General features: G+C 47.1%; 6 protein-coding genes across 9 annotated transcripts; 4 read left to right on the top strand and 2 right to left on the bottom strand.

Moving 5' to 3' along the window:
* Window positions 1-14,725: 14,725 nt before the first annotated feature.
* Window positions 14,726-24,779, bottom strand: LOC144733343 (PAT complex subunit CCDC47-like). Its single transcript, XM_078615197.1, is given in 15 exon segments — window positions 14,726-15,082; window positions 15,813-16,010; window positions 17,011-17,120; window positions 17,502-17,560; window positions 18,176-18,261; window positions 18,829-18,939; window positions 19,850-19,951; window positions 20,109-20,174; window positions 20,912-21,033; window positions 22,230-22,404; window positions 22,706-22,804; window positions 23,127-23,541; window positions 23,543-23,587; window positions 23,589-23,627; window positions 24,748-24,779. Coding segments are annotated over 15 exon segments (1,740 nt in total). The 3' UTR covers window positions 14,726-15,001.
* Window positions 24,780-26,831: 2,052 nt separating this feature from the next.
* BCS1L (BCS1 ubiquinol-cytochrome c reductase complex chaperone) lies at window positions 26,832-33,663 on the top strand. Its single transcript, XM_078606477.1, has 8 exons — window positions 26,832-27,056; window positions 28,270-28,691; window positions 28,838-28,977; window positions 29,850-30,044; window positions 30,613-30,676; window positions 31,640-31,809; window positions 32,210-32,327; window positions 32,958-33,663. The coding sequence occupies exons 2-8, from the start codon at window positions 28,372-28,374 to the stop codon at window positions 33,235-33,237; spliced, it is 1,287 nt and encodes a 428-aa protein (XP_078462603.1). The 5' UTR covers window positions 26,832-27,056; window positions 28,270-28,371; the 3' UTR covers window positions 33,238-33,663.
* A 1,112-nt stretch (window positions 33,664-34,775) lies between these two features.
* Window positions 34,776-43,817, top strand: CNOT9 (CCR4-NOT transcription complex subunit 9). 2 transcript variants are annotated; one of them, XM_078606502.1, is made up of 8 exons: window positions 34,776-34,919; window positions 37,675-37,830; window positions 38,258-38,373; window positions 38,811-38,920; window positions 39,029-39,138; window positions 39,398-39,496; window positions 39,622-39,713; window positions 42,437-43,817. In XM_078606502.1, the coding sequence occupies exons 1-8, from the start codon at window positions 34,896-34,898 to the stop codon at window positions 42,597-42,599; spliced, it is 870 nt and encodes a 289-aa protein (XP_078462628.1). In that variant the 5' UTR covers window positions 34,776-34,895; the 3' UTR covers window positions 42,600-43,817. The 2 variants fall into 2 exon arrangements, with proteins under 2 accessions (XP_078462628.1, XP_078462617.1); XM_078606491.1 differs by having other exon boundaries at window positions 34,798-34,919; window positions 39,622-39,712; window positions 42,424-43,817.
* A 1,681-nt stretch (window positions 43,818-45,498) lies between these two features.
* Window positions 45,499-60,800, top strand: CYP27A1 (cytochrome P450 family 27 subfamily A member 1). The gene is made up of 9 exons (XM_078606465.1): window positions 45,499-46,005; window positions 50,490-50,680; window positions 51,535-51,728; window positions 53,034-53,231; window positions 54,128-54,291; window positions 54,866-55,032; window positions 56,039-56,120; window positions 57,823-58,026; window positions 59,400-60,800. The coding sequence occupies exons 1-9, from the start codon at window positions 45,700-45,702 to the stop codon at window positions 59,514-59,516; spliced, it is 1,623 nt and encodes a 540-aa protein (XP_078462591.1). The 5' UTR covers window positions 45,499-45,699; the 3' UTR covers window positions 59,517-60,800.
* Window positions 60,801-62,157: 1,357 nt separating this feature from the next.
* Window positions 62,158-66,485, top strand: TACO1 (translational activator of cytochrome c oxidase I). Of its 2 annotated transcripts, none has more exons than XM_078606548.1 (6): window positions 62,158-62,444; window positions 63,042-63,347; window positions 63,666-63,772; window positions 64,353-64,486; window positions 64,706-64,880; window positions 66,040-66,485. In XM_078606548.1, the coding sequence occupies exons 2-6, from the start codon at window positions 63,080-63,082 to the stop codon at window positions 66,250-66,252; spliced, it is 897 nt and encodes a 298-aa protein (XP_078462674.1). In that variant the 5' UTR covers window positions 62,158-62,444; window positions 63,042-63,079; the 3' UTR covers window positions 66,253-66,485. The 2 variants fall into 2 exon arrangements, with proteins under 2 accessions (XP_078462674.1, XP_078462666.1); XM_078606540.1 differs by having other exon boundaries at window positions 62,218-62,331.
* On the bottom strand, window positions 66,484-82,576 carry ACAA1 (acetyl-CoA acyltransferase 1). 2 transcript variants are annotated; one of them, XM_078606527.1, is made up of 13 exons: window positions 82,530-82,576; window positions 79,371-79,552; window positions 77,886-77,979; window positions 75,069-75,126; window positions 73,748-73,827; window positions 73,191-73,233; window positions 71,863-71,970; window positions 70,652-70,732; window positions 69,669-69,856; window positions 69,208-69,387; window positions 68,326-68,381; window positions 67,688-67,833; window positions 66,484-66,806 (listed from the first exon to the last, which is right to left on the bottom strand). In XM_078606527.1, the coding sequence occupies exons 2-13, from the start codon at window positions 79,548-79,550 to the stop codon at window positions 66,731-66,733; spliced, it is 1,290 nt and encodes a 429-aa protein (XP_078462653.1). In that variant the 5' UTR covers window positions 79,551-79,552; window positions 82,530-82,576; the 3' UTR covers window positions 66,484-66,730. The 2 variants fall into 2 exon arrangements, with proteins under 2 accessions (XP_078462653.1, XP_078462642.1); XM_078606516.1 differs by having other exon boundaries at window positions 82,276-82,567.
* Window positions 82,577-144,179: the final 61,603 nt, after the last annotated feature.

Below are 144,179 nucleotides of genomic sequence, written 5' to 3' on the forward strand. Positions count from 1 at the left end.
TGAAAACAAACAAGAGCGCAAAGCTGCTGTTGTGATGGATTGTGGGTAAAACATTTTTGTAATAATAATGAACTTACAAGTCTGTTTCACCACGTAATAATCGTAAAATATTTTTTTGTCCATTCCATTTCAGATCTTCTGGACCAATGTTTTTCACCAGCTTTTATTTTGACTTTCCAACTCCGTGTTGACATGTGGATTCTCGCGACCATGGTGACACATCTGTTGTAGTCAGTGAAGACACTGCGCACACATATCACACGCCATTACATCACCTTCCGTACACTCCCCTCCAGAAGCAGAACAGATACCGGACACCTGGCCACAGGGAAAGCACTCGCAGCCGTTATTTAACACTGCATACAACCAGCACTTTTACAAGTGATGCACCGTCTGGTTTCGTGTAATTACACACGAATATCTAACCTATATAATTAATTTTTTGTCTGTCTATCTGTCTGTCTATCTATCTGTCTGTCCGTCCGTCTGCGTACGCTCCCTTGCGGGGGATGTAGCTCTCGGACCGTGGGGTTCGCCGAGATTAAATTTTGCAGGTGGGCACGCCCCCGGCCCCGCGGTAAACTTAGGCATTTCCGATTTTTCGTCTCTAAACTTTAAATCGGCCCGATTATCGATTTAGTGCGATTTCTCTTTATATATTTATTTAAAGCTTTATTTATTTATTTAATATCGTCGACCGGCGCGGACCACGGCGGTTGCCCCTGGCAACGGGTAGCAACAACTTCGCTGCGGGGTGGACGCCATTTTTAATTCCCGGTAAAAATATGCGCACGCATTAACACGCGACTCTGAGGTAAATTCATCAAAGTTTCACGTCCTCTTCACTCCCCCCCACCCCAATGTGTGCAATTACTATTATAGGGTCGGTAGATAATAAAATTATAGAGATTAGACAGTATTATTGTAGCGGGGGGGGGGGGGGGTTAACGGTCCCAGTACCCAGCCTCAGCCGGGTGGGCAATCTAGGCGAGGCCGGAGGCTCTGCACGGTACTAGGCCTCGACACGCAAGTCTGTCAGGCGTCGACTTTGTGGTATAAACTCGATATACCCAGCGTTGCCCGGGGGAAAAATACATTTAAAATCTTCTGAAAACTTTAAAACATAACATCCCAATGAAAATACAACTGTGTAATTAAAACTCTAAACCCGACCGCGCCAAGAATCGATTCTCTGAATCGCGAAAAGGAATCGAAGGTGGTAGATTAATTTAGAATCGCCTTATTTCCGTTTAATATTAGTTGGTTATAGAGTTGATATAAACTGCTACGAATGGGAAATATCCGGCGTTGACCGGGGCTAAAATATAATTAAAAACTCCTGAAAACTTTAAAACATAACATAACAATGAAAATAAAACTCTGTAATTAAAAATGGAAACCTCCTATGCGCCAGGAATCGATTCTTTGAATCGCGCAAAGGAATCATCGAAGGTTGTAGATTCCTCTAGGATCGCCCTTAACATGTGGCGAGGGGGAGAGTGGCGAGGGGGAGAGTGGCGAGGGGGAGAGTGGCGAGGGGGAGAGTGGCGAGTGGTGAGGGTGAGGTTGAGTGAGTGGTGAGGGTGAGGTTGAGTGAGTGGTGAGGGTGAGGTTGAGTGAGTGGTGAGGGTGAGGTTGAGTGAGTGGTGAGGGTGAGGTTGAGTGAGTGGTGAGGGTGAGGTTGAGTGAGTGGTGAGGGTGAGGTTGAGTGAGTGGTGAGGGTGAGGTTGAGTGAGTGGTGAGGGTGAGGTTGAGTGAGTGGTGAGGGTGAGGTTGAGTGAGTGGTGAGGGTGAGGTTGAGTGAGTGGTGAGGGTGAGGTTGAGTGAGTGGTGAGGGTGAGGTTGAGTGAGTGGTGAGGGTGAGGTTGAGTGAGTGGTGAGGGTGAGGTTGAGTGAGTGGTGAGGGTGAGGTTGAGTGAGTGGTGAGGGTGAGGTTGAGTGAGTGGTGAGGGTGAGGTTGAGTGAGTGGTGAGGGTGAGGTTGAGTGAGTGGTGAGGGTGAGGTTGAGTGAGTGGTGAGGGTGAGGTTGAGTGAGTGGTGAGGGTGAGGTTGAGTGAGTGGTGAGGGTGAGGTTGAGTGAGTGGTGAGGGTGAGGTTGAGTGAGTGGTGAGGGTGAGGTTGAGTGAGTGGTGAGGGTGAGGTTGAGTGAGTGGTGAGGGTGAGGTTGAGTGAGTGGTGAGGGTGAGGTTGAGTGAGTGGTGAGGGTGAGGTTGAGTGAGTGGTGAGGGTGAGGTTGAGTGAGTGGTGAGGGTGAGGTTGAGTGAGTGGTGAGGGTGAGGTTGAGTGAGTGGTGAGGGTGAGGTTGAGTGAGTGGTGAGGGTGAGGTTGAGTGAGTGGTGAGGGTGAGGTTGAGTGAGTGGTGAGGGTGAGGTTGAGTGAGTGGTGAGGGTGAGGTTGAGTGAGTGGTGAGGGTGAGGTTGAGTGAGTGGTGAGGGTGAGGTTGAGTGAGTGGTGAGGGTGAGGTTGAGTGAGTGGTGAGGGTGAGGTTGAGTGAGTGGTGAGGGTGAGGTTGAGTGAGTGGTGAGGGTGAGGTTGAGTGAGTGGTGAGGGTGAGGTTGAGTGAGTGGTGAGGGTGAGGTTGAGTGAGTGGTGAGGGTGAGGTTGAGTGAGTGGTGAGGGTGAGGTTGAGTGAGTGGTGAGGGTGAGGTTGAGTGAGTGGTGAGGGTGAGGTTGAGTGAGTGGTGAGGGTGAGGTTGAGTGAGTGGTGAGGGTGAGGTTGAGTGAGTGGTGAGGGTGAGGTTGAGTGAGTGGTGAGGGTGAGGTTGAGTGAGTGGTGAGGGTGAGGTTGAGTGAGTGGTGAGGGTGAGGTTGAGTGAGTGGTGAGGGTGAGGTTGAGTGAGTGGTGAGGGTGAGGTTGAGTGAGTGGTGAGGGTGAGGTTGAGTGAGTGGTGAGGGTGAGGTTGAGTGAGTGGTGAGGGTGAGGTTGAGTGAGTGGTGAGGGTGAGGTTGAGTGAGTGGTGAGGGTGAGGTTGAGTGAGTGGTGAGGGTGAGGTTGAGTGAGTGGTGAGGGTGAGGTTGAGTGAGTGGTGAGGGTGAGGTTGAGTGAGTGGTGAGGGTGAGGTTGAGTGAGTGGTGAGGGTGAGGTTGAGTGAGTGGTGAGGGTGAGGTTGAGTGAGTGGTGAGGGTGAGGTTGAGTGAGTGGTGAGGGTGAGGTTGAGTGAGTGGTGAGGGTGAGGTTGAGTGAGTGGTGAGGGTGAGGTTGAGTGAGTGGTGAGGGTGAGGTTGAGTGAGTGGTGAGGGTGAGGTTGAGTGAGTGGTGAGGGTGAGGTTGAGTGAGTGGTGAGGGTGAGGTTGAGTGAGTGGTGAGGGTGAGGTTGAGTGAGTGGTGAGGGTGAGGTTGAGTGAGTGGTGAGGGTGAGGTTGAGTGAGTGGTGAGGGTGAGGTTGAGTGAGTGGTGAGGGTGAGGTTGAGTGAGTGGTGAGGGTGAGGTTGAGTGAGTGGTGAGGGTGAGGTTGAGTGAGTGGTGAGGGTGAGGTTGAGTGAGTGGTGAGGGTGAGGTTGAGTGAGTGGTGAGGGTGAGGTTGAGTGAGTGGTGAGGGTGAGGTTGAGTGAGTGGTGAGGGTGAGGTTGAGTGAGTGGTGAGGGTGAGGTTGAGTGAGTGGTGAGGGTGAGGTTGAGTGAGTGGTGAGGGTGAGGTTGAGTGAGTGGTGAGGGTGAGGTTGAGTGAGTGGTGAGGGTGAGGTTGAGTGAGTGGTGAGGGTGAGGTTGAGTGAGTGGTGAGGGTGAGGTTGAGTGAGTGGTGAGGGTGAGGTTGAGTGAGTGGTGAGGGTGAGGTTGAGTGAGTGGTGAGGGTGAGGTTGAGTGAGTGGTGAGGGTGAGGTTGAGTGAGTGGTGAGGGTGAGGTTGAGTGAGTGGTGAGGGTGAGGTTGAGTGAGTGGTGAGGGTGAGGTTGAGTGAGTGGTGAGGGTGAGGTTGAGTGAGTGGTGAGGGTGAGGTTGAGTGAGTGGTGAGGGTGAGGTTGAGTGAGTGGTGAGGGTGAGGTTGAGTGAGTGGTGAGGGTGAGGTTGAGTGAGTGGTGAGGGTGAGGTTGAGTGAGTGGTGAGGGTGAGGTTGAGTGAGTGGTGAGGGTGAGGTTGAGTGAGTGGTGAGGGTGAGGTTGAGTGAGTGGTGAGGGTGAGGTTGAGTGAGTGGTGAGGGTGAGGTTGAGTGAGTGGTGAGGGTGAGGTTGAGTGAGTGGTGAGGGTGAGGTTGAGTGAGTGGTGAGGGTGAGGTTGAGTGAGTGGTGAGGGTGAGGTTGAGTGAGTGGTGAGGGTGAGGTTGAGTGAGTGGTGAGGGTGAGGTTGAGTGAGTGGTGAGGGTGAGGTTGAGTGAGTGGTGAGGGTGAGGTTGAGTGAGTGGTGAGGGTGAGGTTGAGTGAGTGGTGAGGGTGAGGTTGAGTGAGTGGTGAGGGTGAGGTTGAGTGAGTGGTGAGGGTGAGGTTGAGTGAGTGGTGAGGGTGAGGTTGAGTGAGTGGTGAGGGTGAGGTTGAGTGAGTGGTGAGGGTGAGGTTGAGTGAGTGGTGAGGGTGAGGTTGAGTGAGTGGTGAGGGTGAGGTTGAGTGAGTGGTGAGGGTGAGGTTGAGTGAGTGGTGAGGGTGAGGTTGAGTGAGTGGTGAGGGTGAGGTTGAGTGAGTGGTGAGGGTGAGGTTGAGTGAGTGGTGAGGGTGAGGTTGAGTGAGTGGTGAGGGTGAGGTTGAGTGAGTGGTGAGGGTGAGGTTGAGTGAGTGGTGAGGGTGAGGTTGAGTGAGTGGTGAGGGTGAGGTTGAGTGAGTGGTGAGGGTGAGGTTGAGTGAGTGGTGAGGGTGAGGTTGAGTGAGTGGTGAGGGTGAGGTTGAGTGAGTGGTGAGGGTGAGGTTGAGTGAGTGGTGAGGGTGAGGTTGAGTGAGTGGTGAGGGTGAGGTTGAGTGAGTGGTGAGGGTGAGGTTGAGTGAGTGGTGAGGGTGAGGTTGAGTGAGTGGTGAGGGTGAGGTTGAGTGAGTGGTGAGGGTGAGGTTGAGTGAGTGGTGAGGGTGAGGTTGAGTGAGTGGTGAGGGTGAGGTTGAGTGAGTGGTGAGGGTGAGGTTGAGTGAGTGGTGAGGGTGAGGTTGAGTGAGTGGTGAGGGTGAGGTTGAGTGAGTGGTGAGGGTGAGGTTGAGTGAGTGGTGAGGGTGAGGTTGAGTGAGTGGTGAGGGTGAGGTTGAGTGAGTGGTGAGGGTGAGGTTGAGTGAGTGGTGAGGGTGAGGTTGAGTGAGTGGTGAGGGTGAGGTTGAGTGAGTGGTGAGGGTGAGGTTGAGTGAGTGGTGAGGGTGAGGTTGAGTGAGTGGTGAGGGTGAGGTTGAGTGAGTGGTGAGGGTGAGGTTGAGTGAGTGGTGAGGGTGAGGTTGAGTGAGTGGTGAGGGTGAGGTTGAGTGAGTGGTGAGGGTGAGGTTGAGTGAGTGGTGAGGGTGAGGTTGAGTGAGTGGTGAGGGTGAGGTTGAGTGAGTGGTGAGGGTGAGGTTGAGTGAGTGGTGAGGGTGAGGTTGAGTGAGTGGTGAGGGTGAGGTTGAGTGAGTGGTGAGGGTGAGGTTGAGTGAGTGGTGAGGGTGAGGTTGAGTGGTGAGGGTGAGGTTGAGTGGTGAGGGTGAGGTTGAGTGGTGAGGGTGAGGTTGAGTGGTGAGGGTGAGTGGTGAGTGGTGATTGGTGAGGGTGTGATTGGTGAGGATGAGTGGTGAGTGGTGAGGGTGAGTGGTGAGGGTGAGTGGTGAGGGTGAGTGGCGGTTGTGAGTGGTGATTAGTGAGGGGTGAGTGGTGAGGGTGAGCGTGAGTGGTTAGGGTGAGTGGTGAGGGTGAGCGGTGAGGGTGAGTGGTGATTGGTGAGGGTGTGATTGGTGAGGATGAGTGGTGAGTGGTCAGGGTGAGTGGTGAGGGTGAGTGGTGAGCGGTGAGGGTGAGTGTTGAGGGTGAGTGGTGAGTGGTTAAGGTGAGTAGTGAGGGTGAGTGGTGAGCGTGAGTGGTGAGTGGTGAGCGTGACTGGTGAGGGAGAGTGGTGAGGGAGAGTGGTGAGGGAGAGTGGTGAGGGTGAGTGGTGATTGGTGAGGGTGAGTGGTGAGGGTGAGTGGGGAGGGTGAGTGGCGGTTGTTAGTGGTGATTAGTGAGGGGTGAGTGGTGAGGGTGAGCGTGAGTGGTGAGGTTGAGTGGTGAGCAGTGAGGGTGAGTGGTGATTGGTGAGGGTGTGATTGGTGAGGATGAGTGGTGAGGGTGAGTAGTGAGGGTGAGTGGTTGTTGTGAGGGTGAGTGGTTGTTGTGAGGGTGCGTGGTGAGGGTGAGTGGTAAGAGTGAGTGGTGAGGGTGAGTGACGGTTGTGAGAGGTGATTAGTGAGTGGTGAGGGTGAGTGGTGAGGGTTAGTGGTGAGGGTGAGTGGCGGTTGTGAGTGGTGATTAGTGAGGGGTGAGTGGTGAGGGTGAGCATGAGTGGTGAGGGTGAGTGGTGAGGGTGAGCGGTGAGGGTGAGCAGTGAGGGTGAGTGGTGATTGGTGAGGATGTGATTGGTGAGGATGAGTGGTAATTGGTCAGGGTGAGTGGTGAGCGGTGAGGGTGAGTGTTGAGGGTGAGTGGTGAGCGGTGAGGGTGAATGTTGAGGGTGAGTGGTGAGTAGTGAGGGTGAGTGGTGAGCGTGACTGGTGAGTGGTGAGGGTGAGTGGTGAGGGAGAGTGGTGAGGGAAAGTGGTGAGGGTGAATGGTGAGGGTGAGTGGTGAGGGTGAATGGTGAGGGTGAGTGGTGAGGGTGAGTGGTGATTGGTGAGGGTGAGTGGTGAGGGTGAGTGGGGAGGGTGAGTGGCAGTTGTGAGTGGTGATTAGTGAGAGGTGAGTGGTGAGGGTGAGGTTGAGTGGTGAGCGGTGAGGGTGAGCAGTGAGGGTGAGTGGTGATTGGTGAGGGTGCGATTGGTGAGGATGAGTAGTGAGGGTGAGTGGTTGTTGTGAGGGTGAGTGGTGAGGGTGAGTGATGAGGGTGAGTGGTAAGAGTGAGTGGTGAGGGTGAGTGACGGTTGTGAGAGGTGATTAGTGAGTGGTGAGGGTGAGTGGTGAGGGTTAGTGGTGAGCATGAGTGGTGAGGGTGAGTGTTGAGCGTGAGTGGTGAGGGTGAGTGGTGATTGTTGAGGGTGTGATTGGTGAGGATGAGTGGTGAGTGGTCAGGGTGAGTGGTGAGGGTGAGTGGTGAGGGTGAGTGGTGAGAGGTGAGGGTGAGTGTTGAGGGTGAGTGGTGAGTAGTGAGGGTGAGTGGTGAGCGTGACTGGTGAGTGGTGAGGGAGAGTGGTGAGGGAGAGTGGTGAGGGTGAATGGTGAGGGTGAGTGGTGAGTGGTGAGGGTGAGTGGCAAGTGGTGAGGGTGAGTGGTGATTGGTGAGGGTGTGATTGGTGAGGATTAGTGGTGAGTGGTGAGGGTGAGTAGTGAGGGTGAGTGCTGAGCAGTGAGGGTGAGTGGTTGTTGTGAGGGTGAGTGGTGAGTGGTGAGAGTGAGTGGTGAGGGTGAGTTGTGAGGGTGAGTGGTGATTGTTGAGGGTGTGATTGGTGAGGATGAGTGGTGAGTAGTGAGGGTGAGTGGTGACGGTGAGTGGTGAGGGTGAGTGTTGAGGGTGAGTGGTGAGTGGTGAGGGTGAGTGGCGGTTATGAGTGGTGATTAGTGAGGGGTGAGTGGTGAGGGTGAGCGTGAGTGGTGAGGGTGAGCAGTGCAGATGAGTGGTGATTGGTGAGGGTGTGATTGGTGAGGATGAGTGGTGAGTGGTCAGGGTGAGTGGTGAGGGTGAGTGGTTGTTGTGAGGGTGAGTGGTGAGGATGAGTGGTGAGGGTGAATGGTGAGGGTGAGTGGTGAGGGTGAGTGGTGAGAGTGAGTGGTGAGTGGTGAGGGAGAGTGGTGAGTGAGAGTGGTGAGGGTTAGTGGTGAGGGTTAGTGGTGAGAGTGAGTGGTGAGGGTGAGTGGTGATTGGTGAGTGGTGAGGGTGAGTGGTGAAGGTGAGTGGTGAGGGTGAGTGGTGAGGGAGATTGGTGAGGGAGGTTGGTGAGTGGTGAGTTGTGAGGGTGAATGGTGAATAGTGAGTGGGAGTGGTGAGTGGTGAGGATGAGTGGTAAGGGTGAGTTGTGAGTGGTGAATGGTGAGGGTGAATGAGGAGTACAGTCAATATGCACTGCTGTTATCATACCAGGTACCACCACCACAATATGTACTCCTCTCATCATAGCAGATACCACCACAGCAGTATGCACTGCTGTAATCATAGCAGGTTCCGCCACAATATGCACTGCTGTCATCATAACAGGTACCAACACAGCAGTATGCACTGCTGTAGTGATAGCAGGTACGACCTCAGTCGGTATACACTGCTGTAGCGATAGTAGATACTGCTATCGAGTTGGTAGATACCGCTATAGTAAATACTAAAACAGTCAGTATATACCGCTACAGTCAGTCAATACTGCTACAGTCAGTATATACTACTATACAGTCAGTACATACTACCACGGTGAGTAGCTACTAGAGTCAGTAGATACTATTATAGAGTGAGTAGATACTGCTATAGATTTTGTAGTTACTACTATAGTCAGTGGATACAACTATAGAGTCAGCAGATACTATACAGTTAGTCGTTACGAGTATTTAGTCGGTAGATACTACTGTAGGCCCAGTAAATACTACTATGGTCAGTAGTTATTACAGTCACTAAATACTACTACACAGGCAGTAGCTACTACTGGCTCAGTAGATACTACGGTACAGTCAGTAGATACTACTACAGAGTCAATAGATACCACTTCCTCTGTTGTATGTAAGGTGTTGTTAGTATATATACCTACGAGGGGTAAAGATATTTTTTGAGGGGGGGGGGAGACCGCAATTTTCGGAAACCTTTTGACATCAACTATTTACCCCACACTTTATACAACTTTTTGGACTTGTGAAAGCCTCTTATATATTTGTTGGTGGAGAAATGTACAAACAGCCCACCGGGCTTTGACAATACCTTAGTATCTGTGTATATATATGTGTAAGGTTTTTAAGAAATATATTTTTCACCCGGGCAAAGCCGGGTACTTCCGCTAGTAAGTAATAAAACCCCCATTAGGCAGTCTCCTCGGATTGGTTTTGTGTGTTAGGTGTGCACATGTTCTATTCATTTGCCAATCAATGGATTCAAAGCAAATCATTCCTTCGTAAACAAACACAACAGCTGGTAGCTACAGGTGGTTGCTGTAGAGGGGACAGATATAGAGACATAATTGAGAAGTTGCTAATTCCTCTGCCTCTCCCCACCATTACATTGCCCCATCATCACAACTCTGTCCTTGCACTCCAACATGCACAGGCCACACACTGGACGTGTGGTCTCACCGTAGGGATATTGTCACATCCTATATATTGGATAATTGCCTTCCAAATTTCGGGATCAGCATACAAAGCAATAAAAAGACTGACAGAGATATGATATTGGCACTAGAAATGTATTGCTGCAGAAGGATACTGCATCTCAGCTGGACCCAGAGTGACCAATGTAGAAGTAAAAAAAAAGGTTGCACGTAAGAAGAAGACCTGATGCAGGCAAAATCGTGCCAGGAAACTGGCACGATTTTGACACAAATGTAGGATGGACAACAACAGGAAAATGAAAAGTTTGTTGTTCGGACCCCCCCCCCCTCCTGAACCATCACTGTGAGGCTGTGCTCAGATAAACCTCAGAGCTATGTCGTCGGGAGTTCCATACTCTTGGTAGGGTCACTCATGACGAACTGGTCTGAAGGGAGGTTTCAGACTAAGAATGGTTCACACAGAAGAAGGCAATGGCAAACCACTTCTACTATATTTGCCAAGAAATGTAAGGATCGCTGCTTTGGTGCTGGACAGTGGCATTAGAACGCCATTAGAAATAATCTTCTGGAAGAATAAGTAAAACGCTGGTGGAGAGAATACACAGAGACACTTTTAAGCTATATTAAAAGATTAACAAAAACATCGATGCAGGAAAGTACGAACATGAACCTACTGTGATTGAGTGTGAAGTACGCAAAGCTCTGAAGGAGTTTACAAATAACGCCCCAGAAGATGGCATACCCATCGAGGATATTAAGATACTAACAGTTTTCTGCCAACAGATTTGGTCTAGTGGCGAGTGGCATAGAGACTGGAAGTGTTAAGTGTATATACCTATACATAAGGCGACCCAGATAGTGCTCCAATAACCGTACTATAGCTCTCATATCCCAAACCAGCAAGGTTTTTTCGGAAGATTATTCAACATAGAATGCAGATCTATGTAGAAAGAGAACTACCGGATGTTCAAGCAGGCTTCATGAAAAGAAGAGGAACAAGGAACCAAATTGCAAACTTCAGACGGATAATGGAAAGATCAAACGAAATACGGGCAACAGCTGTACCTCTGTTTCATTGACTACAGCAAAGCTTTTGATTGGGTGGACAATGAACTGTGGATTACAATAAAGGAAATCAGAATCCCAAGTCATCTTGTGTGCCTGTTATGTATTCTATATGCCAACCAAAAATCAACGGTTAGAACACAATATGGGAAGACACAATAATTTTACATTGGAAAAGGAGTAAGACAGGGCTGTATACTGTCTCCTTACCTATTCAATTTGTACAGTGATCACATTATGTGAAGAATAAACAACTTAAGGTGTGCTGATGATACCACCCCACTAGCAATTAGCCAAGCTGAAATTATGACCCTGTTGATCAATGTTAAAGAAGCTAGTGAGAAGGCTGGACTCGGCCTCAATCTCCAAAAGACGAAGGTGATGGCTACAGAACAACGAAACTCATTTAGTCTGGAAAATTTCGATTTAAAGCTTTCGTGACTGCAGGGATTCATCTTCTTGGTTCTTTCGGTAAAGTCACGTAGAAGGGAAGTAAGAAAGAACCAAGAAGATCATTTAGTCTGGAAAATTAACCAATCGAGGTTGTGAAAAACTTTGCATTCCTGGGCTCCTTGGTTTCTGAAGACGGGGAGGTGTCGCCACGAGATCAGAAAGCGGCTAGTTCTCGGTAGAACATCCACGTCACAGCTCAAGAATATATAGAGAGACAAGGGCATTACCATAAACACCAAGAAGAGGCTTGTCAACACTCTGGTATTCCCTGTTGCCCTATATGGATGCGAGTCGTGGACGCCGAGATTGAGTGAGCTAAAGAGGATCAGCACATTTAACACGTGGTGCTGGAGAAGAATGCTAAGTATACCATGGACAGCCAAAATATCAAACATGCCCGTCCTGAGAGAGATTGGTCCCAATCCTGCATTTGAGGCCTTATTCGTAAAGCAGAAATTGACATACTTTGGACAAGTTATGAGGACCTCTGGACTGGAGGAATCGGTCTTGCTTGGGAATGGAGAAGGTAGCAGGGGCAGAGGTCGACCTCGGAGGAGGTGGATGGACGACATCAAGAACACCACTGGCCTTACACTATCCCAGTTGCGAGAGGCAGCGAGAGACAGGTGTGGATGGTGGAGCGGTCGTGGATGTCACCAGAGGTCATACTCGACCACAAGGCACGAGGTGATAAGGTTCGGAAAAATGAAAGGAACCGGAAAGAGAGGTCAATACATACCAGAGGTCATACTCGACCACAAGGCACAAGGTGATAAGGTTCGGAAAAATGGAAGGAACCGGAAAGAGAGGTCAATACATACCAGAGGTCATACTCGACCACAAGGCACAAGGTGATAAGGTTCGGAAAAATGGAAGGAACCATAAAGAGAGGAAGAACGAACAGAGAATAGCTTGACGACATAAGAGATCGGTGCCAGAAAGATGTTCACTACTTGAGCATATTGGCACAAGACAGAGGAAAGTGGAAACAAATGGCGACATGGCTATCTGCCGATGGATCGTGACGAAGATACAAAGCAAAGTTACGGTGATTTTATGACATGCACCTCCTCCTCATTTATCCCACAGCACCGCCAATAATATAATTCTTCCCAAAAGAAAAAAGTGCCTATCATTGGCTACAACAAAATAAAAACACTGTAATGCATTAATGCTGAAATCAACAGATTACTTCATCTATAAGCGCAACTGGGAGTACATAAGAGCAATAGTCTGGCTTTGTGAACTGTTATTTTACATACATTGTCAATCACAACTTTGCTATGAAGTAATTGTTTATTTTCTTTACAAGGTGTCTCTCACGTCGGTAAAACGTACGAGAACAGCTACAGTCAAACACAGCGGCTCAGGGTTAGTTCGCGATGGATTATAATAGTACATTTTACATGTATTGTAGTGGGGGGGTTTAACAATAATAAATTGCATTGACAAAACAGTGCATTTTTCAGTACGAGTACTGTAATATCCTGACCGCAGATTTACAATAGAATATGCACGTATGTCACACAAAACAACACTCACAAGTGAACTTATCTGCGTGGTGTAAACCTTGCGCATGATTTTTGGAAATATACCTCCTCTCCTGGTCAATAAAAAAAATTAACGCACTCGATGAAGTATTGCTGGTACTTACATATAACCATCGCATAGGCATGTACAGTTTTACAAGCGGTGTTCACAGTAGCGATCGCAATCTGCCCTGGATTTTGTGCTGCATCTGTGCTGCATCTGTGCTGCATCTGTGCTGCATCTGTGCTGCATCTGTGCTGCATCTGTGCTGCATCTGTGCTGCATCTGTGCTGCATCTGTGCTGCATCTGTGCTGCATCTGTGCTGCATCTGTGCTGCATCTGTGCTGCATCTGTGCTGCATCTGTGCTGCATCTGTGCTGCATCTGTGCTGCATCTGTGCTGCATCTGTGCTGCATCTGTGCTGCATCTGTGCTGCATCTGTGCTGCATCTGTGCTGCATCTGTGCTGCATCTGTGCTGCATCTGTGCTGCAATGCTGAACACTGTCAGCGCTATCCTGCACTGCTAGCCCACTGTGAGCAGAGAATGTAGCGCACTGTTTGTACATCTGGCAGCACAAATCACAGGTGCAAGATTTCAAAGTATTCTAAATATTATTTATGCTGTCCTGAACTATCCAAGTATATCTGAAAATATTATCCTAATCTAGTATAATAAATATGCATACCTCTAGTCGTCGATGTGTTGATAGTGTTAAAACGTATAATCCAGCATTACTTATTGCAGCGCACTCATTTTGCATTCTTGTGGCCATTATACATTATAACTGGGCATTGGTTTGGGTATTTAAAATAAATCCTGCTGTAGCAGTAAGCCGTAACGATGACATTAAAATACTGTATGCACACCCATGTATTTACATAGCATAACACATGCTCACTTTCCTTTGCATAAACTTAAATCAATGCAATGATCTAATTTCATTAAAGTAAATGGTACATTTATTATATCTTCATTAAATAAACACCTTAATTGTGGACATGCTATTCATTTGGCCCTGATGAAATCCTGAAGATGTAAACCGTTTAAGACTGAAGGGAAGAATATGTTAATGTTACACTGCTTTAAAACGAAGGTTTTTGCGACCAATACTTTTCATAATAAAGGTTTTTGGGTTAGATCGCGTAGGTATAAATGTGTCATAACCCTCCACCACTCTCCAATCCACCGGTGTGTTGGAGAATAAATCCACAACATTTACAATTTGAGTACTGTGACGTTTCGCTGCTAATTACATCCAGCATCATCGGGCAAATCGCCCGATGATGCTGGATGGTGGGCTGAAGTAGCAACTAATTGGCGCGTTTTGTTTACGTGACAAACCTTACTGGATATATCGGGTGGTGGAGGATTACGACACATTTATACCTACGTGATCTAACCCAAAAATCTTTATTACGAATAACACTGCTTTGTACGCACCAACAAATGCTTTTGAACAAAGGTAACAATAACATTTACGAATGCAGCTTGCGGTTAGAGTGCTAAACCCCATATATATAAAGTGCACATTTCCACATGGTCCAACACATTTAGTCTTCCGTGTGAGGATTCTTGCGGATAAGATATTAGCAAAGTATAAAACACAAACAGGCCATCCTCATGCATTTGTATCAGCATTATTAACGGCTTCTTAATAAATACAGATTGGGGGATCACATCCCAACTAAATACAAAATGATCCTGACACTTAAACCCACTCCAGCTCTTTGGGGATGAACTCAGTATTGATGTTAAACTTGGCATGCATATTCAGTCCCATACCTCGCGACCATTCAGTCACTGGGAACACCATTGGAACCTCATTTGCCAGTAAAAAATATGATAATTGTTTTTTTACCCTTTTATCTGGCAACAAAACTGACACCTTTTTTACAAGGAGTCATGTTTGCATAGACCACAACACCTGCAGCCATAATACAAACAAAAAACATAACTCTGATAATGTATGCACTGTCCTTGAAGTTGATTGGGCCACACCCGAGACAGCTTTCCTTAGAGCCTAGTCTCACATGGGTTGGACCAGATGACGCCAAAAGGCGCACAACTCAAAGACAATGCACCATCAGAGTATGAGAGCTCGGGGTAAGCATTTACACCATTGGAACCTCATTTGCCAGTAAAAATATGATAATTGTTTTTTTACCCTTTTATCTGGCAACAAAACTGACACCTTTTTTTACAAGGAGTCATGTTTGCATAGACCACAATACCTGCAGTCATAATGCAAACAAAAAACATAACTCAGATAATGTATGCACTGTCCTTGAAGTTGATTGGTCCACACCCGAGACAGCTTTCCTTAGAGCCTAGTCTCACATGCTGTTGGACCAGATTACGCCAAAAGGCGCACTAGCTGTCTCGGGTGTGGACCAATCAACTTCAAGGACAGTGCATACATTATCAGAGTTGTGTTTTTTGTTTGCATTATGACTGCAGGTATTGTTGTCTATGCAAACATGACTCCTTGTAAAAAAAGGTGTCAGTTTTGTTGCCAGATAAAAGGGTAAAAAAACAATTATCACTGGGAACACTCAAATTGACCGCGGAAATGCGTCAGAAAATCGTGATCTCTTGCTTTGCCCACCAGGAGCCAAGCATAGCAACACGTCGCTCCGCCCCTAGCAACAACTCTGCTCACATGGCCTTCACTTTGATCTGCTTCATCTTCATCTGCTTCTTCTCCTTCTTCTTTTGCTCACGGCGAATCTGCACCTCCTAGAAAGTAAACAGAAATGAGAGGCCAAACAGTTTATCAACGACAGCAACCACTATTTGTATTTGCAGAGCACTTCAGTGCAACTGCATCTCAAGACGTTGTACAGAAACCACAAGGGAAAAAAACAGATTAGAAAACGGAAAAAAGAGAGTTCCTGGGCCGCTAATGGGGGATGTGGCAGGCCCTTGCATTCAATTCACTTGAATTGGCTCAGTTGCAGATGAAAACACCCACGTTGATGTGTAGACACAAGCAACGGTAGTCGTGGGTGCAATGGCTTTACCATGTGCCACCATGGTGCCAGGCGACAGGCAGTGTCCATTACTACCGTCCAGAGTGAATTCTCAGGAGCACACACACACAATCACAGGAACACACACACACCTACCCATAGGCACACCTCCACAAGAATACAAAGACAAAATGCAAAGATCCCCCATGGAACTGTCAACAGACTGTTAGGACATGTTCTGTTAGCAAGCACCTATTGAGGCCGGCACGATACACGAGTGGCTGGTTGGCCAGCACCAAGCCTGGCCACCTTTGTCTCCCCAGGGCTGATGTTTACACACTGCACTTAGGTACTCATTTAAGGCTGCGTCAACCTAGGAGAGGCCCAGACCCGGTGTTGACTGTAAGCGGGAATGCAATTCGGGTCACTGGGTTCACAGAGCAACGCTACCGCTCCCCCATGCACACAAACACACACACTCACCCACATGCACACACCCATAGGAACACGCTCGGCACGCACGGCACCTCCAGCTTGCGCTGACGCTCGGGGTCCTCCTCGTTCATGATGCGCTCCTTCTCGGCGCGCTTCTTCTCCTCGCGCCGGCTCTGCGCCGCCTCCTGTCTCTGCGCGTGCGTCAGCTTCAGGAAGTTCTCCTCCACGCGCGTTCGGTTGCGCTCCGCCTTCTGCTTGGCCTAATAGGAGCAGGCAGAAGCACGCACACATATTAAGGGTGTCCCCATCATAAACACCAAATGGCATTACAATAGAATGAACATTTACGTAGCGTTTAAAGATGCTGTATAGAAAAAGCAAGAATTTTATTTGGCAGAGTGGGGCAGTCAGTCATAGGCAGGGAAAAATTAACCCGTAAAAACAAAGTTTTTCACTATAAATCCTTTATATGCGTGGCGGCTAGAGTCCTCTCATCCTCTGGCTTGAGATGGCTGCCACCTATGGGTCAGATGATTGCCTGCCACCATTAAGCAATTGGTAATTAAATATAATTAATTTTTTCCTAAAAAGTGTAAAATTTAGGAATTTTTTTTTCACGAAAATAAATTGTCACGCACAACGAGTCTGTGTGCAAAATGTCAACTCGATTGGATCACGGGAAGTGGGTTAAAAAACGACAGAAAGATTTGCACGGTCATAAGCGCGCAAGCAAACAAGCAAGTGAACTTAATATAAAGGATTTTTTAAAAGTAAGGTTTTGAGCCTGGACTTGAACAAGGGCAGAGTTCCTGACAATAATGGCAGCAGAGGAGATTGAGCGACCGCCCACTGAGTGAAGATGGACTGGGGGCTTCAACCAAAATCCTTGGTTTTTGGAGCAAAAAGTACCTTCGGAGGAGTAGAGTGAGGTAGGCAGGGGAAAGTTAATGCATGATCTTAAAGGCAGTGAGTGTGCTATTGAAATCAATCGTGGATTAGATTGGGAGCCAGTGGAGTTATTGGAGTATTAGGATATTGTGGCCTCTTTTGACAGATGCAGGCATGGAGTCTGACAGTGGGAATTTGGATCCATCGAGTTTTGAGATGAGGAATTTTGGAGAGAACATAACACTCAGAATTCAATACAGCAAGTGATGCTCACCCACAGCCCTACTGCCCCACAGAAGTGTTAGCCTGAACCTAGCCTCACTTATAGCTTCTGTACCATGCATCCCACCCCTCCACTACTGCACTGCTCACCTCTTTGCCGAGCCGAAACCTTTTCATCTTGTCCATGCAGTAGATGACCATCTTCATGAGACCCAGCATGCCCTCCATGTCTCGCGGGGATGTGTGGCCTGCTCCAGGCACTGACAGACACGTGCACACACTCATCATGTACACAGAATAGTCCTTACTTGAACAATAGACACATACATAATTTATGAGTGCACGTTGATACTGGCATATAAAGGGAATTGTGGCATAGACATTGTATTTGCTAATTATACATGTAATATATTTTATGTTCAATGGAAACAATTGTTTTTGTACCAAGCATTACGTTGGCAAACTTTTGTTTATGCCAATCCATACCCATAAAATTACAAGTATCGGATGTATGCATTTCCTTGCGAGTTTTGTTTCTAACTGTGGAGCATGTAGCATTTGAACATGCATTCATACTTAGATTTTTGCTCCACAAATCATACGGAGGGTTCCAGTGCCCTATAACTAAAGTTCCAACTCACCATTAAATGTAAACAACAAACACTTTTTTGCATCAGGGAGCTTTATGGGCTGGCCCTCCCTAAAGAGACACAAAGCACACACACTTTACCACACAAACCCATCGCAGCACTTTCCCTAAATACAGCATTTACAGAAAACAACATTTTCCATGAGGAATATTATTTCAATTAAGATGCATTATCTAAGAATAATATGACTTGATAATTGGTTTTTTACCCTTCTATCTGGCAAAAAAACTGACACCTTTTTTTACAAGGAGTCATGTTTACATAGACCACAATACCTGCAGTCATAATGCAAACAAAAAACATAACTCTGATAATGTCTCGGGTGTGGACCAATCAACTTCAAGGACAGTGCATACATTATCAGAGTTATGTTTTTTGTTTGCATTATGACTGCAGGTATTGTGGTCTATGTAAACATGACTCCTTGTAAAAAAGGTGTCAGTTTTGTTGCCAGATAGAAGGGTAAAAAAGCAATTATCATATTTTTTACTGGCAAATGAGGTTCCAATGAAATAATATGATTTGATACGTTAATTTGTTTATATATTACATGTAAATGTTTTCTGTAATTCTGATCATTTTAAGCTATAGAATATAATATAGGTAGCACGTGGGTAACTGAATGCATGAAGTTGTATATACTGTATGAATGAATGAAGACTTACTCCTGGGTGACCTTGGGCCCTGAGTGCTGGTCGGACATGTGGATGGACTCGATGGTGTCGGCATGCGCCTTCACAAAGCTGATCATCTGCAAACAAAAATTACCCAAACAAAAATGCGACTTGTGGTTTTGGTTTTTTTCACATCTTAGGCAGTGTTCCTGATATGCCGGGGCTCATCTTTCAAGGAAAGAAACTGTAGATTTTTTCAACACAATTTAAAAAAAAAATAACGTGCATAACGTGCAGAGATCTACATTTTAAAAAACATTCCTCTACTTTATTGACACATACAGGCTCGTATCAGAAAGAGTTGTCTTGGAAATCCGCTCCATGGCACTGGTTCACAATCGTGTGCAACTGCAAATAAAATTAGGCTTTTAATATCTACATTACAGTGTACTACTATGCCCTTCAATAGCTCAGCAGTAAGCCTGTGTGGAGCCATGCATAGTTTTTGGCACAGTTGATATATCTACGAGTCATCTCAGCCAGTTAGCCATAACACCTTGGTCTGTCCCATGACCTCATGCCAGCGAGCCTTAGACACCTCACGTGGCCTAAAAGTGCACCTAGCCTGGCACAGGCGTTGTGGTAACATCACCGTCGCTTAGTAGAGAGTGGTAGATGTTGTTGATGCTAGGGCCGTGCATCACCTTGGGGTCCAAAAGGCAGTCAGTGATCTCAGAACTTTCGCTGAGCACCACCAGTGAGTCAGGCAGCCCGTAGCGGCCCAGAGGCTTGGGTTTGTCCGTGCAGTACAAGCTCTAGCAATGGGTAAGCGCGAGCACAAAAGAAGGTGAACTAGAGGTAAGAGCTCCTGCACAGTGAATCATCATCAGCAGCCATGATGAACCCACTGCTGGATGAAGACCTCAAGCCATCTCCATTTCTCACGGTCTTGCAATGTAACAATCCATCTAGCAGCTCCACACGAGTATATTTTATCACTTAATCTCTGCAGTGGACGAACTATTGGGCGCAGTCCCTTCCTTGGTTGCAACTCCATAGTTATCTCTCAACCATCAGCCATTATCTATTTTATTCATGTGTTCTGCGCAAGGTCACTTGTTTTTATGAAGTAAAAATATTGTTTTAACCCGGTTTTTAATCCGCGTATGTTATCATGTTCCCCTTTCTATCTCTTTGTAATTCAAAGCACATCCATATCTCACACATGTCTCTTCCACCACCAAGAGGCACACACATATTGAAAAGTCAATATTTACTTGTCATAAAATAATACATTAAATTACAGCTGCAAAAACGTAGTGGCCAAACACATATACTTATTACTTTAGTCTGCCAAAAACCCAACACTGCTTTCACTCGGTAATACAAACACATTTTCCATGCAGCATGTATCCACAAGCATGAGCTGGATTTTTTTACAAATGTAGTCATAATTACTGGGGTTCAAGTAGATGCACCTGCTCACTGTGACAATGCAAACAACTATATGCAATACAGATAACGACGGCAAAGCACCACGAGTACAACGTAATATTGCTTTTGTAATCGGCATGAGGAGACGGGGTGGCAGAATTGCCAAGTTTATCGCTGTCGTTAGCATAACCACATTGCACAAACACACAATGATCCGTGCCTGCATGAGGCATCCTGTTTACAAATGCAAACGTGCACTGCAGTCATATTTACAAGCAGAAAATGACATACCAGGTCCTGCATCTCCTTGTGTAGCCGGCTGACAGCCTTCTTCGTCCCCACAGCAAACACCATGCTGTCCATGTCATCGATGGTCATTGTTACCTTGATGTTCTACAGGAAAGCACAACATTCAAGTGAATTTCCAACGGATGGGCAGTCGATACGTCAGAGAGTGGCGAATAAATGGGTGCCTGAGCAACGGGCGGCAACGTCGTGAAAACACTATTGCTGCAAGAACCCACCATCCACGACCCTGGGCAGTACGTACCACTTGATCTGATGTGGGCCTCATCGTGCGAGCCAGCACGTTCAGCAGGTCCTGACGCTTGAGGAACTGTGTCCACACCCAACGCATGGCAATACAACATGACAACGCGTCACATGTGAGATGTCTGCAGTCCTCACGTGTTATGTTTGTTTGTTTTCACTTGATTAAAAGCTTATCACCTCAATGACCAGACCGTGTTAATTGTGCTTCATTGGCTGGATCTTCTTCAGTTTTCTTAGGGTAAAACAAAATCAATCAAATGTGTCTTTGTTTAAAAAAAAACATTCTAATTGTTTTATTTTACGTCATAAATGTTGCCCTTCGATACATTCGTCAGCTGAATAAAAAAAAACTGAAATTATTTGTTGGGCTCTGCAGCGTAGTTACATTTAGCTTATGCATGGCTAGAGCTTGAAAACTTTGAAGGTGATTATAACTGAGAGGTAGACAAGATGACACTGTAGTCATATCAAACCCAAAGCAAGTCCTTCACAGTGAATGTGAGAAAATGTAAATGTATAAAATCTATCTTAATAAGTCAAGTGACACTTTTGAGACATTAAATGCGTTGTCAGATTGTCGCTTTCAGTACTGTGTACGTACAAGCAAACAGCGAGCAGCGGCCAGTGGCACGCCTATCGAGTGCGCAGACGGTGCCACTGCACCGGGGCCCATGGGCCGGAGGGGCTCAGACACCAGGTTACGAAGAGAGGGGGCAGGGGTGAAAGGTCTAACGGGGCCCATATATTATTTCTTGCACCAGGGTTCGTGCCGACCACACAAAGCCAGTAACAGCAGCTCACCTTGAGTTGCACCAGCATGCCCTCGCAGCACACGCGACCCGAGCACCACAGACTGTACACGTGCTCGTTCTCCTGGTTCAGCGCACCAGTGCTCATCACTTCCTTGGCTGTGCCATCGTCACCTGCAATAAGGGACTCGTCATATTCACGTCACTTTGTCCATCAAGTGGTGGATGAAGGCCTCCCTGCACTCTGTCGGCTGGAGGGGTTGTTTGACAATATTTGACTATACTGGTCAGTGTGGGTTGGTGATGGTGGGGAGGGATGAGGCAGGATTTGTTCCGATATCTGATGTTAGCCATGGCTGGGAATCAAACACAGAGATCCATGTTCGTAGCACAGTGCGCTATCAACTACACGACTGCTCAACCTGATGACTCATTGCTATGACTTATTCATAGGTAAAGGACAGGTACAATTGTTTGCAAGATATATTAAAACTATGCCAATTCACAATAATTGCTGTTGTGCGGAATAGTCACCATGGAACAATACATTGAATCACTTATTGTCTTTATGAATTCATAGTTTTTTGTATTCTTGTATTTTGTGTGGTTCATATCATTATTGAAACCACAAGAAATGCTAAATGTACTGCACCATTATGAAATATAGTGCATTTTTAAGTGGAATTGTGATCATATATCATGATAATTTATGAAAAATTTGGGGGAGTTATATATTATATGCATGTCCTCTATGTAATATATATGACTTTAAATCACATAAACATTACTCAAGTGTGAAATTTTACGGTCATTTTACAAAAAGTGCTTTACAATATTTTAGGGAATATACATTTCCACAATGCGTGATATATGTGAAGACTTTCGACATGTAACATGACTGTGGTCACAGTATATGGGTCATTTAAATACTATTAGACCATCAACTTGAAGACCCATTAAGTATGTAACAAATACAGTTCGCTTAGGCTAAAACGTGGATACTGTATGAAATGTGGATACTGTATTTATCAAATACAATGTTATATATGGCAACAAAATCATTACAAATTCTGATCAAGTGTAAACCAACCACTGGCTTAGGCTCAGCACTACAAATTAAATACACAATTTCCTTACACGGTGAAATTAAAAATGACCAAATACAGTTGTGAAATTCAAGTACTGCTGAGAGGGAATGAAATCCGCAGACAAGTCCATTCAGCGTTATGCGATATTTGCTTAGCTGAAGAAAAAGCTGACTCTGTATGCGATGCTTTACTAAGCGCAAGCGAGTTCAGTGTACTTTTAATATAGTGGCGCTTAATGTTACGCGCGGAAGAAACACGAGTCCGGCAAACGAGATGGCTTACCCACGAGGCAGAAGTTTGCCTCCAGCAGCTCGCGGTGCGAGTTGAACCAGGCCTGTGCAAGGCGGCTGTTCTTGTTGCGGCCGATCATGTAGTTCACGATGTAGGCGAGCAGCCCCGTGACCATGAGGATCTCCAGGTAATAGCTCTCCCATCCGTTCTGCAAATGGTCTGGCACCTGAGCACAGGACCGCCGACGCCACATGTTACAAGAGTGTCTGCCTCAGTCTAAAAACGTAATGTAAAATTCAATTGTGTTTATTCCCGCTGGCTGACGAGGTTAGATATATGCTATATCGATATGTTATTTAACATTGATTAATCTGCTGAAAGTTGTATTCATTAATCAATGCAGGTAATTGTAAATGATGACAGAATTACAAAGAAGCTGTTGTCACACGTCAACCACAAAAAACGATGAACACAGCCAAGGGTTCATTAAGTCCACAACATCGTACCTCTTAGCCAGCATTACTCACCACTACAATGCGAATCGGAGTGTCAATGCTGTGCTTCTTCCCGCCAGACTTGTCCCTGATCCCTTCAAACTCCTCCTCGTCAAACTGTTCAACATCATCCTAACAGTCGCACGCAAATAAACGTGCAGACGCACACCCGCATACACAGGCATGAAGACCCTCACTTCGTGGACAAATAAGATGTATGTATAAATGTATGTACGCTTGCAACTATTAGGAAGTGTGCATATTTTAAAAAGCAAGCTGCAACAATTGCATTTACAGTGGCACACACACACACAAGTGGACACAAATTTGTTTTATTATTGAGCAGTGCGCAAATAAAACAGTTGTTTGCATGTTAATCAATGCATTCGGAAATAGATTTGTGTTACACGGGGAGAATGGGGCCATGTTGTGCTTGTTTGCCTCTGGCTAAGACCTCGTCAGGGTTATCGGAATCTTCAAAGTCATCCGCAGCCTCTCCGTTCACTTCATCGTCCTCATCCGAGACCTCTCCGTCATCGTCCTCGTCATCATCAACGGCCCCTGTCGGACGGGCTGCCCTCTCCGCGCTTGGCCGTGCGTCTTCCCACGGCGCGTGGCTCTTGATGGGGGGTGCTGGGGTACGTTCCCCCCCAGACTCCGGGAAGAAGCCATCCTCGTCTTCACCAAAGTCTTCAAACTCTGCAAAGTCATCCTCATCTCTGTCACGGCCGCCATTGTCATCGTTGTGGTCGTACTGAAAGTGGAGGCTCCCACGTGTCGGACGGCTCCCAAGAACCAACAGGGCAGCAAGCGGCACAGCCAGCTCCAGCAGAGTGTCCATCCGCATGGCACTGGTGGAGAGGCAGGGAGCCTAGGCAAGATGGAGGTAGAGAGGCAGGGAGGGAGATGGGAAGCCAGAGAAGTTGGGATGCAGGAATACAGGGAGGCAGATAGACTGGGAAAGGAAGAGGGTAAGGGGACACATGCAATCCGATATTGGAATTGGCCACACAACAGCTGCACCACAACAAAAATTGTTAGAGGGTACTTCTAAAACCTTGGGATTTGGGTCACCATCATTCAGTTAAATGCTTCTGTGAACGACTGTCAAGTATTATTTAACGTCCACTTTAAATTAGACTATGCTGTTGTGGTTTGAGTGGTAAGCATACAAATGAGTAGGCTATCCAGCCAGTTTAACACAATTCCATTATTCAATTAAACACGTTTATAAAAAAAAAAATGGGTCGGCTGCTTTTACAATCTGCATAACTGGTTCATTTGAAAACCGATTACAATAAATTATCAACATCAAGTGTTATTGGTTAAAAAGTTCTCAACCATGTCACGCCATTAATCGCCGGAATTCACCATTCTCTTGAACTTTCCCCAGGCTGGTACATTCCTTCACATCCCCAAGTGTTCTGGAACACCTTCACCATTTTATTCTCTTTTCACGTGGCCTGCCAAAGCTAGATTTATCATACTGCAAATTATGAGGACCGGATACATCCATTAACGTATCCAACTTTTCAGCGTTCCTTTAAGTTCTTCATTCACACACTTCTATTCCCATGAGTTGTTTTAATGAGCACGTCACCATCACATTTCGGACGGCCAACGTTCTCTAAATGTTCAAACGTAACCTATTATTTCTCCAACCCATGTCTGATCACGACAATGATGATCCATTTATATATATATCCATCCTTGCGGCACAATTCGGTTTCACGAGCACTGGGGTTGCCTGCCCAGCTCCCCCACGCCTCCTCCTTCCTCCGGTCTGTGCCTCCCTCATCCCCAACCCCCCACATCATCAGCAGCAGCAGCGGCTATCATCGAAATGTGCGACAATGTTCGTGCTTGGCAGTGGCGTGCCCTGAGGCCACTACAGAAGAGCACTCCGGTGCACCCCGTGAGACATTTCCATTTTTGCCATCACCATCAGCACCGGCAGCAGACAAACTGACGACCCCCAACACGGCAACCCCATCCCACCACCACCACCACCGCTTCAGCCTCAACGCCACCACGCACTGCAAATGCCACCACGCACTGCAAATGCCACCACGCACTGCAAATGCCACACGCGCACGCCACAGTCCATCACGCGAGCATGTTACCGTGCGGTTGCAGCTAAAGAAATTGTACATTTCGCTCACCTCCACGGGTTTTTTCTTCTTCCATATAATTCGGTCCAGCCCGCGTGAGATGCGTCGTCTGGGCTATTAAATACGAGACGCTTTCGACTGCCCGACCACCGCAGCGTTGCGCTCCCAAGAGCGGATAAGCTTGGGCCAGCGGCATCCGCTAAGGGGCGCTACTACACAGCCGTGTGACAATCAGAGCCCTCGAAAATTCATGAAACAAATTGGGACGCACCAGATTTCAGCTCGAATTCCGACGTCTCCACACTCCACCGCGTTTTCGTTTTTGTCTCATCTTCATGTCACATCTCTCATCTCACGCGTGTCTTACATTTCTCAATCTTTAGCTTTTGTCAACATCTCCTATGTCAACCCAGGAGGAATACATCATCGAATGAGCACCCCCCCCCCACCCAAGAAATACCTACTTAGGGCCCCCTCCCCAATGGGACAACACCAACACGACCGGACATCTGTGAAAAAGAGCTTCACGGATTATCTGATTTCTCCAGGATGAATATTGTTGGTTCTCGCCAAACCTTGCGGGGCGAATGTGAGCCGGTGGGGAGCGGGTGAATCGACACTTGGGTAATCGCGTATTCGACTCCGGTGAGACCGATTAAAGCGTGCCGACTCCGCATTGCAGGTGAATCTGTAGATAATCGAGATTCGATTATGCGCGGATCTAATTGGAATAAGCAATATCTCTTGACTTAAAGCTTTCGTGACTGCAGGAATTTAAATTCTTTGGGTCTTTCGGTAAAGTCACGTAGATAGGTTCAAAGAAAAGAACAACAAAATAACTAAAAACTACGACGTTTCGATCACAACACAAGCGATCGTCATCAGGAGGGAAAAAGAGGATGACGATCGCTTGCTTGTGTTGTGATCGAAAGGTCGTAGTTTTTGTTATTTTTTTAATTTTATTTGAACCTATCTACGTGACTTTACTGAACGACCCAAAGAAAATACAATGTCTCCTAGCACATATCTGTCTCCCCACGAAAAACATCTCAAAGTATTTTTCTACGCATGCCATCGGCCCCCACGGCCTTCTGAATGCGCATAATTTCAACATCAGTGATTAAAGACACGCTACCTCAGGATCACGCTTGCTTGAACCAATGCTGGGGAACTGGGTCCTAGTTCAATAATTATCTAATTGCCACAAAATATCCCAAGTCAAATCGTCTTGGTTCCACCAGAGGTCACTATACACCCACTCTCCACCCTGTGCCCTAATCTGCACAATGTACTCCCCATGCATCATTACCAGCGATTCAAGTCGCTTATTTCGTCTCGTAATAATGATTGACAGCCCTTTGTTGCTATCCACTGTGAAGAACAGACCTCACAGCGTGTCAATCACTGGGCTTGATTGACTCTACCTCACCACGCTGATCAATACGGGTTGAATGGTGGGTGAGGGACGATAACCGGTGCATATATAATTTGTTCGACATGGCTTGGAATCTTACTCAGGATAAATACCAAATAAATTGTCAGGCTACATATGAGAATACTATGAAACGTATCGTGCTGTATTAGTGAGAGTAAGTCTAGTTTCACAGTCCTGTTGTAATCCCACTGTTGAAATTAAGGCGAATCCACGCCGTGTAGATGGTGGGGGTTGTATTCTTTATTCTGGTCTGTACGGGAGTGGTGCAAGGTTGGCTCAGAACCTGCTCCTGATATCGCTCGATGTGATTTCATTGTTTCGCCGAGTCCTGGAATCGAACTCAACGAGGTTCGTTTACGCAGTGCACGAAAGCGACTGCGCCAAACCCTCCCCGCCCATGCCAAGTGCTGTGTTCCTCACTGGAAAAGTCTAAGTAGCCGTGGTGTTGTTATTTTTAATTCGGTGTCAGACGAATGTCACCGTGGAAGGGCACTTTGGCCGGCGCGCATGTGGCTTTGCAGACCTCCACGTGGCGTTGGAACGCGTCACGTGACGGCCCCCTGCGTCACGTGACAACGCCCTGCGTCACGCGAGAAGCGTCACGTGGACCCGCAGTACAGTGCGTACAGTAAGGGGGAGGGTGGTGGTGGCTGCGTGAAACGCGCGTGCGTTCGGCTGTCAATGTCAGTGCTGGGGCAAAGTGCTCGGTTGTTGTTTCCCGTCCGAGTTGCGATTACAGAATAGATTAAGAGGGCCCCCTGGGAGGGGGTCAGATGTCCAGGCAGCCTTAATGTCAGGAGAGACAACAGCCCGTAACAGCCCTCACAACCTGGAACGGGTAAAACTGTGCATCTGACAGCTTGTCCAGGACATAAGCCTCCGCTTAGAATGTGCTCTCTGCCGTGCTTACATGACTGTCTGTCATACATTGCGGTCCCTTCATGCGCATGGCGCCCTTTTCTCAATGCTTGCTTTGCTGTCTCCCGCACGTTGCTAATTTAACGTCTCCCATGCTGACGTTCACATTCATTCGTGCATTGATGTCCCTCCATGCCTCTTTTTACGGTCTCCCACACATTGCAGTTCATCGTGCTGTACAGTGTTCTCCCTGTGGCCTTTGCGTTTCTGTTGTGCTTCGTCAATGCCCGCATTGCTGTTTCCCGTGCTATCATTGCTGCCCCTTTACTTACAGTGCCATCCCTGTTATGCTTGTATAAACATTCCAGGCTTACATTGCTGGCCCTAAATTATTAAATTTCTCTACCAATTGCCTACAGTGCTGTCCCTCTGCACATGCCTTCTCCAACGCGTACAATGCTGGCTGTCCGTGCATTCATATCTCCGATACGTATATTCCTGTCTCCCCCCACGATTATTACATTGCCGTCCCTCGACACATTAGTCTCCCCGAGCTTAGTGCTATCCCACTTGCTTTGTTGTCCTCGCCATAGTTTAACACATCCCTGCGGAGGGAGCTGGTAGTAACGTTGGGTTGCTCGGTCAATGGCCAGGGTCAACGGCGGCGTGGTGGATTCCGCAAATATGCCCGACTGTGAGGGCGGGCACAAGCCGGCATGAGTAGGTTAAACGTTGAGTTTTATAAGGGCACCACGGGGTGAGCAGCCCCTCCCCACCCAGCCCCTCCCTGGTGTAACCAGGAGGTTACTACCAGTATAACCCTGCTAGTGCCCCATGCTGACACTGCTACTCAGCTTTTATAACTGGTCAAAAATGCACATTGCTGCTGCCTCCATGCTTGGCCAGATTTTTTTTTATAATGTTTAGCTCTTATTCAAATCACTGCTAAATATAAGTCACCCCACGCCGTCTTAGTCATTGTGGTTGTTTTTTTTTACCACACTTTGCCATACTAGTCGGTGCGGCTTGGTGAAGCGGGGAGGCCCATGACCGGTTGAGATATCGCCACTGATGTTACTCTTGGCCGAACATCAAACGCGTGTCATTAGATTCATAGCACAGTGTGCTAACCACAGCACCACCGCTCCACCCCATTCTGCATTTATTTTTAAAAAATGTATTTCTCATTACAGCTCAGCCATCGCCACCACCACCACGGGCAAAGGAGGTGGTGAGACATCCTGCACCGTATTTTCCCACGAGGGAAGAGGGTGACTGACTGACGGCCCTGCGCGATGCCGCTGTCGGACTTCATATCCGCCCTCAAGGACAACCCGTACTTCAGCGCGGGCTTTGGGTTGGTCGGGGTGGGCACAGCGCTGGCCGTGGCGCGGAAAGGCGGGCAGGCAGCGGCCGTGGCGTTCCGGCGCCACTGTGTGACCACACTGGAGGTGTCAAGCCGGGACAAGAGCTATCACTGGCTTTTGAGCTGGGTGACGCACCATGCGGAACACACGCAGCACTTGAGCGTGGAGACCACCTTCTTGCAGCACGAGAGCGGCCGCGTGGCCACCCACTTCGACTTCGTGCCCAGCCCTGGCACCCACGTCATCTGGTGCGAGGGCGCTCATCCACCGGAGGAATTGCTCACGTATCCACCACACACACACACCTGGCGCGTTTTCGAGGGACACCGAAAGAAGCGTAAATGCCATTTTAAATAACTGCACGTGGTTCACCCCGTGTGTGTACTGTGGCCAGGTACAAGATGAACTTGATCCGGATCGAGCGGAACCGAGAGAAGCAGATGTTGGATCTCAACACGGGTATTCCCTTTGAAACTGTGACGTTCACCTCCTTCGGACGAAATCGGCAGCTCTACTTCAGCATCCTCAATGAAGGTGATCAGATGTTTCCCACCAAAGACAACTTCACTTCTTGAATTGGACGTCTGGCCAATAGTTTTAGTACACTGTGCAGTGCCCTGTAAACTATGTCCCTTAGTGATATTTTCTTTGTAGTATGTTAATATGAAATGTGAATATGAAAACATTTCAATATACATATTAACAGGGCATATATAAATAGGGCTTAAACGCTCAATCAATATGTTCTGGATTACTGATAGACTGGAGTTGGCCTGTGATTGGTATCCACAGTCTTAGCAAGATGTACACTAGATGAACTGCAGGAAATATTTTTCAGGGTGCCAACTCACAGTGAAGTCCTGCATGCTTTTCAATCTTAGCTGACATTATAATCAGTCCACTGCTGGATGAAGGCTTCTAAGCCATCGCCGTCACGGTCATGTGATGTAACAATCCACCTAGCACCTGCACATGAGCTATTCTCATTGCTCCATATCTGCAGTGGACGTCTTTTTGGGTGTAAGCTGAGAGGCACCGTTAATATGGTGGGTGAAATAAGGTGTGTGTATGTGTGTCATGGGGAGCGGTAGTGTAGCGGTTAGCGCGCTGCGCTATGAACCTGGCGACCCGGGTTCGATTCCCGCTCACGGCAAACACCAGTGACGATTATCTGAACCGGTCCTGGGCCTCCCCTAGGTCGACTCAGCCTCAAATGAGTACCTGGTGCGGTGTGTAAACATCGCCGCTAGGGAGACAAAGGCGGTCGGGCGTGGTGCTGGCCACCCACCCCCTCGTGTACCGTTCCGGCCTTAATAGGTGCTCGCTAACAGCACTTGCCCCTAGTCTGTTAAGGCTATTGGGGGATCTTTGTCTTTGTGTATGTGTGTTGATGTGCTCTAATGCAGCACGGGAGTTGGCACTGAGGCAGGAGGAGGGCAAGACGGTGATGTACACGGCCATGGGCGCCGAGTGGCGGCCGTTTGGGTTCCCGCGCCGACGCCGTCCACTCAATTCTGTGGTGCTGCACGATGGGGTCGCTGACAAGATCAAGCAAGACGTGCATGAATTCATCAGCAACCCCAAGTGGTACTTGGATCGTGGTATGCAAGCCTCCTTGTGTGCTTTACATTGGTTATTTTTTTATTTTATTGGCATTCTCACCTGCACCCGTAAACGGTACCACATCACCCTAATCACTCCACTGGCTTCAATCCAATCCCAATTAATTTTCAAGATCGCACTCATTGTTTTCAATATCCTGCATGGACTTGCCCCTGCCCTTTTAATCTCGCGCTACTCCTCAACACGCTGTCTAATCAAGTGACCGAGCCTTTATTTGGAAGCCCCCAGTCAACCTTTGATCAGTGAGAGGTTCCTCTTTCTCCACTGCTGCCTGCATTGTCTGGAACTCATTGTTGACTCTGCCCCTATTGAAGTACAGTACAACCCCAACAATTGATTTCCTCGGAACGCCTTTATCTACAAAATAAATATGCTCACAGTCTCTGTATAGTGTCTTGAGATGTGGTCTCGTTCAACCTATACATTAATACAAATTGTATTGCAAAACAATTCTACGAATTAATTGTACATTATTGCAAAACAATTCTACGAATTAATTGTACATTATTGGCAGTATGTAAAGACTGTTTTGTCTCTTGTGTACAGGCATCCCCTACCGCCGAGGCTATCTGCTTTATGGGCCACCCGGCTGTGGCAAGAGCAGCTTCATGTGAGCTCCACAACTCAACGATGCTGCCTAGACATCACATTCGAGCTGGCGTATATTGCACTGCATTAATTTTGTGAATGAATTATATTAGATACGGTCCCCTCCACTTGTGTATTTCCTACGTAAAATGCAATTTGGTGTTATGCAAGAAGTTACTGGTAACTTTCTTCATGTTAATGAGTAAGCATGTCAGTGATTAATTAAAATTGTATCTTATTGTTGGGATATATGCATAAAATAAAACCTGAAAGATGTAATGAGTTAGTGCTTATGCAAAATATATATAATTGTTACCTTGAGGCTAATGAAGCAAAGGGAACAGATTAAATGATGGCGATTAAATCCGTGTGTGAATACATCACCCCGAATGTGCTCCATCTGGAAATGTTAGACGCTAACCAGGCTTGATCCTGGATAGTGCTTGGCTGAATCACCACTATGCATATAATTAATATATGTCATAATCTGCTGTGTGGCTGTGCTACATTATCAGCAGAGGGGAGTACAGCAGATTCCAGAGGTGGGACAAAGTCATTGTTATGCAAGTCCAAGTCGAGTCGCAAGTCATCAAATTCATGACTCGAGTCTGACTCGAGTCCAAGTCACATGACTCGAGTCCACATCTCATAGGTGGGACAAAGTCATTGTTATGCAAGTCCAAGTCGAGTCGCAAGTCATCAAATTCATGACTCGAGTCTGACTCGAGTCCAAGTCACATGACTCGAGTCCACACCTCTGGCAGATTCCATGTATATACTGTACCATGCTATGCCATCTATGTTCCCACCTTCAAATAACCCTCACTTTATGCACAGCATCAGGAGGGCCTCATCCAGAAGTGGATTGAAAGGACTGAATATTATGATCACATGCAAATATTATCTGGATGCTAATGGAATGAACCATATGGAATAAACGTGTCTCTTGGTCAGTGCCCCTTTGATGTGTACTGTCGACCTGCAGCACAGCACTGGCTGGCAAGCTCGAGTACAGCATCTGCCTTCTGAGCCTGAGCGACCGTAGCCTCTCGGACGACCGACTCAACCACCTGCTGAGCGTCGCTCCACAGCAGACGCTCATTCTGCTGGAGGATGTCGACGCAGCCTTCGTCAGTCGAGAAACGTCGACTGAAAGTACGAATGTCCAGTAACTTGCAAACAAAAAAAGGCAAAGGCCACCTATATAGCCTACACAGACAGGGAAAGTGCTGCTAATGCGCACATATTAAGACTGGGATGGGGCACGAGGGAGTGGTGTGGCCAGAACCATGCCAGGCCGCCTTTGTCTCCCCAGTGCTGATGTTTAACTAGATTGTTTGGTGAGCATGGGTACGAATTTTATCTCAGATTTACAGATAGTCTTCTGTGGAAACAGTATTAAATGATTACTCAATATAAATTGTATTCCAAAACTTCACGTGGGTAGTAATTTAAGTTTTTTTCCACTGAGAACAAATGCGCAAAATTGAACTACGTTTCCTGTGTACCTCTGACGTCCAAACAGCCTGGCATCCCTCATGACTTCTTTATGCAGATCCTTCAGCTTACCAGGGACTGGGGCGTCTCACCTTCAGTGGACTTCTTAACGCGCTGGACGGAGTGGCGTCCACTGAGGCCCGCATCGTCTTTATGACCACAAACCACATCGACAGGTAGGAGATTTGACTACACGTGTCTTCTGCTAAGGTTTAAATCTGTATCCCCTGTGATTTTTAATAACGTTTATTTTCAGTGTCAATTTATAAACTAAATTGATGTATGTATATTTGTTATAGAGCAATGGTATTTATTCACAAAGAAGAAAAATCATATGTACACACATTATTTAACTCTGTCCTCATTCAAGCCAGCATGAGGTGACGTCATATGTGATATGACATATCACATATGACGAAGGAGATAACATCACACATAAGGGGAGTCATCGGCAGGAGGCAAGCACATGCTGTGTGACATCATCTTGTCTGAAAAGGATTTTATTTAATCTTTTGTGTTTTGTTATCACCACATTTTACATAACCCTTGGATCAATTTGTCCAGTTTTCCAAACGACAAGTCCCTAATAGCAATACATTCTTAATATGAACATTTAGTATATATATTGGATTTTATCCGAAAGTGAAAGTTATGTCCTCACTATGGAGAGAAACAGGCCAGAGCTAATGTATTGACACTTTCAACCCTTTTTCGTGAAACATTGATAGAACAACTGCCGATCTGCACAGAGAAGCACAAAATAGCTACTTTTTCCCTGTCACTTCATCGATTTCCCTGTATTTCAGGCTGGATCCAGCCCTGATCCGCCCTGGACGCGTGGATTTCAAGCAGTATGTGGGCTACTGCTCGTCCTGGCAGCTGGAACAGATGTTCCTTCGCTTCTACCCGGACGAACCAATCGAAGCAGCGCGTAACTTCGCGGGCGCGCTTGCTGATCTGGCTGTGAAGGTGACTGGGAATACTGAGTCGCTGCAGCTGAGTCCAGCACAAGTGCAGGGGCATTTCATGCTGTACAAAATGGACCCACAGGGTGCCATTTGTAACGTTGGCGACCTCGCAAAGTGATTACCGGGTTGACCCACGGGGCCACAAAAACTCTGCTGACACGTGACAAGCATGCAGCCTGCAGCTTCGATAACTATCACTCTACGAAGGTGCCATGAGAAGAGGATGGTGGACGGAGGCTTGTTATCTTCTTCATTTACTAGAATTGTCAAGGGAAGAGGTTGATTGTGAATGAGGAGCAGCACGCATCGACCAGCTCAGGATAATTGTTCTGCCAGTGGGCTGCATAGACCAAGATTGTTGTGCTTTTACAAACAATATTAAAATGAAGGTTTTCACGTGGAAGTCGCAATGCAGTGATTTGGAGAATTGCAGGTGAACTTAAATTGCTTGATGGACTTTATTTTGATATAATAACGTATATTTATTGTTCATTTGTCATTGCTATTCAGGAATAAAAACATGAGACTCGCCTGTGACGAATAATTGTTCTTTTTACGATGTGTTTTTTTGTACTAAATCAATTTGCTGTGTATATTTGTTCTTACAAATGTAATCACCACTAGCCTTGCCATGTCCATTTGGTTGAATTGGCACAGCATGGTTAGCTGTCATTGAAATAACACCAGTAGGTAGGGTGTCTGGAATTTAAACTTATTCACTGAAAAATGATCACACTATTTGTTTTTGTTTAGAATATAAATTATCGTATTGGTTTTAAAATGTCAGCATGCCTCCATTGCATTGTACTTTGTACAACTACTATATTACTGAATATAAACTAAGCCAGAAACTGGTTTCGCACTCGATTTACACATGCAGGATTTTTTCGTCTTTAAAATAAATTATTAACGTCAAATATACCACGAATATGACTGTCCATTTGTCATGTAAATCAGCAACTTACAGATCAGGGCAGCATTGTATTAGATGGGGCAGTTTCAAACAACAGGAAAAAAGAACTTTCCATTCCAATCCACTTTTCTATCTGACCTATTAACGACTGCTGAAAGGTCTGCCTCTGGGAATCAACTGTTTGTGGAGTCCCCATATCCACACTAAGAGGGCCCTTGAGCTTGGCTTGTGTCAACACACGTTAAATCTGCAAATTACGAAAAAAAAACATAGCAGAAACAATGTGGGCTGGAAAACCATGTTTCAAACAAAACACGTAGTTTCCAGAAGTAGTGCATTGTGGTTCTCAGAGACAGACTTTGCAGATGTGAGCATTGGTGACTGTGCTGATGAGTCCTAATTATAACCAAATTGATCCACAGTTGCCTTATCATTGCATCTCAGCCGCTGTCACGTGTTCTCACATGTAATGTATGGTGCTCTAAGACAAGACCGACCACAATTCCTCTTCTTCAGCAAGCACTGGCGGTGGGGGGTTTTTTCCCTGCCATATGCACAATTGCCGTGTGCCTTTGAGGCATTTTCACGTCTTGTTTGAAACTTCTTTGACGAGAGTTTTACCTCCACCCCTCTCTCCCACACTAAAAAAAAACCCAATGGAACGCGTCACACAGAAGCCATTCGAGTGTTTAGACAGATGTCGCCGCTGTCCGTACTCGCACAGAAGCCGCGGTCCACCGCGCGGGTGGTAGAAGTGCGCATGCGCGATCAGCGACAGCCGTTGACGGCTCCACCCGGGGCCCAACTCCGCCCGCTTCGTCTCGCTCGGCCGCTTCGTCTCGCTCGGCCGCACCATCGCAGCCATGCACAGCCTGGCGACCGGCACCGTGAGTTCCGTACCGTCGCCGCCGTCGTCGTCGCCGTCGTCGTTTTGAGTCGTAATCGCTCCGAGTATTGCCCTGTCCGCCGAGTTTGGCGTTCAGGGTTAGAAGGCCCTCGGCGGCGGTGGCGGCGACCAATGGGAGAGTTCGTTGCTAGGGCTCCGCGCCGACGCGGACCAATGAGCGTCGTGCTTACTGCCGTGGTGGCCGGTCGGTCGAGGGGGGTCCATAAATGAAACGCAATTGTGAACAACTTAGTGGATTAGAAGGCAGTTTATAAGAGCTGGCCCTCGTTTTTTTACACGTTTCGGACACTGGCTGTGTGACCTGGCGTATCAACGAGTCGACTGCATAAATGTGTGGTTAAAAAAAAAATGTTTATTCTGAGGCGCCCCGCCACGTGAACGTGGAGTTTCCACTCCTGGCTCAGCGCGTGGGGGACCGTGTGGATTTGAGGTTTTTGTCGCGCCGTCAAATCGACCGATGAGAGAGATTTCCTCGCCAAGCAGCCCCTCTTGTGTTGAGCAGTGCACGTAAACAAGCCCTCCCGTGGTGTGGCGGGCATTTCCACCACGGGAGTTGTTGAAAAGGGGCCGCGTTTGCGCGCATTTTGTTGTTGTTAGGAAAGCCACGTTAATAGACGAGATCGATAAACGTTCGCGTTCAACATCTAGGGGATCTTGTTTACCTTTCGGTCACAAACGCACGGGTGAAGGCGCCCTGCGTTCGTGTTTACGCCCGTGGTCGTCGTCATGGTTGGGCCCTCTCCATTTAACCATGCCACAGCCGAAAGTATTGTACAAAAAAAACTAACGTTACATTTGGCGCCTTCTATGATCAAGACGTTTTAAATCGCTTAAAAAAGACGATAGGTCAAAACAAGTACAATATAAACGCGAAAAGTCAATGCTTGCATTTATAGTGTGTTCGTAAGCATTGTTCTTACATGCTTTGTATGCACTGTACAGTACTATACCGGTACTGTATATTCAACTTGCAGTAGCCAACGTGGTGAAGTATGGTAAAGCAACCACAATGACGCCACCCACGCGTGGGTAAAGCGTTCAGCTGTGGATTGCCAGAGCCGTAAATCAAATCAAATTCTCATATGGACCTTCACGGGGCGACATTACGAAAAGGGACATCCAAACGCAAAGGCCACCTGAAGGTGATGGTTGTGGTGGTAAAAAAAGGCACCACAACCCGCGTTCACAGTGGGGGTTAAAGCGATATGGGTCCGTTGTACAAGTCTTTACCACGTGCGCATCCATTCTCACATCAACTTCAAAAATGTCAAGCGTGTCTTTTATAGAAATAACATTTACAAAATTATTGAGTTATGTTTGTAAATTACACAATGTTACGTCTGAGAAAATATAAAATACAAGTTTTTGTTTTAAATCACGAGTATTGACGTGGCTGTCTTTGTGGACTGTAAAATGCCTTTAGAAACGTTGCACAATAAAACGTCTAACTTCAAATATGCCCCCATCATTTGAGGTTCAACTGGTATATTTGTAAATGTGTCTATGGGTACTCGTTGAACTACGGTCCCAGTTGCGTGGCTCCATACAGCACAAGTAGCAGTTAGATTTTGAATTTGACTGAGCTTCCTCCAAGTCATCTCAGCCTTTATTAGTACCCTGTGTGGTGTAGTGAACGTGCTTACCCCATCTTTAACAGTCGGCCTTCGTACATACCTAGCAGCACCAGCAAACGACTTGTTGTAATCGATTACATATTTATTATAACGCACTTAAGATTTAATCATAATTCACCACGCTGATCAGTGCAATTTGGTATACGTAGGGAGCATAGACGTTGGAGGGAATACAGTACAATTATATTCTTAGGTTTTTTCAGTAAAGTCACGTAGGTAAAACATCAAAATTAATGAAAATAAAATAAAACAAAAATCACGACGTTTCGGAGGCAACACAAGTCTCCGTCATCAGGTGGGACCGTCACAGCCGAATTAGCTGCATCAAGTGAGGCAATGATTCAAGATGTAATCCCTTATAAGCAAGTTGAAGGGGGGAGGAGAGGGGGGGGGAGCTCATCAGAATGTGGTAGCCAATGAATGGAACGTATCGGGAGGGGGGCGGGGCTCAAAGACAGCACGGAGTGCTCGGGAGGGAGGGGGGCGGGGCTCAAAGACAGCACGGAGTGCTAAGTACAACACTCCGTGCTGTCTTTGAGCCCCGCTCCCCTCCCGATACGTTCCATTCATTGGCTACCACATTCTGATGAGCTCCCCCCCCCTCTCCTCCCCCCTTCAACTTGCTTATAAGGGATTACATCTTGAATCATTGCCTCACTTGATGCAGCTAATTCGGCTGTGACGGTCCCACCTGATGACGGAGACTTGTGTTGCCTCCGAAACGTCGTGATTTTTGTTTTATTTTATTTTCATTAATTTTGATGTTTTACCTACGTGACTTTACCGAAAAAACCTAAGAATATGAATCCTTGCAGTCACGAAAGCTTCAAATCTAGAACAGTACAATTAATTTGCCTGCACTGCCCTCTGCTGCCCACTAGGTAATGTAGTCCGGCAGCTATCGGATGACCTGATTTGCGTGGTAGCTGCCCATCCAAGCTCTTTCGAGGCGTAAACCCAATTTGCTTTCTAGATCTGCCAAAATTTGGTACGTTCCAGGTGATTAAATTATGTACAGTCGCCTCATCGCGATTTTTTTTCATTGTTCATACACTAATGTACACGTTTCATATTACACGGAATGCAACTGCACTATCACAGGTTGACCGAGAGAAGATCTACACCTGGATCAATGAGTTGTCAAGTCCCGACACGCGGGAGAATGCACTGTTGGAACTCAGCAAGAAGCGCGAGTCTGTGCCAGATCTGGCGCCCATGCTGTGGCACTCGTTCGGAACCATCGCGGCCCTCCTCCAGGTAAAGCTCCTTGGTGTTAAGAGCTACATTGGCCAACCTTTAACTATGCATTACAGCTGATTAACCCATTGACCACCGTTCGACTCACTGGGGTGTATTGCATTTGTCGGCTTTTCCCGGAGGGCCATGCAATCCACCAATGGCCATTGTTGCGTTCTTGACCTCCGCGTGCATTTGGCCACTGAGGAAGGAATAAGGAGATAGTTTGGCTGCCGTACCACTGAGGAGCAGTCCAGTTGTGGGGTAATCGGTGTGTTAAGGGGTGCCCCTTTTCACACAGATTATTTTTTCAGCACTAAGTCATCTGTGAATGAGATCTGGCTTTGTTACATACGTGTCAGAGAAATTTGTAAGCTATAAGTTTGATTGTAAAACCTAAGTACACGGCAAAGAAAAGCTCAAACGGCTAACATATATTTATTTTCAGGAAATTGTAAATATCTACCCATCAATCAACCCGGCGACGCTGACAGCACACCAATCCAACCGCGTGTGCAATGCACTGGCTTTGCTGCAGTGTGTGGCCTCGCACCCAGAGACAAGGCAAGTTTATTCTCGCTAATTATTGTGGACATCTTTATTTAAAAGTTCATGAGAATGATTTCATAAGGTATTAACTGTATATCTAGGTGAGAATTAATTCAGACAATATCTTTTGCAAGGAAGACCTGGTATTTAATCGTGTACAGAGCAGAAATCTCTGTTATGGAAATGTAAATTAAATAAAGGAACAGAGTAAAAAAGAAAAAATGGGCCCATGTATAGAGATAAAGGTGCAGCCCTGCAATTTATTACTCACACCACTGCTGGCAGAAGGGCCTCCACTATAGAGAGCTCTAGAATGCTGGCTTTGGACTTGGAAGAGGTGGTAGTACCCACACTTTACCCCACCAGACACGACCTACCAATCAACTGACAATGGGCTCGTATAGTAATACACATTGAGGTAATATATTACTTTGCCGTTACATTTTTTTCAGGTCTGCCTTCCTATCTGCCCACATTCCTCTCTTCCTGTATCCGTTTCTTCACACCGTGAGCAAGACTCGTCCATTTGAGTACCTTCGTCTTACCAGCCTAGGAGTCATTGGTGAGTTGGATTGTTATTAAAAAACTTAACACGCAAAATGTGTTTCAGTTGACTTAAAAAAATACAGGTTTGACGAATGTTCTAAACAAAATGCATTTGTGGTGATAGGTGCCTTGGTGAAGCCTGATGAACAGGAAGTCATCAATTTCCTGCTGACCACTGAGATCATCCCTCTGTGCCTGAGAATCATGGAGTCTGGGAGTGAGCTATCAAAAACGGTGCGCTTTGGTCCTTATATTATAATATGTTAATGGGATACGCAACTTTAGTGTTTAAACAATATTTTGTTGGCTAAGCTCAATCAGGTATGTGATGCTTTGGGTTCTAGACACATGTTGGCAAATGTTCCTTGTTGTCTCATCTTTGGTGATATAGTTCTGACATATCCACCAACAATAATGCAAGTTGCCTAAATGATGTGTTTTAGGTATTTAATTGTAATGTAATTGAAACATTGTTTTGTTTGCATGAATGCAGGTGGCTACATTCATATTACAGAAGATTCTTTTGGATGATACAGGCCTTGCTTACATTTGTCAAACCTATGAGAGATTCTCCCATGTTGCCATGATTCTTGTAAGTAAATTGCCTCTGCAAATACATTGCATTCAGAATTTTAAAGAGCATTGACTATATATTTGTCCACTTGAACATGACCTTGATGTGACCCAAAATGTGTTTTTTTGTGGGTGTGTTTTCAGGGCAAGATGGTGCTTGCCCTGTCCAAGGAACCGTCCGCTCGTCTCCTCAAGCACGTTGTTCGCTGCTACCTCCGTCTTTCTGACAATCCCAGGTTTATTGATTTTCTTAATACACGACTGTCTTGTATTTGATTGTGAAAGGGATGCTTTTTTCGTATTGCCAATGAAGAGCAACTATTTGAATCTTCTTGGTTCTTTCGGTAAAGTCAGACGCTGTCGCCTCGACAGACCTGGTTTTACCTGAGGACGGCTGCTTGCGTTGTGGCCGAAGCGTCGTGAGAAAGAACCAAGAAGATGAATCCCTGCAGTCACGAAAGCTTTAAATCGGAACTATTTGAATTTCGGTTGTGATTTAGCCATTTATTTGCTTTGAGAGTTAGTGATTGTAGATGCACTTGCCTTAAAAGTTTTCAGTATTTCAGGCAGGGCGAAGTTATATGATCCATGGTTTAGATTTCATAGCTACAGTCGCGCACGGGAGAGTTTAATTTCTCAATTGTGCATTAGGTGTCCACATTTGCATGGTTTGTGTGGATCTAGTTAATTGCTTCCCATTATTTCTGTGGAATAATAAAGCTGGGGCAGTCTAGTAGTGGGATCACTGATCAGATGTTTGTTCAGCACATTGCTCAAAGCCACATTGGTCGATGCTGAAATCCACTCCAGGCATAGTTTGTGTATGGTTCCAAAGCTGCTTTATGGACCAACGATGTGGACATACAATGTTGTTCAGATCATTATTGATTGACAGGTTTGGGTCATCTTCTGATTAGTGAACTTCACAAAGTGTTGCAACATTGCAGCAAATATCCAGTGCTGTAATATTTCACGGTACATAAAGCCAAGGCACTGGCATAGATTTGTAAAGTTCCTGTGATGGTTTGCATCAACATTAATTTGGGTGTCAATGAGTTGATAGTCGTGGCTTTTTTAGAAAACTGGGGCATAGAACACTGGTTGAGTATGGAAGGGTGATGGCCAATGTCTGAAGCCCCAAGGTTTCAATCCTCCAGCTCCGACTGATTATTTTTTTCAGTGTGTGGACAAGTGTCAAGCCAAGGTAGGTCAGCGAACTGGTTCTGGCTAATCCTTGCTAAAACCAGTTTAACCAGTTTTTATTTGCATATTTCACAAATTTAGCTGAACAAAGATACCTCATGTACCCTAGATAATTATAGCTTCTAATTTGGGAAACAAAATTCGACTTTGCACTGTTTATTTCTTCGTTTTATCATGTATCATCCATGTATTGTTGCAAACACAATGCCATGTAACAATACATAAAACATAAGCAATAAACCAATGCTTTAAACATTGCATGGGATCTATCAAATTACTTGGCAATATTTTGCCGTGTAAACATGCTGCTCTTCTAAGACATACGTTTCTGTATGTCCGCATCTCAATCTCTCCTTGTGTCTCTCAGAACAGACACACATGGAGATACAAAGACAGATACAGCAAGAGGAAAACAGACAAGGATAGACAATGAGGCAGACAAGTAGACGCACAAAACAAGGACATTGAGAGACTGAAATACAGACTCTTAACCATTGGTGTATGTGATGATGGCCAAAAATAATAATGGAGTAGCCGCCAAATAATGGAACAATTCCAAGTGGATCTCTGTCAAGGTGATAGAGCAATGAATTCAGCTAATGTGCAGGTGCTGGATGGGCTATTGCCACTGGTGGAGCCAGTGGGGTGGGGTGGCACGTGCCCCCCCAATGATCCGAGCAAAATCCCAAATTTCGATCGGATCATTGGGGGTTATTAGTAATAAATCCGCATTTTGCGACCCCCCACTGCCACTGTGTAGCATATTATTATGTGCCAGGGACTCTATGAGATGATAGGACAATAGTTTGAGTCCATAATTTGCAATAAGTAACGGCAAAGCAGATATAAGTGACTCAGAATTGTGCGCAGTTGCGTATTCAGTCCACGGCTTCCCTGAAGGCAAATACCTTCAGCGAGCGTGATGCCGATCACACATGGTTCGACCCTCGATCGATGGCTGCGCCATTGCCGCACACGCGTCGAATAAAGAGCAGGGGACAAGTCCTTACTTGCTAACAACTATCATTTTTCATTGCTGGAGGGGCTGCCCCCCTACCTGAAAATCCTGGCCATTGGCTATTGCATCGCAGAATCATGAGATGTAGCTGCATCGACTTAGCCTCAACAGGTGGTTGGTAACATCGCTTTCTCCAATAGTAATTTGAAGGCTATACGGGGGATCCTTGTGTTGATCTCTTTACACCGTTGATGCAAAGCATAACGTTTGTTTTGGGGTTTTTAATCTTGGAGCATAACGTGCAGTTTTTGTTGTGGAAAATTAACAGGCAAAACCGGTTTTGCGTTCTGGTTTTTGGTTGAACTCTGTGGCCATGTGTCGTCACAGCTTGTTGTTTGCTTGTCGCCATGTATACGACAATGGTACCCTTGTCCATCACTGGATACGTGAGTTCTTGGAGTGCAAAGAAGACGATGTTGTTCATCGTCAGTGTCTACGAGTTACTCGTGTTTTACTAAAGGTCGTCAATGTTGAGTTGACAAATCTATATACCCGGGACAAATGTAGGAAGGTTTGGCCCCGAAAATGACGTCTTTACAGCTTGTAATGTTGGTGTTCTGACAGATGTCTGATCATCAACGTTTGGTTGCCGTTTTGATGACATTTGTTGTTTTCCACGTGAAACAGGGTGGGACCTGAGGAGGCTGTCATCTTCCGCCTTACAGTGGATGATTGCACAGTATATTGTTGGGAACCAATTAATGTCTCGCTTGTGTTATGTTTCCGATGTGTACACAGGGCACGTGAGGCTTTGCGCCAATGCCTGCCTGACCAGCTCAAGGACAACACATTTGCCACAGTTCTGAAGGATGATACAACCACCAAGCGCTGGCTGGCCCAGCTTATGAAGAACCTGCAGGAAGTGACAGACCCGAGGGGAATCCCACTCCCCACCCAGTGATGCATCTCTTGGGATGTTCTTCTAGCAAGTCACATTGCCCAGGGCATTCTGACAGTACCAGCAGTAGTTGCAGTCTTTGTGTAAAATACAACTTATCATTTTTTATTGAAACACTTATTGTGAAACCAGTACAATCTGCCTCTTGGACTTGTTCTGCATAACATTTTCCTCTTCAAACCTCAGAGCTTGGGGTAATGTTTTTCATATAATGTAATTCATGGAAACAGGCATTTCCCAAGCTTTATCGTGGAACAACATGGTCATGAATTTATGGTTGGTTGGTGGAATGTTTGCTTTAATTTTGGAAATGTAAACGCTGTTTACCATAAAAAATTACAGTATCACCATATTTCAACAAGTTCAATTGTAACAGGAAGCACAATATACTGATCTTTACTTTAAACTGCATGCTTGGAACAGATTTCTGCAGTTTGCCCGAGTTAATATTGTTGCCGATTATATCCAAAATATTCCTATTAAGGCATACAAAGTCTGTGCTATAACTTTTACTTGATAAAATCAGTGTTTATTGATACTAGTCAAAATGGTACTGTAATAAAAAAAATATACCACGTGCAAAACGTTTGCACAGCATTACTTTTGTAAAATAGAATCGTTTAAATAGAATTATTCTTTGAAGTTGTGTGTGGCAGCTAAAGATACCTGCACATTTGGCAAAATTGTTTGAACCCTTGTAATTGGTTCACCAAGATGAAATAAAGCCATGTGCTCATATGCTAGATAGCAAACACACCTTCTCAGTTGTAGGCTACTGAAACGACCATGCGAGTTTTTAACAGCACAACTTATTGATTGACATTAAAAGGAGAAAAGTAATGTTACTTGTTCAGTTGGCAACATTGTTAAAATTGTATTATATGCTTGTGTGTGTATCACAAAGTATTTTTGTATATGCAAAGGCCATAAATCTTAGGTTTAACTCAACGTTTATAAGGTCATTGTGATTGTGTTCTGACGCGATTACATTGTACAAGAAAAGCATTTACATTGATTGCATATAATGCACTGAATACCATTTAAAAGGCTTGTGGGTCAGAATATTGAGTACTTGGCAACAAACGTGCGCTTTGTGAAGGATAGTTTTTCAAGATCAGCAAAGGGATAATGAACTTATGTCAATGTTTACTTTAAGTGCAACTTATGTTGACAATACTTTTTGTATTAAATCTTGAGCTCTGGATAAAGGTAAGCGCAGAAGTTTTTTTCTGTCTGATTTTTTTGCAGACTCGTATTATTTGAAAGATCTAATGCTGCCCTGTGATTTATCTTTATGAGATGTACCAAAACAATTACATGGTTACTTATACCTAGATACAAGTTCAGACTCGTAGGGGAAAGTCCTGGTCCAGTGAGTGAAAAAGTCTGGCCAGCCATGACTTCAATTAAAATCTGTATATAACACCAAGTACGTGTTATATACACTCATACTGTGCAGTATAATGTGTTAGACCACATAACAAAACTATGGTGTGCGTTGTACAATACGGACAGTCCCTGACTTGCGTATGGACTCAGTCTGAGGCATTTCCGTAGGTCTACTATAAATGCACATACCGTCGGTTATTAAATGTGTTACGGTTCAACAAAGGGAAGCGTTGTTAAACTCTTATAAGAAATGCAAACCTGTCGACCAGTGCCTACCTTAATACAGACAAATTCAGACTTTATTGGTCACACCGTGCCCTCATAAATCTCAACGTTCATCCGACAAAGTCCCATCACAAGAGAGCAACACAAACACTTTTTTTTTTTGCTCAATTTCGCTGTACGAGAATACGGGTAAACCGTATGGGTTGACCGGAATGGAAATTTGTACATTTGCAGACCTAAATAATCCCGCTGTTCGATTTGCAAGTGCGAGTTCACGTTCGCAAGTCCGATAAAAAAAAAAATATTCAGGAAGCTCGTTCGTAAGTGCAAATGTTAATAAGTTGGGCACTGCCTGTACTCGTAGTTGGGTTTATTGGTTCGAGGGTACACGGCCGTATTCCACAATGTAATGCACTTAAGCTACACTTTACAATACTCGTGTATTTTATTGTGCATTACATGACATGCTATAGTGTATGTTATGTGAAATATGCATTATTCGCAACTAAAATACAATTTGAGATGTCTTTTTAAATTAACCGACCTGGTCCGGCTAGGCAGGACCATACGAGATGGGAGGCCCCCACGCCCCAACGCCTTCAAACTAAATCATAAGTGTTACATCGACACGCGCCCCCAAGGCGCGGTGCGCGGGGCGATCTTCTCCCATTCGCAATACCTTCCGGACGGCTCTGCGGCTCGGTGTGAAATTCAGTGAAGGCGGGTCCGGCTAGTTGGGGTTTCACCATTTGCTAAACTCAATTGAACGTTCAAACCCCCCAGATTCCATACACAGCTCACCAAAGTACTTACATATTTTTTTTATAACGGGGGGGGGGGGGGGGTGGTTTCAACCATTCAAAGAACAAAAACTATTCAGAATTTCTCAAGAATTGGATTGCTATTGCGTGCTTGTTGATGCAGATTATAGGGCATGTTAAATCACTGCAGTTAATCCACATCCAAAGACGTTCACTGCCATGTGTAACCTAAGATGGACTAAACAGCTTGTAAATTCAACATGTGCGTGACAACCATCAATTGGAAAATAGTCTTCAGAGCGCAGCGGATAACTTTGAAGCACAACGTGTTTTCAAATAAAATACAGCAAAAGCAAAAACTACTCTTCTACACATTCTGGAAGAGAAAAAAAACGTGAATGCGAATGCATAGTACAGTATTCACAGCAGTGCTTAGAATGTTAGATAGAGGGCGGTACTAAAATATTTTTCCAGCAAAAAAACAAAAGACCTATAACCCACACGTGACGAAATACTGCGTATCGGTTGTGTGTCGACGCATGGACACGAGACGAGAAGAACCAACGTAGACGCGTTACGCGACGCGTGTCGCGGACTCCACTCGATCACGGGACAGCGCCCACCGGGTCAGCAAATGCCGCCGTAGCCAGCGTCCTTGCAGCGCGGGGTCATCGTGAGCGCGCAGTTTGAGAACAGAGAACTCTGCCTAAAGAACATAAAGAAACGCCATGGCTGCGTGGTGGACGAGGATCACCCGCTTCCGTCCCCTCTCTCTGCTACTCCGACCGGCACCGCCCGGATTCGCTCGCGTTGCCGGGGCCGGGACGCGAATTCGGACCTGGACCGAGACGCGCACCGGGACCGGCGCCGAGACGCGCTCACTGCGCTGGGCGCACGGCGAGGCGGCGGCTCCCGGGGTGGTGATTCCTCCCGTGGCGGAGAATTTGCGCTCGCCGGAAGAGCTGACGGGGCCCGGCTTCTTCTCCATCATCTACTGGGTCTTGTGTCGAAACGAGAACGCGCACCTTTTGCAGGTACAGCGCAGACGTCTCGCGCGCAGGTGGTGAACGACGTCTTGCGCAGGTAGAGAACGACGCCACGTGCAGGTAGAGAACGACGGTAAAGAAATTACGTCTTGCGCAGATAGAGAACGACGTCTAGTGCAGGTGGTGAACGACGTCTCGTGCAGGTGATGAACGACGTCTCGTGCAGGTGGTGAACGACGTCACGTGCAGATAATATATTGTGCAGATTGACCACCTGTTACATTCAGGTAGAGAAACATCTGCTAAAAGTGACTGCTGCAGACTACGAGTTAGACTACAACATCTGCAGGACGATGACATGGGTGGAAATAAATGAACTTGTTGGAGTTAGTACAGCACACCGGTGTGTTGGAGAGCAAATCCACAGCATTTACAATCTGAGTATTCACTAGTACATCACACCGGTGTGTTGGATCTCTCCAACACACCGGTGTTGCTGTACTATTCAGATTGTAAATGTTGTGGATTTACTCTCCAACACACCGGTGTGCTGTACTAGCAATCAGTTGCCTAGTTCTGTTTACTTGACAAACCTTACTCATTGGCCGTGTCGGGTGGTGGCGGGTTTAACGACACATTTTATATTTACACGATCTAACCCCAAAAAACCTTTATTTTGCAGGAGTTAGCTGGAAAACACATTCTCATTGCTTTTTGAGAATTTGCTGCGGGTACAATGATTTAATTAATTATGAAAGGCAAGCAACTGCTGCCTGGCATAGCTCAGAGATGCCTGTTGTAGATAACATGCAAACACGAGTGTTCCTGCAGTACTTCGTTTATTTTTGCACATCTAAAGCCATTGGGCAATACTGCACACGCTCATAATTTAAGATGGGGACTTGGTTACACCATAAAAACATCGTTTCGGCAACAACAAAAACCCGCTAACAAAACAATCCAAAGTCAACTGCACGGGGTCAAATTCCGAATGGCGAGGTCCTGCAACCCGCACAACCCGTCCATGGCTAAGAGAACGCATCACGTACAAAAACACTGATACTGGTAGGAACTTCCTGGTTACACCAGCCCACAGGGGATTATTGTGTCCGTCCGTCCGTCGTCCATCCAAAAATGGGAGGGGTGGGGCTGGGTAGAAAGGGGAGGGTGGGGAGGGGCTGGGTGGGGAGGGGAGGGTGGTGAGGGGCAGGGTGGGGAGGGGAGGGTGGGGAGAGGCTGGGGGGGGAGGGTGGGGCTGGGTGAGGTGGGGCTGAGTGGGGCTGGGTGGGGAGGGGCTGGTCACCCCGTGGTGCCCTTATAAAACCCAACGTTTAACCTACTCACGCCGGCTTGTGCCCGCCCTCAGTCGGGCATATTTGCGGAAAACACCACGCCGCCGTTGACCCTGGCCATTGACCGAGCAACCCAACGTGTTCCTACCAGCTCCCTCCGCAGGAATGTGTTTATTAACGTAATGTGTGCAAAGCAGAGTGATCGCTTGCATGCACACTTTAAGGGCAATCTGAAGTCCAAATGTGATTTAAAATAGGTCAAGAATGTTACTGTTGTTGAATCCTAAACATTTTCGCTTGGACACGACAGAGATCAGGGTGCTGACATGGAGGGGCGTGGGGGATTTCATCAGGGACAGGGATGAACTTCTTATGATACGGAACTTTACATGGGAGATTAAACGATCCAGAAGCTATCAGACCTATTCTAAGAACACGTTTAGGATGAAGATATCCAAATACCGTTCGATGCGTACATAAAGGGGGGGTAATACCAGTTAACATTTACATAACCCATTACAATACAAGTGAAGTTTCTCTTAGGTTATGTTACATCCGATATTACTGTTGTTCTTAGACTGCTGTCGTTAATAAATTGATGTTTTACGCAACTCTCTGCAGGTCTGCAGATACTTCTATTCTGGTTTAATCGTCTAATATTGTTCATTACTGTCAAACTGTAGCAGAAACAAAAAAAACTCACATTCGTTCATAAGTCAATATAAGACTGCCATAAAAGCAAAATAATAATATGCGAAGTTCGGGCAGCACATGGATTCTAAGGCAGTGTTATTGACGAATGTTTTTGGTTGTCCTTGTGGGCCATCATTAACACGGGGTTTACCATGAAGAGAGGTGCTGAAATCACGCCACATTCCCGCGAATTTAAAACCGTCCTATTGAACTTTGTGGTGCGTGTCGAGATAATCAATCGGCCCATTGCTCGTTTTGTACGCTGCTTCTGAACTTTTTTCATTCCACGGCTCACCCCTACCCCTCTTCCCCCTTATCTCTGGCTCCATGTGTCTTTGTCTCTGTGTGTGTCACCCAAAGACAAAGATCCACCAGTTCAATTCCCACTTTCGGTCAATACTAGTGATGATAATTATCTGAAACAGTCTTGAGCCTCCCCTAGGTCGATGCAGTAACTGGTGTATTGTGTAAACATTGTCATCGGGGAGACAAAGGTGGCCGGGCGCTGTGCTGGCTACACTTGCCCCCTCCTCCCCAGTTGCATGACCCTTTTAAGTTACAAAGACAAATGTCCACCACATAGCCTTAAATACTGCTGGGGCAAGTGCTATTGGCGAGCACTAATCAAAGCCAGCACAGCACACGAGGGTGTGGGTGGCCAGCACCACAACCGGACGCTTTTGTTTCCTGAATGGCGATGTTTGCACATCGCACCAGGTACCCATTTGAGGCTGAATCTACCTAGGGGAAGCCCATAACTGGTTCAGTTAATCGTCATTGGTGTTGGCTGTAAGTGGGAGTCGAACTCAAGTCACTACGCTACCGCTCCCCATATCTACATCACATTTATTTAATAAATCTGAGTTGCTCACTGTGATGAAAGAAATTAAAGAATAATTCATCTCTCGCTCTCAAAAGCCTCTCCTCTGAGTGATTCGTGCACAGAAACATTGAAATGTCACGCAGAAAGCAAGGGCAATGAGTCTACTTTTGATTACTAAATGAGTTTGCCTCGAAGCAGCAGTATGCTAATGTAGTCCACTTAATTATCAAAACCATAGTAAACGGAAGCATACAAATAATAACCTTGTTTAGTTATTAGTTTCCCATCTCTTTTTTCGTAGAAAGGCTGTCAGTAAAGAAACTACATTTTGGAGATGACCCACACAAAACAAACGAACCATCGCCAACAGCACTGCAACAAATAGGGCTCACTGCAACAAATAGGGTTATATACAAAGGGAAAACAACAACAAAAACCTGAGAATTCATTTCACAGTTTCAGAATCGATGTGACGGTTCCAAAATGCAGGAACCGGTAATCAATTTCGGAGGAATGTAATGCACGGATTGCCACGTAGGGACGGAAGTACAAACGGCCCAGAGTCCCAAGTCACCACCTGGTAAATTTGCCATCTTGTCTCGGTTAAAGGGCGCAGACCTGTGGTTTCCCTACTGTTGGCGAAAGGGCCTCCCCCTCGAGTGAGCTTTAGAGGGGAGGGGAAGGGGGTTTACTCACCACGCCGACCAGACGTTGGAAGAGGTGCACGTACCCACCAACTTGTTACCCCACCACACACAACCTGCCGGCGAATCGACTAACTGTGGCATACCCATTATTATTGCTCAGTGGACAGAGGCTGAGAGATTTATGAAAATTACCCCATGTTTCAACTGCCATGCCAGGAGATCCAACCTAACCGGTGACCCTCTTTTTGCAACTCCAGTGTGCCACATATCGTACATCACGGTAGCTCACTTAGTTTCCCAGAGGTAAATATATTATAATTTCCAGACATTTCTTTCAGTGTGGTAAATGTAAAAAAATCAGATTTTCATGACCCTAGTTCACATATCACTTTTTCACTGATGTTAGCCGTGGCCTGGAGTCCCATTAAGGTTGGGATTTATGGCGCATTGCTCAAATAACTGCGCCATTGTTCACATACTATTGTATGATAAAATACAGGCTAGTACTTCGGAAACATAATACATCCCTACAATGTTCCAGGATCATTCTAGAAAGTTCGGTGCATTACCTTTATCTTATGCCTATATTTGTGCGTTTTTCCTGGCCTTGAACTTTTACTGAAACAAAGTACAATGTACCCTTTGTTATTGCAAGGACAGCAGATAGCTTTAAACCAATGTATGACAAAGTAAACTCGTAAAAGTTGCTCAACTTTAATGGGTCAAGGTTGTTGGCTTTTTTCAAACATGGAATGTTTGTGCCACATTGCAGCAGTACGGGATTATGATGGTTAAAATATCTTGCCTACGACAGACGCAATTTGACACGTAGGCTTTAGTAATCTAAGAGAGGGTGATGCGGGGACATCATACCATGGAATTTGTAAGATGCACATAGAGTAGCAGTTGAAATATAGTATGATATATCGCTTATAGAATGTTCTGCAGTAATTGACTGGCTCGAAATAGACTGGAGGGCGTGGTTACAATATTGTTTTCAAACAAAAACAGATTAACAGTACCAAATGAAAAAATTTAACTCGCTGTTTTAAGTGTATTTTATTGTCGCTTTTTCAGGTGGAATGCAAAAATCGTTATGGACCTATGTGGAAGTCAAAATTTGGGCCGTACACGGTGATTAGCGTGGCAGATGCAGACCTCATTGAGCAGGTTATCCGCCAGGAGGGGAAGTACCCCATGAGGTTCGACATGAAGAACTGGACCGACTACCGTGACCTGCGCGGATACGCCTATGGGCCCTTGACCGAGTGAGTCTAACACCACAACCTCACGCTGAGCAATGACTGTTGCTGGTCATGAGGTTATTGGTATCATATTTTTGTGGGTGTAAATACCGGTCATTATTTGATTTATAAAGAAAAGTCTTTGACCTCAGTGACTGCAGAGTTTTCAAAATTCTCACCATTCTTCGGATTCAGCACAAACGCCTTCGACATAAATGCATTCTGAGTAACATTAAACCGTTTATTAAATGGAACAGTTATATGCATAAAGCATAACTCATTACTCCGTGTATAATTTTATGCATTATATATTCAAAGAACTTGCCAGAAAAAGAGCCTTCCCACAGTGCAGCAAGTGTACATATTCTTATCTTATATAGATTTATATGCGCCTTGGTTCAAGGCGCTTTCAATAATTATTTAATTGTACGTTAGATGATAGTGGTTAAATTAAAGAGTGGGGTTATTGAAAGTGGTGGTGTAGCTATGGTGACAGTAAGGAAGACAGGTGGGTGTGGTTAAGGAAGAATTGGGGTAGTGATAGGGGTTAGTATAGGCCTGGTCGTAACAATATGCAAATTGGTTGTTTACATTGGCGTTTTGCAAATTGCATTTGCTGATTTTTTATTATTATTGCATTTTCACTTGTAGTTTTCCAGACTTCTCCTTTGCAAGGGACTTGCTGTCTCAACAAACTCCTACAGCCTCTGTCTAATTATTTACCTCTCAACACATCATCCCCTACAACTCTTTATAAGAAAGTGAGGATCCAATGTGTATCCTCCACGGACCCACTCTGCCTGCGTCACAGTGCAGACCAATTCAGGCCCACTAGTCCTCATGGCTGCCCCCTCACCACGTTGCCCGTGTCTCCGCAGGAATGGATCCAAATGGAACCACCTACGTTCCGTGCTTAACCAGAAGATGCTGCGGCCGCGCGACATGATGGCGTACGTCAAGCCCATCAACGAGGTGGTGACCGACCTGGTGGCGCGGCTGCACATGCTCTCGGATAGCAATGGCGGAATGGTGAACGACCTTGCCAATGAGTTTTACAAGTTTGCCTTTGAAGGTACTGAAACGATTCTTAGTGTTTTTCATGTACAGCCTCTTTGATAATCTGCTGCTGCACGAGGGCCTACCCATGCTGTGTGGGATGTGGAGAGAGCACTAACAGGGCACATTGCGTCGAAGGAAATAGGTTTACCGATTTCAGAAAGAAATCGCTTTCGAATTACTGATACACATACACACGTCATATCCTATCACATGCAGCTAACGAGTGCATGAACATTGTTCCAGTAAGATTTTCTGCACTATTAATTATTTATTTGGGAAACTCTATTTCCAGTTCGGTTTGGAGAGCTTTTATTGTATAGCTCAGAGCTTACAACCATATCATAAAGTCAAAGTCCGACCAGGGTTTATTCAGGCCATCATCTTTCTGCGGTCAGTGAAATAACTGGGAGAGCACTGATTGATGGGATACGTTACAAATGTATTGGTTCTCATCATAGGATTTTTGAATTTCCACCACTTTCTCAGGACCTCAAATGGCAATGAGCACTATGTTTAACAACACAAAGATATGCATTGCTTGTAGAAAATCTATTTTTCTTATGCAGACCGCCATCTCCAAAGAACTGAAGAAATGTGTAGCCTAAATTTCGATTTAAAGCTTTCGTGACTGCAAGGATTCATCTTCTTGGTTCTTTCGGTAAAGTCACGTAGAATGGAAATAATAAAATAATAAAAAATAAAACATTATTAAATAATTCTCACGACGTTTCGGCCACAACGCAAGCAGCCGTCCTCAGGTGAAGACCAGGTCTGTCGGGGAGACAGCGTCTGAATGTCTCATCTGAGGACGGCTGCTTGCGTTGTGGCCGAAACGTCGTGAGAATTATTTTATGATGTTTTATTTTTTATTATTTTATTATTTCCATTCTACGTGACTTTACCGAAAGAACCAAGAAAATGTGTAGCCATTTCGTAGTTTTTAGATTGTCAACTCGAAAATTTGAGAAATTATGGCAAATTTGAATGAAAATAAACGTATCTGTTGTGATAGCTTTTATCGGCAGTCACAGATTTGAATTCTTGATCTGCCAACCTTCCCAGGTAGATGCACCTATCATGTTGGTCAGCAGACCTCTGCTAAGAACAGTTTCCCATACATTGAGACCATGTTACCTAACTCCACAAAAACATAAGAGAAAAATCTATGACCTACAAAAATGATAGGTGGTGAAAAACAAAGTGAGGAACATTCTCCTCCTTTCTAGAGTGCAATCTGGATAGTGACACCCATGCCCTCTTCCCTTTGTCCTCCCGTCCTTCCTCTGTCGACATGAACTAATCTGCTGTGCAATGCAAGGCATCTCTACTGTGCTGTTTGAGAAACGGCTCGGCTGTCTGGAGCAGTCGGTCCGGGAAGAGACGCAGGTGTTCATCAATGCCGTCAGGACTGTCTTTGTTCACTCGGAGAAGATATCGCTTATTCCCACGTGGATTCGAAATTTCCTGCCGTTATGGAAGCACTACTGCAACGCATGGGACGTGATCTTTTCATTCGGTAGAGTCCAATGCACACACCGACACGCAGACCAGTACACAATTTATGTTTAGAAACTGTGTTACTTAGAGCCTAAGAGCCACACTGCATTTTCTTCTTCTTGGTTCTTTCGGTATAGTCACGTAGAAGGGAAATAATAAAATAATAAAAATTAAACATAATAAAATACAATTCTCACGACGTTTCGGCCACAACGCAAGCAGCCGTCCTCAGGTGAAGAACAGGTCTGTCGGAAAGACAGCGTCTGAATGAAAACACCACACTGCATTGTTGCATTTAAGTTTTTTCTATGGAAAAAACACTTATTTATGCACGTGGAATAGCCACTCATCATTTAATATAACATTTAATATGGCCCCTATTACGTGCTCCATTAGAGAGCACTGATATATATTATCATGTTCACATGGTATCTGTACTTCATCTGTTGAGCTATATATGTACCCATATTTATAAGGTATTGCATTTTCTGGTTTCTTCCAAACACTCAAATATATCCTTCAGGATATTGGGCAGCTTTTTCGATCAGGGCTGTTCTGAGTCTTGGTTGGCCATTTAGTATTTACAAACACAATCACTTCCAATGACGTCATTGCACTGGGCATTTTATAATGTATGGGAGTGGCATCAGAGTACTATAACAAAAACATTCTCAAAATAATATGCCAGATCGTAATTTTAAGTTTTATTTTCTCACGAAGGAAGTTTTAATGTCATGTAACACAGCTTCGGGCATAGCTTAGATACATATTTAAATTTAAGAGCGATAAGCTTTGTTGAACTCAACTATAAGTTATTAGTTTATTACAAAAATAAGCACGATTAAAAATAAGCACTATTGGTTTGCATAATGCCATTTTGACAAGCCAGCATTGTACATATGTCACACCGAGCAGGAATGAAAGAGGTAGACAAGAAGATGATCAAGATCAGCGAGATGGTGGCACGAGGCGAGCCGGTGGAGGGCGAGTACCTCACGTACCTCCTGTCTAACGGCAAGCTGACTGAACACGAAATCCACGGCAGCATCGCCGAGTTGCTGTTGGCTGGAATTGACACCGTGCGTGACCACTGCATCATCTATTACACAGAAGGCGCAAGACACCAACCAAGAATATTTAAGCGCAGGGCATGGGTGATGCAGGCATTTGAGGGAGCGCACTGCTGAGACTCCAACTGCCACTTCATTTTTGCGTTTGTCACATCTAAGTGCTGTCTCTCACGATGAGACACAGTTCACTGGGCAGCTGCACTTCGCCTGTCTGAGTAATTTTAAAGGGCGAGGCATCTTTCCACGTTGTTCTATTTTCGCTTTGGCTCTGATGCATGAATGGTCTACGGAGGCAGACGGAAAAGTCCTGTGTGCATACAAGAATGAAATTTTGTGTGAAGATCATTTGTGTTTATCTACACGATCCACATGAAAGGCAGTAACGTTTCAATTGCATACATGATTCATAATAACACATTGGAAAATGTTATTACCAGTCCTTGTTACGGGACAGACCTTGCTGCAAACAGAGTAAAGTTCATGTGTGAATACATGTTATTTATTTTATGATGGTGAATAACTCTTTTCGCTTTGATATAATGTGAAGAGAGATTACCAGTGCAGCTTGTGTTTTTCCTGATAGACGTCCAACACCATGTCCTGGGCCCTCTATCACCTGTCAAGAGAGCCCCACCTGCAGGAGAGGCTGCACCAGGAGGTCGAGAGCGTCTGTCCAGGGGACACCGTCCCCAATGTACAAGATCTGGCCAAAATGTCATTCCTTAAGGCTGTCATCAAAGAGACTCTCAGGTGAATCGCCACACTCGTTTGTGGTCGATGGGAGAATTCGCTGGAATGATCGCAACGTGGCATACAGACGATGATGGCAAACATGAAAACCAATATGTATTGTCTGCTTTTACAAGTACTTATTTTATATCATTTACAAGTACATTAAAACCTTGGATTGCGAGTAACTTGGTCTGCGAGTGTTTTGCAAGATGAGCAAAAATTGTAAATAAATATTAATTTGATAAACGAGCGAGGTCTTGCAATACGAGTAGTACGTGTATACGCTTTGTCTGCCGAGCGTCACGTGATCACAACTGATATACGAGTGCTTTGGATTACAAACACGTTTCCGGATCGAATTATGCTCGCAATCCAAGGTTTTACTGTACTTATTTAATATCATTGTATATGTAGGACTTAACTGCCATTAACGAAAACTAGATCCCTTTGTGTCCTGAATTATATTAAAATTATCTTTCACGTCATTTTAAAGGACATCAACTTTACAGCATAAATCATACATTACAATGGCAATGTACATAACCAAGGTTACAAAACCAAGGTTGCAAAAAACATTAACAATTAAACTGCTCACTGGATGAGAGTACAAGGCATTTTACCAATGTAAAGGTTACTTGAGTGCACTGAATTAATGGAGGTCACGTCCTCAAGCCAATGCCCATCACTTCCAAAGCTCTCTCTCTGTCCATGTTTGGTGAAAATATTTCTAGAGGTTTGTTGAGTACCACAAAACTAAAACAATTGCAATATCGTACAGATCACGGAATCCAAAACCAAGATGAAGTTAAATGTAAATAGAGAACATTTAAGTGACTTACAAACGAGATATAAAATGAAAGGAAATACAAAAAAACATTCGTGTGCATTCTTCTACATATGTTTTCCAATTTGTGCTGTCCAGCATGTGGAGTGAAACTTCACACATCATGTTGATCAGCATACGGTAAAACCGGAGAGGCATCTGCGTGGGAACTGAGTGCTCATTGTGCATGTGTGTGTGCAGATTGTATCCAGTGGTGCCTTCGAACTCGCGCCTCATTGGGGAAGGAGGATCGAAAGTGGGCGGATATGTCTTCCCCAAAAACGTGAATGTGTAGATAGATTATGCTCACACGTCCACACTCATCACACTCACACAGGCATGTACTCACATCATTGTCTGTCTTGACACCCTGCAGTCTACAGACAATTGTGCATTATTGTAACATTGTAACTGCATGTTAATCCAAGCTTCATTTAATTACGATTCAATTATTAAAACGATATGATTGCATTTCCAATTAAAACCTAATCTTTAAATATCTCTACATTTAAAAATATTTTATATTAACAATTTGCTATCTTACATCAGTGCACGCTACAAAATACAATATGATACTGTGTACCGGAAAGCCACCGGGCCAGACGGAAGCCAAGTTGAAAATCATGCAAATCAAGATCCTGCCGAGGGAGATTCTGAATAGAATCCTGAACAAGATTGAGCAGTAAATTGCGGATAAGTAAGTGGGATTTTGGTCACACCGCAGCCCGTGAGATCAGATCACCAACCTCCAGATCAACATGGCAAAAACCAGAGAACACCAGCAGTCACTGGACATGTGCTTCGTGGACTTCGCACAGGTCTTCGACTAAGTACAGCATTTAAAGCTGTGGTGAATTATGCTGGAAATGGGTTATTTACCACACTTGCATCTTCTTGTGATAACGAACAAAAACCAGAGTCGTATCCGACTCAATCCAGATCCATAAAGAGGTCCAGCAGGGCTGTGTCGTCTCGCCATATCGGTTAAATATCCTGGAAGACATGGCCATGAGAAAGCCCCTTGAAGCTTTTAAATGAGGGGTACTCATAGGGGGCCAAAGGATCTCCAACTTGAGATATGCTGCGAACAACAGAGTCCTGGCAAGCTCGACAGATGAACTCGAGGAACTGATTGATCGTTTAGTCACAGCCGAGAAAGAACATAACCTTGTTATCAATATCAAGGACAGAATTGCAATACGCATCTACGTTGAAGCCAAACAATTGGAAAAGGTAATAAAGTTACGTACCTCAGCTAAGCCAATACAGAAGATGCAAGGTGTATAGAAGGCGTCTGGGAATGGCTCGCCCTGGGTACGGCAGTCATAGCTTCTTTCAAGCCGATCTGGTGTGGATGGAATATCGCACTACCAACCAAGATTCACCTGCAGAAAGGGCTTGTGTGGCCGGTAACATTGTACGGATTTAAGGGTTGGTCACTTAGGAAAGCTGAAGAGGTCAGGATCGAGGCCTTAGTGATGAAAGGACTCCATTGCATACTGAGGATCCCCTGGACAGGCCGCTGAACAAATACAATGATCCTAAATGAAACCGACTACAAAAAGGGGTTCCCATAATTGAATCTAGAAGCGAAATATGTTCCTGAGACACGTCCTGCAGAGACCCACAGGATGTGTCTCGGTGACAAGAATGAGAGTCCAAGGTGGACCGAGAAGAACTCGGATAGTTCATCCCACAGCCAACAATCTGATCGAAACAATGTATTCGCGCCACGTGCAATTCATTTACTTGATGATGTTTCAAAAATACACTGTCCACAGCTAATCTTTCCAAGATTATTCATAATAATAATCTACAACATTAAACATTTTCAACTTGCCTTAATTGCTGATTAATATACACAAATAACAATACAATACAAATATGTACAAATGTTTCCGAATTCTGAACATTCATGCCACAACTAATCTTTATCTCTGTGTTTTCTCCTACGTTGCATGCACATGTTCTGCCATTTCACTCAGACACTGTTTCAATTGTGCCACTACGCGGTGTCACACAATCCTGAAATATTCCCGGATCCGGAGGCATTCAAGCCCGAGCGCTGGCTGCGTAAAGGCACCATGTTGGCACACCCCCCTTTCGGATCCATTCCGTTCGGGTTTGGCGTGCGGGCATGCGTCGGGCGGCGCGTGGCTGAGCTGGAGATGTACCTCACCTTATCCCGCGTGAGTTCGTGAACAGAGATCCTTCACAAGATTCAAATAAAATGCGTTTTTCAGATGTGAATGATATGAAGTGTGCTTGCAGGCCATTAGATGTATTGCTTTCTGTGGTGTTTGGGTCATGACGATCTACTTCTGGGTTCTGGTTAATTCATAATGAAGATCGAGATGCCATCTTGACCACGCCAGCATGTTTTACTTTCTTCCAGATCCTGAAGCTATTGCAGAATAGACACACGGACCTCGAATATATCCCCTTAAACCAAATACCACCATCTGGCCTTCAGTTTTTCCCGTAGTTGCCAGACTTGTGGATATTTACAATTCTGCCTTGGCAAATCGCCTTTTCCCCTTCTCTACACTTTAGGCAAACACGGCTGCACTAGGGTTAATCTAATCTACAACACTGCCATGATCTCTTCGGAACTTTGCACCGCATATCCAGTATTGCCACTAAAATCCTAGCGTCTCTGTCGGATATATGCACTCAAATGCAAGCAACTTTTGTTTGAGCAAATTATTTACGATAAAGCTCTCTGACCCACACAATAATTATTACAGATCGCATTTCTACCTAAAAGCTCATTTCTACCTAAAATACCATTTCCTTTATGCTTGGACGGATTTCTCTTCTCTTACAAAGTGGTTTCCATAGCCAATCGAAATTTGGCTTGCAAAAGCATAGTGCCTTTTGATCTTCTCACAACAGTTTTTGTCATGTCTGTAAGTCGCTTAGTGTGCTTATTTGGTCATCTCCCTCATGAAAGTTTGAGGTTGATAATATTAATGCTCGGTAGTGTAGCAGTTAGCGCGCTGCGCTACAAACCCGCCCACCCGAGTTAGACTCCTGCTCACGGCCAGCATCGGTGACGATTATCTGAACTGATCATGAGCCTCCCCTGGGTCGACTCACCCTAAAATGAGTACCTGGTGTGGTGTGTAAACATCGCCACTAGGGAGACGAAGTCGGCCAGGCGTGGTGTTGACCACATGCCTCCTCATGTTCCCTGCTGGCCTTCGTAGGTGCTTGCTAATAGCACTTGCTGCAATAGTCTGTTAAGGCTATACGGGGGTTCTTTGTCCTTTTTTTGTCATACTCCACTTAATGGCTACCCCTCCCCGTGCTTCAGACTATCAATAACCCACATACGTATTACTAGCTTGACATAACATGCTTATAGGCTTAATTTAGGTTTTGGTATAACACTAACTTATTTCCTTTGATTGTGTCTTTCTTTGTCTCTGAGCCTGGATTTCCTGTTAAAATGAAGTACTGTATACCAAGTAAGGAAGTTGGTTATGTTTACCGCTTGGCGGACCGACTTGAGTGTTGCCGGTGTTAATGTGTGTGCCATTGCGTCCCCTGTCTCCTGCAGTTGATCAAGGAGTTTGAGGTTCAGAGGGACCCGAGTCAGAAGAAGATTTTACCACGCTCGTGCACAGTCATGATCCCCAGTGAATCTATTAACCTTAAGTTCATTACACGCAAGTGAGGATGTCTTTTTGCTCAAAATGTTTGTGCAGCATATTTTACAGCTTGCAGGGTGCAGCAAAATTGGCCTGACCAAGTGACGTCTTACGTGTGCATTTTGGGGCAGACATTCGCACGTTTGTGTCATCAGCACTGCATACACGTTTTATCTCCATACATATAAAATGCAAAGTTGTGAATATGTGTGTCTGTTCAAAATGTTTAGCGTACTTTCCGACATGCAACAAACTGGAAATTTTCCATGTCGGTATTTTCCAGACTGTACACCATGCAAAAATTATGAAAATACACTTTCGTTTTTTGTGGGGGGGGGGGGGGAGCTCAATAATGCATACATTTTTTGCACGGCAAATGAGCTGTGACGTCAAATCTGTCACGTGACTCGCGCACGTGGAAGCGTAACGCATTGTAGTGTAGTGGTTAGCGCGCCGCGCTACGAACCCGGCGACCCGAATTCGATTCCCGCTCACGGCCACCACCGGTGACGATTATTTCAACCGGTCCTGGGCCTCCCCTAGGTCGACTTAGCCTCAAACGAGTAATTGGTGTGTGTGAATATCGCCACTGGGGAGACAAAGGCGGCCGGGCGTGGTGCTGCCACCCACCCCCTCGTAACATATGAAGAGTGCTTTAATGATGAACACAATGCATATTTTCATTTATGTATATTTCAACAAGTTTATTTTTATTTGAACGTGAAGTTAATATTCACAAAATACATTTCAATTTTACCAATCCTTTATTGCATTGAACAAAACTATAATGATTTCTATATGTATTTGAATATACTAGACTGATTTATATTTAATTTCATACAACGGTAATGAAATGTTTACTCAGACTATGTTTGGGTTAATTTCTCAAAACCATGTTGCTAAAAATCTTAAGTTTGGGATAAAAGTGTAATTTTTTTAGGGTTAATATTTTCATACTGACGTAATTATATATAATGTAACAACAGCTGAGAAACCATTTCATTAGCAGTTCACCAAACCCGCATTTCGACACAAGTGCCAGAAAGGGCTGCATTATGTTTAGCTGTCACCGTGAACTGAAAGCAGCACTTGTGAAACTACTAAACATCTTGTGCACACAGCAACGTCCAATGTTAGCTTTTGTAATGTATACTAATGCCATAAAACCTAAATACGTTGTTATTGAGATGTACCATTGAATTTGTTCAATGTCTTGCTTGGTTATTAACTAATTCTCTATTAACCAATTCTCTATATTCAAATGTCATTTATAGACAGTATGATTTACATATAATAAATACACGCTTGTATGTTCCGTGTCGACTGACTTCGGGAAAGGCTCCGATGATTTAAGTGATTGGTCAGAGTTATGGGGGTGGCTTTAATGCTGCAGGGGTGCGAGAGCAAGCTGGAGCGACTACCCACGACGTTAGTTCGTAATTGGATGGTCCATTTCGTCAGGTCCATCCATTTATCAATCAAAACGCAAGGGCCTCTTGCACTCACTTGCACTCACAAGTGGATGTTGTGTAGAGCTCTGCATGTGTGTAAATCTGAGCCGTCCAATGTGTTTGAAAGCCGTATTCGGTCCTAAGTAGGGAAAGATTCCTCACCCCCGATTTGTTACGGGGTAGGTTGGGCTATAAGTAGGGATGACCAGAGCACATGGATACTTCAGTGACATCAGTGTTTTGGTTCTGTTACATCGACGTTTTGGCGTTGATGTTGGTCCCTTCAATAACATCGAAATATAGATATTTTCATTTTGATGTTTTGTTTTCGATGTTATTCACATTGAAAAAAAAATTAACTTGTTTGTAATGCAGTAAAGTTGCTGGTTTATAACAGAAACCGGCCCCTTCACCACAGTGCCGGATGATCCGAGTGGCAAAAGTAGCTACATGTGTAGTAGCTACATGGGTAGTAGCTACGGGCCCCGCACTTTCAAGGGCCCCGCGCTAAATGCTTTCAAGCTATCAATTCCGGTTCAATGAATCTGCACTTGCTCTATTACTATAGTACTATACTGCCTTCAACTTTTATTAACGACTGAGTGTTTAATGTTAGCGATTTGTCGTATTATCTGTCTGTATAGCAAATAAAAATACAATTGCTTTACTATGCAAGTAAAAAATTAGTGTTTTCATTTTAGTTTTTAACTTATTTAAGGCCCCTTTATAACATGCTACGGGCGTACCGTACTGAACTACTGTACTGTGTTTGTTTAAAGTGAACATCTTTAATTACAGCCCTGAGCCCGTGGTGGGATTTTCTCTGGTTAGATGGCGGGGCGCCGAGTCTAAACCCACGTAACGACCAGTTGTCTATCTCCACAGAAGTTGTCTTTCTCCACAGAAGTGGCGCCACTGACTCCCTATAGAGACCCCCCCCCCCACAGTGTGAATAAATCACAAACAGCATGCTTGGGGCAGAAGGCTGGAATGTGGGGGCGGGGCCTTGGGTGGTGAGTCGGGGTGAGATGGGCGGGGCATCGCCTTTGGGGCGGGGCTAGAATATGAAGGCGGGGGCCTCGCGTGTAGGGGGCGGGGCTAGAGTATTGGGGGCGGGGCATCGCATGTAGGGGGCGGGGCTAGAGTATTGGGGGCGGGGCATCGCGTGTAGGGGCGAGGCTAGAGTATTGGGGGCGGGGCATCGCGTGTAGGGGGCGGGGCTAGAGTATTGGGGGCGGGGCTAGAGTATTGGGGGCGGGGCACCGCGCCGGGACCTCCTAGGGGGGCGAGGCCCAAGGAGCCGCGCTGCACGCCGGGAAACTGTCAAGGCGGCCCCCACGCTTGCCTAGGCCTCCTTCAGGAGATTCGAACTTAAATTGGGACGCACGAGGTTTGCGAGCGGATAAAGCGGGTTTAAAGCGTGTCGTTCCGCGGTTGAATGCAGTTTAGTCGCGTTCACTCCCATCGAGATCGCGGACGGTGGCACTTGCCCTTTACCGGCAGGTGACGTCATGCAATTCAATATTCTTACACTGACAGTATCACTGCATGGTTACACATTACCGCTGTATTGTTACGCTTTCTACGCCTGTTGTTGGCCAAGTGGCAATGTGTTAATGTTGCTCAACTCGCAACGTAAAAGGTTCGGATTTTAAAGCCTGATCGACTCGGCCCAATCGGCATTCTCTCGGGCGTTAATAAAATGAGTATGCAACGTTGTGGGGGGGGGGCAAGCCAACATTGGTCGTCTTCTGGAGTGACCAGGCTTCGTCACGAAAATGTGCCGGGCCCCCTACTGGCTCAGGATCGCAAATGGAGTTGAGCGCGTCGCTCAAAAGAAACTCAAGATTTGCATGTCTCTAATTCAAGGACGGCTTGGCCGCTCGTTCGACAACTCATTCCTTTTAATCTTCGTGAACAACAAGTTGCGTTGAATGTAATTCAAAGGCACGCGCTGTGCTGTTCGGAGTTAAAATGAACGCGGTGGATTAATGCACGGCGTAATAATACACTACCCAAGACAGTGCATACACATGTAATTATTCCATCTTCCAGAATTGAGATAATTAGTATTTTCATTTGTCTCGGTTTGTACCTCAGAGAAAGCAACCTGAGAAGGCCGCGAGACTATTCTACGAATGGCTTGGGCGGCTACACTTAAACACCTTCCCAGGAGATTCTGGGCACCCCTCCGAGCGTCTCTGCAGTCCGTTTTGCTGGACTATCCCGTGGAAAGTGGCTTCTCTTATTCACGGTGCCAAACCGTCCGTGGGTATCGCGTTTCGGCGCGGTCTCTGGCCGGTCACAACAAGTGGTCCAAAGTGAAGAACATCAAGGGCCCTAAGGACACTGCGAGGTCATTGGAGTTCAGCAAGTTGGGAATCATGATCCGCCATGCGGTGAAGGGTGAGTGCCTTCTTAATTTTGGAGCTTTCGTGACTGCAGAAATGATTCTTTGGTTCTTTCGGTAAAGTCACGTATAAAGATATACTAGACAGAGGGGGGCGGAGGCAGAGAGAGGGAGGGGTTAGAGAATTTTTTTTTACATGTCAATGAGGACGAAGAGACGCGTAGTAAAGTACGCAGGCTTGAACATTAGGAGAGAGGGAGTGCATTCTCCACACAGGTGATGTTATTCGTCATATCTGCTTTGCTGTGGGTCGGAGTGGACACGACCAAGTTTCAAGTGAGAGCTTTGAAAATTGAAAACTATAATCTTTGCAGAGGGTGGACCAAACCCAGACATGAACTCAACACTGGCCAGCCTGCTTGAAGTTTGCCGTTCCAAAAACATGCCCAAAGCGACCTACGAGACGGCAATCAAGGGCGCGGTGAGTAATTAAACCAAAACACAATTTTAACTTTTTCCACAATCAAATTACCCGTAACCGTTGCCCACCATCATGTGAATTTATCCGTAAATCTGTGGAGCACAGGATCCAGTTATACGTTTTCAGTAGAGGGAATTTGGCAATTCACTCCCAATTACTGGTGGGTTATCGTTTCATATTTTAACGTTAAAATATGCCTAGAAAGACACACAGACACAGAAAATTGCACGGAAACAGACGGAGACACAAATATACGGGGACAGAGCGACGCATGCTTTTGAAGAAACGCATGTTTTTGAAGAAAAGCATGTGTCAGAGACCCCTCGCTGTGCTTTGATACTTCAAATTGACGATTTTTTGTGCATAAGTGGAGTCGCGTGGAACAATTCTCCAAATTATCCGTAATTATATGCGATTTTTTCCACGGATAAGTGGAGTAAATTTGCCAATAACCCAGCAGATGTGATGTGCATTATTGATCCCCCACATGACAAAGACAAAGTTGTAACAATGTAATATTTACATGCAACAACGTGGTATTTAACGGAGACCATCTCCCCTTCCTCTCCTGCCACCTCAGGACAAGAGCAAGCCTCTGTCAATCATTAATTTTGGGGTGCGTGGACCAGGAGGCTTCGCACTGTTAGTGGAGACTTGCACAGACAATTACAAAAGAACCAACGGCGAAATCCGCAACCTTGTGAACAAAAATGGGTAAGCTAAAGCACTCTATTACAAGAATTCCGTTCAAGGTTAGATTGCAACAAAAAGTTTAACTTTACAAAGTTTCCCTTAAAAGAAAGTTATCTAAATGTATTTTTTCTGGTAATCTTTGGCTTGAAATACTCTATAAATCGTGTGGACTGCAATTTTTTTCAATTATTATTTTTAGAAGTGTGTTTAAAGTGTTTTCATTTCTTGCTCTCTCTAAAGGGGGTCAATATTTGAAGGGGCAAAGAATAGCTTTGAGCAGAGGGGAGTGGTGACGATTCGGAAGGACAGTGACAGGAAGAACTTGGGTCTAGAGGAGGCACTGGAACTGGCAATCGAAGTGGGAGCCGAAGATGTCCGTGAGCAGATCAGCGAAGATGATCCAGTCAACCTCCAGGTGAGGTGCTCTGTCACACCTGCAACAATGGCACCAGAAGGTTGCCCAATAATTAAACGTTGCTTGCCAATTGTTAGTGAGCAGTGCACAGAGGTCGCAATCAGGTACCCGATACCCGTACCCTACCCGATACCCGGCTACCCGTACCCGGCCGGGTACGGGTACACGGCCGGGTACGGGTACACGGCCGGGTACGGGTACCCGTTTGCGACCCTGGTGCGGCCGGGTATGGGTAGGCCGTGAATCACTGGTGAGTAACCGTTTGTCACTCATTTCCCAACATCTTGTCTCTTCTCACAATTCAAGTTCCTAGAATCAACCCACCCGCGCCTGCAACATGGCTTCATCCCATAGGTCGCAATCGGGTACTCGATACCCGTACCCTACCCGATACCCGGCTACCCGTACCCGGCTGGGTACGGGTACCCGTTTGCAACCCTGGTGCGGCCGGGTACGCGTAAGGAATCAAAACCCGTTTGCGACCTCTGGCAGTGCATTGTTTTAAGTGTGATATCTTATGACAACTCAACTTTTCAGCTTATATCAAGAAAATGTGGGCAAAATATTATCCGGTCCAGATATTTAACATACAAATACGTCTAAGCACTTCATTGTTTATTGCAGTGGTGTTCTATTCATTATGCATATTTAAGCACAAATTGTGCCATATTGTTTACTAGCTTTACTACCCGGCTTCGCCCGGGACTTGGATTCTTGTCTTGGATTAATACACGGCCTACGCGGAGGGTGGGGGGGGATGCATGACGTCAGCAGGCACACTGCGTAACGCTACCGCATGCAGGTGACATCACAGATGTGACGTCACCGCTCACTTGCCGTGTAAAAGATGTTCATTATTGCGCCCCCCCCCCCCCCCCCAAATACAAAAGTATTTTTATACTTTTTGCATTGTGTACAGTCTGGAAACTACCCACGTGCCAAATTTCGAGTTTGTTGCATGTTGGGAAGTATGCTAAACATTTCGAACAGACACACATTCACAAATTTCCATTTTATATATATAGAGATAATCAAAACGCCGAGAGCAAAACAGTATAAATCTTCTGTTGCTTTTGCATAATTAGCAGCACAGACATGTCAAAATCTCAGCATTGCTATTGCCAACGATGCGCATTTATACCGTGCTTGTGGAACTCAGTTCGTATGCGCAGTACAGTCACTGCGCGAGGTACGTGAACGCCTGATGTCCCTTGGCTTTACTCCGCTCTCCTCGGCATTGGAGTTCATACCGGTGCGGACTGTGGAGTTGAAGGGCGAGGAGATGGATGTGGCGGCACACCTCGTGCACCTCATGGAGAATCTGCCCGATGTCGTGCGAGTCTACGACAATGTCATCTCCATCGACAGCTGAGACCAGTGTTCCTGCTCAAACCCTGCAATTTCACCTTGGACACTTGAAGAACTTAACTCTTGTTTGAATTCTGTCAACTTCTGCATTTTTTTTCTATGATAAAGGAACATCAGTACAGCTACAATAATTGCACTGCACCAACCTGTGTCCAAATGTAATATATATTGTTTTAAGGATTTTGAATATGGTAAGTGTAATACTATTGCTGCAATAAACAAAACAAATGAAACCTTTTTGAAATGTTTATAGATCTTTTAATACAGTATTTTAAATCTAACTTTGAGGTGTATATTCATGAGAAAATTAAAATCTCATGTTTTTTTCAATTAAACTTCATGATTGATGAGATGTACAATCAAGGAGAATTTCATATTTTTCGTGTTAAACTTAAGGCAATCTAGTATAGTATAGAGATATCAAGTTAGTGATTAGAGTATTCCAAAACTGGAAATCATGTGTGTTATGTGCTCAATTTCCCTCAGTTTCCTGGAAATTCAAACACTGCAGCAGCTCCCATGCCAGTTCCAATGCACATTGAGACTACGCCATATGCCCTGGGGAGAGAAGACAAAAATAATAATTTTAGACTCAACCTCTGAATTATTTTGCTGGGTACTGTGGCAGAGCATCAAACTTGCAATTTGGGAAGCTGACTAGGCCCAAATGAGCACTGTCCAAACTTGATTGAGCATGAGCACAATGATTTGCAAAAACAGCATTCAGCAGACAATATTTTACTTGAGGATTTGTCGATCCGACAACATACTGCAATGAAGAAATATTCACACATTGGTTGCGGTGGTACAGTGGTTACAACATTGCTCTATGCACCTGGCGACCTGAGCTCGATTTCTGGTTATTTTTGGCATTATTAAAGAATGAGATAGTTGTGAGATTGCCCCACCACTTTCACCAATCTGCATTGACCAGTGTGTATGATCAAACAACCCCTATCCAGCAGTGAATTGTCAAGAGGCTGTAATTTTTTTTGCATTATGGTAAGATGCATATAGAGTATAAGAGGAAACATTGCAAACAATTCGTTTTAATTCGTCTCCTTTAACAGTAATCAATGGTCATATTAACCAATATGACATGGTGTGACAGACAAATATAGAAACTTCCCAGGGGGGCAGTTTTGAAATGTCATGCTTTTTAAATAAGGTCCCCATTCATAAATACAACATTGCATGTGTTTTCTCTGGAAAATATGAATATTAAAATTTTCAGAGTTTTAAGGGGCGGTGGTTGTGGGCTAGGTGAGCGATTGGCCCCATGACCCAACCCCTGGGATCTGCCACTGTGGCGTAGACATGAAGGTTATGTAATCCTGGTTAGGTGTGTAAACCTAGTTAAGCCTGTAATCCAGATTATCCGTGTAATCCCGGTTGGGTGTGTACTGCCGGTTAGATGTGGGGAGTGTAAAGGACGAGACCTGCGGCCACGGCGTCTCAGCTCGTGCAGGAGGGTGATGATCTGCCGCGTGCCCGTGCAGCCCAATGGGTGGCCCAGTGCGATGGCACCTCCATTGGGGTTCAGCTTCTCAACGGGAATGCCCAGGCGCTTCACACAGTACGCCGCCTGCAGTGAAGGCACATCACCGGCCAAGCCAGATTGATGCTTCTGTTACTTTTGGCTACTGCGATTTTGACACGTTACAGTTTTTACGTCACCCTGACATCAGACAATGGGATAAACTAACGGGGTGGCTGAAAACAAACATCACTGCTGCGCACTGCATTGGATGTGACTCCTGGATTGTGATGACCTTTACTTGACCGGCACAATCATTTAAGGTTTTTTTTATTAGTCACAAAATGCCAACACTGGAGATGTCGCAGCAGCACACAGCCCGTGCCAAGTTTGACAAAAGAGCTGCTTCAGTCACCAAGGCTGCTGCTCCTGGGAATCTTTCCCTGTAACTGCCACTGCAAGGGAGCTGCAGCATGACACATTCCACAGGTTCTTTGAAGGGTGCCCATGAGCAATATATAAAACAAGGAAAAAGAAACATGGTAGAACCTATATTTCGACTTATTCCAAATAAATGAAACCCACTACTTCTCAACTCACCTGACTGGCGAAGGCTTCATTGATTTCAAACACATCAACGTCATCGATTGTCAAACCTGTGGAATAAGATATACAGGGGAGTGTAAGAGATATCGAAAAGGTTTTCAGTGCAAAATCAGATAAGCTGAAAAGTATTGCAAGGCTGTTGTTTCAGATGAATGACCAGCAATATACATACACGCTTAGGCATGGAAGGATTTTTTTAAAGATGAAAACAGGCACTTAATTTAGCATTTCAACACCAACACCTGTATCTTTTAACGGGCATTCATAAATAAGTTCTCACACCTAATGTCATCGACTGAACTGTTTGACTGAAACATAAGAATAACCTGTTTAACACAAACACCACACACTCCGATTTAAAGCTTTCGTGACTGCAGGGATTCATCTTCTTGGTTCTTTCGGTAAAGTCACGTAGAAGGGAAGTAATAAAATAAAACATAATAAAATAATTCTTACGACGTTTCGGCCCCAACGCAAGCAGCCGTTCTCAGGTGAAAACCAGGTCTGTCGAGGCGACAGCGTCAGACGCTGTTGCGTTGTGGCCGAAACTTCGTGAGAATTATTTTATTATGCTTTATATTTTATTATTTTATTACTTCCCTTCTACGTGACTTTACTGAAAGAACCAAGAAGACACCACACACTCCTAAACACATCCCGCACACCACAGATACACAATTGACACAACACACACGATCCAAGACACCCCAATACTCACCACATACACCAAATATAACATTGACCATTACCCAAGCCGTGTAACTGCTCTCTCTACACCAAATCAAAATGTGTCATGGTGTGCGCTGCGAATCCGAAGCTTCAGTGCAAGCGCCGGGCAATAGGGTGATGCGAGAGAGGAGCCGACTCATCTCTCACCAGCCTGGCTCAGGGCGGCCGGGATTGCGAGCGCGGGGCCGATGCCCATGACGTCGGGCGGCACCCCCACCACGGCGTAGCTCCGCAGCACCCCCAGCACAGGCAGCCCCAGCTCCCGTGCCGCCCTCCGCCGTGCCACCAGCACCGCTGCGGCGCCATCGCTCACCTGACTTGAGTTTCCTGTGCGAAGAGGAAACGGTTGGCCGGGTTTGAGGGCGCGCAGGATGCAGCCGGCAGTAACGGCCAAGGAGCAATACGGCTCCTGCTTTGTTTTAAGTAGGCATGTGATGATTCAACCCTTGCCCACCCACTCACTACCATCCCCCCCACCCCCACAATCAGGGATTCAAGAATTGATTCTTTGTGCGTCTGTCTCATACCATTTTCTGTCTTGTTTGAAGACTGACTAAAATTCCAGTTATCAAAATATATATTCAAGATGATTTGAGTGAATTCGCGACCTGCGGTGGTGGTGCCATCTTCCTTGAAGGCCGGCCGCAGTCGCGCCAGGCCCTCCATGCTGGTGTCCGGGCGGATGCCCTCATCCTGGGTAACGGTGATGGTTTTCTCCTCGTCGCCCATGAGCACCACTGTGGTCACGGGCACGATCTCCTCCTGGAATAGGCCCAGCTTGGTGGCTCGTGCAGCCCTGGCCCATACGGCACCGTCACCGCAACAATCACGCACATCGGCAGTGTTAGTCGCTTTCCAAGGTTACAGAGGTGATGTGTTGCCCTGGTCAATATAATGCTCACGTCTGATGGTGGCTCCTAGGCATGGCTGCAATCCACATTCCTTTGGTTGGGGCCATTATTTTCATAGGACAATGACTGCTGAACTCACACTAACATGTAGTAGTCAATCTAATGGCTCGAGGATGTGATGAGCCGAGTCGACCACCTACCGAGATAAACATTTAGTTTTGTCGTCAATCTTAGATCGCAGACATGAGAGATGGTGACCGCTTGGAGAGGCCTACGTAAAGCAGCGGATTGGTCATGGCCGATGATGATGGTTACACAGCCCTTTGCCAATCAACTGCTGGATGAAGGCCTCCCCACTCTGTCAGTCATGGGATTTATTACTATGCTTCACCACACTGGTCCATGTGCATCGTTCGCTTCAATGCACAATGTGCTAACTGCTGCACCACCACTCCCCCCACCAGGATATAAATGGACCATCCAAAAGATACATTTTAATTCTGCAAGCTGCACAGTGTTCTTTTAAAATTATATATATATGGCTTATATATAGGCCAGACACATAAATTATACTGCCAATAAATGGAATTGCAACAGCACTGCTTCACAACTGATGATCTGTGCAAGCCTTGGATCCAATTACAACTTTCTCGTGACAAATCTACCCGTGTTTTCATTTTGTTTTGTGCCGCCCACATCGACCGCTCTGCGATGTTTCCTGTGCGATGGTAGGGACCCACTTTTGGTGCGAGGCGACAGCCAGGGTGTCCTGCATCTCCCTGGTGATGCCGTACCGCTCTGCCACATTCTCAGATGTTACCCTGCAGGGGGGTGGGGGGCAGGACCCGGGATGTCACCAGTCACAACCAACACGGCCATGCACCCGGGTCACACGCTCCATCAATAATAATAATCCTAATTTGGAGTTTGAGTGTCTTAGTACTAGCAGCATCTCCGGATGCTGTACAGCAACAACTATTTACATACAAATAATGTGGTCATTGTCACATTAACCAAGTACACAATGGTAAAACACAACGTGAAAATAGGATTAAAATTAGATAAAATTGTAAAAGCAAAACACACCATCCAGTTAGGATTATAAAATTATATCCTGTAAGGGAAAACCTGTTTACCGGAAATCCACGATCGCATGACTCTGTGCTGCAGGGCAAGATGAAAATGATTTGCCAGCTTGATCAGCGGACACTTTAGTAAGAGGTATAATTATGCAACCCACCTCGGGAAGGAGTTCATAAATCACAGTAATTTATTCCAATAATGGATTTTTTTTTTACTTTGTGGTGATTGTAAGCACAATCACGATAGCATCTAAATGCAATCGTATCTTAAGACACCATGGAAATCAATGGAACATCACAAGGGGAAAAGAGGAATGTTTATTTATTTGTTTCATGACGCAAAATATGCTCAGGTATCGGCAGAGGATAAGGAGGTCAGGGCGTTGACAGCAGAGGAAGAGGAGCAACTTTCCACTCTGCCGAAGTTGACTGGGAGATTCAACAGAAGACCTTGGTTGTTAGAATGGTGGATTTGTCGAAGGGAGTAAAGTGAAATGAGAGTGAAGAGGCAAGCAGGGACGCGTGCATGGGTGATATTGAAGAAGCCGAGGGCGATCTTGAAGTTGATCTGGGAGAATTTAGCAGCTACTAGTGGCTGTCGGGGCCATTCCAGATAACATGAGATTTTTTTTCTTAAATGTCGATCCTTAAACACGTGATTCAATGCGTGAGATTAAAAATTAACATTATATCGATGAACGAATGTCTTGTCACTCTGCTGCAAAAGAGCAACACAAATAGAGCAAAACGGAGGTCAGCAGGCCATTAAAATAGAGCAGTTGTGTTGCTCCCTGCCATTATTTATTTTCTGGCCTAATCGCATCATCCCCAGCAATCCCTCCACCATTCAACGGTGTGCCATAGCTCACCCCATGGGGATGAGGCAGTCCCGCGCCTTGTCATCGTCCATCATTCGCGAGCTCACGTCCCCGACATTCTTCGGGTCCCCAGGCGAACCGCGAGACATGAGCTCCACGCTTCATGAGAACAGCACCGAGCATGCAGCTGTCACTTGTCACCGCAGTGCTCGCTCCAGAGAAAGGAACTGCGGTTCCCACTCTCTATCTCTCGCTCTCCGATTATTACCGCTGTGTTACAGCTGCCTGGGCCAGGTGCAATTTACAAAGAAGCCAGGATGGTGTGCGACACATCATTCCGAAAGTGAAGAAGTTACGATGTTAATTTCCATGTTTTTATCCTGAATGTCCATTGTTATCAAATATGTATGTCAATCACTTATTAATGAGGGGGGGGGGGTAAAAGATAATAATAATTAACTGCTCTTTTGAATGAAGGCATTCACCATGATGGTCAGTGTAGATTGGTGAAGAGGGACAGCCCATGGCTGGTTCAGTTACCACTTGACCTCTGATGTTAGCAGTGACCGGGAATCAAACTCAGACCATCAGGATTACAGTTCAATTCCTTTACCACTGCGCCACCGCTCCACACTCTGTAAATTTTGGGTATGGTTTTAATAATGGATTAAATCATTAAATGTAATAATAGGTTAAGTAGGTAATAATGTAATAATATTTGATCAACTTGCTCCATTTTTCTTCACAGTTTGCAATGGACCCGCTCCCCTTATCAACCGAACACCACCCACTTGTATCCTAGCCCATTTATGTTTTTATCTTGTAGTTTCACTGAGGACACAATTTGTTTGAACCTATGTACTTGTGTTTGTTTGTGTCTTTCTCTGCTTGTGAATTTGGAGTGTGCTGTACATTTATGTTTGATAAAATATTTATTTGGAGAGGAAAAAAAGGGTTGCAGTGGTGACACAGTGACTCGTACACCGTGACCATGAACCCGGCAATCTGAGTTCGACTCACAGCCACAACGAACGTCAGCGGCGAGTGATATCAGAGCTTGTTCTGAGTAATCCCCCACCAACAACCCACACTGACCAGCGTGGACAAGTATGCCAAAACAGATTGACACGGCGTGGACGGCTCTTCATCCAGCAATCGATTTCTAAACAACTGTATGTTATTTTATAGTTTATATTTTCGTATTTACATTTAACTAATGGTTTTTCTTAATTAGGTTTAAAAGAGTAAAAGTTATCTTCTTTCAAGCTCTGCAAATGCCCCATCCCATTACCAACCTGGCAGCGAAAACAAGTGTCACTGATTGGAATGGAAGCCACTTAATCATCACTTTGTGCCCACAATCAAGATCATTTGCTTACCCGCACGCCATGCCAATGTCATAGGATCCATTACGTATTCCACCTGTGCACACACACACACAGTGCAGTGGGACATGGCAGCAGAGACTGTGTCACGGGCATCGTGGTTGTCTGAACAACAACGCTGCGACCAATCGGCAGCACTGACCCTATTGCTAACCCAACTCTTATCCATTTCCCTCGCTCCCAGGCTCTGTTGTGTCGCGCCCAGGAGCACTCCTCTTACTACGCTCCCCTGGGACCCAAAACCAGCTCCAGGCATGCACGCCGACAACGTGTACAAACAAGGGAAGTATTAAACATTACATTGTTGTTTACAGCAGCGTGTTATTTATGATACAGGAGAGGCGTAAAGGAAGATGCAATTCAAGAAGCTAGTGGACACACAGCCCCCACATGACAAACACGAAACGTGGAAAGGCCCTCATTCATCAACGTATTGAAAAAGGGTGTGAATTATTGTTTAATTTTGAAATAAAAGCAAGCATGCCAAGTGTACGAGTGGGCGTGTGGGCATGCCAAGTGTACGAGTGGGCATGCTGCGTGTGCTCGGGTACCGGCGATGTTAATGAAGGCTTGCAGTCCAGACGAGCACTGCCTGTTCACACAGTAAACGGGCACGGTCTCCGGAATACCGCTGGAGTGCGAGTTGGGAGGATGGGGTGGTGCAGAAGGATGAATAAAGTTAACAAAGATAAGCACCGTTATCTGCACACTCCAGCTGCAAAACCTGTTAATGATCATGAAAGTCACATCAAACATATTCTGGAAGGTTCCAACGCAGCATGAGTACGAGAGAAAATATATACATATATTGTATATGTATATGCAAAGCCTATTTCAGAATCACCTGGGATGTACCGATCTATTCAGATTTTGCAAGATAAGGAGGTTTGAGCCTGGACAATGCTTAGAATGGTGACTACCATATGTAAAACAGGTGCTGTAGGCATCTGTGGGGTTACATTATAAGCAGGACAGCAGCACAGAAAGACATTGTTGCACTGTACTATGCCCCAACATCTATACTCCCTGTCTTCACCTACCCACAGTAAACAGCATGGTGGGGTATGGTCATATAATCCCCTCAACTCGCATGGGTGTGGGGAAGCCCTCATCTAACAGTAGATTGGAATAATAAAGGGATGTACATCTACACAGATCTATGAAATATAAGGTGTTAGCAAATTCTCATAAAACTAATTGTGTAAATTATAAGCTGTCGAAGCAATTATTTTACATATATTAAATAAATTCCCACGATTAATTTCAACACTCAGAAGCTAGCGGTGCATATACAACGTCCTTATGAATCCACCACAATCAACGTCCTTTCTTCACAGCCAAAGTGTGGCATTCAGAGCTTAATTTCTCACGGAATATTTCCCAGGTGGCTGGCAGACTGGAGTACGACTAGAGACAGCACCGTAGAGGAAAACAGGCATTGACCCCGTAAAAAAGGTTACCAACTCTCCAGGCACAAATTCCGGGAAGTGGCGCGTGACTCGTAGCTGCGGCTTTAACGAGAGGTATACTGGATGCAGTGTGCCGGGTGCGGTGATACTGCCTGGTTTGCACGTGACTGGCAGCCACAATCGCAGCGAGTTATACTGGACGTGGTGTGTTGGTTGCGGAAATATTTTCCGGGGCGTTGGTTGACTGCAGTAGGCACATGACTAGTAACCACAGCCAAAGTGAGAGGCATATTTTTTGTGGTGTGCTCGATTAGAAAATATTATTCGGGTCACTGGCAGATCGAGAGGTGGGACTTGACTGACAGCAGCAGCCATAGCGATATGTATACTGGATGCAGTGTGCCGGGTGCCCAGGTTGACCCGCCTGAAATTATTTCCTGGTGGAGCTCATCCTCATGGTTACCTGAGAAACTGCGCAACCCTGGCAACGACGGCACCTGCTCCCGGCTGCAGCACGTTCCCTACATGTGGCACACACAGCCAGACAAAGCATTACAATTACAATTCAATTAGGGCTTAAACATAATTTAACATTCATAGGGATGCTGTCGTGATATAATGGTTAGCCCACTGGACATGCAATGCAGAGGTCGCCGGTGCGATTTCACTTCCCTTGGTGACAGATGAAACAATGGGAACATTTATTAAAATTCCCCTGCCTCTCTTAACTCAGCAGTATAAATGGTTCCACCAAAATTAGTTGATTGATAGGTTGATGTGGCGGGATAAAGTGCGGGTACACCCACCTCTTCCAACATATATGGCCAGTGTGAAAGAGTAGGCAAAAATTCCATTCACAGAGGCTCTCTAGTGGAGTGCCTTCTGCAAGAAGTGGCACGATAAAAACAATTGCAGGGCTGCACGTCAGCACAGTGGTGAGTGGACTGCACTATGAATCCTGCAACCTGAACTAGATTACCAGCCATGGCTAACATCAGTGGAAGAGCGATGTCTTAACCATCTCTGGATGTCCCCTTGAACCACCTCTTTCACCATTCCGCACTACCCAGCATGGTGAAATATGGTTAAAACAACCCTGACTGATCCAGTGTGGGGAGGCTTCGTCCAGCAGTGGATTAACAATGGGCTGTAAACCAAGATATCGCTTTTCAACAAGCTATACAAAAATGGGGAAACGTGGACTTTTTTAATCGCAAGGAAATTAGGAGAGAGAAAGAGCTAAGATGATGTTACGCTAGAAGTGCAAAGGCAATTCATTGTGAGAGTCATATGCACGGACGTCCAGAATAAACACCTTCATACTTCTTTTGGAGCTTTCGTGACTGCAGGAATTACTCTTTGGTTCTTTCGGTAAAGCCGCGTATAAAGAGAAAATAATAAATGAAAGTATTTTTTCGGTAAAGTCACATATAAAGAGAAAAAAATTAATTAAAGGTTTTTTATTTATTTAATTTATTATTTTCTCTTTATACGTGACTTTACCGAAAGAACCAAAGAGTAATAAACACCTTGTTCGAGATCCAAAAATCGCACTTCCCGGCTTGGACATTCCTCAAAGACAATGGCGATCAACCACATCAGAACATCAACAGGCCGGTGTGTACATCTCCTTCATGAATGGGGATTCAACACAAGCCACAGCGCGACTGTGGCCATGTAACCCAAACTATGGGACCAGATTGTTAAGGCACTATAGTCAGTGCTCCTTCAACGGAGGAGGAGGAATAGCAAACCTACACAAACTCTCCTCAAGACCTCTTGTCGTGGCTAGCAGATCTCGACAGTCGCCTGTCACTCCTGAACATATCGGCATATGCAAGAATAAAATATGCACTGGAAAATTAAGATACTGTTATCGGGACATCATCATATGCAGAAGAGCAGATGAAAGTCATGAGCCTAGACTTGAACAGAGAAACAGTCTCAGCAGTGCTGACAGCTAGAGGAAGGGAATTCCCATGAGGACAGCAGATGAGAGGGAGCGACCTCCCATTGTGTGAATGTCAACCGAGGTTTTTGATAGGAACCGTTGGTTGCCAAAGCGCAGGGCAGGTCATAGGGAGTAGAATGAGATGAGAGGGGCATTAATCTTGCCTCTTGCGACACACCACCACTTATTTATTCATCATCATGCCTGCATGTGAAGTGTGAATGCCGAGGAAAGAAATTGCCGCCCTTCTAATAGTCGTTGCCTCACAGCTGAGCACTCTCGTTCCATTCGAGATGTTACAAAAAAAAACATGTGCTCTTGAAATCTTCATTCATATTCTATTTAAAACAGGCAAGTGTGTCTGGATAAGTGACGACAATGTTTCAATCGTACTTGGAGGAGAGTTTTAATCTGGCTCGCACTGACGTTGCTGCACTGCAGGGAAGACAGCCGGATTCACCAACGATACCATGAGGTGCACGTTGAAGGCGTAGATTGAAGTGGCAGGGGTTTCTTGGCCACATTAACACAAATGCAATATTATGCTACTGCCTGACAAATGTTATTTTTTGTTTAGCAAGGACATTTTATTCCAATTTTCAAAGTTGCTGCTACACACAGATTTGCACTATCATGCTGGGGAACAAAAACATGATATTTGTACAAAGGCAAAAAACTTGAACTTTGCCCAGCAATTTAGAGCTCTCGCTTGCTGAAATTTGCTATTTATAGTGCGACTCTTAATCCTGGGAGACTGCCAAGGTGTCATGGTTCGCATTGTGGACTTGCAATCCAGAGGTCGACGGTTCAATCTCCCAGCACGGCAGTTGACAAAATGTTGCAAGATTATTAAAACCCTCCACCTCCTCTGTCCACCCAGCAGTAAAACTGGGTAGGTAACAGTCAATCAGCAGATGTCTAGCCAGCATGAAAGTAGTAAGCAAAAATACGACTCTAGAGGGGCTGTTTAGAGTTCCCACTAGTAAAGGCCCTTATGCCAGCAGTGGCGTGAGAAAGCAATTTGCAGGACTGAACCTTTACCTTTTAATCCCAGTTTAGCTGACACACACAGCAGCACATTAATATGCTTCACATTAGTATGCTTGATAAAGAAAAGTCATTTTAAATTAGGTATGTGATGTGTATATTTGACGTTTTTGACAGTTAATCAACTGCTGATGTTACAGCAACAAATGTAAAGCACACATTTCTTGCCGCTTAAAAATATGAGATGGCGACAGCCTAAAGGAGGCCTTCATCTAGCAGTCGATTGATCAAGGCTACTTGACGATGGTGATAACTTATAAAGGACAGGATGTGGCCACCCACCCACACAGATGTCCCCGAGCTGGCTTGGCTGGAGTTTGGTGGCCTTGAGCAGGCCTGTCATAACAGCCATCAGAAGCTCATCAACCATTGTGTCCTGCAAGTGGAATATGGCACAAACAGATAAAACTTCAAGCACCAAATTCACATTCCCACACACAGCCCATGACACAGACATCAGATTATTTAGGTAATTCACTTGTAAATGTCTGGACAAATTTTTATTCCAAATGTCGAGACAAAGGAGCCATTCATAACTCCTTAAGAGAATGATCTAAGGAAACAGATATTACAGAATTATCTCTGAGATCCCTTTAAGTTAACGTTTTTAATCCATATACTAAAGGGGTGTTGTACTTTTCCACATGCCTGGCAACAGAGACATATTTATGACATTGGCAGTTGATCCAAGAGAATTTTTTATTTCTCAGAGATGGAATTTAGCCAATCTTAATCACGTTTATGTGCAGTCATTAGTGGCTGGCGAGAGACTATCTGCTCACTACAACTGAGTACCCAGTTTCATCATAGATGGCTGAATCCCGGATTTGAACTCAGGTCCTCAGTGGTGCTGGCGAAGTGCTCTGATCCCTAAGCACCCAACCACCCGCCCCAGACACAATTCAGGATCTCCAACACCCAACCCCATTCTCTCCATGACCTCCTCCACACGATTACCTCTCAATGCTATAGAAAAGTTGCACAAATGTTCATAACATTTATGGGAAGTCGGTGAAAATGTTACTGTAAATTACAGCGTCCGTGCTTTTAAATCTCAGTAAATGCGGATTACTCTTTACATTTCACGATTTCCAGGCTTCCCAAATTAGTGGTGTGGATGTTTACAAATGTCATTATTACGCCTGTCCAAAAATAAAAACTCGGCGACATCATCAGTGATGTTGCTGTGATGCACTACCATGTGCGTAGTTTTCCCACGGTTAGGAGTGCAATCAAAAATATATTCTTCTTTTAAGCCAGAAGTCCCATTACTGCCTGGGGTTTGCTGTTCAGATTTCCCTTCTCAATGATATGCCTTTCCTTGAGTCATATCCAATGTCCTCATATTTCAATCTATCACATGCTTCCATCTCACCCTCAGTCGCCCTCTCCTCCTTCTGCCCTGCACTAGCATCTCCATAGCCCTTATCAGCACAGTTCAAAACTTTCAAAGTCGAACCACACTTACCAGCACAAGAATATTAGTAACCCTTTCTAAGGCTCTGTCTTCATCAAGCTTTGTTTCCCTCAGACATATCCCCAACATCCATCTTAGTGAAATATCAGAGATATTCCCAACATCCGACTTAGGATTCTCATGTCTGTCATTTCAAGAGCTCCATCTAACATCTTCGCTGATGGCTCTGCACCATATCGTAAAACAGTGTAGACCGTGAAAAAGTGTTAATGCAAATTGAGCAACGCAGAAATATGCTCCATTTGTCAAATAAATAAAATCTGTTTGGTCTCCCTTGGATGCGGTGGCACCTTAAAGACCCCGCGCTTTGCTCTGCCGAAGGGCGTGCGCACGCCGTGCACCACCACAATGTCATCGTCCGTCTGCGGCACAAAAGGGACCACTCTTGCGCCGGCTGACGAAACGGAGCGAGGGGTGGCACCACCGCACCGCGGCGCCAGGTGCTGCAAAATCACCGCCGCCCGGTCCATGTCTGTGGGCAGGGAAACACAGCGGCCGCGAACGGCAGTGCTTTGGAGGCGAGGATTGGTACATTGCATCATGCACATTTCGCGTATTGCATTTGAATGTGAGCAGCCGTGATCAAAACAAGTCAATGCGATTTTAGTGGACCTTGTATCGTACGGTGTGTCGCAGTGTCGCTGCATCTCGACAATACTTATTGGTGCTTTCACTCAGTACAAATAGCATACACAGTGAAAAGAGAAGCTTCTGCAAAACGTAACGTATGAGCCACACGAGACTGTCCGTCATGTCCCTGCAGCTGTAATGAGGAACACAAAAATTGTCTAAAGTCTCTCTGCTCAAAATCCAGTGAAAACGGTTTACCTTTCCTGGCAGTCCAAAGCCAGTGGTGGAAAATCCACATTCTTATGATAGGACTGTTTGCAGTATTGCGGCATGTCGCAATTTCAACCCAATGTGGCTAAAAACCAGACAGCACTGGTGGCGTTAATCAACGTAGGAATGTGGAAATAAAAAAAAACATTTTTTCAATCAAAGTTTGAACGAAGGCCCCCTACTCTATGTTGGTCCATGGGGTTGCTTTAACCATACGTCACCACAACGATCAGTGCGGGTTGGTAAGGAGACAGAAGCAGGCATTGTTCAGATATTTCTCAAAATCTCTTGCCACTGGTGTTAGCCGTGGCTGGGAATCGAACGCAGGCTGTAGGGCTCTTAGTAGAGAGTGATGTTATCACGACACCAGGATCCAGCAGTCCCAAGAGAATGGAGATTTAAAAAAATGGGAAAGGATAAATAGGGCAATGATGCTCAAGGTAATATATAGGAATGGGTTGAATCATTTTAGGAGCTCATGGGACGGGATGGCTTGGGGGAAGGGAATGGGGCCCATGGGAACGTGGTAAGAACATTACGATGATTAAGACTGGTTTATAAGAAAAAATAGGCTCATGCTTTGGGCAAAAACCCTTCCTGAGAGGAGGGGGGGGGATGGGGGCATGGGTAGGGGAGAAGCGGTGACATCGTTGAAGATAACAATTCACACTTTGACCCTGAGAAAAATGTGCCTGCTATGCAATTGACAAAAGAACAGTTTTTCATTCGGATGCAAGGTCAAAATGTAACAAAAAGATTGAAATGAACATAAAATACGTGGCACAAAAAAACACTCACGTGGAAACTCTCCCTATGCAATTACGAACTGCAGCTCTATCGCATTCTTACAATTCCCTGTATTTTCTCAACAATGGGATCTCCACATATACATGAGCACATGTCAACACCCCAGCCTCTGTGTAACAGCGCAGCACACGTGTGTTCAACGCATGTGCATAGCCAGGCACGCATACACATGCCCAGCACACACGTGCACTACACAATACGTGTGCACATGGCACAGCACACACGTGCACTACGCAACACGTGTACACACATGTGTACACACGTGCACTACGCAACACGTGTGCACATGGCACAGCACACACGTGCACTACGCAACACGTGTGCAACGCATGTGCAATGTGCAGCACGCATACACATCGCGCAGCACACACGTGCACTACGCAACACGTGTGTAAAGTGTGCAACGCATGTGCACACGTGCACTACGCAACACGTGTGCACATGGCCCAGCACACACGTGCACTACGCAACACGTGGGCACGCGTGTGTACACGCGTAAGGAGATCCACACGCGTCCGCCGTTGTTTGCAGGCGTGCGGTGTTGTACTAACGCGGGCCTCGCGATGTTAGATCCATCGCTGGTCGGTAACAAAGCTTCTCTGCGGCTTAATGCGAACACACCGCGCCCAGAACGCACAAGCTGCCCTGTTACACGAAGCACACGTAGTGTACACACACACGTAGTGTACACACACACACACGTAGTGTACATACACGTAGTGTACACACACACTAGTGTACACACACACACGTAGTGTACATACACACACGTAGTGTACATACACACACTAGTGTACATACACACACTAGTGTACATACACACACACGTAGTGTACACGCACACACGTAGTGTACACGCACACACGTAGTGTACACGCACACACGTAGTGTACACGCACACACGTAGTGTACACACACGTGTACACACACGTGTACACACACGTGTACACACACGTGTACACACACGTGTACACACACACGTGTACACACACACGTGTACACACACACATAATGTACACACACACATAATGTACACACACACACATAGTGTACACACACACGTACACACAGTGTACACATACACACACGTACACACAGTGTACACATACACACACGTACACACAGTGTACCCACACACACAGTGTACACACACACATAGTGTACACATAGTGTACACACAGTGTACACACACACACATAGTGCACACACACACAGTGCACACACACACACATAGTGCACACACACAGTGTACACACACGTAGTATACGCGTGTGTGTACAAACAACAGTCACTTCCACGTGTGCGCATGTGCACTGTACGTATGTGGGTCATAGGGCAAGTAGCGATATATTGTTACCTTGTGCACACACTCACACGTACTACGTTAACACACTCACGTACACACACACACGTGTTCACGCTGCACACACACACACACCACATGCTGTGTTGTGTGTGTGCGTGTATGTGATTATACACTGCACGTGCAAGCGCCACAGGATTGATGTAAAAGTGTAGTCGTGGAGTCTTTGCAAAAAAATAACATACCGTCGAAGAACGTCGGCTTGTTCTCAACACGGAGACAAATATACACACACAAGCGTGTACACAATTGCACACAGACTCACACACGTGTACACCACACACACTTGTACACCACACAGACTCACGTGTGCACTACACAGACACAGACTCACGTGTACACTACACAGGCACACGTGTACACTACACAGACACAGACTCACGTGTACACTACACAGACACCAACACAGAGACCCACGTGTACACAGACACCAACTCACGTGTACACCAACACAGACTCGCACAGAGACCACGGCCCAGACTTCCGATGTCGTCACGCGTACGACGCGGACAGCCAATCAGCGCGCGCGGCGATGCAGCGTGCAGGAGGAGTGACAGCCAGAGACACCCTGCACGTGTCGTGGGTGATGTGCAGGGTGGTGGGTGATGTGCAGACACCCTGCACGTGTGGTGGGTGACACGTGCAGGGTGGTGGGTGACACGTGCAGGGTGGTGGGTGACACGTGCAGACACCCTGCACGTGTGGTGGGTGACACGTGCAGGAGGAGTGAGAGCCACAGACACCCTGCACGTGTCGTGGGTGATGTGCAGGGTGGTGGGTGACACGTGCAGGCACCCTGTGTCAGGCACCCTGCACGTGTCGTGGGTGACACGTGCAGACACGTGGTGTGGTGGGTGACACGTGCAGGAGGAGTGAGAGCCAGAGACACCCTGCCCGTGTGGTGGGTGACACGTGCAGGCTGGTGGGTGCACGTGTCACCCACGACACGTGCAGCGTGTCTGCACGTGTCGTGGGTGACACGTGCAGCCACCCTGCACCGGTGGTGACGTGCACGCATTCCCTACAACCATAAGCATTATACCAGCGGTGCAGTGCAGACGTCGCCTGTTTTTATGTTTCCTTTGCAGGATACGGTGTTATTGACCAATCTGTTGAGTGTTTTTGTTGTGATTTGTGCTCGTGCATCTACTATTAACGTGGCATCAACAAATGTTTTTTTTATTTCAAACACGCTCACAATGGCCACTGCTCCCCGAAGCCACGTGTGCTACAGATGGACAACAGGTCATGTTGATTATGATGAACGTGGGCACACACGTTTTCAGATCTCACGATTTGCCAAAAGCCACCGTGAATCCGGCGAGGGCCCGCTGGCTAGGACACACGAACAAGTCTGGGTCACCACTGGGTGTCACTTGCTGCCACTTGCAAGTCCATTTTTCACTCAGCCCCTACCGTGTGCTGTCACTTGGCGCAGAGCAATCTCCTTCGTTTAGTTGTGTGTCGATGCCTATGACCAGTGGTGGACTTTGTGTCCCCTACTTGTTCTGTCATTGCAATGTGTGTTAATGATCAGATAGATTCGAATCTTTCGTGACTGTAGCTTTCTGTGTGTCTATGTGTATGTCTGTCTCTGTGTGTGTCTCTCTCTGCATGTGTGTTTGTCTGTGTGTCTCCGTGTCTGTGTTATGTCTCCCTCTCAAATTTAGGAATCTTTGGAAGAACGTCATCAACCGGGTCGGGTGTTGACTGTTGTGTTAGCCGACTTTCTGTGTTGTAGTGCATTATATTTCTAAGCGATTCTCATATTTTTGGTACTGGCAAAGGAGGTTCCATGATATAATTTCTAAGTTTACTATGTTTGTTTTCTCATTCATTTTTACCTGATGATGGTTGCTTGTGTTGCAATCGAAACGTCGTATTCTATTATTATTTAATAAATTTTATTTCTACGTGACTTTACCGAAAGAACCAAAGAGAAATTATCAGACAGCAAAGTATTTCAGTGTCATGGATGCAGTGGGTGAAATCTACAGCTTGCAGTGTATCACCCTGTATCAGACAACAAGATGACATCACTAAACCATTTTCAAGTCAATTTATATAAGTCGTTCGCCACCCTAGGGACACGCATATGTATATTCCCCGTCAAGATTGCTGTGTTGATGGTGAGTGGCCGGAACAATAGAGACAATTTGTATTCCACTCTTCCCAGTGCTTTGTGAGTACCATTGATCTCTGAGGAGCGCACATCTGGCCTCAAGTAATCAACACATTACCCAGGCATTCAAGTAGTAGTCTCCACGAAACCGGCGACCAAGGAGAAGACCTATGAGCAGGTGGTGAGATACTGAGGGAGGATCTTGGAGGTCCGTATATCTAGCGTGCAGCAGCTGGCTGTAGAATCTGGAAGAGGGTGGTAGAAATCGTTACTGAGGTGTGGTGGTATCAAATGGCTTTGGCAAGGAATACTTCTTAAAATATTTCTCGTCGCATACCAATGCAACCTGACGTTTTTAAATTTCAGAGCTGGAATAAGCCAAATGTGTATATGTAGAACTTTCGTTCGCACAGTACGTCGCCAACCAAGGACAACAAATGAAGTGAATACAGTACAGTACCCACTTTTAATGTGATGGGGTTCACTTTACAAGTCAATGGAGGTCGGGCTGAGGCTACGAACTCGCGACACTTGTGAACCCATTTTAATCACAGCGCAGGCCCGGTGCCCTAACCCCAAGGCTACGGAGCCACCTCCAGATACTCAGATCTTAAATTAATTACACCACGTGACTCGCCGCATCTGCCCGCGCGGAAATTGTGAAATGCACGATATATTGGTCTTCCAAAATGTCCCATTCGTTTTGTTTAAACGCCAGATGTGACAATGACGATGAGAGATTTGTGGTTAAACCAGATATGGCCTGCAGTGACGTTAAACGGTCGTGAACAGCAGGATTTGTGCTTTTGTCTTCGAGCAAAATTCACAGGCTGGAAGTGAGTTAACCCTTTTCTGTCAGCCTCGGGGCGAGAGAGATCCTCTTCAGCGAGTCAGCCCACATCACTCGAGCACTCCGATGTGTTTTCGGGTTGTACCGTGTGTTGTTCGGCACGACGTCCGACGTTTGTCGCTTAGTTCCTGAAGAAGCTTCTCGGCACTTGGAAACGATACGTCGGACAACATGATTGACAGCACGCGGTCCAACCCGAAATCACATTCAAGAGCTTTACAGCACAACAGCGAAAAACTCTGCAATAGTACACATTGATCTGACAACCAACGCATTTGAAGTAAACCGAACGTAGTATTTAATCGCAGCCTTTACAGTATGTTACATAGCTTGTAGTAAACAACATGTCAACTCGACAAGGACACCGCATATACCCTTTCCAGTTCGCAAGGTGAAGCAAATATTGATTTTTATTCACCTATATTTTTCATTATCATTACCATTACCGTTCACTTGTGTAAACAGACAATTTCTAGGTTGACAGAAAAAAACGTGCAGGCTTTCCGACAGTCTGATGTGGCCATTATTAACACGTCCAATAAATTAAACATAGCATCTGCGTGCGATTAACTGTCAACAGGAAAACGCGAATGCACGCCTAAATAATTCAAAGGTAAATCGTGAGAAAATAATCTTATCCAGGGAAGACTACCAGTCCCAGAACTCATTTCAGGAAGCTCCCGGATTGTAATATTTCCACCTCCATTAAGGAGTGTTTTAATTGATCACAATGGGGTTCGTTCCAAGTGATCAATCGAAACGACATCACATTGAGAGATAGAGAGGGGATAACGTGGATCATAGAACATACGCAGGCGAATGGCATCATTCAAACTGTTAAGAAAAGTCGTTCTTTGGCAGGACATGGCAATGAAAAGAGAAGGTGACTTCTGGTCAAGAATATCGATGGGGAGCAGCAACAAAGGAATTCAAAACTTCCGAGAGTCACGTCCACCGCGGAGATGGAGCGATGAAATGTGCTCGTGTGCGAGTGTCAGGTGGTTTGCAAGAGTTGGCGGTAGCTAGGGGAGGCTTTCCTCCAGTAGAGGTGTGACCATATCCGATGATGATGACAATGATGATTCAAACAACTCGACATTTTAAATGATGGTGGGTGTCAGTGGCCATCAACAAATTTCAAAACATTGTTCAAGTGGCTCAGGGTCCCCGACGTTTGTGATTATATAACCGTTACACAGACAATGGATTGGCTGAAACAGTCACAAGCAATTCAAACTATTGCACATGAAAGCGTTTGTTCTCCAGCCGTGTCTCCTACTACACGACATTTATACCTACGTGACTTTACCGAAAAAACCTAAGAGCATGAATCCTTGCAGTCACGAAAGCTTCAAATCTAGAATTTATACAAGTGTAGTGTAATAGCGCCGTCTGTTGTTCAGCAACGGCAACTGCGGTGAACGAGTCGTACACACGCCGGTGAGCACTTACGCGGTGTGTGTCGGCAGGGCGGAGGAACTTGGGCAAGGGTCACAGAGACCCCGTCTTGAAGCCCCTGTAACCCGCTAGTGGGTTCTAGAAGGGAGGCGCGGCCAGGGCGGAGCCAGGCCGCGCTGAGTAGATTAAAAGCAGCGGAGAGCGAGAGCTCCGGGTTCTAGGAGTGGACTCGTCGTCGCTGTCGTCTTCGCCGCCTTCGTCGCTGCCGCCTTCACTCGATAATTGCGCGGCCGGATAGTTGTTGGCTGTCTCGGTCGACGCCGTCAGTGTAACACGGCCAGGGTTGTGTCTAGGTTGGGCTATATGACTTGGGAGAAGCGAGCGTGAACCTGTGAACCTGAAAGGGTTTAATAAAGAAGGTGCCTCCTCAAGAATCCTGTCTTCCGCTCCGTTGACACTACACAAGCATCAAAATGCATGCTCTGGTTAAAATTATTGGTGGCTTTGTGTGGGAGCACAAAAGCCACGTAAATAATGTAACTGTGTTTCCGTGAATGGGTGAAATTGCGGCAGACAACAACAGCAGCGTGCTGATACAGTGATGAGCGGGCCATATATGAGCACGCTGACAGCGAGTCAGTCTCAATGGCACGGACGCTTTACTCACTCTGTGTGGGTGCCTGGGAAGATGAGATTGCCCTCCTTCCCCAGAGATCTCTGCGGACTGTGTTGGAGATATGGCCGATAGTGTGTATGCATCTCTCCTTGTACTATATTTACCTCATCCCCACTAACCACACGAGCAAATCAGCACACTAACCAGACCCAAGCACCATCACACGACCTCTGACTCTAATAAGCCACCACTCTTCTTTAATACTGGCTGCACTAGCGCTATCCACGCGTCTCTCGCTCTATCCCTAACCATGCTCAAAGTTATTTCCTGCTTAAATGAGCATTGAGGTGGTGCTCATACCCCGATTACAGCCCTGAGCGAGTCACGGACATTCAAGATGCTAAAGCCATAGGACCACCACTGTTGACTCCCCCATAAATTGGTACTCATTGCATCGACCCCAGAGGGATGATGGGCTGAATCAACCCCCCCAACCAGGGTTTAAACTCGCAACATTCCGATTGCGAGCCGCTTGCTTGACCGCTCAGCCACCTGGCCAGATCCAAACCACACGAGCCAAGCCCTAAGCATTATCACACTCTCCAACCACACTATAGCTGTACCTCAAAGTATAATCACACTATCCAACCACATGCTATAGCTGTACCCCAAAGTATAATCACACTATCCAAACCACACTATAGCTGTACCTCAAAGTATAATCGCACTATCCAACCAGACATGAGCACTGACTCGAACTTTCTACACGGTTGCGACTTTTTCAAGATTTTGTTCTTGATACATTTTGCTCATCGATTACGTGTCGGGCAGTGACCATTGGTGTTGTGAGTGGTGGACAATCCACATTACTTTGATGGGGCCCAGTCTATCTGCAAAAGTTGACTCTCAATGATGCAGCCTTATTAAGTGACTCACCTTTTATTGTTCCTGAAAGAATGTGGATGATGACAAATTATTTATTGATGATGATTTTGATCATTATTAATGATATTTATGATGGATGGGTGATTTGAGGATGATGATGATAATCATGATTGATTGATGGGATGTTAATGATGTATGATGTAAGGAATGGATAGGGGTGATGATCATAGATAATTTCTTGATATTTTTTATCTCGGAAAGTTAACACTAAGATATTACATTTCACTCTTGTAGGAATGTAAATAAAAGCAAGCGTTAACCAAATGCAAAACACGAGATGTTAAGTTCTCAAAATTGTACTGCCATTAGCCTTGGCAAGATATATGCAATGTGTAAACTTTGGTTAATATTTAACAATAACATTAATTTACTAAGAGCAAACGTTTTCATCCACTATTTCATATGGCGAAATAAGGGTAAAATTGTCAGATTAACATCTTCACAAAAGTTGCATTTATGTCAGATTTGTTCGGGCGAAAATATGCCAATGTCTCCATGACTAACACTGGGGAAGGTCTTCTCAGCGGCGTAATGCGTTTCAGCTGTTCCACCACGTTACGATGAATGTCCTGAGCCAGGGGTGGAAAATCCTCATTCCCATGATGGGCAGGGCCATATTGAATTTGATTGGGGCCCAGAGGCTGTTATACTTTTCGGAGCCTCTTTTTGTACATTAAAAACATTTTTCTCCTTTCCTCTTTTACCCCCACCCATACCTGATGCCATAAATGCCATCGTTATTCACTGTGGTTATGTAACTTGCAAAACTAAATTGAATTGTAAACAAATAAACCTATTTTAATGTGGGGTCATAGCTGATAGGAAACACATGATGAGATAGCTTCCATTACCAAGTTACCTATACGATTCACAGCGCTAAAGTATTGCGTTGCAATCATTAAAAACAGCCGTACAGAGTTTGGCCAGTCCCTTAAAAACGGAGGTGCTAGGCTTCAACCCCTATAAAACCTGCGCTAATCTGGCCTTGATGACGATGATAATCGGTATATCTATAGGACGAATTCTACCATTGATTTTGCACTAAGTGGTACTCACATAAATGACTCCAGGTGAATGATGGGCCGAGTCGTATGCCGACTGGGATTTGACCAGGACATTTTTTTAGTGGTTGTAGCACTTTGATGACAGCACGCGGCTGGATATGCAGAGATATATTTCAAGTAGTGCTTTGTGACTATGTAGCCAATTATGAATGCACTCCAATATGGAACAAGCGTGTGCAGCACCATTCAAACACGTTTGGAGTGAAATGTCATTTTTCAAATTGCATGTCCAGCTGCCTGCATTATTTAAACGAAAATTACTTAAATCTTTTGATATTTCTGCCTCACACCTTCAATAAAATTTGTAATTAATTGTGATGGCAGTTGATGAAAAAGCAACATTTTGGAATTACTCTCCTGCTTTCTTCTTTTCCAAACACTGTGTTTTAATGTAAGAAGCATGATAACCAAGCATTATGTGTAGGTACTAGGTGGTTTGAGGGATGGTGATAACTTTAATGACGCAAAAAGAGATGATGGGCTGAGTTGACTATCGACCAGAATTTTAACTCGCAAGAAGTAGTTCTATGATGTCCACTTCCGTGGATACTTAGTCTCGTGCATTTGAGAGCTGCATGTGTCCGGGTTGGTGTCGTGGGAAAAAAAACGTGCCGGGTACACTACATCCAGTATACGTATCACTTATACAAGTCAACCGTGCCTACTCCAGGCGACCAGTGGATCCAGAAACTATAAAATTAGAAATTAAGCCGTGGTCCGGTGGCATAACACCGATAGCACAATCAAGATATAATTAGGGGAAATTGTTTGAAGGATTGTAAGCCGAGTGCTCCCAACACAGCACCTCCCGACCGCATCTTACAAGACAAATAATAAAAGTTCGCTGATTTATGAAGATATATGTAATGGTGCAGCCCTGCAATTTCTTGTTCACGCCACGGGTGGTAGCGATCTCTAGATCGTCCCTCTAAAGGATATTTGACCTACCACTGCAACACCCACACTCCACCCCACCACACGTGCCTTCCAAACGGCTAACGGTGGTGTACCCATTTATACAGCTGAGTGGACAGAGGCGGGGACATTTAAGACACTTGACCATTATTTCAACTGATTTGAGATGCTTAGACAGGTCCTTTGTCGTGATAATATGTTTTGCGCTGGGAGAAACCCGACGCAAATGATAGAATGCCACTCAAACTGGCCGTAAATTGGTCAGAAATATTATTGCATGCAAATAGGCATCTCGCTGTCTGCTGCTGAGTGTCACGCAGAGTCCCATCTCTAAGTGAACCACAATCCTCACCTCCGAGCTCACTGTGTTCAGCACGTGCTTTTTAAGCATGCGTGGTGATACGATTGCAATGCTCTGAGTGTGATACGTTTGTAGTGACCCAGCAAGATTCGCCTCGCAAAGGCCACGACTGTGCGCAGGAAGCATAATAATCACCATCAGCCATAATCTATTTACGACTGCATGAAGGCTTCCCCACATCGTCTGCATCCCTCACGGCCAATCCATGTGGCTCGTGCACACGCGCCGATCTAAATCGCTTCCGTCTCGGCCGTGTACGTTTCTCTGGCTGCCATTCCGTCATCAGCCTCGTCCATCGACCAGCAACGCTCCTTGCCATTACGTGTCTCTAGCAAAGCCCACTTAGCATCGCAGTCAATATGACGTCCATAATTCGCGTTTGTTTCTTGATCCATGTGTTCCTATTTCCGTCTCGCGGTGTCATTCGAAGCGCGATATCTCCACGCCGCTTCTTTGCACACTTTGGGTGGGAATTACACGGCCAAATTGCAAATTTGGCCACACCGCAATTTAGCCAAGGCACACGGACAATGAGTGGCGCATTGCAGGTGATTACGGGCTACGATTATTACACATTGACGGCTCAAAAGGACAAGGCAATTTCATCGGCGCGGTCCTATTACCCATTTACATGCAGCTGCCTCGTTACTCGGCATGCTCTCATCATCCCACCCCGAACGCCCCCCCCCCCCGCTACATTCCTCCCCCTACCCCCTGACTGCTCCATCTAAATAGATGCCCCCCCACCCCAATCCTGCTGCTAGGTTTATTAAGAAAATGCAGGCACGAGGACTGACGCACAGCCAGATCGACCAGAGGTGACTCCACACCAGGCGCCGGTAGATGGGGAGATCGTCACGGTGCCCGTCAGATGGCGTCTCGTGCGCAAGGCGGGTGGGCGGGGGAGTGAGATTGGCTTTGATGTTGAGGGTGACCCCACGCGTTCTTCGGCGATGGTCCTGAGACGGGTCGCGAGTTTGAAATCTTGGCTAGGGATTTAATCGTCGTCATCTTGTTCAAGATCGATGTCGTCATCTTCTTCAACATCGATGTCATCGTCAAAATCGTATTCATCATCTTTGTCGTGATCGATATCGATTATCGCAATCGTCAATTATTGGCAGGAAATCACAATTGTGTTAAACATTTAAATAGAGGCAATTGATGAACAAATAACATTTGAGTGTACTTTCAACTGTGTTTGTAATAATTATGAGCCTTTTATATTTATTAGGAGCTGAAAGCGAGATGATTTTTAGGGCACCGTTCTTTTGCAATGAATCCCCGGCCCATTGAGTTTCTTGTAACCCTCCACCATTGCTTGCTTTACTTATGGCAAGTGACACCACAGGACAATTTAACCATATCGCTGGCGGGGGTGAACCGCTGCTATATGCCCGGTGCGGATGATGGATGTCAGGGAGGAGTGGGTGGATGGCAGTTGTAGTTGAAGGATGCTTTATGGACAAACTACGTAGCAGCAACAGTGAGTCTATATAGCAACGGGGAAGGCTGCCTCCTATACCTCATCGACTCCACGCCTCCGTATGGATTAAATACGACCTAGAAAATCCATTCACCCAAACACAACTGAGCGCTCATGTGTGCATGTGTGCGTGTGTCATGGAGCGAAAGTGTAGCGCGTTTGATTTCCGGCCAAAAGGCTACCCATCAATGGTGATTATATTATCTGAATCGGTCGTGGGCCTCCCCTAGGTCTGCTCGGCCTTATGCGAGTACCTGGCGCAGTATGTAAACATCACCAACTGGTGACACAAACGCGTGAGGCGCATAGAATAGTGGCAATTTATCACGCTCTGCCTTTGCGAGCTGCGTATGCATTGATCGCAAAATGCACCAATTAAGGCGGTCGCGTGCGCGCGGGGCCTGTCCCACGCAGGTGCTCATTACTCTCAATTAAGCCTCTTGTTGTACCGGGGATGCGAGTCGCGACGATGTGCGATGGGTTGCTTTCAGGAAATGGCCATATTTATATAAATATACAGTAGATGTTTAAGGCAATGTTATTGACGAATTTGTCTTACAATTTTGATATAAAGTTTTCGTGACTGCAGGGATTCGTATTCTTGATTCTTTCGGTAAAGTGACTTTACCGAAAGAACCAAGAATATGAATGTGTCTTTAGTTTGTGTTACGTGTGTGCTTGTACACCACCACGACCAACGCAGTATCGCACGTATTGTTTTATTTTAATTACGTGCGAGAAAAAAGCACATTCAATATTTACATAACGCTGGCTAACACTCGGCGATATCGATGTTATGAACTAGCATGCGAATTCCGTCATCGGCCATTGTCTCTCCACTGCTGGATAAAGGCCTCCCCACACGTTCACCATCCCTCACGATCTCGTGCTGCGCCCATCATCAATTCCACTCGCTCCTACATACGAGCCGATCGAATCGCGCTCCAAGTTGGGCGTGATCACTCCTTTGGCTGCCATTCCATTAGGGGCCGTCCATAAATGACGTCACGCACCTGGGGGGGGGGGGGGTGGGGTCAGACATTTGTGACGATGTGTGACGAGGGGGTTTGAGAAATGTGAGGTCGCATCAAAATGCGCAACTTTAAATAAATATAGACAACACGTTCTACTTAATTAAATAGACGTTTTAATACGTGTTTTCTCCTACAGCATGTTTTTTTTTCAAAATGGAAATATGGTTTTGGGGTGGGGGGGCATAGCTTTGTGACGTCATATTGAGGTGGGGGGTCTGACTGTTTGTGACGCCGTGTGACGAGGGGGGGGGAAGGTAAAAAAATCGTCCAAAATCACATGACGTCATTTATGGACGGCCCATTACCAGCCTCGTCGCCATCGGCCACGATCCAGTCCTGCTATACCACTATACGCCTCGCACATGAACGGATTACGGATTTCATCTCTCCATCGACACATCGGTCCTTCTTGGACGCGTTCTCCTCTTCGGGCTGCAATCCGCCACCAGTGTCGTTTATCGGAAATTATCTTCTTTCGGTTAAGTCACGTCTAAAGATAAAATAATAAATTAAATTAAATAATAGAATACGACGTTTCGATTGCAACACAAGCAATCATCATCAGGTATAATGAAATAGCGACATAAAATCTAACCAGAAAACTATAGACAGACATATTGGCAGACAGATATCACCAAGATACATAGAGAGAGCAACACAGGTAACAGAGAGAGGTGGTCGTCTCTGTGGGGTGGCCTTAAATAGACAGAGGAGGGCGGACGCAGAGAGAGGGAGGGGGGTTAGAGAAAATTAGCATATCAATGAGTGGACAACAAAACGTGGTGCTGCAAGTGCGATGACACGGCAAGCAAGCCTGAAAATCAGGAGAAGGACACACTAAAATTAAATAACCTAGTAAAATATCGAAATGTAATGTAATACAACACAGAGGGTCGGTCAACACACAATTAACGCATAGCCTGGTTGATTACGTATTTCAAAGATTGCTAAGTTAGAATTTAAGTGTGAACATTCCAAAGAGAGGACACAGGCAGAGAGAACAAGTAGTCAGAGAGAGAGAAAAAAGAAGATAAGTTTAAAACTTCCCCGTAGAAGTGGTTCAATCTTAATTTTAGAACTTTCTCTCTCTCTGACTACTTGTTCTCTCTGCCTGTGTCCTCTCTTTGGAATGTTCACACTTAAATTCTAACTTAACAATCTTTGAAATTCGTAATCAACCAGGCTATGCGTTAATTGTGTGTTGACCGACCCTCTGTGTTGTATTACATTACATTTCGATATTTTACTAGGCTATTTAATTTTAGTGTGTCCTTCTCCTGATTTTCAGGCTTGCTTGCCGTGTCATCGCACTTGCAGCACCACGTTTTGTTGTCCACTCATTGATATGCTAATTTTCTCTAACCCCCCCCTCTCTCTGCGTCCGCCCTCCTCTGTCTATTTAAGGCCACCCCACAGAGACGACCACCTCTCTCTGTTACCTGTGTTGCTCTCGCTATGTATCTTGGTGATATCTGTCTGCTAATATGTCTGTCTATAGTTTTCTGGTTAGATTTTATGTCGCTATTTCATTATACCTGATGATGATTGCTTGTGTTGCAATCGAAACGTCGTATTCTATTATTTAATTTAATTTATTATTTTATCTTTAGACGTGACTTAACCGAAAGAAACAAATAATAATTCCTGCAGTCACGAAAGTTCTAAAATTAAGATCGGAAATTATCTCTCCCGTCTAGCGACATGTCCCCCTGAGAATGCTGCGGTATTAAACTTAGACACAATGTACCCAACCGCCACCCCTCCCCCCGTGCCGATGGCTCGCTTTTGAAATGCAGCGGTGTTCTATTAAAGTTCACGGCGGCACGGGGAACGCTCCGCGCCGCTTTGAGAACGCTATGTGCTTGGCGCAGACGGAAACCCATTCATCATCGCGAGGACTGTAAAGCTTTGCTGCCACGCGTGCGGCGGTGTTAATGCGGAGTTTTAAGTTAGAATGGAGCCACTCTCGGTTGAGACTCAACTTGCGTATATGCCGTGTGTGTGTGTGCGCGCCAATCATTGTTGAGGATATAGCCCCAAGTCATCATTCATCTTTCAACACTAAGCACCATTAATAATCGATTTGAATATAAATCGTCAAACCATCATTAACGTTATCAATCGTCATAAAATCATCACCAATCATTTGTCAGCAAAATGTATGAATTACAATCATTAATAATGCATCGTCATTATCGATTCGAAATCCATTGTCCATCCACTGCTCAATACTACTTATTCAAACACAATATTCACTCACTCTTGAAAAGGGAACGACTCAAAGGCGTGAGGAATCACACACGCGGCAAAGGCAGCCAGGCAGTGAGCCGATGCCAACAGTTGCCCAGGCTCTGCGATCCTCTAAATATAAAGAGGTTTTCAGCCAATTGATGAAACCGGAGCACAGTGAAAAACTCACGAATGCGAGGGGGAAACACTACCCCATACGAATTGAACAAATAGCGTCCACATTGGTGTCCGGTACCGCCTTCTCAGGGCTCACGGGAATGGAGGTTCGAAACACGTGTGTGATCACGTGTGTGACCCACCAGCCCTGGCCACCAAGGTGCCGGATGACAGGCCACGTGGTGCATCGTTACAATGGTGTTTTCATCCATCACAGGTCCTCCGATGCGTCAACACAGCTTGCTCCTAGGCTTGAACCGATCTCATCGCTCCATCTCCGCGACGGTCACACTTACAAGCCACAGTATTTGTATCGTTGATATAGAGTACACTTTTACACCCTGTTATGTGTTTTTTTATTGCATTAATTTGGGAATTAAAATGCTTATCTTGCGGAGATTGAGCATTCTCGACAGAAATGTTCAACTTCGTAGATGTCGATCAATATCTTTTTGTCGGATCTAAAGTATGGGCACTGTCCAAAACGTTGCCCAATATATATATTTAAAGGCAGTGCTATTGACGAATGTGTTGAGTTTGCTGTCAATTGATTAGCTTGAGTGTGTGACGACTGTTTAGGGAGTCATCTAAACACAAGTGTTTGATCGCAACACTTGCTGCTCCAGTTTCTGATAAAGATGTCCGGAAGGAATATTGGGGGAGGAGGCGGGAATGGTGTAGGGGAGCGAGGTGGTGGGACTTTAAGTTGGTGCCGATACCTGCTGGAGCCCACGATTGGAGTTGATTCTTGATGTTCAAGTTCACGTTCATTTATTAGGTATAGCCCTGTGAGCCATTCGGCTCTTGAATCGGGTGCAACCGCAACAAACAAAAAACTAAAACATGAACAAAAAACATCTTAAAGTGAATATGTGATGTGAAGTCTATCGTAAACATCTCCTACATATATCTCACAGGCGTCCACTGCTCGCCTGGGACACTTACAATTGTGTCAATTATGGAAATCCACAGGTCTCCTTTGCACATCCACTCTCATCATTGGCACTCTAATTGATGGGCGGGTAAGGCGAATTATGATCATCGTGGCTGCTTGTGAAGTCCACTCGGCGTGGCGCTGCGTGTGCCGCCTTCAGATGTCTCTAACAGACACCCCCCCCTGTCCCTGTCCCCCCACCTGACATCTCATTCACAAATGTGGGACTCGACCCCCCCCCCCGACTCCGCCGGGCTGACGATGAAGGCGGTAGTGCCCACGCGTGCGAGTGAGTATGATGAGGGCACAGCTGTTGAGTGGTATGCGCAATGGATTAAAGGACAATAGAAAGAGAGAGGAGTAAGGGAGTTACGGAGGGAGGGTGGCGGTGGGAGAGTGCGAGGGAGAACGGGCACGCTGTGTCGATGTGCGTAACGCCGTCACCGAGGAGCGGACACCCTCAAGGTCGTTCTCTCCCAACTCCACTGCTGCTGGCACCCACAGACCTCCACCCATGAACACCCGGACCCTCCCCGCCCCTAACCCCCCCCCATTGATAGTCTCGATGGTTTCCGAAAGACTGTCTCGGTGTCCTGAAACATTTCTCTAAAATCGGAACTGTCGTAGGTTATTGTATTTTATTTGCTGGCCTCCTCATAAGGGCGAGGATAACCGAGTAGCGGCCGAGGTACACAGCGTAGTGGCCTAGGCGACGTTTCGGGCAATAACCCTTTGTCATCGAGTCGAGTCTTTATTAGTTCGTGTATGCGTGTCCTTGTGCAACAATGCCAACAACACATCATCACCAAATAGCGTTTAGATCCCAAAGAGAGAGAGACCGAGTGACCGTGGAGGTCCCTCCGTGTGGACGGGGGCTAGTGGCTGGGTGGGCGTGGTTATGTAAATGTAGGCGGGGGGGGGAGGCGGCTGCCGGCTCACCGCCACGGGTGTCCCAGTTGAGCCCTCCCCAAGACACGTGGTCGGCTTTTTACCCTGGTTCCTGTAGTACTGGACTATAGTATTGGACTGGAGTCTCGACGAAAACCTCGCCGCACCACTGAGCAGTGTCGCCTCCCTTCGCAACTTATGGCTAAAAAGGTGATGAAGAAAATCAGACATTTTGCCTGCTTTTCAACATTCCTCCGGGTTTTGTTGAAACACAAAATCAACGTGGCGTGTTTTCGCACGTGACGACTTGATTCTAATTGGCTCTGTCGGGTGGCGGAGGGTAGAGCTGGAAATTGACGTTATGCGGGGTGGGCCATAAGTAACGATCTGATTTGAAATACCGGTATTGTGTTAAATTACTTTGCAACATGATTTTTTGTAGAAATAAAGTAGAAGCCTGGGAGTTTTATGATGAACCGGTATACACCCCAGCAGCGTGCAAGAATAGTTGACATGTATTTCAGAAACAATTGATCAATTATTTCAACACGGAGAGACTATTGCAGATATTTTAAGACCCGAACGCTCCAACTCTGTACTGTATTGGGGCGTTGATTTCCCGATTTCGGGAATCAGAAACAACGGTGGATGCAAAGCGTTGTTGTTGTTGGCAGACCTCGAACCGGTCGATCTCCGACTTCGCCAGCAATTTTGAGGAGAGTGATGGAAAATGCCGTTGAAAGAGCACGGATTTTCCCAACGCAACGCAGGCGGTCATTTCCAGGATATTATTTTCATGTCTAATTATATCGAATCTCCATGAATTAAATAATTTTCTATCATTTAGAGTTTGTGTTTTCATTGAAATTTTCTAAACTTATACGCAAAACAAATCAGGTAGTTAATTATGGCCCACACAGATCTCAACCCAAAATAAACTTTTCATGCATCGTAATACATTGGTCGTGAAAGCCTACGTGGGAATTTTTTGCTCTGCTGAGCTCAGCTGTTTGGATGAAGGCGTGGGCGGCGGGGAGGAGAAGAGAGGGGAAGGCGTGGGAAGCCTAAACACCGCCGACTCGGTCCTGAAAGCCAAACTAAACCGGCAGTAAAGTCACGTAGAATGGAAATAATAAAATAATAAAAATAAAACATAATAAAATAATTCTCACGACGTTTCGGCCACAACGCAAGCAGCCGTCCTCAGGTCAAGAACAGGTCTGTCGAGAAGACAGAATCTGAAATTTTGATTCTGTCTTCTCGACAGACCTGTTCTTCACCTTCTACGTGACTTTACCGAAAGAACCAAGAAGATGAATCCCTGCAGTCACGAAAGCTTTACATCGAAATTTAAACCGGCAGTGTTACACCGACACGGTGACGTAGAAGCGCGGGGCCCGGGGCGGTCGCCCCGATTCACCGTACCCGGGGGACGGCTCTGATTGGGAGGGTGGGGGTCTCACAGTGATTGGGAGGGTGGGGGTCTCACAGTGTGGGGGTGAGTGGGGGTCTCACAGTGATTGGGAGTGAGTGGGGGTCTCACAGTGATTGGGAGTGAGTGGGGGTCTCACAGTGTGGGAGTGAGTGGGGAGCGGGGTCGAAGCAGGGTGGCTGTGAGCGCACGGCCGAGGGGAGAGGGGGGGGTCGTTCTACTCGCGCGATACACGCGACTTTTGACAACAGCGCGACTGTTGAATTGCAGCGTGTGTTTGTGTGTAAACTCTTGACAACGCATCCATGAGACGAACACATGAAATGTGTGCAGTGCGTGGAGGAGACACTCCGCCGTGTCTGTACGTCTGTGCGCGTCTGTGCTTGAGGGTGTGGCAATGAGCGGAATGCTTCACGCTACAACAACGAAGTATTATTCACCATCATCATCATCATTGTAGTCATCATCATGAGTGAAATGGTTCATGCTGCAGTGATATTATACATATGCCATACGCATCATCACCACCACCACCATCGCAGTTATTATAATGAGTGCAATGTTTCATGCTGCAGTATGGAATATATTTGCCGTAATCCCCGTCATCACCGTCGTTGCAATGAGTGTAATGTCGCTCGCTGCAGACAGGGGCATGAGATGAGATGTCGCCTTCGTCATCGTCCCTCACGGAGTCTGTAGAGAGTAGATCGTCGGGGTATGGACAGTCAAAAATCATGATCATTAAAGACCCCCCCCCAACCCAACCCTCAACATACAATGCATCATCAAAGATCCGTACTGATCGCGAGCAGCTGTTAAGTCCGGTATCACACCGACCCACCGCCACCGCGACTGTCATCATCCTTACCATTATTGTCAATCACCATCATTTATTCGTCGTCGCTACCATAAACACCACCTAGCACACATGATTTCATCAAGTGCCAGCTAACAATAAGAAAATCAAGATCAAGTCTGGTAGACGTCATCACCATCGTCTACCATCTTCAGCGACATCAGTCCTCCCCTCCATCATCACCACCATCACCACCACCGGTCGATAATCAGGAAGCAGGAGTCTTTATCGGCGGTGTGGATTGTGCACCGCGTGTGCTCAGAACGGAAGGGGTCGTTGTGGCGGCGGGTTCAGCGATGAGTGGGGCGGGCGGGCGGTGGGTGGTGGCCCAGCATGTGATGGGAGGGTGCGAGCGAGATGGGGCGGGGGGCAGGACGAGTGGTGGGACCTGAGATTGAGGGAGGGGGGACGAGGAATAAAAACACGGGAGCGGGATTCGAAGAGGAGGAGGAAGGGGAGCGGCACGTGCCCGCGGCAGGTCGGTCGCCCCAGCTCGCGGTGACGTCAGCGACGATCCGACAGCGCGGGCAACGCGCGCACCACCACCCCCACCCCCACCACCACCCCCACCACCACCACCCCTCCGTCTCCCTCCCCCGTCTACTCCCCGACAATCGGCATCATCAGCGGCAGGAGCAGCAGTACCCTGCGTGGACGCAGCAGCAGCACCGGCCCCGCGCTGCCCGGCGCGAGAGGACCGGGCACACCCAGCACACCTAGGGGTTTCTGGGATTTGGGAATTGGGATAAGGGATTTGGGGGGTGGGGGGGCAAGCGGGATACGGGAACGGCAGGGAAGGGAGACCCGGGTGGTTTAGAAGCGGCCCGCCGGTGATGCTGCGCCGTGGATACTGCGAGGACGCTGAGACTTGCTGCTGCGGCGGCGTTGGTGGGGGAGGAGGAGGTGGTGGTGGTGGTGCTCTGGGCAACTTCAAGACTCTGCTGTTGCCCCCCAAGCGTTCAGTCAGCGCCGCCATGAGCGACCAGAGCGGATACGAGGACAGCGACAGCAGCAGCGTTGGGGGAGGTCGGCAGCTGACGGGAAAACAGCAGCAGCAGCAGCAGCAAAACCATGGTGCCGGGACTCAGTGTGGCTCACAGGCACAGTACACAGACTACCGCGTGCAGCGTGGCGCCGAGGCTGCAGCAGCTGCTGAAGCTGCTGGACAGCGGCAAGAGGAGGAGGAGGGCGCCACGGCCAAGGAGCGGCACGGGGATGCCGAGTCGCTCAACAGCGGCAACACGGGCACGCGCACGCCGCTGTGCAGGATATGCTTCCAGGGTCCCGAGAAGGTGAGCAGCGGTGATGAGGAGACAGACAGACAGGTACACGCACGCACACATACACGCACATAAACACACAACGATCCCCCGTATTGCCTGCCACAGACTGTTGGGGCAAGCGCTGTTAGCGACCACTTCTGATGACTGGCACGGCACACAACGGCGTTGGTGACCAGCACCACGCCCGGCCGCCTTTGTCTCCCTAGTGCCAATGTTTACACATCGCACCAGGTACTCACTTGTGGCTGAGTCGATTATCTGAACCAGGACCGGTTCAGATAATCGTCACTGGTGTTGGCCGTGAGCGAGAATCGAACTCGGGTCGCCGGAGCGCAGCGCACTGAGCGCTGCACTACCGCTCCCCACAAGAATAGGCAAGCACACATACACACGCTGCACGCACACAACAAACAAAAGATCCCCCGTATAGCCTTAACAGACCGTAGGAGCAAGTGCTGTCAGCGAGTACCTATAAAGGCCGGCACGGCACACGAGGGGGTGGGTGCCCAACACCACGCCCGGCCGCCTTTGTCTCCCCAGTGGCGATGTTTTTACGCACCACACCAGGTACTCATTTGAGGCTGAGTCGACCTAGGGGTGGCCCAGGACCGGTTCAGATAATCGCCACAGGTGTGGGTCGTGAGCGGGAATCGAACCCGGGTCGCCAGCTCCGTAGCGCAGCGCGCTACCGCTCGCCACACGCACACACACACGTACACTAACCAACACGTTCATGAACAGATACGCATCAGTGGCATAGCAGCGTGGTTGGCACGGCGCAGACAATACAATGGGGCTCCCTGCCCAATATCTCCTCCGAACTGCGTGCCCCTGTGGGCGCCATGGGCTTCGTGCGGTGCAGCGCTTGCACACTCGAGAGCCACGCGACTGTCACGCGTCCACATACAGACACGCGCACACGCTGGTCACGCGTACACGCATCTGTATCGAAAATAAGAAAGAGTCGCAAAGATGCCCCCAACGTAGTCGAGGTAAGCTGTTGGGGGTAGGTGCCGTTAGCGAGCGCCTATTACGGCCGGAAGAAGGGCGCACAAGAGGCAGTGGTATGGCCAGCACCACGCCCGGCTGCCTTTGTCTCCATACTAACCGGCGTTTATATAACTCACCGGACACTCATTTAAGGTCAAGTTGACCTAGGTGAGGTTCAAATATCGCTCGCCACTGGACGCTCTCCCGGGCTGTGTTGGAGTCGAACTCCGGTGGCTGGATTTGTAGGGCAGTGCGCGAACCACTGTGCCACCGTTCTCCACACACGTACATACGCACAGAGGGACATGCACACAGACGGACATGCACACACAAAAATGATCACAATTACAAAGATGACCTGCATAGCCTAAACAGGCGATTGGGGCAAGTGCTGTTAGGAAGCAGCTATGAAGCCCGAAACGGAGGGAGTGATGTGGCCAGGACCACGCCGGGCCGCCTTTGTCTCCCTAGTGGTGATGCTTAAGCATCGCACCATGCTGAGTCCACCTAGGGGAGGCCCAGGACTGGTTCAAACAATCGTTACTGGAATTGGCCGTGACAGCGCTAACCACCCCGCTATAGAAATACCACCGACAAAAACAAAGACGCACGTGCATACGTGCGTACATACATACAGACACACACACGCCCACACAGAGGTGCACATACGTAGGCACTAACGTGTAAAACACACGTGGGCAGTCTCGCACACACCTAACGGTTCCCGCGATGTGTCATGTCGGCGTCCTTATACATCTATTTTATCGTGAGCCCTACTTTTATGGCCACACAATGTGCACAAAGTACGTGCCACTTATTTAGAAAACGACACAAAACAGGATGTTTCACGGGCGCTAAAAATGCGACCGCGTCTTACTCAAGATGCTGCGGCACAACAGAACAACGTGCACATCCCGGGGACGATTATTTGATTTGATTTTGATGGAGAGGGTGGGGAGGGTGTTCTGGACAGGAGGGCATGAGGGGAAGAACCAAACATCACCGCTGTGAGAGGGGAAATAGAGAGGGGAAAGAGAGACACGCAGACAGGTGGACATGTGGACATGGTCAGGCGTGGGCAGTCGAGGTAGAGGAAAAGTGTCGAGCCTGGACTTGAAAAGGAAGTGGAGTCGGAAGTGCGAACGGTAAGAGACTTGCGATTTAGAGATTCAACCAAATTGAGTGTAAATCACGCGGATTTTGTCTGCTGTTTACAATAACCTGGAATGGTTTCCCATCGGTTTAACGGCACACACCACGAGAGGCGAATGATTTAGTTCGCTGATGATGGGGATCTTTTATTTGTAAGTGTTTTGCACAAAACTAAAAGCAATACAGAACTATAGACTGGCCTTGCCTCTCGAGTGAAACCAATACATATCCGTGGACGTTTTTGCGTGGCCCACGTTAGACATTTTTCGTTTTTGGCATTTCTCAATTTGCGGTTTATTCGTATCGTTATCAACAGCCGTGATCTATCCACTGCTGGATGAAGACCTCCCAAATCCATCATCGTCCCGTACCATCCCGCTGTACAACGTGACCTCAATGTAGCCCAGTATTTTAGCGCCAAGTTTCATCTTTCTAAGCCTTTTTAGAGTATCATTAGATTTATTCATCAGCCACTCACGATTGTCTGTACGAATGATATGCGAATGACGGCTGCTATACGTACATCACACGCACGCATCTCCCCAACGTAATGCAGGTTGACGGGACTGCAAGTCGCGGCAGCTTCTGGTAGAGGGGTGTCGACTGTGTATTCTATTTCCTCGGGGGATAGTGCAGCCGCTCTCTCTAGCTCGTCCTGCACAGCACTACACTAAAACAGCGAGCGCTTTAATGCTGCCCTACATGTATATGTAACAGATTCAATGTATGTGTCTGTGGATTTTTTATGCTAAAAGATATATGCAATACATGCGACCTGTACACCACCAGGCAGGCAGGACAATCGTGTCCAAGGCTGTCCTTCGTCTAAGCATGCATTCATCAGGGCCAACACAACGATGAATGCTTACAATGATGTACTTTAATGCTTCGCATGTGCCGTATGCACATATGCTTCTTATATTTCATGTACGCATAATACATATATACATGCATGCATTCATTAATGCAGGCTTCCCATGCTCCATGCATGCATTCATTCGTACGTGAATGAATAATACATGCTCACTTTCCATCCATACATTATTTCATACATGTACTCATACATACATGCATCTCACGTATATCCATCACTTCCAATTTCGGGATCTCAGTCAGGAGATTTCTCTGAATGAGAACATCTAATTTCTCCCTTGCTCCGTCTGGAGAGGTCGCCTCGGCGCAGTTGACCTCTGCACTCCCTCTCTGCGCGCCCCATTCACAATCCCCGCGTCTGCTTTCGCAAGAGACGCATTTCCTGCGCTCGTTGTTTTGCAAAGTCTGGCTCATGCTGTCGTCGTGTCATGGCTAGGACACTGGACTTTCCATCCAGAGGTCACCGCTGGATCAATTTCCCGGCGCGGCAGCAAAAAGTGGACAGGCTAACTCCCACCTCTTCCAAATACGTCTGGCCAGCGTGCAAGAAGAGTAAGCCAAGGGAATGTTATTTAGTCTTTCTTCAGCTCCCTATAGTGAAGGTCTTTCCGCACCTGCACATTGAGCCCGTCCAAGCCCACAGCTCGAATTGCACCCGGGTTGAACGCTCTCAGATGCTTTGCCGGCTGATTTACGATGCCCGTGTGCGTAACGTGCATGAGCTGTGTGTGTGAGAGATGTGGTGGAGCACTGCCGTAGTGCGAAGCACGCTGTGCTACGAACCCAGCCACACACGACTTCGATTCCTGAACACAGCGAACATCAGTGGCGATTATCGGATCGGATCAGATCCAGAGCTTCCCCGAGTGTCCACCGACTTCAGCCTTAAACTTAGCACCTGGTGCATGTGTGTGAACAAAGCACTGGGGAGACAAAGGCGTTCGGGCGTGATGCTTACTACACTATCCCTTCGTGCACCGTACCGGCATTAACAAGCGCGTGCTAACAGCACGTGATTTAACAGCCTCGAACGGCTATACGAGGGATCTTTGTTGAATCCTTGTTGCATGCGCGGATGATTGTCTCTCATAGGGGTCATTTTCCACAGCTTCAAAATGACATTCACGCGCTACCGCTAATGCGGTCTTGGCCCTGTATTGGGGAGAGAGAGAGGGAGGGAGGGTGGATGCACGTTCTGGGTAAACAGCAATTTGGCACAGGACCGATTGCAGGTGTTGCATCTGCCATTAATTTCAGCCAGTTAAGCCATTAACATCGGGGGTACAGCCTTCCACGTAACCTTGTGCCAAACCAGCGAGCCTTCCCATAGTTCACGTGGCCTCAGACTGCACCTAGCCTGGCACAAGCGCCGTGGTGACGTCGCCACGGGTTGTTGCGTGTGGAGGGCAGAGATGCCAGTTTGAGCAGGCACACGGACAGATGAGCCACGCAGCGTGAGTTCACACGTAGAGGAATATCCACGGACGCCATGGCGCACGTGGATGTGGCTGCGTCACCGAGGTGAGAGCGCCTAAAATCTCCACCTGTGAGCTGCAGATGTCACCCAGGGAGGACGCAGACTCGTAAAACAAAAAAAATTAACCCGTAAAAACAAAGTTTTTCACTCTAAATCCTTTATATGCGTGGCGGCTAGAGTCCTCTCGTCCTCTGGCTTGAGATGGCTGCCACCTATGGATCAGATGATTGTCTGCCAGCATTAAGCAATTGGTAATTAAATATTTTAAAAAAAATTCCCTAAACAGTGTAAAATATTGGAAAAAAAATTTCACGAAAATTAATTGTCACGCTCAACGAGTCTGTGTGGAAAATGTCAGCTCGATTGGATCACGGGAAGTGTGTTAAAAAACGACCGAAAGATTTGCACGGTCGTAAGCAAGCAAGCACGCAAGCAAGCGAACTTAATATAAAGGATTTTAAAAAAGACAAAGATCTCCCGTATAGTCTTTGATAGACGGTTGGGGCAAGTGCTTGTTATAGCGAGCACCGAGTAAGACGGGAACGGCACACGAGGGCGTGGGTGGCCAGCACTACGCCCGCCCGCCTTTGTCTCCCCGATGCCGATGTTTACACACTGAATCAGGTAGGTACTCGCTTGAGGCTGAGTCGACCTAGGGGAGGCCCAGGATCGGTTTATATATGTCACCGATGTTGGCTGTGAGTGGGAATCGATCCCGCCTTGCCAGGTGCGTAGCACAGTGCGCACACAAACACAAAGACACACACAAGTACACACTGACACGCACACACACGCACAGACAGATACAATTAAGGAAACAAAGACCGTCCATAATACTTACAGGGACGATTGGACATGTTCTCTTGGCGAGCACTTAATTAAGGCCGGAAGAGTGCACGAAGGGATGGAGTGGCGAGATATACCCGCGGCCGCCTTTGTCTCCCTAAGCGCTGATGTTTATACGCCGATGCTGTTCATCAAGGCGAGGCTCAGGACCGATTCCCATATCACTCACCACTGATGTTAGCAGTGGCTTCAAACTGGAATTCAGGCTGCTGGATTCGTGCAGCCTATGTCACCGCTTCCCACTCATGCACTCACTCACCAAAAGACACGGAGCCCCATTTAACCTTGCGGCGAGTTTGTTGCTAGCGACCGCCCACGGCTCACGAGCTTGGGTGGCGGAGCAAGCACAACGCATCCGTGCCCGCCTTTGTCTCCTAACGGCTGATGGGTTGTACAAAGAACACAATGCAGCCTCGCATCAATTTTGTGTTATGCATTCGTGGTCGAATTCATCTCGTGGAGGTGCACATCGGATTCAGATAACCAGATAACACTCACCATAACATTAGTGCACACAAGGTCAAAGATCTACCCCCCTCCCCCCACCACCGTATAGCCTTAACAGACTGTTGGGGCAAGTGCCATTAGTGAGCACCTATTAAGGGCGGCACGACACACGAGGGGGTGGGTGGCCATGACCAGCCCGCCGTTTACGCATCGCGCCGAGTCATCATTTAATCGGCCTCGGGGCCGGTGAAAATATTCGACACGTGTCGGTCGTGAGTGGGAATCAAACTCGGGTCGCCGGTTTCGTAGCGCAGTAAGCCGCGCACATTCGCATACACGCGCTCTCGCGGTGTAACAGGATTAGTTGATGGAATATCGGTCACTTAATCGTGTGACCCGCTGATTGACGCGGGATCACGAAATGGCTAATTATTAAAATGCCAGCCTCCTGCACTATACGCCGCATGCATTATACATGAGGCACTTAGCGCGCAAAAAACCACCACACACAGCGCGGCAGCAGACAGCCAGACAGACAGCAGCAGCAGCAGCGAATGGCTAATGCGGTATCCGCCCCTAACCACCTGGCTCTGGGAACGAGTCAATGCCTTTATGCAAAATGAGACGTGGTAGAGGAGAGGGATGTGAAAATACCCGCCCGGGCTGGCTGTGAGCCCCGGCGAGCGATTTTTCTGTATGACTGTTGTTCTTCTTGGTTCTTTCGGTAAAGTCACGTAGAATGGAAATAATAAAAATAAAACATAATACAATAATTATCACGACGTTTCGGCCACAACGCAAGCAGCCGTTTTCGACAGACCTGTTCTTCACCTGAGGACGGCTGCTTGCGTTGTGGCCGAAACGTCGTGAGAATTATTTTATAATGTTTTATTTGTATTATTTTATTGTTTACATTCTACGTGACTTTACCGAACGAACCAAGAAGATGAATCCCTGCAGTCACGAAAGCTTTAAATCGAAATGACTGTTGTTGTTATTATAATCGCACGAAAGGTAGACGCGCCCCGCACGCTTTGGTAGAAGACATTGGGGTTTGTTTCCTCGGCTCTTCCAGAGACGGAGAGATGCGCCAAGCATCTCGCCTGTGCTTCTCGCCGCCTGTTGCACTCGTGCGTGGCCACGTTCCGCACAGGCCGGCCAAGGCGCCGCTCAGCACTGTCGAGGGAGGTTGGGGGGGGGTGGTCACGCTGCCGCCTGAAAGGTCACCGTCGCTCAATTGTCAGAATCGAAGCAAAAAGTTCCTGCTGGGGCGGTGCCCGGTGCCGCAGCAGTTGGGGTGTGGAGGGCGCGCGGGGATGTTGAGCAGCTTGCCGAAGTGTCCAGCTACGGAGCGAATGTGAATTGGCATCGGGAGAGAGAGGCCGCATGCAGACCGATGTGACGGTGGGTTTGTGCGAGGAAACGCAACGTTGCTCGGCTGTGTGTGTGTGTACCTGCACCGTCGAGCCCTCGTTTCAATGCAACTGGTGGATGAGGACCTCCGACCATACTTGACCAAGCTGGCCAGTGCGGGATTGGTGCAGGTGAGCATAGAATGTGTGGAGCATAGCAATACCGTATGACAATTGATTCGTATTCACTCGCCTCTACTGTTCGCAACATGCTGGCTGTATAAGCTTATTAGAAATCACTTGCACAAGCCGGTGACCTTTGCTATGCTTGTTTATTTTCTCTCTCCCAGCTCTCCCCCCTTGAGAGACGGTTGGTCTCTTGGGCTCGCACCCTGGTTGTTATAAAGGACATCTGTCTTTATCACCCGTCGGGTTCAAACATATATATATGGAAAATCTGTACAGCTGCTTAGGCTCCTATTACTAACACAGTCATAGCTAATGAGTGACATTTATTTTGGACAAAATGTGCTGTCGTTACAATCACAGGGATTAGAGCACGTGCATTAAATGGGATTTCTCGTATAATAATAAGGGCTCACATAAGTGGCACATGGCTATTTAATATAATCTGTAATACCGATACAATCATCATGCATCATGCTTTAATCATTGACCCAACTCAAACCACATCGTATTCACTGAGCTTCATTTGTTGTAAATGTTGTAAAAGCACGCAGCGAACAAATTGAGAGAGAATACTTATGGAAGAAGCCAAGTGATTTCTCCGGGTTGCCAATGAAGGCCCGTGGAGTGACTATCAATTCATGCGTATACCACACGTACTGCCCAAGCCACTGCTGGATGAAGGCCTCCTTACGCCGTGCAGCTCGTGACAGTTTTTGTTCATTCGTCACCACTCGAGTTGTTAGCGCGGGTTGGGCAAAGTGGGTCCATGGCGGGAATCGAACGAAAGTGAACCGGTTTAAATTAGCGCAGTCGCCCCTTAACCACCGCGCGCCACCGCTCCATCTCCTGGGAGACGGTACGGTACAACAATGGACGTTGTTCCATCGTCATCTGCTGTTCAATGTATGCATGTCAAACAAAATTAGTTATAATTTCACTTAGCGTTTCTGTACGTAGACCCAGCAGGCTGCAGCAGGTGCAAACAGTCCTCCCCTATTACTGAAACCGATCTTACTTAACTTACATTCTGTGTTTGGTCCCTGCAGCATCAATAATTCATGGCCCTTTAGCTCTGGGCGACGTTCGCGTCTCTCTCTCTCTCTGTGCTTATTACAACACCGCCTGTTAAAGCGATGTCTCTAACGCCCTTAGAGCCCGAACGAGTTGTCCATTAAGTCGCGTAAGAGAGTTCAAATGGTGATCCACTTCGTTTGTGTTTATCGATTAATCTAGCATACAGGGCTTCCTCGATATTCCGCCTCCCGAAAGCGGAAAACCCCTAACAAGCCACGCCAAGTGTCACGCAGCCGATCATGCTGCGATGGCAACACCAAGATCTGCCCATCACCTCCCGTCCAGCAGCACTTAGGAATGGAGCGGAAACTTTTTCCCAACTATTTTAGTCTTAACCATAAATAATCTGACATCTCACCTCCAATTTAGCATGTGCTGCCCTTGCAGCAGGAGCAGCAACTCAAAAGGTGGACCCGTGTAGCTTTGTGCCAATTATCGTTCTGTGGCAGACTGAAACCACACCTGCTCCTTGCACCTCTGCTCGGTGCACAGGATTTCAGCCCAGGCGAACGCGATGTCTTGGGATTAATCCAGTCGAGGTGTGTCTACCTGCGCAAACATGAGCTGCCCTGAGACAAAAGTAGACATTCTACATTATCATGACGGGAGACATTGACTCCATTGTACTCCGACTGGAGGCTTTAAAACAATGCTGTGCTCTCGGCGGAGTAGCTATCGAGCGTGCAGGCAGTGTGACTGCACTGCCCCCCCCCGGGTCAGAGGTGTGGGGGGAGGCCCAGACGGGGGGGGGGGGGTTAATTGGATAGGGGCCCCCTTTTGAATATTTGTACCACAGCCACCGCCAGACACACTACGTCGAGTTGATGCTCAACTGGGATTTTAATTTCGTTCACTGTGATTATGTACACACACACACATGCGATCAATATATAGATACCCAGGTGTAATAACACGGATATAGAAAACAACGCTTTCATTAAAACCTTTTCATGTCTCCCACCAATCTCAATGCACTTGTATTGAATTTTTGAACACGCTCCCGATTCCCTTTGTCCAACATAGCCGGTCGGATTTGCTGACTGACAGTATGCAATGGCGTGTAAGCTAAGGTAAGTGATTAGTGACTCATCCTACGTGTGTATCATTGGAAGCAATCGCGCAGTGGTTAGTGATTTACGCTAAGAACCCGGCGACCCGAGTTTGATTCCCGCCGACAGCTAATATTGGCGACAAATATCTGCACCGGGAAATACGCGTTCTGTTGGTTGACTCAGCCTTCAATAATCATCTACGTTTCGGTGTGTGAAACATATCAGCATTGGGGAGACAAAGGCGGCCGGGCATAGTGCTGGCCACCCACCTACTCCATGTACCATGCCGGCCTTCATAGATTCTAACTTGCAGCACTTTCCCTAACAGTCTTATACGGTATATGGGGTTTCTTTGTCTTTGTGTGAATATATATATACTGTATAATGAAAGTGGCTCTCAGGAGTTGTCAGGGACTCATAACGAGCTTGGGGAGCAATGGAGAGCTTCCAAATGCAGGTCATGGACGTGTTTCAGGATCCGGCTCAGGGACCTTGATCTCGCCGTCTGGGGCCCGTCCACCACCACTTGTAGTTTCATCAGCCTCAATTTATGCACCACCCTTGCCAATCACCAGGAGCTCCTCCCCTGCGGGCCCTGACCCAGAAAAGTGCTGAGAGGTCGAGCACAGAGGAAGTGATGCGATTCGCTGGGAATTGAATCACCATCGTTGAGAGTAAACAAGGCGGACGATAACTTGGTAATTCATAATTTGTAGGTAATTTCAACGCTTTATGTATATTATGTATATTTTAAAACAATTATGCGCGGGGTGGGGGAGGTCTCATCCAGCAGTGGGTTGACTAAAGGGCTGTAATATGTTCAGGTCTACAAAAACAAAGATCCACCGTATAGTATTAAGAGACTGTTGGGGCAAGTGCTGTTAGAGAGCACCTTTGAAGGCCGACAAGGCACACGAGGGGGTGGGTGGCCAGCGCCACGTCCGGCCGCCTTTGTCTCCCTGGTGGCAATGTTTACACATCGCACCAGGTACTCATTTGAGGCCGAGTCGACCTAGGGGAGGGCCAGGACCGATTCAATTTATTGTTCACTGGTGTTGGCCGTGAGTGGGAATCAAACTCGTGTCGCCTGGTTCGTAGCGCGGCGCGTTAACCGTTGCACTACCATTCCCCCATACAGGTCTACACACACGTGGCGAGGTTGTGCCGGGGACGTGCGCGTGATGCTGTGTGTATGTGCGACTGGCAGGGTGAGCTGCTCAATCCGTGCCGGTGCAATGGCTCCGTGCGGTGGACTCACCAACCGTGCCTGCTCACGTGGATCAGTGAGCGCGGGTCATGGTCCTGTGAACTCTGCTACTACAAGTTCCGCGTGCGGCCCGTCAACACCAAGCACCCGACACAGGTGCGTTGTGCGCACACGCAGACACCTCGCTCATCGGTTTATGTGGCCCATGGAAAACCTGCTTAAAACGTACGAAGAAAGGCTGTAATTTGTCACGAAGAAGGACTATTTCCCAAAACGTTGCATGCTATACATGTTTCAAAACAATCTATAGATCCCCTCCTACACAGGGTGTGTGTTATTGACGGATGTGTTCATTCTTTTGGGGTTATTTGTGCTTGTGTACCACTGCCGACGCATTGTGACCAGATAATTTGCTTAAACAAATGCTGCTGGAAAACATTGGTCGAGAAGGTCAAGAGGGTGATGACCCTAAATAGTAAGTTCTTGTTACGTGGTAAAGCAGATCATTGTTTGTCCTTTTTTTCATTTTTTATTACCCACAATCTGCCAAGATGGAGCACAATCAGGTTGTGCAATGCAGGTCTCGATGAGCTGCAGGTCTGGCACGGGCACCATGGCACAGCAGAGGGCGTGTTTCTGCCCGAACACCGAATTCCGTCGACACGACGTCCCTCGTCGTTGTTTTCAGACAACCGAAAGAATGAGCGCCGATTTTTTAAAATATTGCTTTACGAGGCACATGAACCGGTTGATCCAGTGGCTTGAGCAAACTAAGAGCTTAGGGCCCCAAAGCAGCTCCATTGCAAATCTTAGCAAAGATAACCATGTAACATTACAAATGATAATTTCCCACATTACTATTTTGTCTGTCTCTCTCTCTAGTATCTCATCTCACTATATCCCTAGGTATTATCTACATCTCCTCTGTTATCTCACGAATTTAGACTCTATAGGTGGATGTGGGGCACACGTTATGGATGCTCAGGGTCCCCAATGGGACAGCACCACCACCACTCGCAGTTGATCTGATCATTACAGATCAACCAACAGGCGTCATGTGCACATTCATACAAAGTTTAACTACCATTGCTATAAACAATCAACTCTACATATACTGGCCCCTTTATCAATCCACTGTTGGATGAGGGGCTTCCCACGCCATGCAAGCAGTGAGGGTTGTTCTTTGACCATACTTCACCACGCTGGTCAGTGCGGGATGGTGAAGGTAGTGGGGGAGTGCTACAGAACAAGAATTCTCTGCAATGCCCTCTACTCACTACAATACCTATTGCACCCGTCTCTGCGCATGGTGGGCACCCATCGAAGTACGATGCAGGTTCAAGCCTGCTTCACTTCCGAGGTATGAAAGAATCGTGCGCATTGAAGGTTATTTTGTCAAGGGGAGAGAATAAATCATCCATTAATGGCATTGGCCAAGCATCCCGATTCAGAGCCCTCATACAAAATGGCCGAATCCCAATTAGTCTTTTCTGCAAAAATATTTTATATTACATTTGATTTATTTCTGCACAAAAGTAATCAGTTAAAACAATCTATAGATCCCCTCCTACACATAAAGTTGCCACATGGGCCACCCATTATGGCAAAACTACCAACACCCTAATTTCAACAAAAAACTATTAAAAACAAGTGCAGCATCTTAGCTGCACTTAGCAGTCGACGTTAATTACCCACTTACCACTAAGCTTTCCCCTTGGACAATCCTGATTGTTTCGTGGACCAATTGCACACAGTACAGGGCGATTAATACTCATAAATCGTACATTCCCTATGCAAAGACATTGCAACCAATTTACGATAAAAAGGCACCGGCCTCTGAGATAACAGCTGGCACCGTCACCGCGGGGCACACCAGGGCACGCCTCTGATCGAGAATATTGGAGGGCAAGGATTGGTGAACCACGAAGATATGTATTCGACACCCAAGCCCATTGGGGTGTAAGGATGCCTGTGGGATAGCAATACTTAGTGGGTTCCTGAACCTGTCTGTGCATACTCTGTGTATTCATCCCCTTGTGTGAATAATGGGTTTTGTCTGCGTATCTCTGGTTTTCTACCACTTGGAACATTCCTTAAAATAGAAATTGGCCAAACATCTGAATGCAGGACCCTCCTGAAAAAAAATATTCTAGAGACCCATTGGTATTTTTTTTGGATAAATTGCATTGCTCTTTTATCTCTATCCATTGGTTGCTGTCTGTACCCAGAAAATTAAGGGGCATAAGATGTTGTAATGGCAGAGTTCGTGTGGCATCACATTACCTAGATTCTATGCCAGTGGCAACATGGGCATGAGCAGTCACTGCGCTCAAAAATACCAAGACAAATATTCCCCATGTAGCCTTTACCAGACTTTTGGGGCAAGTGCTGTAAGGGAGCACATGTTAAGGTCTGGACGGCACACGACAGGACACACACTGGCAACATTTGATGTGTATACACCACACCAGGTACTCATTTAAGGCGAAGACAACCTATGGGAGGCTCAGAAATCTTTTAGATATCGCTCGCCACTGATTTTAGCCATGGCCGGGAATCAAACTCGGGTCACTGGGTTAATATCGTAGTGCGCTAACCACTGCACCACCACTCTCAGCATACACACCAAGGATTGCAATAACACAGCCTACAGGGGATTCCAAAGGCAGTGCATCAGGGTTCATTGTTAGTGCCTGTGACTCAATAAGCCAGCGTGATGTTCGAACAGCACCGGAAAGCCACCTCGAATCGTTGCTATAACGATCATCATAAACACAGCCCACCTTAAATTTCGATTTAAAGGTTTCGTGACTGCAGGGATTCATCTTCTTGGTTCTTTCGGTAAAGTCACGTAGAATGGAAATAATAAAATAATAAAAATAAAACATAATAAAATAATTCTCACGACGTTTCGGCCACAACGCAAGCAGCCGTCCTCAGGTGAAGAACAGGTCTGTCGAGAAGACAGAGTCTGAACGTAGGTAGTCTGGGGTGTTTCATTCAGACTCTGTCTTCTCGACAGACCTGTTCTTCACCTGAGGACGGCTGCTTGCGTTGTGGCCGAAACGTCGTGAGAATTATTTTATAATGTTTTATTTTTATTATTTTATTATTTCCATTCTATGTGACTTTACCGAAAGAACCAAGAAGATGACAGCCCACCTTACCACTGATGGCCGTTTAACCCCCCCCTCTCCCCCCATCACTTGTTCCGTGACCCTCCGTACCACCCCCCCCCCCCCCCCCCCGTTAGTGGCAAGGGGTGTCGCTCTCGCCCATCGAGCGGGTCCAGGCCGCCGCGGTCTCCCTGGGGTGCCTCTTCCTGCTCGCGAGCCTCGTGTGGCTCGTGTGGTCAGGCCTGAGCCCTGCCGCCACGTGGCAGCGCCGTGACGTCCTCTTCCAGATCTGCTACGCGCTCTACGGCCTCATGGACATCGTCTGCATCGGTGAGTGCCCCGCACGGCCTGGCCACGCAGCGGCGTTGAGGGGGCGTCCCTCGTGGGTTGCTCCTCGATGGGGATGATTCATAATGGCCATGTCAGCAGCAGCACCGAGAGCCTGGGTTTGAATCTGGGTTTTGGCCATATGTGATTTGATCTGGGTTGTCGCGTGTAGGGTCATGGTTAGGTGATGGTCTATGTCTGTGTCCACTCATCAATGCTGGAATAACAAACTCAGCAGAATGAATACTGCGATTTGCTTTGATTGCCTAGAGATAAGCACTTCTACGGCAGGGCATGAGAATGTGCACCATACGTAGTGTGGCTAAGATATTTTGGAAGGAACCTCAAAAATCAATTAAAAACGAATCACATTCATCATTCGCTCTTCCTTCCCTCCGTAGTAGTTCTGTAATGTTATCCTTCCAATGTCTATACTCTTTGGTTCTTTTGGTAAAGTCACGTAAGTAGAAAATAATAGATCACGACGTTTCGATCGCAACACAAGCGACCGTCATCAGGTGAGACCAACACAGCAGGGGAAATGATCCTTCCAATGTCGTTCTGCAACAATCGGTGACTTTACATTGATGTCTGCTGGAGTTAGTAATAGATGTCGCTTCTTCTGGTGGACACATTTAGAGACAAAGGGAAAACTTTTACTGGTAGGAACCTCCTGGTTACACCAGCCCACAGGGGATTATTGTGTCCGTCCGTCCATCGTGCAGGGAGGGGCTGGGTGGGGAGGGAGGGGCTGGGCGGGGAGGGGAGGGTGGGGCGGGGCTGGGTGGGGAGTGGAGGGTGGGGAGTGGCTGGGTGGGGAGGGTGGGGAGGGGAGGGGCTGGGTGGGGAGGGTGGGGAGGGGCTGGGTGGGGAGGGGCTGGTTGGGGAGGGTGGGGCTGGGTGGGGAGTGGGAGGGGTGGGGCTGGGTGGGGAGGGGCTGGTCACCCCGTGATGCCCTTATAAAACTCAACGTTTAACCTACTCACGCCGGCTTGTGCCCGCCCTCACAGTCGGGCATATTTGCGGAATACACCACGCCGCCGTTGACTCTGACCATTGCCTGAGCAACCCAACGTTCCTACCAGCTCCCTCCGCAGGAATGTGTTTTGCATGTAATAGAGGCTTCTATGGACCGCCAGCGGGGCAACTGATGACCCCACCTGGCTCTACCCCAGCACGTCCCCGGGCCAGGTTAACACGACGGCTCAGTATCACTCTTGCAAGAGGGACCTGGTCAACAGTGGTTAGGTGCAGGCAGTATTTTTTTACTACAGCAATTGATTATCATCAGTAGCAGCAACAGCCATGAACTATTCGCTGCTGGATGAAGGCCTCCATAAATGGTCACCATTTTAGTCTCACGATGCAACAATCCATGCATCACCTGCACACAACCTGATTTCGTCACTCCATCTCCACGGTGTACGTAATTTCTATTGGCTGCCACTGTCATTATTCTCGACCATCAATCATCATCCCCTGTAGTGATGTGACTTGCCTAAGCCCACTTGCTTTTCACAGCCAATATGATGTCTCCAACTTGTGTATGTTGTGTGTATGTTCTCGACTCCCTGTGCTACCTGCGGTTAAACGACCACGCATTGTTATTACGACAGCGTGCGCACGCTTGCGTTCATTCTCTTCACCTCATTTCCCTGGTGGATTGTTGCGGAATGCTTTGGTAGAGAGGTCGCTGTGGGGTCAGGGTCGCCGTGGTGCTGGTGGAGGTTAAAGGGAGATTAAACCGGCCACGGAAGGTCAAAGGTTCACTTGGGCGAGCCCCCTCCCCCCACTGGGTGGTAATTAACGACCAGCGTGTTGACGCATCATCGGATCGAACGGCCCAGAGATCTGCAGTTGTGTGTGCAACACCGAGACCACGATGATCCACACGGTGAGGTATAGGTGTATGAGGGATGAGTTTTAGATTTTAAATTTTTGAATATCAAATATATTTGGGATTTGTTTGGCCCAATCTGATATTTTTTAGAGTATTTTAAGATTGAACAAATTTAATGTATTGTTTACACTGACATAAGTGATCATTATCTTTAAATACTTAACAAAGTCTAATCAGTAAAGCAATATTGTTCATATAAACATATCTATAGTCTATAGTATGTGCAAATGAAATCGTGTTTTGTCAAATGTATGTCCCGTGACATAGATTTTTGTGGTAAAATCACATAAGTGGCGTCATGTTAGGTTTTTGGATCATACGAACATTTCCTGTCGAGGTCCACATTTCACATTTTTGCTATTAAACTGAAAATTGGGAACGCATCGCTGAGATGTGAAGCCTCGTCTGCGTGAAGACTGTATGAGGACCAACGGGTTATTCTTGCATACTGCTGGACAAGTGCAGTTAGTGAGCACTTAGAGTTGGCATGATACGTGAGATGTTGATTTGGCCAGCAACACACACGTCTAACCTTTGGATCCCCAGTGCTGATTAAAATCTCAACTGGATTCTTGCTTGAGACTGCGTCGAGCAGTGGTCAGGCAGGGTTTATATTCCGATTGCCAATTGTATGCATCGTGGCACAAAATGTAACATGCATCAACAAGGTCATCGTGCATTTCTCTAAAAACACATCCACTGCATGTGGGCATAACACAGATCCCCCATGAGAGCCTCTAGGCTGCTGGGGCAAGTGCTGTTGGTGAGCACATGTGAAGGGGTGGTGTGACCAGCACCACTCTCGCCACTCTTTTATATTCCCAGTGACAATGATTATACACCACACTCGATACCAGGTCCAGTTTAGATATTCGTCACTGATGTTGGCCATAAGCGGGAATCAAACTTGCACTGCTGGGTTTGCACCACAGCGTGCTAACCACTACCCCACACATACACGTACCCACGCACACACTCTCTCGTGCGTGAAATACATAATTCATCATTAGCTTTGGCTACACAGTGCAGCTGCTTTCCCTGGTCAGGTCTTGCCCTTGTGAGCATCAATGGGCATATTTTTTGCGTTTGCTGCTACACATCAAATATTTACGATAACCACTGCGGCGCACGGCTCACGGCGCATGGCTCACGCTCAGCGAAAGTCCAATCAATGGCTCGCAGCTCCAATACGCAATCGAACCAATTTCATAACACCCCGTCCCCACGGAGCCCAATTTGAAAGCGTCCCGTTTAGTATGCGCTCATTTATGCATCGGAGCGCATGTTGTAATTTACCAGCTAATAACACCGCCGCTGTCCTATTAAAGCCCCTCTTTCTTATTATTTCCTGGATAGAATCCAATATTGCCCCGTCCGTGTTGCGTTCCCAGAGGTAGTGTAACTATCGACTGTGCGGTGGACGAGAAAAATGTGGGTGCAAAATAATTAATAAAAAGAGTGAGGTGAAATGCAGGTGGTATTTCACCACTGCTTGTTCCTTTTTTTTCACGCCGTCTGTGGCTGTTTATGCGTAATTTGTCCCGAAGGCATCCGTGGGAAAAGCTTTAATTATTCTCCACCGTTAGTGGATGATGTCGTCCACGCACACAGGCTATGCATGTACTTCGTGCAGCAATTGAGCCCGCCATAGATAGTTAATTTGACCTTAACCTTGGACCTCACGACGATGAGCCCGGATATGAATGCAAATCCGTTGTCTCATCTTAAACGCACAAGGCAGTCCCATTTCAGCCTCGTACGGGATCATCAGCAGGCCAAATGCCTCTCCCAAGAACCGGTGCTCAAAGATTTGTCCGTACAACATTTGTCTGGGGAGTAAAACCTGCCTGGTAAATGTTTGAGAAGAGACCTGATGGCTCCTTGGGACATTCTGTCTACAGGAAAGCCACCCACACAGATTCCTATCTGAAACCTGATTCCCACCACCATTCGGCACAGAAGAATTCCCTCATCAAAACACTACACCATAGGGCCCACTGCATTTCTGACCAACACCACCTAGCCAGTGAACTGGAACACGTACACCAAGCCCTCAAGATGAATGGATATTCGGATCGCATTATCCGCAAAGCTGTTTCTCCAACCATGGAGAAACAACCCCCTGAGACGCCGATCAAAACCATCACGTTACCATACATAGCAGGCGTTACCAAAAAGATTTCCAAAATCTTTAACAAACACAAGATCCAGGTCAGATTCAGTACAGTACACAAAATCCGTGATCTAATACCATCTGTCATTCCTGACATACAATATCCTGGAGTCTACAAACTAAGTTGCACCTGTGGTGATTGTTACATTGGGGAAACGAAACGACATATCTCGGACTTTGTTCACGAGCACAAGGCAGATCTGAAACACAGCAGAATTAATTCCTCCGCCGTGGCTGACAATTGCTATAACGCAGTGGGCTCTCATGATATTGTTTTTTCCGAGACCAAGGTGCTCTGCAAACCGTCTGGCTACTATCAAAGGTTTGTTCATGAAGCCATCCAGATATATAAACATAGACATAACTTCAGCCGGGAAGATGGATACAGATTGAGCAATCATTGGAAGGATGTTATCAACCAGGTAAAGCCATAACTGCTTTTGACCTCCCTTCATATCCGCATCTCCAGTTTCCTAACCCTCCAACTCCCAGCATTTTCTGCCGTGCTTACGTCTTACTTGTAGTCTCCGCTCCCCCTACCCCACACCCCAACCCTCCCTGTCTCTCCTCCCTGGCTCCTCCCCCCCTTCTCTTGCCTAGATGGCCTCTTGTTGCAGCAGCCCCTTTTGCCCACTTCAGCAAAATGTTTCTTGCTGTGGTTGTCCCACCTGATGACGGACGTTTGTGTTGCGCCCGAAACGTCGTGATTTCATTTATTTTATTTTATACCTACGTGACTTTACCGAAAGAACCAAAGAGTATGGTAAATGCATATTTATTATAATCCTCGCTCGCACAGCATTACCATAGCATTACCATATATTTGCTCTGCTCTTTACAAGCATACGATGCATGTTTTGATAAAAAAAATACATGTTTATCTCCCGTTGACAATAATCCTGTTCTGTTTATCCGGTTGTGATGGGTCATATCTTTAATCCAGCACTGTCAAGGTAAAATTTGGTGGTTCGTATAAAGATTTGAGATACTCCAAAGCCGACTGGGATGGTGGGATGTGAGGTGACACAAGATTTTGCAGTAAAGAAAGTGGGTTCAGGATCCTATCCGTGGTGACGTGTTATTGGGAGTGTTACCACCACGAACGCTTGGTTGGCTTGCTCTGGGTATTCCAGTTTAAAGCCGCTACACCCGTCCCTGTGTTCCTCTAGCAACATATAATGTCAACTCGCTTCATTCGGAAATATTTGATCATTAAATCCACACATTGCTCGTGTCGATTCGTCCCGAGACCCCGGTGTCCCAGGCTGTGCCACTCGCACTCTAGGATGTTTTGGTGAGAAAAAACATTTTTAATAATGGTGAGGAGTGCTCCAGTGATGTTGCCTTAGCGCTCCTTCGTGTGATTTAGAAGTATTTTTCTCTCTACTTTATGACGCCTACGTGTGGTTGGATACAGCTCGTAATCCCCCTGCGATGTGGATAATACGAGTGGTTATTTAATTTTGCAAATAACCAGTGGTGGGGTCTTAAGGAAAGAGACATACCCCCCACCATAGGAACGAGGAATTTCCAAACCGCCAGCTAGGGGCTTTAAAACGGAAGATAAGTGCCACCACACCACAGTTGCTGGTGGGAACAGACCCAGCGCACGCACACGAAGCACACGCTCCCAGGCTTGCACTAGAACGTTTTTTTTTGCAAAATATTGTTGCAGCCGCAAGTTGTTTTTCATCTCGGCATGGTTATATAAGAGCCAAATATGCACTCGTAGATGCACACATTCTCAATCATGTTCATCCCAGGAGGAGCGTGGATACAGGTGCTGTGAATTGCAATCGCTGCAGTACAGAGAACTTCTGCTGCTGTTCACATTTATTTCGAGGCTTCATTTCTCTTTCGCGTAAGATTACTGCAATTATTTCAGTCCGAGACCACTCGATACATAAAAACACAAGACCAGCATGCCAAGGTAACACCACTCTTACACACTGTAATGAATGTGCCCAATATGTGGTGCCACCACAATACAAATAGCTCGCTGAGATACCTTTTGCGAATTGCGTAAAGAACAATGCCTTTTTAGAATGTTTTTTTTCCTACCCTGCACATTTCCCCCAACTAGTTGTACTGGCATTGCAGTCCGAGAAAGTACTCGAGTGAGTCCAACTTTCTCTTCCGCAGTGCACCAGCGCTGCCAATGGCTGCCCTCTTTTTTTGCCAGAGTGGCACTTGCAGAACTCACGGATGGACAGGACAAAGTTAAATCAATCCATCAAACACCATTTACGTTGCACGAGAGACGTGCAAACGCACACACAGCGGCTCTGCGGACGCTTTTCTCGCGCACGTGCCGAAGTCGACTTCACGACCTGACGTCTCGCCGGTTGCCGCACACACTTTACATCCCCGTCCGTGCCGTTACCGCACGTCGACATTAATTAAACGCGATCCTGTACTGACGACGCGTCGCTCAGATTACGCGGAAATTGCTCGTGCGTGGCGGGATTCACACATTGCAGCTCGCCGCCGGCACAAGCCACCCTTCCACGGCCGTCCTTCGCCCCCCACCCCCCACCCCTACTAAGTCATAGGCCCATCATCATCACTTACCGCCGCACAACCACGCGGGGCACTCATTACTCCTCCACTGCACGAATAGTCATCTCCGTTTCCGTCGCGCATGATTAATTAACCGCCTTTGCACAGGACCAGCGCATGTCCCAGAGATGCTCGCTATTCCATGAATCAATACATCATCATCATCATCATCGGCTCACCCGTATTTTTTTCCGCCTTTAGATGTAAAGAGCATTTGTCGCTGGCCGCTTAATGCACGGGACGAGATATTGACTCGCCAGGAGCAGCCAAAATTCCAACCAAAGCAGTTGAGAAGCCACGAACCACACTGAACAAATAGGTCACAGTCATCATTCAAAACTGCCTTGTAAACTCGGACAGTCGCTGAAAATTCACGCGATCTTTTCACATTTTGGAAGCTACGCAAGTTTGAGCCAGGATAGCGCTGGGATGTATGACTACCATGTGTAACAACAGGCGTTATAGAGGCCTTCTGGGCTGTGTGGTGGGCAGTACTGAGCAGTGCAGAAAAATCAACTGTTGTATTGTACTTCATCGACCCACATATGGTCAAATAACCCCCACGACCCAGATAGGCATGGGGAGGCCCTCATCCAACAGTGGATTGACCAAGGGTTGTTCATGTACACACCTCTGAAGGTGTCATGGCCTGATAAATCAGCCAATCGTACATTATTTCGCTGTGAGGCCGAGTTTTTACTCGTGTTTTTCTCGACTGCCACCAGTTCCTCAAAAGTTGCGAATTCCATTTTACCTTCACAATAAATTACAGTATCCTTAAAACATGCCCCCCCCCCTGCCCTTTGTGCTTTCATTACTTGATAATTATCAATGTGTCTCTTTGCTGCCTTGGCCCAGACTCTATCTTTGTTAATTATTCACACGTTAATTATGGAGACTGTTATTATCAACTCCCCGAGGCACGTTCATTAGGGCGGCGACGCGGCCCGGCTGCAAGCGCGTTCGCCGCCTGTTGCAGAGCTTCACGGTTCGAATCCGGTGGCCGCCCTGATTATCGCTGCGAGTGTAATAACCATAATAATAATAATACGACACGCCGTTGGCTTTACAGTGGACGTTGAATGTCCTGCGATGCCGGCGTCATTATAATTTTTTTTTTATCCGAAAATTACTCAACTAATTCCTGGCAAAATGAAGCCTTCTTGATCTCTTCAGTTCTTATTTTGTTCAACGAAATAAACTAACCGATTTGTCATGCGTTCATGGCAGTGCAGCATTGTACACGGGTCAGCTATCCACAACAACAAACACGTTAAATAACGTGTCGTCACATACAAATATACTTAAGGCCATTGGATTATTGGCTTTCCAGACCAATATTATTTTTCATAATTTATTTAAGCAAGCCAGCTCTGGCCCAGTTTCGACCTTGACCTTCTGTGTCCCAGGCTTGTTAAACAAATTCTGTTGGGGTACTGGATGCTCAATAATTCACATCTTCAAATATGTAAAAAAAACTATAAGATTCCCGTTTTTTTTATTCCGATTGTGTTACTGTCATTATGTCTCTTGATTCATATATTTCTGTTTGGATCTGTGTAGGAGCAGTGCATAACCAAGTATTTGAATGGCCCCAGAAGGTAATATCAGAGAACTACCGTACTCCTTAAATCACTTATATGAGGCACATTATCCACACTCGGAGAACACATTTGAATGCCCTGCGCATATTCTTTTGTTACGAGTCAATCATGTCTATCTAACTGAAAACCTTAAGTGTCAAAGCCACGTTAAGTGAAAAACCAAATAGAATGTTAGAGGGGTTTTTTTCCGTCGTTTGTGAGCAAGCCGAGACAATTAACTCGCAACGCCTGATAACTGGTTTGAATCGCGCGTGGCGGTCCAGATTCAAACCCAGCATCTCAGCAGCGCTGGCTCAGTGATGCGACCTCAGTCACCCATCCACATCTCAAATATTTGTTTTTATCCTCTGCCTTTTAAAGATCTGAATATAAAATTGTCCCAACTGTTTGCACACATTGATGTTGATTCTACGAGGTTGACACAAATTCGTGGGCTAATCTCCGTCGTTCCACCAATGTGGGGCTGTTACCTCCGGGTATAAATCACATGTGGCAGCAGTGGAGAGCATTTGGAAACTCATGCTCGTGGCTTTGTTGTCCTTGTCAAGGGGGCTGTATTGATGCATGATAATCACGTGTCCTCTCTGGTAAACATCGTTATGATGACATCAGACCTCGAGGGCAGCCCGATGCCAACGAGGTGCGATGTTTAGCTGTTGGTGTGAATCACTAATTTATTCCTCCAGAAAATACACGCGGTGTTGTTGCTTCGCGCGTTCACATGTCAGGGACTTATTTTGGTTATTGTGTTAATTTATCATTTCCATGGGCCGGAGAGCAACACAAGCCCACCAGCGTGGCCTGGAACACGTGCAGGCATATGCACGCTCCATCGCGCGTACGCTATCTGTATTCGCCGAGGTGACGAACAGCAAAAGTACGAGACATTTATTTCACCTGGTAAAAGCTGCCTGGGTTGATAAAAAACGGTGTTCTGCGGGTTCCATGATTCCGCATCGAGACCCAACGCGCGGTCGTGTTTGTACCGCAGGGTTCTCACTCGCAGCGCCGTCTCCAGCCTCTACTCATCACTCCTCCATACACGTACCACCATTTTGACTTTCATTTTGCCACGTGTGAAAGTTCATTGATATTCACGAAATATCATCAACACGGGGCTCGAGTATTTGTAGTTACGCACAGGACAGTCATTAACCCTTCATCGTTTTAAAGTCGGAGCGTATCTCCGCTGGTAGTCGTGTATGTCAGAGGTCCTAAGCCAGTGTAGGAAATTTCACATTACCGTGGCTAAGGTCAAGATATATATAAGACGGAAACCGCTGCCACAAAGCAGAGCAATTTTTTTTAATTGATGGTAGTCTGATTAGTTCACCGGTCAGTATTTTAAACTTGAGGTTGAGTCAAGCGCTCGAACCACAGCGCCATTCGGCAGGCTACAAAATAAATTTAAAATTTTGGGCAGTGGAAATTGACAATCGGGCAACGGCTGTGAATGACAATGCATCGATTCTCTTAACGCCCGATTTTGCAGCGCAAAAATCACCGGACGGAAACAGGACTCAAACTGCAGCGCCGTGCCAATTAATCGACCTTTCCGCATTTCATCCGCCCGAGTGAACGGCGTATGTTGTGAAACGCATCTGTGGAAGATGGACCAGGAGGCTAAGGATGCGAAATATGAGAGTCCCTCGACTCATGCAGCATCGTTCAATTAACCTCCCTTAGGAGGGAAGTACGCAACTCCTGGAGATAGCGAGCGAATGGGGCGATGGGAGAGAGAGGTGAGGAGGAGGGGGGGAAGCTTCAGTGAGCCACTGCACTTATCCTTAAACCCAAATTAACGGCTCATGCAAGGTCGAATTCAGTGCACAGTTTGTTTGCTTACACAAATGCCGATTGATGACTGGTCTGCAAAGTCAATCGGCTCACGGATCCAATTGTGTTTGTTATTTACATGGATACACAGAATGGAGATCTACTTATCTATGGTCTCTCGCGGAAGTCGATTTGTCATCCTTCGCATTTCCCCTCCTCTCCCCCAACATCAACCATCAAATATCCATTAGCACGGGGAGGTGGGTGGTGGTGGGGGGCTGTCCTCCAACCCCCAGATCGGCACGGATGCCGATGCCACCACCACGTTCTGTTTGCAATGAGTGCACCCACCGGATGCACACGCTTTCTCAAGTAGGATTTCCAGTCATAAAAGACGGAGATCCCTCCATACTGCTATACAGAATACTTCATAAAATGCTCTTAGCGAGGACCTATTAATGCTGGAACACGTGGCATACGAAGGCGTAGTGTGGGGGGGGGGGGCTATAGCAACGATAGCTCCAGCCAAGCTGAACCCGATAACGCAAGCGGTCCCGAGTACCCCTGGTCGTGGCGGCGGCGGGAGCCGTCGAGAGCCTCCATGAATCTTTAAAAATGGGGCTCAGCGTCTCTGACCGATGGGGCCAAATCGTAAGCGCTGCGCTCAGCAAATCTCGCCATGCCGATTGTGTTCACAGTGGCGGGAGACTGTTGCTCTCCTTCGCGGCTGCTTGAACGGCAGCTCCCGGGAAAAAACAAACCTTCTCACTCCCATCTGAATGAGACCTGCAGCATCGACAACATGAATCTCACGCAGCCTAAACAGGGCGAACCGGTTGCAAGCGGCACGAGGGGTTTCGGGTTAAATACGTTTCCAATTTCTATGTGAAATGGAAGAGAAATGACTGTAAATGTTTATATTAAATAGGCAAACATCCCCCCCTCCTCCCCAATAACCTGCACAGGCAGCAAGTTCTGTTAGAGAGCACCATCGAAGGCCAACACGGTGGCACGAGAGGACAGGTGGTCAGCACCACGCTCGGCCCACCTTTGTCTCCCAGTGCTGATGTTTTACACAAAGCACCAGGGATCAATTTAAGGCTGAGTCGACCTAGGGGAGGCACAAAAATCAAGTTCAGATATTCGTCACTGATTTTGGCTGTGAGTGGCGATCAAACTCTGGTCGCCGGGTTTGTGAAGGCAGTGTACTAACCACTATTGCTCCCTCAGTGTTTTATATACATACACACTTCGGCACCATTTATGCTTAAACTGTGTGGGTTTAAATACTACGGATAAATGAGAGCGTCGTGTCGCAGCGATTGCGAACCCGACGACCTACGCACGCGAGTTCGATTCCCGACCATGGATAACATCAGTGATGAGCGATATCTGAACCGTTCCTGGGTACATCCCATGCTGACTCGTGTGGTAAAGTACGGTCAAATAACCTCCACCATCGACACGGCACGAAGAGGCCCTTCATCTGGCAGCAGATTAACAAAGTGGACTCTTTTCCTGGCAGCGATCTCAGCCGCATCATCTCTACATAACAAAGAGGCTCAGTCCCTTTTACACGCACCTTGACATCATCCGCACGTAGTTTACACAACAAAGGCTCATTCCTAACAGCGTGTTTCAGCCGCACCGAACCTCACAGAAATAATATTCAGGGCCTACCTTGGCTCCTCCCACCCTCAACCAGTATATATACAAATACTGTGTTCTTGGAATTTCTCTCACTTGATACAGCTATCGTGCTGTGACGGTTCCACCTGAAGACGGAAGCTTGTGTTGCCTCCGAAACGTCGTGATTTTTATTTAATTTTTATTTTACTTTTATTAATTTTAATTTTTTTACCTACGTGACTTCACTGAAAAAACCTAAAAATATGGATATTTTTTTGTTATTTTAAATGCTGAAACTCATCCACGTACACACGTTTCTCCACGTTCCCCCCAACCCCCAAGGCCTCCTGGTCCACGAAGGCCCTGCCGTGTACCGCATCCTCAAGCGGTGGCGCGCCGTGAACCAGCGCTGGCGCGTGCTCAATTACCAGAAGAACGTGGACAAGCTGGGCAAGACGGGCCCGGGCCGGGCCTCGGCTGGCTCTTCCGTGCTCTCGCCGCTGCGCTTCCACTTCGGCGTGCTCTTCCTGCACCTGCTCGATCGGTTCGGATCGGGTCAGGAGGGCGCTGATGCGGGCGGCGTCACCCCAGAGCTCGTCATGAGGGTCACGACTGTTTGAGGCGCGCAATGCCGAGCGCACGGAGCTGGGTGGCGGCGTGCCACGAATCGTGGCTGCAGGAGGACGAGACTTGCAGCGGCCAACGGAGGAGTTATTGGGAGAGAAAAAAAAAACTTGCGGACAGATCAACGCGGATTTTTATGAAAGTACTATTGCGATTGTTGTTATTATTGCCATCGGAATTTTATAGGCGAGGTGGCGGACGGGCGTGCGAGTGCCGCTGGGTGGTCGAGGGTGGGGGGGGGGGGTCATCAAAAGGACGATGAAAATTGAAAATGCGCGACCCCTTGGGCCCAGGTCTCCACGTGGCCGCGCTGTCAACAAGGCACCTTACACCTCAATCCTACGCTGGAACTCCAGGAGCGAGACCGGAGCCGCTTTGGGCTCGCTCCGCCGACCACGAGAAGGTGATTGGCTTTGACGATCGCGCACACTCGTCGTGTCCCCAGCGGACGATTGGAGGCGACTTGAATTTTAATGTCCCGAACGCGTGCAATGGCACTTTTAAAAGCTCTCCGAATCATCCTAACAGCAGCAGCACCCGACGGCAGCCTCTTCTGATGTCGCGTACGACTTTACAGAGGGGGGTGGCAGGGGGCGGGGGAGGAGGCGGTTGGTGAGACAAACAGCAGCGTGCATCGCAGGTTGTGCACCGGCACTTTTCAAGTTTATATTAAATCGTGCAAGTCACGGAGAAAAGCACGCACACGCATCCCACAGAATATTTCATTTGCCCTTTGTTTTGTATTCTTCCACGCTACTGAATAACCAAATATTACAAACAGTATGCAACGTGTGTGTACACACACCGCACGTGCGTCTGACTAAGAAATTCAGATGCGCAATGCTTTTACTTATTTATGTTGTTGTAAAACGTTTTAAGAATTTAGAATTTTGCAACGGTTTGGTGACTACCGACTATCATTTATTGCACAGTTGTTGAATTTCACAGACGATAGAAAAAAACCCCGTGGCCGATGACTCCGTCTCTTGTGCAGACAATGCTTTACCGTCGATGGTTTTGCGCAAGTCCACGCGCTAGGCAGTGGTTCTATCGGAAGGGATTACGCTCATGCACCCACACGCTGTGCTGGCAGACACCGCTCTTGCTCGGGGCGGAGGCGGATGTGTGCGAAATCCATCTGTGCTTCTACACAATCCCTGGCTTTTCCTGAGTGCGGGGGAAGGGGGACACGGAGGATGGGGTTTGCGAGGCTAAAATCTGTACGACGCGGTAAATAGGTAGGGAGGGGGATAGGAAAGGAAACACCCTGGATGGTATGAGCCAGAGATTTGCGGGTTTAGGAATGGAGGGCATGGTGAACGGTTACAAATGGGTGCCGTATAGTGCGACACTGCGGCAGCCAAACCCCAAACTCATTCCTAACCTCATCCCCAGACCTCGAAACCAACCACAACACCTGTGAAACACCATCCCTTCCTCTCTCATGCCCGCTTTGTCGTATTCATTTACACGTCAACGACTCACGCCCCAAAACGAATTCTGATAGTTTTATTTTTCACTCCGCTATAATAGCGCCCAATTGGGTACACAAACAAAATCCAAAACCATCCCGACCCAGTGTCACTCAGCCGTGGTCAGTAGCAGCAAAGCGTGATGCGGCATTAACAAATCCGTGCATCGTGCCATCTCCAATGAATACACGTGGGTGATATAAGGGCTCAACTGTCCCAGCTGTAGTCACGTGCCACACCGCTGCCTTACAGGCCACGGCATTGCATGTCTTGGTGGGTTGTGGGATTTATTCGACCATACTTCACCACGCTGGTCGGTGCAGGCGGGTGAAGGCGGCGGGGGACCATTTACATGGGAGCTAAGAAGTACGATACATTGTGGGTTTTTGTTTTATCGCCACTCTCCTCATGGTGACATTGCTGCCCGGTAGGAGCCGAGAGCACCTGTGTTCTGCATGGTGGTCGCTCATCGCAAGCACCTGTCAGGGGCTCAACCCTTGCTTAGCTTTTGGGCGTGTTATCAAATCGGGCAATTTAGGCAAAGGGGATGGATCGTGTGCTTATGAATTTGCCCCCCCCCCCCCCCCCGTTATGACGATATAGAAATTGCTTCATATTATATTATTTATCGAATTCCCAGCATCAGCAGCTACGGCGGAGCAATGAATGTGAACGCCTGGAGACATCCCATGTTTTATTCATCGGCCGAATGCGAATCACCGAGAAACACTCGCCTGAGATGAGAGAACACGCGGACAACCACAACTTCACATTCTCCATATTTTTTATTTCAAGTCATTCCTCCGTCTCGCCGTTAAAGATACCCCCCCACCTTCCACCCCATGAATGAATTGTATTAGTGTGATTGGCATGGCAGTCAGAACAATGTATATATGTATACAGCGTACGCTTATGACCAAGTGTACCCTGAATGTGCCTGATATCGTCGGATCCCGAAAGCTAAGCAGGTTCGATTTGGTTCGTGTCACTTGATGGGTGACCACCAGGGTGTGCAAGGTATTTCCGTTGGGATGGAAAGTGGCCAGGGGATGGCAGTGCCGAATATCGCCCCAGTATTTGCGTGACGCGGTTTCTAAAAAAAGGGTACTCGATTTTTTTGGAGTAATTGGCCAAACATCGCATTTATAGATTTGAGACACAGCGAGGATTTGTTGGATAGACAATTGGCTTTGGCATCGCGCAGTGAAGCCTCGCCGAGTCTTACAACGTCTCAGAAGGGTTCCAGTCTGGATATCTGGCCAATGTATTATTGAAGGAGCGTTTAAGTGGATAACGCTCGCAATGTGTGCGCAGACTCTTACAGTGGACGTTGCTTCTTGCAGTTTGCACTCTGTCCTGAGTCTCTATCGCTGCCCATCAATTTCTGCCGACGTATCCTGCCCAAGTCCACATTTCTTAACGGACACGGGACGCATTTGAACTTGCCATTTGTTTTCTCATCCATGCATTCCTCTTCCCGTCTCTCAGTAGCAAACCCAAGTCGTGCACCTCTTCCATGCGCCGTTCGTGTTTAAGTCACGGCGCCAATGCCTGCGACCCAGTCATGTTCGCGCGGCTGGAATGGATTGGTCCCCACCCCCCCGCCCGTCCCCCCCCCCCGCCCGTCCCCCCTTACCCAGGCCGTCAGCGGTATACGAGCGGGGGTGGGAACATGCCGCTCTGCATGCCAATTACTGCCAAGTGTTCACCCGGGGGATGCTGCCATGGAGAAATGGATACACCACAGTTACGTCGATCGGCAGGTGGCTCGCGATGGGGTGAAGAGTCGCGGGTGAGATGCAGCGTGAGTGAGACACTCCGGGGGCTGTACTTGTATCGTTCTATTTTTCCAGGAGAGCGTCGTTGAAGTCTGGAGATGATTATATTAGTAGTCGGACACGGCGTGAGTGGCCCGCACCACGCTACGCTGCCTTCGTCTCCCTCGTGGCGATGTTTACACACCGTTACAGATACTCATTTGAGGCTGTGTCGACCTAGGGGAAGCCCAGGATCGGTTTAGATAATGAGCACTGGTCCAGAACACACACACCCACGCGAGGGAATAACAACACAGAGGGCATACTTCACAGACTCAGCAAATTAAAGCCGTGGGACTCATCCATCGCCGCGTACTGGCATCTCTCGGCCACCGCAGCCTCATCACGCCTCCTCCGACATCCAAACACCCGCGCTCGAGTTCTTACGTAATTCATCACCCGCCCCCGCCTAAGCAACACACGATGTACGGTCGGACGCGTCGTGGGTTTCCCGCAGCGCACACGTGGAGGAGAGGGAGCAGCGGTGGGGTACGGCCACACGCTGTGCGCGGTTTGAGTACAGAGCTCCCAATATTCTGATGTCTGTCTGCAGGCAGTTTGTCATTCGGTACACGTATTAAGTCCTTTTTTAAATTCCACTGCTGATTGATGGTCTCCCCACGCTGTTCGAGCATGCCCTGGTCAGTGCGATGTTGGTCAAGGCGGGGACCAGAAGTACGGTTCAGAAAAAAAAATTACGCTTCAATATCTGCCACTGACCACCACGTGGTCCTGTAGCAGCCTATAACACCTGGTTACGCATGGTAGTCGCCCAGCCAATGCTCGGTTACCAACGATATCCAGGCTCAATTTAACTTCGCTTCCGATATCTGACGAGATCAGACGGATTCCTGGGGATTTTATAACAAAGGCTCTCTCACAGTGCCATTCATTAATGAATAGGGGCGCGTGAAATGGTCATTATCACGTGTAAATGGAGAACGATTCTAAACGCGCATGTGTGGATATGGACGTTATCTGGACATTTGCGCTCAGAGCTGCCCGGATCGGGAATGATGTCCTCCAAGCGGTTTCACACTAACCGGATAACACAAAACCATTGCAGGCATATTGGACAAGCCGATGAAAACCTAATAACATTTCACACACACACACACAACACTGGCAAATTTAGTCCAATTGCTATCGTTCATGTGCATCGTACCATTTTTCTATTCCGTACCACGGAGAATTTCGTCAGAGCCAGAGTTGCCTGAAGTAAATGCGTAGCCGGTGAAAATTGCGCTAAAATTGCCCCAGTGTATCACGGGTTGAAATACTATTAAAGGCCAAGTTGGCAATTGTGTTAAAATTTGTTTTTATCGTATTGTTGTGTCCTGTTGGGTAATTCCGTTTGTGTTGACCTATATAAGTAGTTGTTTTAAATTACATTCCCAGCCCTTTTGTTAACCCACTGTTGAACGGAACCCTCCCCACGCGGTGTCAATTATGGAGGTTGTTTGACCATAACACTTCACCGCGCTCTCCTGTGAAGACGGCGGGTGGAAGGTTGGTGGGGGATCGAACTCAGGTATTTGGGTTCAAAGCGGAGTGCGCTAACCATTGCGCCGTCACTCTGCCCCATCGTAATTCTGCACTGTAAAACCCTGTTGTCAATATACTGTTGTATGTACGTATGTTGAACTTCTTTAGCACCGCAGGTAGCCAACCATGCAAGGCAGGTGGTGGTGGTGATGGTTATTTGACCATACTTCAGTACACTGGTCAGTGCGGGCTGGTGAAGCCATGGCAAGTCATGCATAGCACATCGCTGCCATTTATGTGCAATCGGTAAACCCTGAGCGATGAGAGATTCATGCTCGTGGTAAGTTGTAGCACAAGGACCCTTCTGATTACGTTCGGTAAAAAAAAAAATCCATGCGAATGAATCTCGCCTCTCTGCACGGATCTGCACAAGAGACAATGTCGTAATACAGCGATTCCAATCGTCACCAAATGCAAATACTATGCCAACGTTCCTTCCCCAAGCGAGTTAATTGATGACTTATTTATAATTGCTGTTATCGAATTGCCATTTCAGAGATTTGCGAGTGCTAATTATGTAAGTTCTTTAATAATTCTATACATGTAAGACCCATGTGCTTTAATTATAAAAAATATCTTTTCAAAAGTTTGCGCGATCGATCTTCTCTGTGTGGTGTTGTTGGGATGTGTGATCGTCAAATCTACTCAACCCGGGCCAAACGAGACGGGACCGGCCCCACCCTCCTCCTCGCTCGCCGCGGGACCCAACCTTAATTAATCAATTACCATATAAGGCAGACGAAAATAATCTAGTGCGCGCGCCGGATATCATCTGCATATATATTGGAGAGACAGTGATGGATGAGGGCTTTGTCTGTGAAGCCTCCGTGGGCGGGGGTAGTTGGGGGGGTGGAGGTGAGGGTGACAGTGTGGGGAGAGAGGCTGGCCCAGTCTTTACAATATTGACGAAAATGCTAAATCCCATTGGTCCATTGAAAATAATGATATTTGATCATCCTTTATCAATCCAGTGCCGGGTGAAAATCTCCCCGTGCCTTGTCAGTCATAGGGGTTGATTGAACATACTGAACGCTGGTCGGCGTAGGTTGGTAAAGGGGGAGGTTCAAACCTAAGACCCTATCAGAGATCGGTGGCGAGCGAATCGAATTCAGGGAGCCGGGTTCGTAGCGCAGTGCCAAGCACACTGCGCCACCGCTCCACTGAAGCACCAACTGATTGTCGTTACATTTCGATTTAAAGCTTTCGTGACTGCAGGGATTCATCTTCTTGGTTCTTTCGGTAAAGTCACGTAGAAGGGAAATAATAAAATAAAAAAGATATTATATTTAATTTTTTTTTATTTTAGAAGGGAAATAATAAAATAAAAATATATATTACTAGCGGAAGTACCCGGCTTTGCCCGGGTGAAAAATATATTTCTTAAAAACCTTACATATATATACAAAGATACTAAGGTATTGTCAAAGCCCGGTGGGCTGTTTGTACATTTCTCCACCAACAAATATATAAGAGGCTTTCACAAGTCCAAAAAGTTGTATAAAGTGTGGGGTAAATAGTTGATGTCAAAAGGTTTCCGAAAAATGCGGTCTCCCCCCCCCCTCAAAAAATATCTTTACCCCTCGTAGGTATATGTACTAACAACACCTTACATACAACAGAGGAAGCGGTATCTATTGACTCTGTAGTAGTATCTACTGACTGTACCGTAGTATCTACTGAGCCAGTAGTAGCTACTGCCTGTGTAGTAGTATTTAGTGACTGTAATAACTACTGACCATAGTAGTATTTACTGGGCCTACAGTAGTATCTACCGACTATATACTCGTAACGACTAACTGTATAGTATCTGCTGACTCTATAGTTGTATCCACTGACTATAGTAGTAACTACAAAATGTATAGCAGGATCTACTCACTCTATAATAGTATCTACTGACTCTAGTAGCTACTCACCGTGGTAGTATGTACTGACTGTATAGTAGTATATACTGACTGTAGCAGTATTGACTGACTGTAGCGGTATATACTGACTGTTTTAGTATTTACTATAGCGGTATCTACCAACTCGATAGCAGTATCTACTATCGCTACAGCAGTGTATACCGACTGAGGTCGTACCTGCTATCACTACAGCAGTGCATACTGCTGTGTTGGTACCTGTTATGATGACAGCAGTGCATATTGTGGTGGAACCTGCTATGATTACAGCAGTGCATACTGCTGTGGTGGTATCTGCTATGATGAGAGGAGTACATATTGTGGTGGTGGTACCTGGTATGATAACAGCAGTGCATATTGACTGTACTCATCATTCACCCTCACCATTCACCACTCACAACTCACCCTTACCACTCATCCTCACCACTCACCACTCCCACTCACTATTCACCATTCACCCTCACAACTCACCACTCACCAACCTCCCTCACCAATCTCCCTCACCACTCACCCTCACCACTCACCCTCACCACTCACCCTCACCACTCACCCTCACCACTCACTCTCACCACTAACCCTCACCACTAACCCTCACCACTCTCACTCACCACTCTCCCTCACCACTCACCACTCACTCTCACCATTCACCCTCACCATTCAGCCTCACCACTCACCCTCACCACTCACCCTCACCACTCACCGTCACAACCACCACTCACCCTCACCACTCAACTTCACCCTCACTACTCACCATTCATCCTCACCAATCACCACTGACCAATCACCACTCACCACTCTCCACTAACCCTCACCACTCAACCTCACCACTCACCCTCAAAACTAACCACTCTCTCACCACTCACCCTCACCACTCAGCACTCACCCTCACCACTCACCCTCACCACTCACCCCTCACCGCTCACCACTCACCCATCACCACTCACAACCGCCACTCACCCTCACCACTCATCCTCACCACTCACCCTCACAACAACCACTCACCCTCACCACTCACCCTGACCACTCACCACTCATCCTCACCAATCACACCCTCACCAATCACCACTCACCCGCACTGCTCACCCTCACCACTCACGCTCACCCTCACCACTCACCCCTCACTAATCACCACTCATAACCGCCACTCACCCTCACCACTCACCACTCACCCTCAACACTCACTCTCACCACTCACCGTCACCACTCACCCTCACTACTCACCACTCATCCTCACCAATCACACCCTCAACAATCACCACTCACCCTCACAACTCACCCTCACCACTCACTCTCACCACTCACCACTCACCCTCACAACAACCACTCACCCTCACCGCTCAGCACTCACCCTCACTACTCACCCTCACCACTCACCACTAATCCTCACCAATCACACCCTCACCAATCACCACTCACCCTCACCACTTGCCACTCACCCTCACCACTCACCCTCACCATTCACCCTCACCACTCTCCCTCACCACTCTCCCTCACCACTCACCAGTCACGCTCACCACTCACCCTCACTACTCACCACTCACCCTCAACACTCACCCTCACCTCTCACCACTCACCCTCACCACTCACCCTCACCACTCACCCTGACCACTCACCACTCATCCTCACCAATCACACCCTCAACAATCACCACTCACCCTCACCACTCACGCTCAACACTCACCCTCACCACTCATGCTCACCACTAACCCTCACCACTCACCCTCACCACTCACTAATCACCTCTCACAACCGTCACTCACCCTCACCACTCACTCTTACCACTCACCCTCATCACTCACCCTCACCACTCACCCTCACAACAACCACTCACCCTCACTACTCATCCTCACCAATCGCACCCTCACCAATCACCACTCACCCTCACTGCTCACCCTCACCGCTCACCACTCAACCTCACCCTCACAACTGCCACTCACCCTCCCCACTCACCCTCACCACTCACCAATCACCACTCACCCTCACCACTCACCCTCACCCTCACCATTCACCCTCACCACTTTCCCTCACCACTCTCCCTCACCACTCACCCTCACCACTCACCAGTCACGCTCACCACTCACCCTCACTACTCACCACTCACCCTCAACACTCACCCTCACCGCTCACCACTCACCCTCAACACTCACCCTCACCGCTCACCACTCACCCTGACCACTCACCACTCATCCTCACCAATCACATCCTCACCAATCACCACTCACCCTCACTGCTCACCCTCACCGCTCACCCTCACCACTCACCCTCACCACTCACGCTCACCACTCACCACTCACTCTCACCATTCACCCTCACCATTCAGCCTCACCACTCACCCTCACCACTCACCCTCACCACTCACCGTCACAACCACCACTCACCCTCACCACTCAACTTCACCCTCACTACTCACCATTCATCCTCACCAATCACCACTGACCAATCACCACTCACCACTCTCCACTAACCCTCACCACTCAACCTCACCACTCACCCTCAAAACTAACCACTCTCTCACCACTCACCCTCACCACTCAGCACTCACCCTCACCACTCACCCTCACCACTCACCCCTCACCGCTCACCACTCACCCATCACCACTCACAACCGCCACTCACCCTCACCACTCATCCTCACCACTCACCCTCACAACAACCACTCACCCTCACCACTCACCCTGACCACTCACCACTCATCCTCACCAATCACACCCTCACCAATCACCACTCACCCGCACTGCTCACCCTCACCACTCACGCTCACCCTCACCACTCACCCCTCACTAATCACCACTCATAACCGCCACTCACCCTCACCACTCACCACTCACCCTCAACACTCACTCTCACCACTCACCGTCACCACTCACCCTCACTACTCACCACTCATCCTCACCAATCACACCCTCAACAATCACCACTCACCCTCACAACTCACCCTCACCACTCACTCTCACCACTCACCACTCACCCTCACAACAACCACTCACCCTCACCGCTCAGCACTCACCCTCACTACTCACCCTCACCACTCACCACTAATCCTCACCAATCACACCCTCACCAATCACCACTCACCCTCACCACTTGCCACTCACCCTCACCACTCACCCTCACCATTCACCCTCACCACTCTCCCTCACCACTCTCCCTCACCACTCACCAGTCACGCTCACCACTCACCCTCACTACTCACCACTCACCCTCAACACTCACCCTCACCTCTCACCACTCACCCTCACCACTCACCCTCACCACTCACCCTGACCACTCACCACTCATCCTCACCAATCACACCCTCAACAATCACCACTCACCCTCACCACTCACGCTCAACACTCACCCTCACCACTCATGCTCACCACTAACCCTCACCACTCACCCTCACCACTCACTAATCACCTCTCACAACCGTCACTCACCCTCACCACTCACTCTTACCACTCACCCTCATCACTCACCCTCACCACTCACCCTCACAACAACCACTCACCCTCACTACTCATCCTCACCAATCGCACCCTCACCAATCACCACTCACCCTCACTGCTCACCCTCACCGCTCACCACTCAACCTCACCCTCACAACTGCCACTCACCCTCCCCACTCACCCTCACCACTCACCAATCACCACTCACCCTCACCACTCACCCTCACCATTCACCCTCACCCTCACCATTCACCCTCACCACTTTCCCTCACCACTCTCCCTCACCACTCACCCTCACCACTCACCAGTCACGCTCACCACTCACCCTCACTACTCACCACTCACCCTCAACACTCACCCTCACCGCTCACCACTCACCCTCAACACTCACCCTCACCGCTCACCACTCACCCTGACCACTCACCACTCATCCTCACCAATCACATCCTCACCAATCACCACTCACCCTCACTGCTCACCCTCACCGCTCACCCTCACCACTCACCCTCACCACTCACGCTCACCCTCACCCCTCACTAATCACCACTCACAACCGCCACTCACCCTCACCACTAACCCTCACCACTCACCCTCACCATTCACCCTCACCACTTTCCCTCACCACTCTCCCTCACCCTCACCACTAACCCTCACCACTCACCCTCACCACTCACTAATCACCTCTCACAACCGTCACTCACCCTCACCACTCACTCTTACCACTCACCCTCACCACGCACCCTCACAACAACCACTCACCCTCACAACAACCACTCACCCTCACTACTCATCCTCACCACTCATCCTCACCAATCACACCCTCACCAATCACCACTCACCCTCACTGCTCACCACTCAACCTCACCACTCACGCTCACCCTCACCACTCACCCCTCACTAATCACCACTAACAACCGCCACTCACCCTCCCCACTCACCCTCACCACTCACCCTCACCAATCACCACTCACCCTCACCACTCACTGCTCACCCTCACCACTCTCCCTCACCACTCTCCCTCACCACTCTCCCTCACCACTCTCCCTCACCAGTCACGCTCACCACTCACCACTCACGCTCACCACTCACCCTCACTACTCACCCTAACCAATCACCACTCACCCTCAACACTCACCCTCACCGCTCACCACTCACCCTCACCACTCACCCTGACCACTCACCACTCATCCTCACCAATCACACCCTCACCAATCACCACTCACCCTCACTGCTCACCCTCACTGCTCACCCTCACCCTAACCACTCACACTCACCCTCACCACTCACCCCTCACTAATCACCACTCACAACCGCCACTCACCCTCACCCTCACCACTCACCCCTCACCAATCACCACTCACAACCGCCACTCACCCTCACCACTAACCCTCACCACTCACCCTCACCATTCACCCTCACCACTTTCCCTCACCACTCTCCCTCACCCTCACCACTAACCCTCACCACTCACCCTCACCACTCACTAATCACCTCTCACAACCGTCACTCACCCTCACCACTCACTCTTACCACTCATCCTCACCACGCACCCTCACAACAACCACTCACCCTCACAACAACCACTCACCCTCACTACTCATCCTCACCACTCATCCTCACCAATCACACCCTCACCAATCACCACTCACCCTCACTGCTCACCACTCAACCTCACCACTCACGCTCACCCTCACCACTCACCCCTCACTAATCACCACTAACAACCGCCACTCACCCTCCCCACTCACCCTCACCACTCACCCTCACCAATCATCACTCACCCTCACCACTCACTACTCACCCTCACCACTCTCCCTCACCACTCTCCCTCACCACTCTCCCTCACCACTCTCCCTCACCACTCTCCCTCACCACTCTCCCTCACCACTCTCCCTCACCACTCACCACTCACGCTCACCACTCACCCTCACTACTCACCACTCACCCTCAACACTCACCCTCACCGCTCACCACTCACCCTCACCACTCACCCTGACCACTCACCACTCATCCTCACCAATCACACCCTCACCAATCACCACTCACCCTCACTGCTCACCCTCACTGCTCACCCTCACCCTAACCACTCACACTCACCCTCACCACTCACCCCTCACTAATCACCACTCACAACCGCCACTCACCCTCACCATTCACCACTCACCCTCACCACTCACCCTCACTACTCACCACTCATCCTCACCAATCACACCCTCAACAATCACCACTCACCCTCACCACTCACGCTCAACACTCACCCTCACCACTCATGCTCACCACTAACCCTCACCACTCACCCCTCACTAATCACCACTAACAACCGCCACTCACCCTCCCCACTCACCCTCACCCTCACCAATCACCACTCACCCTCACCACTCACCCTCACCACTCAACCTCACCCACACCACCACCACTCTCCCCCTCACCACTCTCCCCCTCACCACTCTCCCCCTCACCACTCTCCCCCTCACCACTCTCCCCTCACCACTCTCCCCCTCACCACTCTCCCCCTCACCACATGTTAAGGGCGATCCTAAAGGAATCTACAACCTTCGATGATTTCTTTGTGCGATTCAAAGAATCGATTCCTGGCGCATAGGTTTCCATTTTTAATTACAGAGTTTTATTTCCATTGTTATGTTATGTTTTAAAGTTTTCAGGAGTTTATAATTATATTTTAGCCCCGGTCAACAGCCGGATATTTCCCATTCGTAGCAGTTTATATCAACTCTATAACCAACTAATATTAAACGGAAATAAGGCGATTCTAAATGAATCTACAACCTTCGATTCGTTTTCGCGATTCAGAGAATCGATTCTTGGCGCGGTCGGGTTTAGAATTTTAATTACACAGTTGTATTTTCATTGGGATGTTATGTTTTAAAGTTTTCAGAAGATTTTAAATGTATTTTTCCCCCGGGCAACGCTGGGTATATCGAGTTTATACCACAAAGTCGACGCCTGACAGACTTGCGTGTCGAGGCCTAGTACCGTGCAGAGCCTCCGGCCTCGCCTAGATTGCCCAACCGGCTGAGGCTGGGTACTGGGGCCGTTAACCCCCCCCCCTCCCCGCGCTACAATAATACTGTCTAATCGCTATAATTTTATTATCTACCGACCCTATAATAGTAATTGCACACATTGGGGTAGGGGGGGGAGTGAAGAGGACGTGAAACTTTGATGAATTTACCTCAGAGTCGCGTGTTAATGCGTGCGCATATTTTTAACGGGAATTAAAAATGGCGTCCACCCTGCAGCGAAGTTGTTGCTACTCGTTGCCAGGGGCAACCGCCGTGGTCCGCGCCGGTCGGCGATATTAAATAAATAAAGCTTTAAATAAATAAATAAAGATAAATCGCACTAAATCGATAATTGGGCCGATTTAAAGTTTAGAGACGAAAAATCGGAAATGCCTAAGTTTACCGCGGGGCCGGGGGCGTGCCCACCTGCAAAATTTAATCTCGGCAAACCCCACGGTCCGAGAGCTACATGCCCCGCAAGGGAGCGTATGCAGACGGATGGACAGACAGATAGACAGACAGATAGACAGACAGACAGATAGACAGACAGACAAAACAATAATTATATAGGTTAGATGTTTGATTTTTATTATTTTATTATTTCCCTTCTACGTGACTTTACCGAAAGAACCAAGAAGATGATTGTCGTTAATTCATGTTTGGTATATTTAACTTGACTTTTAACGCTGAACGGCGCCCTGCCCTAAGCAAATACGAAATTATAGGTTTGGTTGATTTGCCCAGTTCGAGTTTCCCAGTGGTGTTGATGCCTCGACACCTCGGTGATAATATTAGTGTACACTAAATAGGAATCAAATACCCAGGACAGATTCCATGTGTCTTGCTCCCTTGGAATATTTGGCCAATTCCACGAATGAGTGTTTGGATTCAAGTGGCAGGGGAGTGACGTTGCCCGGATACAATCCACGATGTATAAACGGAGCGACAGCACAGATTCAGTCCACAGACACACCTATCTCATGTAATCTATCAAGGATCTGCGGAAGGGGGGCGGGGCCATCGTTGTTTCGCTCCCTCGCGATCACATCGCAGCCCGCGCAACCCGGTATGCAATGGTAGTCACCCAATATACAAAAGCACTAACCAATATTCTTAGGTTTTTTCGGGAAAGTCACGTAGGTAAAAAATTAAAATTAATAAAAGTAAAATAAAAAATAAAATAAAAATCACGACGTTTCGGAGGCAACACAAGCTTCCGTCTTCAGGTGGAACCGTCACAGCACGCTTGCTGTATTCATTTACTTGATACAGCAAGCGTGCTGTGACCTGAAGACGGAAGGTTGTGTTGCCTCCGAAACGTCGTGATTTTTATTTTTATTTTACTTTTATTAATTTTAATTTTTTACCTACGTGACTTTACCGAAAAAACCTAAGAATATGAATCCTTGCAGTCACGAAAGCTTCAAATCTCGAAGCACTAACCAAGGCTCAGCCGTCCTTAGCTTCCAAGCTTTGGACGCGGAATGGGCACACCGAGGGGCAATTGAGTCGCGTGAACATGGAGGGAGGGGGGGGGGGTCTCATAAAGGAACTTATATCGCGAACATGAGCGTCGGGTAACGCTGAGCTGAGCGCAGAGAAGCCCATGGTGATGACACGGAGTGAACGCGCGGGTTGGGCAATCAAATGTGGGCGCCCGCTGCTCCCCTCTCCCTCCGCGGGACCATGTCCCCCCCCCGCCCCCCCACCACCCGCCCTTGTAAATCTCGGCAGTGGAATCCGCATTTCATAAAGCCGCTCGAAATTAGGTTGCCAAGTTGGGTGCACCGCCAAGAATATTAAACCATCGACATATCACACTTATTCAATTTGCAGTTCTCTCTCTCGCTCTCTCTTTAGACGATGCCCAATTTGCTCCCAGCGTAGGGGGCGACTGCTCAATACGAGTCGTCGCCCCACCCCCTCGGCTCGACACAAATGACAGCAGTGGGACATGATGGATACACAGTGCCGATGAACCATGGAGGCTCGTGAAGGCGAACAATGCGATTTGCCCACCTCGTCAAAACTCATGGAGAGAAGATTATCTTCTTCCTTTCTTACTTTCCCAGTCACTACCATCGACACCATCGTCATCGTGACCCAGCCACGCAAGCAACATTTTATGGTCAAAGCCATCTGCATTCATATTCTTTGGGTCTATCGGTAAAGCCACGTAGATAGAAAAAGAAAATCAAAATCACGACGTTTCGATCGCAACACAAGCAATCGTCTTCAGGTGAAAAAGAAGACGATTGCTTTTGTTGCGATCGAAACGTCGCGATTTTGATTGTATTCTTTTTTCTATCTACGTGGCTTCACCGAAAGATCCAAAGAATATGAATTCCTGCAGTTTCGAAAGCATTAAGTCATCTGCATTCCTTCATGATCCCTTCATTAAAATCCTACATCCTCATTATTACCTAATTTCATGAAAATCTTACATCACCATCACCCACATTGCTAATTTATTGAGAACTGCTTTTTGTGTTTAGTTTGTTGTCCGTCCACCGCACCCTCCGATTAGCACGTTTGGCTACATACGGTGCCAAAGAAGTTCATACATCAAAACCCTACATCATTAATACCGACATTCCTACATCATCCTTGCCAACGGTGCCCCTACACATTGCTCTATCGTCATCTTTTAAGCAATGATCGTCAATCTCGCGCCCAATCATGCGTGCGCGCGCGCGTCTTCGTTTCATTTCACTGCGACGAAGCGACGCATCTCTCCGGCGGATTAGCGATATCAGTTTGCCAGCTTCCTTAATTTCAGCAGCGGTGGTGGCCACACGAGCACGGGGAGGGGAGAAACCCCGAATTGAGAAGCTTTGGGGGGGTGGAGGGTGGGAGCCAAGAGCGATAGAGGCCACCGCTAATGGCCGGGGCTCAGTGCGGCCTGGGGCACGGCTCGCGTGTCGCTTGACTAATGCGCTCATTTGCGCGCAAAGCGGAGCCGGCAGACACGTTCATTAGGCGGTACACGAACCGTACTTATCGGCGTCTCGCCACCACGACCCCTTCTTCCTCCCCCCCTCCCCCTTCATTGCTGCTCCCCAACCACCCTCTTCCCGCTGCCGCAGACCCACACGCCTCCCCCTACCTCTCCCTCTCCCTCGCCGAGCATCAACCTGCAGTCTCGTGGGGTCATCCTCTTGGGTGCGAAAAACCCTCCCATAGACCAGATTATTTCACGTTCGATTTTTTTGGCGAAAATACTCCGACGTCACCATCAGTAGCGGCGCTGGAGCCGACGTTCTTTTTCTCCAGACACCAACAACAACGATGGTTTAGTCCAGCGGCCCTTTTGGCTTTTCAGCCCAATATTATCCAGCAACTTTTATTTTTTTACACACGTGAACTCAAGATGTGCGTTGACATTCCGGGTCTCATCAGCAGTGAAGCTTGAAAGCCAATAGGTCGATGGACTGAAGCTATATTTTATTAGTATGTGGAGACAACAAAACTGGTAGGGGTCTGTTTATATTTGTCAATATACAATTCATTCATCCCCCAGCCATGCAGATAATGTCCTTGGTGGCCATGGGTAGTTCTCATAGCCCACCTCGTGACTGCAGACTAAACTGTATTTTTTGTTAAATAAAATAAAAAATAAATCTCTACTGCAGTGTTTGCAAAGGATACGATCTCATTTTTTATATAAAAATGGGACGCATCACAACAAGACTGAATTAAAGGGCATACGATGATTAATCCATTAAGCCAGAATGAGGAACAATTAAGATATTCGTAAACATTTAAAATAATCCCCGCAAAATATTTAAGGCCACTTACAAATAATGCAAATTAAAAATCTCACCGTCTCTTTTCTCGAAGAGCACTCTGCAGCTGGAATGAAGAAAAGCCTCTTCCACGTGACCACGTTCCTGTGGTTGCATCTATCGACAGCCACAGGAGCCAGGAAAAGTCAGATTCAGGTGCAAGT

The sequence above is a fragment of the Lampetra planeri genome, chromosome 2 (assembly GCF_965212315.1).
Source record: "Lampetra planeri chromosome 2, kcLamPlan1.2.h2, whole genome shotgun sequence".
NCBI classification, from domain to species: Eukaryota; Metazoa; Chordata; class Hyperoartia; order Petromyzontiformes; family Petromyzontidae; genus Lampetra; species Lampetra planeri.

Coding starts and splice junctions, on each gene's coding strand:
- BCS1L (XM_078606477.1), top strand. CDS start 28,372: ATGCCGCTGTCGGACTTCATATCCGCCCTCAAGGACAACCCGTACTTC. Junction 28,978..29,849: donor CTTCAGCATCCTCAATGAAG/GTGATCAGATGT, acceptor GCTCTAATGCAG/CACGGGAGTTGGCACTGAGG. Junction 31,810..32,209: donor TCGAGAAACGTCGACTGAAA/GTACGAATGTCC, acceptor TTCTTTATGCAG/ATCCTTCAGCTTACCAGGGA.
- CNOT9 (XM_078606491.1), top strand. CDS start 34,896: ATGCACAGCCTGGCGACCGGCACC. Junction 39,139..39,397: donor GGAGTGAGCTATCAAAAACG/GTGCGCTTTGGT, acceptor GCATGAATGCAG/GTGGCTACATTCATATTACA. Junction 39,713..42,423: donor CCGTCTTTCTGACAATCCCA/GGTTTATTGATT, acceptor TGTTATGTTTCC/GATGTGTACACAGGGCACGT.
- CYP27A1 (XM_078606465.1), top strand. CDS start 45,700: ATGGCTGCGTGGTGGACGAGGATCACCCGCTTCCGTCCCCTCTCTCTG. Junction 55,033..56,038: donor GTCATCAAAGAGACTCTCAG/GTGAATCGCCAC, acceptor GTGTGTGTGCAG/ATTGTATCCAGTGGTGCCTT. Junction 58,027..59,399: donor TGTACCTCACCTTATCCCGC/GTGAGTTCGTGA, acceptor TGTCTCCTGCAG/TTGATCAAGGAGTTTGAGGT.
- TACO1 (XM_078606548.1), top strand. CDS start 63,080: ATGGCTTGGGCGGCTACACTTAAACACCTTCCCAGGAGATTCTGGGCA. Junction 63,348..63,665: donor GATCCGCCATGCGGTGAAGG/GTGAGTGCCTTC, acceptor TAATCTTTGCAG/AGGGTGGACCAAACCCAGAC. Junction 64,881..66,039: donor ATGATCCAGTCAACCTCCAG/GTGAGGTGCTCT, acceptor TGTGGAACTCAG/TTCGTATGCGCAGTACAGTC.
- ACAA1 (XM_078606527.1), bottom strand. CDS start 79,550: ATGGACCGGGCGGCGGTGATTTTGCAGCACCTGGCGCCGCGGTGCGGT. Junction 77,980..79,370: donor CAAAGCGCGGGGTCTTTAAG/GTGCCACCGCAT, acceptor TTCCACTTGCAG/GACACAATGGTTGATGAGCT. Junction 66,807..67,687: donor CTGAGACGCCGTGGCCGCAG/GTCTCGTCCTTT, acceptor TTCTCTCCCCAG/GGCATATGGCGTAGTCTCAA.